The sequence below is a fragment of the Pyxicephalus adspersus genome, chromosome 7 (assembly GCF_032062135.1).
Source record: "Pyxicephalus adspersus chromosome 7, UCB_Pads_2.0, whole genome shotgun sequence".
In the NCBI taxonomy this organism is placed as follows: domain Eukaryota; kingdom Metazoa; phylum Chordata; class Amphibia; order Anura; family Pyxicephalidae; genus Pyxicephalus; species Pyxicephalus adspersus.
The window spans coordinates 48,393,280-48,537,458 of NC_092864.1; the positions used below are offsets into that span (position 1 = coordinate 48,393,280).

The window sequence follows — 144,179 nt, forward strand, 5'->3', positions numbered from 1 at the left end:
ATCTTCATGCATCCTTTTCCCAAGCTGACTACTAATAGGGATCTGTTTTTATTATAAACACCTCACCATTCTTCATGTTGTATTAGAATTGAACAGCCCCAGCAATCTTTTAGGTTACATACACAAGTCAAACTGTTGTGCTTATCTTGGGCAAAAATCTGACCTGTGTGCAGTGCTCCCCTGATATCGTTTATCAATCTACCCAGTCAGATTGATGAAGCATTGTACGTTTCTATAGAGAGCAAGGTGAGGCTCGCTCATGCTCTTCCCACCCCTATGAAGAGTGCTCATTTCTTCATCTATAACTGGAGACAATCATTAAATATGGTTTTCAGCAACAGTGATCTAACATGGGTGCATGGCCTTAGTTTAAACCTAAAATTAAACTGCCAATGCAGGTGATACCAGAAATTTGTTTTTAAGCTCCTTGCAGAGTTCTGAAAGAAAGCAAAGGGGGACAATCACATAAGCAAGCAATCTCTAGGAGCATATTTACATAAAATTGAGGAAATAAAGAAACATCAAATTGGTGATTGCATCCCCCATTAAATAGAAAAGGGCAAAATAAAAAGGTTTCCACTGCTAATTACCCAGCAACACAAATATACAAATAATTTCTACATTATTTCAATGATCTCCACAATTCAAGACCACATGACAGGTTCACTTTAGTCTTTCTTCCTGTATGCCTCTACTTCCTGTATCAGTACAGAAAGGTTACAATAACATTTTTTTCTTTTTAGCCTTGGCATCTAAGTGTAGATATGCTCTATCCATTTTCAGGGACACATTCACACACAATTGTTGGCAGGCTAATCTTGTGATTCCCATGAAAGACTCACTTTTCAGCTACAATGACAGCTGCCCCACACTGGCAGTTACTGTATCATACACATGTCTTAAATTCTGTAATCAGCAGCCAGCAGGTGCTGTATCGCATTCAGCACACCACATCCACTCAATACAGACATCCCCAAACACACAGAGGCTGGTTTTTGTCAAATGTTTTATTGAGTGTAGACATCTGGAGTACTGTAAAACATGCATTATCTGTAGATTGAAAAAAAGAGCCAGCCACATTGTCCTCACTGTCAGATGTGTCAGGCTTGGCATACATGATGGAGATTAATGAAGTATCATGAGACTAGAGCTAGTCCTGAAAAGCATCTATGATTTCAAGTAGGATCTTAATCATTTGGAAAGCACATTTACTGAACTTGTATTTTCACAGTGAGCTGACACGTATCGTTTCAAAACAAACAGCATTTATTTGGTGGGGAGGGAGAGGAGGAAAGATGGATCCTGGTTTAGTATTTAATAACAGAAATATTCCAAGTACAAATAAAAAAAAAAACAAGCGGCCTCTGTTTTGACAATTAAAATTATTTCTTTTTGGATTGTTGAGGTGTATTGAATTTAAAGAAAATAATGTCTCCATCTTCTACTGTGTAATTCCTCCCTTGTTGTCTGTATTTTCCTGCAGCCTGTAAGAGACAAAATATACAGCCGAATATTAATTCCTGATAAATGTGCAGACAATCCATCATATCAACATTGCATCCATCCAACATTACACCTTGGCTTTGACTACTAAAATAATAATGTAACGTTTCATCAGAGATGTTTGCCATATGCTATATATTTTTTTTTTATTGCAATATTTTAAAATTACTTTATCCTTTTATCATTTTCACACCTTTTTTGAATCTCTAATCATTCTCTTTGATGTGGATTTTAAATCGGAGTGGCCTTAGATGACCTCACTGTACCCATAATAATGAAAAGTAAAGGAGTATTAAGCTACCTATACTATTACTGTATTCTCCATGCTCCCGCTAATCGGCCACTAGGATTTCAGACTATTAGAGCAAGATCCTCCTTATATACCAGGAAGTGGAAGCAAGTGGAGTAAGGCTGTATACACACGATCAATAATTGTAAAAAAAAATAAAAAAATTAAAAAAAGGATCCTTCCAATGACAAGAGACTGAATGAGCTCTGTACATACATCGCTGTTCTACTCTATGGACAGGAGAGAACAACGGAGAAGCAACCCGCTGCGCTCTTTCCCCATCACTTCTAATATGTTCTTTCCTCCTTTGTGGATCCCCCAGGACGGATCTATACACAGCGAACGCTGCACACACCAGATTCTTGTACGATATTAGCACTCAGGCGCTGATCAGATTAGAAGCATCTGACGTGTGTAGGTATCCTAAGTCTGTGTGCACAAAAAAGTGAGCCTAGTCATTTGTGTTGTGCGCACAAATTACAGGTTCGCCTTTAATAAAGTCTACAAATTTCTTTGCATGCACTTCTCTCCTTAGACGACTATGAGCTGCTTTGTGCATTGCTTGAAGCTGTCGATGTTGTGACCAAAGATCACTAGTAACAAAGAGAGATCCGGAAGTTTGCAAAGTGCAGACTTTAGAAATAGTTTTAAAGTGATTATAAAGATCTTTTGGTGGCTCACGGAGGCCCACATCTAACTTGTAAGGTGACTTGCATTTTGGGAGTGCATTCAAAAAATATCCTATTTTTTCAGTTTTTTTCAGGATATCTAAATCAACAATATTTTAATCACAACATTTTATTTAAATTCTCTCCATTTAAAAATTGTTCATGCATATATCAATCTCTTTTTTGATTTTTTGAATTTTTTGTCACTTAAGCTTTTATTGTATGTCTTTATATGTTTTTTGTATATGCAATATCAAACATGTAAAATTTTTGTTTTTCAATATATAATAACAAACAACTGCTATTTAAAACATTCAAGAGATTGATATAAATGCATGAATGATTTTTTAATGTAGAAGAATCTATAATCATGTATTGTTTGGTACCATATAATATATTTTGACATTTTTGAGAGGTATATACTAAATCTTTTACTTATACTATCCTTTGGCACCTCTTCAACCAGTCCTGAGACCACAATTCCTGAAATACCTGCATATATTTGGGTCTGGATTCATAGTGTAAATTTTGATGTGGTAGAAGTGACCCAAGACACTCATCACTAAGCGGTAATACAGATGGAGATGAGGGATTCTTCTCAGCCCCTGCATCCCAATTGCCTGTATGCCAGCAAAAAGAATTATGGTTGCCATTATACCCAGAAAACTCTGCTAATGCCATGAAATATCCTCAGTCTGGTCCCTGATATACAGTGAATTCTTATTTGCATGCATTACTCCAGTACAAACATCAACAAACTCTACTGAGGAATTTTAGGGGGAGTTTGCAGAATAAAAGGTATTATTTTTTGTGTAATTGGTATTGTGACATTTCCCACCACACCTCCCAAATAACATAATAATAGGATTATATTGATTGTGCGAGCAATGGATTTATAATTCCAGTGCCCTACCGAGGACAAAAAAAATCCATATTATGATGTAATGGTGAACAACAGTGATCACTAGTAAGCCACATGTCAGATAATAATACTACTAAAAGACAGGAATAAGAATAACCAGCACAGATACACATACATCAATTATGTTAGAGAATATAGAGTGCAGACAGTGTGGTAAGTAGACATGACAGTGGAAATGTATCTGTTGCCCACAGCAATTGAAAGAGACAGCTTCTAGAGGGTATTATAGCATAGACGGTTAATACCAAACCCTCCTCCAAAAAGCTACCTGCCTGGCTTTCATTCATTTTCAGTGTTTTTCACTTTCCAGACACTGACTTGGTTTAAACATGCAGATTACGAGTTGTTACTCAGTTCCTTTTTTTCATTTTTTACCAATTATGACTGTGCTATTTACATGATAACTGGATACATTTTGATGTATGATACGAGCTTTAAAATGTAATCTTTATTACTTTATTATTATTATTTATTTTTTTACAAAGAAATAATCCCCTTAGCAGACACATTCTTTCTATAATTCTTGAAAATCTCTCAATTTATAGAATCACTTTTTCATATAGCCCTAATTTTTCAATATAACATGGGACGTGCATGGTGTGTGGTTTATTTTTATTCCCTTGATATACGATTTAGTTTACAATTAATTAAATGTAATAGTGTTCCTTTAAATGCTCAAGAGACCATTTAATCCATTTCCTTTGCTAACAGAAACAACTGGTAGAAAAATCAATACCCATTTGTGAATCTCTAGTATGTATTAAACAAGACACGTCTAACCGGTTCATTTGCACTTGAAAGCAGCCATCTGTAGAAGGCAGCTTTGCCTAAGCAGATATGATTGCTAATAATGAAATATCCCTGTAGACTACAAAGCCCACACAGCGCTATTCAGTGTATAGTTCACAGCGCTGGCATTAAATTACTTATGCTGTGCTGCTGGTTCCAGGCACAGGAGAATCAAACTTGAAATGATCAACCCTGATAGCGCAGAGCAAACACCCTTCGCTGGAATACTCGCAGGCTAAGCGCCACACAAAGCTACGCTATGGATATGTAGAAAATACACAAGCCACTCCTTTCATCCCAGTGTCAAATCTATTTAAAACACTTTAATTTATTTTCTTTCTCCCCCCAAGTGTTGGGCGATGGTGGCGTGACGGTGATGTTTCTTTACATTAAGTGCCACCTACAAGCAGCACTCCATTACTAATAACTGCTCAGCAACCCGTCAAAGACAAAATAAACTTACATGTGGCCGGATAAAGCTCACATTGCTGGCAGATTATTAGAGAAAACACAGCTTCATTTCACAGAAATTCCTGGGAGGATTTTCAACTGGGAGGCTTGTAGGAGGAGATTCTTCTGGGTAGTAATAGACTTATTAGGAGATTTGTGTGTGTTAAAATAATCTATTACTGAATGTGGTATGAATTGGAATGGGGAATTTAATTCCATCCTTTCCTCTAAACTGTCAAAGCAGCAGTCAGTCTGTGAAGGCTTTCTTTAGAATCCAGTCTTTATTTAGCAAGATATAAAAAAAAAAGAAAAAAGGAGTTGTAACCATCAGCAACCAGTCAGTAATTATTTTTTATTTTTGCAGATTGATCTAAATTTCATTAAATGTCATTTGTTACTGCACTTCACTGACCTCTGCACTGGGTTTTCCATATGACTGTAGGTTTAAAGCTGTAAATGACATCAGAAGGGTGACTTTGTATAAATAAATGTGTATATTTTCTGTAATTCAACATCATGCTGGCCAGGCAGAAGCAGAATTCTTAGGATTTTACAAGACAGGGCTGCCATTCTCGTACAGACCATTCACAGACTGAGTGGTCTGGAAGCTCAGCAGAACAGACTCCTGCCCTCGTACAAACTGGACCTCATCATATCTTACTTTTACTTGTATTGTGTGTGATACAGAATGGGTTCTGTTGTATTAAGACAAAATCATGTTAAACTTTCAATGATTAAAAAGTCTGTTATGATTCGGACATTAACTACACAGATTGTTATAAGGGTTGCTGGAACTGGCTGTAAAACTTGTGAAAGGACACAGTAAACCTTTCATATATTAGACTCTAGATTATTCTATCTCATGGGGAAAAAAGACTAGTGTTTTTGCAGTAAATTGAATTTTTCATTTCCTAATATGAACAAAAATAAATAGGACGAGCAATTTATACTTGTGTCTAAAATAGTACATTAGATAGATTATACTAAACATATACCGAATTTATATTACAGAGATGTGATGTCACGAAGGATGACCGCAGAAGTCCTAGCTGATTTTTGGATTTTTAAAGTTGAAGAACAGCCTCTGCCCTCTAGTGTCCAGAAAGAGGATGCTCATGGTTCAGCAAGACTTCTGTACAGTGCGCAGAGTATTAATACAAATCACATATTACATTATGAACACTAGGGGTAAAGGGTAATGTATTTTCAAGTGTTTACATATTTTATTATCTTTAAAGGCATAGCCTATATAAATAATGAGCACAAATTGTTTTTTTAGGATTGTCCTTCCTAAAACATCCTTGTACTCCTTAGTCAGCATCCTAAAACCATTCCTAAAAGGCCTTTATTGTTTCAGTCATGTTAGCCATGTGATCTCTCCAGTCTGCACAAAATCTTTTTATTTGACTTTTGTGTGCACGTTCTCCCCTCAAACACATTGTTTCGTGTGAAACTAGGACACGCCTAGTGGAAACCAAATTAAACATACCTGGTAAGAGACAGTTCAATTAAATTTTTAGTGAAGCTTTAGTCCTTATATATTAAGGAGATTTCAGTGCTATCTTCAATGCTGGTATGCATATTGGTACTAAAAAGCTTCAAACTAATTTCATATTCTTTAATATGATCCTTAAAATAACTTACAAAATATATTTCCCTTGAACTTCTCTCTACCTTTCTAAAATTAACTAGTGGTTTGAAGGGAAAACCTTCCTAAGAGTTTACAGAGTGTAAGCCCAAGTGATATTATTTAGACAGAAGTTCAGGAGCAGAGTATTTTGTACTGTATGGAGGGAGTCATACCGGAGGGTCTTTGGAGTATGATTGGTGAAATAATTGGCATAATTTACTAAAAGTGAAATGAGGGGAAAAAGCAGAAACTACATATTAAGAAACAGCCAACATATAACCCAGAAGTGTCCAATAAGTAGTATTACCATAGTAGTTTTGCCATTTCCGAGTTGTCCCTGTAACATAGTTTTATTGTCTGTAGATCCTGCTATTTGGTAAAGATACTTACCAAGGCCTACTTTGGGCTCCAAATTAGACCACGTTTATATTGTTCTCTACAAGATCTGGGGCTGAAAACAGACCCCTTGCATGCATGGTACCACCACAATTGTTACAAAGGAGGACTGGAAACACAGTGGGCTGCAGCAAGTAAATCTACATTTCATAAGCTTATGTAGGAGAGCAGTGCATATATCTCATAAAATGGTTCACTCCAAAGTGAGCAGATACAGAACCTAGAACTGAAGTGGAGCTATCTGTCATGAGATTTAAGATATTCGTGGGGAACTAAAGCCCCAAACTTCACTAATAACTGAAACATCTCTCTCACCCCATACAATAGCTTTGATAATTAGTTGGAAACAACCCCAATAGCTAAACTATTTATCACTGAACCATACTGTATCTGCAGGCAAGGAACCAGGCAATACCTAACCCAGATTTATTCATTAAATAGCTACAGGTATCCTAATAAACTGATCCTATATCAATATCCTAACACATGCTGCATACATGGGCTCCACTACTCCACAATGGGTATGGACCTTGCATTATCTCTGAGTTAGTTTGTTTTAAAACATTTTCTTACCCTAATCTCTATAGATCAATTAAACAGTGAGATCTGGTAAATACAATAAATACATTCTCATATGGAAAAAGACTATAGACTTGTGGTATTATTAAAGGGGTATATTAAACCTTGTTGTATTGATATTCCATTTAATTTCGCTATAAGGTATGGTGTAAGCTAAAATTCCATAAAATGATCATCTCCAGCCCTGCAATTCTGTCAGAGGCCTAAAAAAAGTCAGTTCTGGTCTAGCCCACAGAGAGAAATAAGAAGGGGTAAAATTTTAGCCTAGGAAAGGTGACAGCCACATTTCCCAATCTGGAGACTGGGCCTCTCCATGGGGAGGGGGCTGTCCTCTAACACTAAGCAGCAAGGACTCACCTTGACAGCTGTTTCCGAGCCTTCTTCTTTGAAATCGTCAAATTTCATTACCTCCGCCATAATGAATCCCTTCTCAAAATCTGTGTGAATCTTCCCTGCAGCCTGAGGAGCCTTTGTCCCTTTCTGTCAAAAGGAAAAGCAGAGGAAAATGAATTGTTCAGGAAGATGAATTACAGGAGGGGTGGATCTGTCAGCTCATGTGAATTTGGACCTGGCTGGGACTGCTTGAGATCTGTTAGCAGGCCGGCCTCACAGTCAGTTAATACACAGCACCAGGTGGTTAATGAACTCTAATATTGGCAAATAGTAGCGGTGTGTAGGGATATATTTATACATATTTCTGTACTCAATGCCTTTCATACCGAGCTGATTTTTTACAACTCATATATATCTTTTTTTTTTTTTTTTTTAATGGATTTGACCTTTAATTCATCATTGTAAATGATGACATAAATGTTTTGTTAAAAGAAGGAAAAACAAAAAAAAGAAAGAAAGAAATGGAATCATTATATTATCTTCTTTCTTGAATAAAAAAGGAACCATCAAAGTCTTTTATTTCCAAATAATGAAAATATAAAATAATTTATTAATGAAAATAAAAATGAGAATGGTTATTTCACAAAATACACTTTGTGTATGTGGGAATGAATATAAAAATATACTGTTAATTTTTAACATGTTAACTTTAAACAATTCTAGAGATACATTGTTTAGCCTTTTTCATGGTTTAATGAACATGCTCCCCTACTTTAAGGACACAATCGCAGGTTTTTTTTTTTTTTAACAGAATTATAGTTTTAAGTCATGTTACTTATGATCCTAAGATTTAAAAGTCAATTTATGAAAAAACAAAAATAGCATTAGAAGAAATCTCTCTCATTCGGGGACTTTAGTGATGACAGATAGCTGTGACACTATAGACCATGCAGCTCCCCAATTCACCACCCACATAAGAGAAATAACACTGACCTATTGCTGCCTAATAACGCGTATGAAGCTTCTTTTCCTGGCATGGCAAAAGCACAGTTTTTACAATGCAAGATATATTGGACTAATATAGATAGTCACTGATGCTTACCTTGCTAAATATCTGAGCACATTAGGATCAGGCTGGTTGCAATCAGTCTTGTTATAAAAAACCAACCTTCATTTTTTCTTTGCTAAGGCCCTGAATAAAAAAAAGCTTTGCCTTCTTCCACAGATATAGTTTTAATGTGTTATCCAAAGTGTTTAACACCAGGTACAAGGGTACAGCTCTTCAATCACTTTGTTTATATAATTTTTCACATAACAAGAGATTCTTTTATGAATATATTTTATTTACATTTAATGCAGTTGTGTATTATGCATTATAACAGAATATTTTTAAACTAAAATCTTAGACTTGGAAGAAAAATGCCAGAGCCTTTTTTTTTTAATGTAAACCCACCAAATAAAAGAATGACAACAAAACAGTATGTAGGTACATGCTGAAAAGTCACTTTTTAACCAAAAAATGGTTCTGTATCAATAAAACTGAATGTACAGAATGGAAGAAAGTTTATTGCCTTCCTTGGTTAAGGCCTGATATATTTGTTCACCGTTTCCAAGTTAAATGCAGGAAATGTTTTAAAGTCCAATTACTAATTTGTTTATTTATGATACATTTATTGTTTAAACATTCTCATCTCATTTTAGTAAACTGACCTTAGTATCTCTGAAACATTAACTTCCTTTTCTTTACCCTAAATCCTTATTACATGTTACTGTTCAAAATGTCATTCATACAAAACCTGTACTTTAGTACACAGGAGAAATTTTGCAATATATATCCATGTAAAGGGGACAGTGTCACAAGGTTACATTTATATTTTTATAAATATTTCTTATAAATTCGAGATCCCTGCCAGATCCCAAAACCTGCAGATCACACATAACAAATGTCCAGTCATTTATAAATCCTCCTTAATGGAAAGATGTGTTCATAGCACAATCAAACACTTTGAAACATCAAAAAAAATATATCGCACAACCTGTATACAAATTGTATTACGTTGGTTTAATTTTATTTTTAGATTACCTTTTTACATTTTGTGCAGTAATTATATTTAAATTTTTGCTGATTACTTTTTGTTTGGTTCCCAGTATGAAATTACAGTAAAATTATAAAAAAAAGTTGTATGTGTGCAGAAATATTTTTTTCTGCACATTTTTCTTTGTGTTTAAAAGTTAAAATCCTTGTAAATATATATGTATCAATATAAATAATAACTGAACTATCACAACACACTCACAGTGTTTGAAAAATTATATGTGTGTGTGATGTATTTTAAAGCCACCTCTGACTATCACAGAGACTCGGCATAAATTTTCGAGGCACAAACCTACGTGGCAGTGAAAAAAAAAATTAGATTTAAATTTGTGCAGCTTCTCTCTAGAAATTCTGAGTCTTTTGATAGAAATCAAAGGAATGCTGAAGTCTTTGTGTGTTTCTGTAATAATTATATATTTTGTAATACATAATTTGTAGCTACATACGCTTCAATGTATGTGGGAATAATGGGAGCCATCACACACGGGGTATTTTCCATTTAAAAGCAACACCGCTCCACTTTTTTATTGTCCTGTGGCAGCAAATTAGCCAGTCGCCACGGGCGCAATCAGCGCATATCAATGTTTTAAACCCATATCATCGTGGTTTTTTTTTTATTAGTGTCAGGATGGAATGTATAGCATTATCAGAACAAAGTCTACCTCTTAAATTATAAACCACTTAGAGAGATGAATTATTACACACTGGCTTTACGTTTTGGAAGCCAGCTGTGTATCTGCAAGGAGTGTAATGATGTTATATTGCTTTCACAGTTGAAAATATAACCCAGGAGAAGAATTGGGGGCTGATAAAAAAAAATACAAGAAGGGAGGACTTAAACACCCAAAAAACCAAACAAAGTTAGTGAATACAAAATGAAGAGCACCATCAATTTAACTGGAGAGGAACCTCAGTCACACAGATTAACCAAGTACAATGCTTGTGGTTCTTATCTAAGCTTGCAGGAGGGGGAGGGGGCGGGGGGGGGATAACCAGGTTTTACCGAATGAAGAAATATAGACTGTGTAATAGGGAGAATCAGTTGTTACCTGCCTCAATCAATGCTTCTCCACTTTTACCGTTCAGCTGCTCTCAAATAATTAAAGTTATCCTGGACACAGGAGGGTAAAAATGCTTATATAATGACTATCTATCCTCCATCATGACAGACTACCATGTTCTGATATCAATCTAAATTTGCAAGCATGTTTGTTAGGTGGGGGTGCATATAGGAGGGTGCTGATGAATAAAGTCAGAGCCTTACCCTGATAGTCCATGCTCTCACTTCATCGGGGCCTGCAGTGAAGAAGTATTCAAGCTGCAGTCCAGCATATCCGGTTTTAATAATCTTGGACAACGCGCTGCAAAATAAAATAAAATGACTGATCAGTTATCAGCAAGTGAGGGGATGGGCTTGCAACATCATAACTGGGTAACAGGAACTGGAATGCTCACAAGAGGAGCAAGTTAGGTGCCACCTGGCAAAATACTAAGTTAACTTAACCCCTTGCATCCCATAAAGATTCAGATTATCCTAAAATTACCCTTTACAAGTAACTTTCAATGGGAGCAATTCACTTACCTGACAATGGTTGCTAACGGCAACATTTACCACTGGGTGCTATTTTTATGATAAAAAAAATACAGTTTTTTTTTCCAATATGCTCCAGGTTTTACTAACACATGACGAAAGAATTTTTTTGGTTGATTGTAGCACTCTAAGGTAAACCCCCCCCCCCCTTCTTTACCCCCCCTATACTATAATTAAAAACACAGCACTCTGATGACAGATGACAGTTAAAAGCTTAATTTAAAATAAATCTTTTCAACTCTGTCTCATGATAAAGAAAGGAGAAGATTCCCTCTTTATAATGGTAATTACGCTGTCATTTATTATTCTATCAGTGCAAGCAATTAAATTACAGCAAGGAAATAGTTGATAATAAAGTGTGGGGAAAATGAATGCTAATTAACCTTTGTGTCACAGTCTCTTCCAGATACTTCTGCTTCTCCTCATCACTCATGTCTTGCAGCTTCAATTCCAAGGCCCCGCTAAAAGGGATGACCATAGCGCACGGGTCATGCTTGTCCACCCACTCCTTAATTTTTATCAACCTGTAGACAAAAGAGGGCACAACATTATCTTGTAGTGCATGCATGACAGTGCCACATTCATTATTATCAAGTAGCACATCCATATTCATAAGAAGCGCACGACTTTACAATGCCACCTTCTTGTATATTGCTTTCCAAGGTCAAGGCATTAACAGGCCATGATTGCTTCAGGTGTACTCCATTAATATTTCACTCTTATCTGCCTTTACATTTAGACTTTTTTTCCTGTGTAAAGTGCTGTCTGAGGAAATATAATTTAAAAAGAACAGAAAAATTTGTATGACAAAGTTGATACCTCCACCCAAAAGCAAATGATTACATATTGGGTGGAAGTTATCTTGTGAATCAGCAAGCTGTGATGTTACTCATCTTGATGGTATTGAGTTAGCAGTACTGAAAGTCAGGGTCCTAACACCATCTTTTTTTACCACTGCCAATGAACCCCATGCCAGTTCAAGTGTAGACATCTACCATTCAACACAAGGGTAACAAAACAAAACAAACAAAAACAAAACCATATTCCGCACTGTTTTTGAATCTGTTGGAAGATCGCTGAATGCAGATCAGAAATATACAGTCAAAAATACTTGCTATCCCCCTTTCTTAATAAGAAGCATAATGATAATGAAATATATGTCAAAGGGGCACTTTTGAAAGGTTGGAATTTGCCCCTTAGTCCCCTATAAACTAATCCTCATCTGAGTATAACATCACTTTGCTGAATTAGGAAAAGATCGTCATGCCTGGTGGCCCCAATTGTGTAGTTGGGTGGGGGGTTATCACAGCCACATTCTAAAGTGACATCAGAATAATGAACAAATGGCTGTGGGAAGGAAAGCAATGCAGTCTCTAACACTGACAGAGCTCACCTACCAACCACACCAGAGTGAAACTGAATTATTTAGTATAAGATACAAACTGAAAAATTAGGCTTTATAAACATTCTATTTAGTTTTAAACATTTAAAGGAGCAGACTAAACTTTGTGGATTAACTGGCATTTTTTTACAGATCAGTTTTTAAAAAAAAGTAGCCAATTGGATTTTCTATACTACATTATTAGAAAGTTAGTGTGCCATTGACAAAGAAGCTTCAGAACTGGTGAGTGTGCACTCAGAAATAGCACCAAAAATTAGTGGATGTGCTTTACCTCCAAGTAGACCTTCAAAGTTTCCTTTGTTTTTGTATGTTTCAATAGTTGTCACTGAAAGCAATCATTTGTGATCATTTCCAAGGACAACAGAACTAGCAAGTGCTGTTCTATTCTATGGAGAGTGGAGGACAAATAAAAGGTAAACTCTGCTGCATCCTCCTCAATGTTTATGTAATAATTTATCATTCATTTATGTAATATTCTAATTTTAAATCTTAACTTAATCAATAAAAAAACATTTATTCCACTAATACATTTATTGAATAAAAAAAATGTTTTAGATGTTTTATGGAGCCAACTAGACTCAGCTACATTGCACAGTGCTGCCATCCGTTTCAGGCACTGAATGGGGAGGTGCCTAAGAAGGTTTTAGAGGAATGAGAGGCAGGGAAAGCTGAAAAGCAGCAGACCCTAAATGTGGTATTATCTAAGCATAAAGTATATGAGGATTGCTTGAATAACAAATAATAATACCTGAAGTGCGTCTACAAGTAATTCAGCTATATATTTAGTTCTGCTTTAATTCAAAAGTGCACTGAATAATATTACTTAAACTATTATGAAAAAATAGAAAATGCTGACAATGAGTTGTGAGATGTACAATGACTTTTCTTTAAAAATAATGGTATTGTTTAAAGTAATTACCTTGTTTTATACTACATATAGGGACATTTTCCATAAAATAATTCATATATAAAGAGCATGTGTATATTCATACTGTAGATTTACACATATTTTCAAGCTGCAGAAAAACAATGCAAAAATCCTGTAGAATAGACACCACTAAGCATCTCATTCTGTGTGATACAATAACTGATGTTTGATCACAAGCTCAGCTACTAGAGGTTAATGAAATAATATATAACTTGGGCTGAGTAAAAGCTACGATTTCTGCTCAAGAAAACAGAAATTTGCATACATTATCTCAAACAGAATCGTGTTTCATATATATCATTTGTAATGATAATTGCAGAAGAAGGTTTAAACGTACAGTCGCTGTTTACCCACCACTCAATTATGATCATTGGTCAAAAGACAGAACAAGATTTAGACCTAGGAGCAATATACAGGATAGGGGGTGATTGGTGAGTGAAATGTAAAAAGGACTGTTTATTTACAGTACTATTTATAAGTGCCCGTTATATTCACTTCCCACCCGGGTCTGTGTGGAAAATTTTACTGTGAACCAGTACAAAGTTTAAAGAAGAAAATCAGTAACCACTTTTAACATTAGATAACAGGTTCATATCATTGCGAACTGAAGTACCAGCACTGAAAGTAACCAAACTATTTCTGGAAGTTGGGGCCAAATCTCTAATCATGACAGATGGATTTTTCATGGATACGAAGCCGCAGATCAGGACAATACAGACAATGTAGAAGCAGAAATTTCATGGTGCCCGCAACTAAGCTGCACATTAATTTCTTCTTTCATTGCACAGAGATACTTTAAGAGTCCATTCATACCTATTTTAAAAATCAATGAGCTGCACATGGGCATTCGTTGCCAGGGCACCCACATCCCGGCTTCTCCTGTGGTTGCCGGGACTGGATGAACTTCTACGCGTCTGAGTTGGAGTTATGTTATCATAGTCTGACCGATCAAGCCAAATATCGAAAAAGGAAGAAGATGGTAGCGCCCGTGATGGAATAGGGGACAGGCTAAGTATAAACAGGCTTCCACAAATTCCTTGATCCCCCTGGAGCTTTTCCAGGTTGGGTCCTACGTTGTCCTATTTTCTGCCTTTGTCCCATGGCGCCGCCATCTTTTTCCTTCTTCTTCTGGCTTCTACCTACATCACCCAATCTTGCATTGCGCAGATCAGGTGATGTAGCTTGCGTGAGATCTGCATCCCCCACATCCCCAAGTAAAGAAAAAGCTCCTTCTGCGCATGTTTTTACCATACTGACAATTTTTACTGTACATAAAAGGGTTGTCTATTCTTTTATGTAAAATAAAAGTTTTATTGATAGCTCTGCTTTAACTTTAGTCTGACAGCTAAAAACAGATTAAATGCATTCATTCGAATGGTCCCCCCCACTAAAAAAAATGTTTGTTATCAATCCAGACTTACAATACAAAAGCCTCTGTTGTGTAGTGGGCAGAGGAGATAATTCTAACTCTTTTTGCATTGAAAAACCTGAAGGAAGAGGTGGCACTGAAAGCAGCAAAGTCATCATTTAGACTGTGCAGTCTGGCAGGGTAACAAGACCATCTGATCAGAACTGAAAGTCCTTTAGTGGGTACAGCACTATACATGCACTTCAATAGAAAGTGCAGCTGCTAGATTGGAAATAAGGTATAACAGAACTGATCTATTAAACAGAAGGAAAGAAAATGTGTGTATTGCCCACAGAAACTAGACTGCAGCCTTTTTAAACATATCACTATTATTTATAGTAGATTACTATATTTATATAGTTCTACCAGCTCCTGCTCAAGTGTATAAAATATGGCTTTACTGAGATAAAATACAGCAGGATACAAAGCTGGCATTTCACTGAATTGTTGCTAAAAGTCTGTTTTTAATCAAGATCACCCTTCCATAATCTCAATAATCATAGCCTTAAGGGAATCTCCACAACTATACAAAGCGTGGATAGCCTTTTCGTACAGCCCAGACTGTAAATGTGTACAGTGTGAATGATCATGGCCAGTTACATTGCACATATCCAGTAACAATGTAAATCCCAGTCAGCATGCCATATCACCAGTAAATAATCTAAGAATTAATTTATCCTATTAGGTCTTCAATGCAGTATGATTACTTATTTTCAAGTCTGTGGTTTCTTTGCTACATCCCTAAAGTATAAACAGCACCCTATAGTAAAATAAAGGCTTACAGTCCTGAAAATGATGTCCAGCTCTCTTCACTATCCTCCGGCTTCAGTAATTTAAGAGATATCAGATAGGAACATGTATGCAGATCAAGTGTTCCAAACTCACTTGCCAATCCTAGTTTACAAGCATTGCATGGATATTGCTCAGGGTGGGCTTTCAAATGATAACAGGCCTTCACAATTAGCTTCAGCACAGCTGATTATTGTCACCACAAGGGGATATGCGACAACAGGAATAGGGACAGTGTTGTCATGCTACAACAAAATGTACTTAAACAAGGACCCCTTTTGGCAGGAAAGGGTAAGACTTTTTATGACAGCTGAAGATTTGAAAAGATTGGGAACGACTATTGAAATTTCATTCATATGCTAAATATTTAGTGATTAGGTTTACAACCAATTCAGGCTGCAGGAAAACTATTCAATCTTCCCTCATTAGTGAAGAAAGAAGTACACATAGAACAAAAAGCATTACTGTAAAAAGTAGAACTTTACATTTATTTTTCATTCACTACCCAAAAGGTAAGCCTAAATAGCTGCACCGTGGAAATAGCAAAAAGAAGTTTAACTGGAAGCCAAAAAAATTCCCTGGCAGCGTAGAAAATCCATTAAACATTCCATCCAAATTTACATGGCTGAAGAATCCTGGAGGACAATGTATAATTTATGCCGAATCATGCACAAACTAGCCTACCAAAATGACTTTGGATTTTGGCTGGAATCAATAGAACGAATAAAAGCCACAATAACACACTACTTCCATGCAGATGGCATACCTACTAAAAAACTGTAGCTTAGTCTTGTAAGGCAAGAAGGTTACCCATTCCACAACCCTGCTAGTTTGAGGACAGGAGTAATTAGATACTAGTTCAAAATGAAAGATTATAAAACAAGCCTTAAAAAAAATTAAACTGCTGAATTAAAATACTGATAAGAATATCCTTATAAATTCCTGTCACCCTGGTGTATGTCTATCAAGGAAAGAGTTACATTATGCACTGCAGACAGCAAGTGGTACGCTGCCATTTTAGCAGGATGTCTGCCGAGTCCTTGGAGAGATTATTTGCATTCCTTGGGACCTCTATTGTAAAATTCAGATGAATAAAGACTTACAAATCATTTTTTGTGTCGCCACTGTGAGACTGGAAGCCAGTGAATACTCTATTGTACCTTAACTATAATTGGCAAGACAGCCAAAAGCTTGACAGTGGAGAGAAGCGCAAGCTTAATAACAAAGGAGAATATCTTAAAGTGTTGACAGATGATCTTCACAATGCAGAAGCAAACCTGCTACATTCTGGCAGTAAATGAGCACAGAGGTGTAAAGGTTTCTCAAGTGACTGACATCAGACCAGCTATTTCTTCTCAGACGGAAAGCGGGGGCCCGCAAAGCACTGTCTGCTCTGACACTTGTATAACTGGCTCTTCCTATTCTGTGTACAACATGACTAAAGTGGCAAAGACAGAGCAAAAATCAGCTTGGGATAAATTTGTCACAAGTTTAAGCATACACTTTTAAAGAGAAGAATCTTTTCAAGCACTGACGTCCACCGTCCACCTCCAAATTATTTCCTCTTGGTGCAATCCAGTCCATGGTGCCATGTGAAGGATTCTTCTATATTATAGTTTGCCTTGAAGGAAGAGACTCCCATTTTCTTATCTTAAAATTATCTATGTAGATGTCCCAGCTCCACGTTCTAACACTACTTCAACTCCATGATGATGGTAGTTTAACACCTGCCTTAGCCAAAAGAAGAGCAAGAAAATGACCTCTACAACTGAACATTTCATGCAGAGCAGATTGTTTATTGCCTTGCATTTCCTTTCCACTGCTGGTGACTATTTAAAGTATATCGAAAAAATTTTTTTTTAGTTTGGATACAGTAAGGAAAGATGAGAACTACAGTCTCTTTTGGGGAGATTATTTCACTTCTTGTCTGGTAAAATGGTTTTGCCAGGACAGCAAGTGAACAAAACTTTTTTTTTTTTAGTTTTCAGGTTACAGATTTACCCTCACTTCCTATCTGGGTAAATATTGCTGCAGGATGATGGAAAATTCTCCTTACCGGATCATCGGATAGCAATTAAAACCCTGTAGGGATCCAAGACTTTCCCCATTGTATCTTAAAATATAAATCTGGCACTCCCACTATCTGCCTGATTAGAAAATGCAGGTGCTGTGGAGAGGATAACTGTAATATAAAAGAATGCATACATGTAATGATGCACAGTGGAAAGTTAACTGGTAAACAATGTGAAAGTGCAGTATCCTCCAATTACCATCAATACCATCACTGACTACCCTGGGTGCCTGAAATTACAAAATACTAGGGTTGTGACCTGCCTCAAGCACTTTTTCCCCTACCACTAAGATGAGTGGTCGTGGTTCTCAGTGTGACCTTCTAACTGAATGTGAACATGTGATATGAACACCACCAAATAAATTACTATTTTCAACTGTAGGAAGGTATAAATACAACAGATAGTCAACATTACCTACGTAGCATTGCTATCTAATACTAAAGAGGGCATTTTGATTAGATTTCTTTTTCTCAATACTTCTACCATGCACAAATCTCCTATGCACACTCAATTTTGTCTTCACAGGAATGACTGCTTGACTAAAAATTAACAAATGATTATGTTACCTGGACAGTTAGAATGTGAAAAGTGACTAAAGGATTCTCTATTTCTTACTAAGCTTTATATGTTAGAGATCATTAAAAATCTAGGAGAGAGACCCAAGTGGCTAAATATTTTTAGCATCCAATTAATGCTCCATAGACAGTGTTTGAAGACCACTCAAGCTCTTTATTCTTGCAGATGAAAAGATCTGACACTCGGCACACTTAACACGCTGCCTGTTTTCATAAACTTAAATTGTGTTCCTTGTGCACTTCAAGATGAAAAAAGTCTACCTGGGAGTCTAAATGAATTTCTAAGCTAACGGAGACCTCATCACTTATCAGGGTTGTGGTTATTGTCATTACACAACTGTTAATTACACAAATAAAAGTAGAGCTGGCAGAAGACAATCAAAGGGGTTTTCCTTTGCATGAAAAAATGCAAGATGCCTTTGATATGGAGGTGAATGCTGGTTGACACGTACTTGATTTCTTAAGATCAGCCAACTGCAAAGTATAAGTGCACATATTTTGCCACAGGAGCGCCATCTTTACTTTTGCCAAAGTCCTCTTGCTCATTGCCTCTCTACATAACCTTTTATGCCACAATTGTGGGAAGTGCTATTAATTTGTTCAATATAGTGGTAGCATAAACCCCCAATGTTTTGACCTACTTGTTGAATTTATGAAAAACATCACAAAGTTTATGGCTAATATTACTTGTACTGTTCTGTACAGGTGAACCAATTTGTCCCTTCCACTATACTACAGGGGCCCACCAATTCAGTCCCAAACTTCTACTTTAAAGAAAGCTCAAGCTTTAACACACATTGCATACAGCCATATAGGAGGCTTTCATTGGTACCTTTGAAAGGTGGTGGTATGGGTGGAATGCCCGAACTCCCACATTGAAGGGGTCATGGAGTTATTTGCAAAGAAATGTATACTACCAGAGGTGCAATCAGGGGGACAATGGTGTTTGCATTGACATAACAAAGCAGTAATTAAAATAGGATAGAAAGCACAATTCTTGCAGCAATTCTAAACCGAAAAAAAGATGTATCTGTATACATATATGTACATATGTTAGCAAAAGCTGAATACTAAATGATTAGATATACAGCAAGTACTTGCCTTAATAAAAAGTTGGAATATTTTGTAACATTTGATAACTGGGTATAGTTTAAATGAAATTCTTTATTAATCACATTTGACACTGTGTGGTCCTCATCAAAGGTGTGCTCTCCAAAGGCTTTTCTCTGCTGCAACTAACCATGCATTAGATTGTGAGCCCCTTTGAGGGACAGCTAGTGACAAGAGTAAGGACTTTGTGAAGTACTGCGTAATATGTCAGCGCTATATAAATACTATTTAATAAGTAATAATGTTCTGCTCTTAAGTACATGTATTCTCTTCTGTTCTTGGAGACTGCTATCTTTCCCTTGTCTACAAAGAAATGCATAACTATTTTTTACCCAGGCACACAGATCCTTAAAGGATCGTATACTTTTGGTTAAAGTGGAAACTCCTTCAGATGAGAATTAATATCCAATAACACGCCCTCTATGCTACTGCTGATTTCATGGTTATGTGGCATCTCTTGAAACACTTTTTTTGCACCAAAGACTTATTTAATTGGCTAGCAGGCGGACAGCAGTAATGCAAATCCCACACAATGGGAGTTGCATTTTTTTTTAGAACTTGACTTAGCTTTTGCAGGTGCACTGTGGATGGAATATCCTTTCAGACAAGAACATGGATTAAAAAATAAATACACAGCCAGCACAGTGGCTCAGAGGTTAGCACTCTGGCTTTTGCAGCGCTAGGTCCCAGGTTCGAATCTCTGCCAGGGCAACTTCTGCATGGAGTTTGCAGGTTCCGCCCGTGTTAGCGTGGGTTTCCTTCGGGTAATCCAGTTTCCTCCCTCATCCCAAAAATATGCACTTAGTTTAGTTGGCTTCCTCCTAAAATTGACCCTAGACTGTATTAAAGACATATGACTGAAGTAGAGGCATTAGATTGTGAGCCCCTTTGAGGAACAGTTAGTGATATGTCGGCACTATATACTGTGTAATAATAATAATAAATACTGTTATGATACCTAACAAATTATTTGCAATTAAGCATAAACTTTGATGCAAGCTTTAAATAAATTCTAGTTAAATTCGTAACTGATCAACAATCATAAAATTTCTGGTTGTAGGTTATATTTCAGTGGCATATGGTGTTTTTCTCCCTATGAAGAGTAACAAACCCCGATTGCCCGCAGCACACAAAGTACATTTCAGTACTGTACTGTCTAGTATGAGTGGATGATTCATGTGCCCCTAATAAAAAAGATTCAGCAGTTTCCAATTGAGACCTTTATTCCTTCTCTGACTAAATGATGCCTGAAATTTTTATTCTCGTTCTAATGGAATTTCAATGGCCTTCAGTGCAAATCTACTGGAAATTTTTGCATATTAAGTGGAAAAAATTAAATGATGTTAACCACATTTTAATGTGATTAAGGCTGACAGGGTCATTATTTCAGCTAATCATTCAGACTAAAAAGCTCAAAGAAAACTTTGCTGTGCACACAACTGCAATGTTTAAATAAAACCAAGAAAAACAGGCAACAAAAACATACAAAAAAAGAATCAAAAGAAGATTATGAATAATATATATATATATATATATATGTATGTGTGTGTATGTATTCATCTTCATACCACCATTAAGGTTAAGTGTTTTAGAAGAACACACTTATGCAGTATTACAAATATTTAGGTGTTATGAATGCCAACAAAGCTCCATATATATGTATGCATGCAATATTTTTAGAATCACAGCTGTACTTAGTTATCATTAATCTCGTTAGAAAAAAAAAGTGCAAAGCTGGCTCTTATTAATGCCCCAGGGAGTCTTCCACTTAAAATATTCCACTGTACAACCAAAGTTTCTGCATATTTAAAGCAAGCAAAACAAATGCTTAGATTTCAATTTAGATGTTATCAGGAGTTCGTAGAGTACACTGCGAACTGGGAACAATGGGAATGGGATGGGAATCACAGAAGAGGGTACACAAGGAAAATTTATTGTGCAAAGCAAATTTTTCCCAAGGAATAATTCCTAATGGTAAAATGAATGTTAGTAAACTTGTACTGCTGTGTTTTGGAAGGGGCTTAGTAAATTGTGTTTTTGAAAATCAAAAATATTGGACCATTAACTTATTTATATCATCCCAAAAAATTTAGGCTCAGTCACTTCTGCGGGGGTGGGGGGCGAGGTCACTGACCACAATTAAACACTGGCAAGCCACCTACCCTTAAGGTGCGTACACACTTCCAATTTTTATCGTTCCAATCGAACGACGAACGATCGATTGGGCAAAAAATCGTTCGTAAAAAAGTAACCAACGACGCCGACGAACGAGGAAAGTCGCTGGAAACGAACGACCGGACCGGCGGATCGGATTGGACGACGATCGTTGAACATCGTTCGTGTGTACGGTCGTTCGTTGATCGTCCATGTTCAGAGCATGCGTGATGAACGAACGTCCGTTCACTTTCCTGTCGTGCACATAGTTCCTCTATCGCTTAAACGATCGTATCTATTGTGTGTACAATATCTACGAACGATCGTGTCGTTACCTCTATGTGCAGTATCGGTGCTATACGATCGTTCATATATATCGTGCAGGAACGTTCGTCGTTCGTTTTCCGACGATAATAATTGGAAGTGTGTACGTAGCTTTACTCTACTAAAATATATTTTTGTTGTCCTTGTTGAAGAGATTTGCCATTATTTCTAGGGACAAAGACATTCTATGCTCTACTCTAGCCATTTTTTTTACTTTTACTTTTAGAAGGGAGCGAGGGTTGGGACCAACTCTCTCCTTGATGACCATACGAATGATGAGAAGAGACTACATAAAATGGTCATAAGAAGCAACACAAATTATTCCTAATTTTCATCATTTTTTGTTAGATAAATGTCCCCAACAAATTAAAACAAATCACCTTCACATTATCTTATATTACAGACTTCTGTTTAGAAATTAAACTCCCATCTTTAAACCAAGGCAGGCAACATTTATCAGACTGACTCATGAAATGCCTGAAGTCCTGGCAAACCATATTTAATGTCTCTTGTATTTTTAGCTGTAATACAGTGATACAGGTATATAAATAGAATCCTGGTAAAATTAGTACTTTTCTGTAGTAACCTTTTATCTAAACATATTCACAGATCTGTGCATCTTCAAAGATTTCCACAGATGTTACTTTACTCCAAATGATGACCCCATGCCCCGTTATCAGTGACTATCTGCAACTAGATCAAAACCCACCACATTGTTCTGTGTGAATCGACACCATTGGAAAAGGGTCTTAATAATAATCCAGGAAACAATGTATTTCCATACAAAGATTAGTTTGAAATACCAAAGATAGCATGAATGTCTCCAACAAACTGCCATGCCCAAACAGTGTCAATGACTGTGCCTATTCTAAACATGGCTTTCAGAAAATTAGGTTTTACCCAAGACTTTCATGAGGTTCCAAAGGACCTTAAAGAGGACTTTTGGGACTTCATGAGCTCTGATGTTTTTTAGAGCATACCGTGTAGTGACTCTACAAAGTCACTTTAAAATCAAAGACTTCAAAACGGTCCTATATATAAACCATTATAAACAGGTTCAGAAGTCTTTTCAAATTGTGTGTTCTGAACGGGACAGGAGCCTCTTGTCACATAAAACTGCGATGTTACTTTTTGGAGAGTTACAGTTCCCGGTGCTTTATAACAGGTCCATTTTAAAAAATAAAAGGTGTTTCACTACACAAGATTAATGCTAGCAATCAGCATGAAGTCTGTCCCTTTGGGAAAGTTTAACACAATTTTTTCATCATGTAGTGTACTTTCAAAAAGAACTTTAAACAGTTTGGCGTGCTGCCACGTTCTTGATATAAAAAAAAAATGCGTCACAAAAGATCAGACGCAAAAAACAAACGGAAAGAAGTTAAATCAGAAGCAGCTCTATATAAGGTTAATAAAGCGAGCACAAACCCAAATTAATTATGTGAAGTAAGTAAAAAGCAGAGAAGTATCTGTTCTTTGAATTGGTTTACCTTGCAGAACATCCTAATGTATCTTATTGTGATTTTCGAGAAAAATAAAACTTGCCATATGAGATCATGATGTGCTTTGCTGCTGGAAAGTCACTGGCTCAGTAGGAAGCTTTTTATCTTCCCAGCAGTCAGTTCTCTGAGAACATCAGTCGAGCTACTGTAGTTACCTGACGATTACTTGTATTTTCTCACATCTGTGTCCAGCAATCTAAACCATGATGATAAAGGGTCATTAGGTTTTGAGTGAGGAAGGGGATGGGCTAGACAATTTGTTCTGATAAGCTCCTTGTTGCGCACTCCGGTTTACAACATCAAATGCCAGATTCAACACACCTTTGGGATAGTTTTACCCGGGGACAAAGAAATTACATTTCCAGAAGGGCTAGCCAATGTGACGGAAAAGAACGGATGTCCTCTGTGCCCTGGATGTGCCCACTTTACTTTGGACATATTCGTTTCAAACACAAAGAATGTGGCTGTTTTGTTAGGGAGGGGGGAAAAAAAGGAAAATCACCCAAAAATAAACACATTTCCTGTACTATTATCTAGATAACTGCTGTTTGTAGCACAGCAAAGCAATTTCCCTCAGTGGGACTTACAGTTCAATTTACCAGTTGGGCAAATATCGCGTACTCAGTAGTGATCTGCAGAGTTAACCAAAGCATGCTATACTTAGAAAAAGTTGCTTTATTATTGCCCTAGATAAACATTTATAAACTGCATATTTTTATGGGCCAAAGCTAAACTCCGTTGTCACCTGGGTAGAGCAAAACAAAGTAGTTCAATGAGTGTGCGCTTGTAAACCATATAAAAACAGCTCCCACAGCTAACCATGACAAACATTCCTGTATACCTACAAGGTACAACCCTTCAGTCTGGAAGGCTTAACTTTCATTTTAGATTTAAATTTTAGTCCAATTTCTTTTTCACAAAAACACTGAAAAATGTTTTAGCTGAATGTTAACCCATATTGGGGAGATGGCAGGTTAATGGATAGGGTTAGTATGTCTTATTAAGATTGACAGTAGGATTTCCAGCTTTGTCCCATCAACTACATAAATTAACCTTTTCAGCCTCTATTCTCCATAATCCTAATAAAAAGAGATTCTAATGGCAAAACACAAAAACCTGACATGGTCATATTGAGTCGTCAAAGCTGGGAACTTGCAGACAAAACCCTCTGAGTGCTGAGTATTGTCATACAGTTCAACATTTTAGAATCATGGTTACTTGTCACAACTCCTAGTTTTAAAAAATTTACAATAGCTAACAAAAAAAATCCAGTTATTCAGGCTTTAAGACAGACAAGACAGTAGAACAGAAACAATTTGCAATCAACAAATGATGGTGGCCATGCATGGAGTCATGTGGTGTCAGATAGCATCATCTGCAGAAAAAATGAAGGATACAGTACAAATTCAACATTCCTTAGACAAAATAAGCATTTAACCATTTCACTTAGAAATACCCAATAAAGGGCAACTTTTCAATTAGGAAAAAAAAGACTAAAGCAGCAACTTCCGCTTGAAGATTTAATTTGTGCTACTCCCATTCAGGTGATAGCACAAAGTAAGCACAATGAAGCAACTTTTTTTTTTTTTTTCAATCAGCAGTATTTAAGAATAAACATTTTGGACAAAAAAAAAATTAGTTTTTACTCTCTGAACCATGGCAAAGATTATTCTTTCTGGTAAAGATGTGTGGCAGAGATGGGTGAAGCTTAAGAATGGCTAAACAGGACAAATGATCTAGTATGATCTGAGTATACATCAATATTCAGATCACATACGTTTTTAAAGTTCTCCATGTATAAATGAAACATTTTTAGCCATTGAACAGATTCTATTTTTATAGAGGCATTAGGGAATTGGTGGGAAAAAAATAAAGCAACATTGTTTGTAAATGCATTGGGAAGGTATGTTTGGCAAGCATTAGGGAAAAATGGTGCTATAATGTACCAATGCACATTACATCTTTTTCTTTGATTTTGTTTACCACCCGACTATTTCATTTGTGCAAAGGGAGTGGGAAGATTTGTGTGATACCGTTGGAAAGTGAGAAAGGTGGCTGCTACTTTCTGCCCCCTATATGAGAAGATTGAAGGTGGCCTGAATAATTTTCAAATGTTTTACTGTAAAAAAAAAATGTCAGAGTAACAATAAGAAAATTTAAATAAAAAGTACATTCAAGTTATTATTTCATTATTTTTTCATTGTATTTAAAATATGTATGTTTTTTGACAAAAATGGAGGGTAGCCTGTATTGTAAAAACTGGATGTGATAGCAAAAAAACGGGGGGCATTTCTAGTTTTAGCACCCAACAATCTAACAAAAAATGCATTCCCCAGTGTAAACATTGCCTGAGACAAACAGCGCACAGTGGTCCCCCAATGTCGTTCATACCACATGGGAAACACATGAACAATGATCAGGAACAACCGCTATGCAAGTCTGGGGAGGAAAGCAAAGCAGGGTGCCACTCGTTCACCCTCCACCCCTTCCCTATTCCCCTGCTGAGGTGACAAAAACTTATGCAGCCAAATTCTTTCGTGGAATTGGACCTGATGGGTCCCCCACACCCATAGCTACTATCTATTACACTGACCCCCACATGTCAAAAACTCAAGCAATTATCACTACAGCCACGAGCTCGCCGCTCTCCACATCTTATGAATTTCTACGGTTACCTATCTCCCCCCATTTTTTTTTTTTTTTTTTTTTTGTTAAATGCTGTCTTAGATGACAGCTTAATGCGTAGCACACGCAATATTTATTCCTCTTCAGTGTCAGACTGTCTAGCCATCCAAGGGAATACAAAGAATGTCACTTATTAGGATAAAAGCACAAGGGAAGGTAATCAGGGACATATGTAACATCAGCCAATCATGCCCCTATTTTAACATCCTCTTCCATTCATAACAGTTCGACAATTATTCTGATAACTTGCTTTCAGGCTGTTTGTGTTCCCCCCATTATGGTGGTTTGCATTTATTTAAATGATTTCAAATTGGACACTAGCTGTGCTGTGTATGTTTGTCAAAACTTTTTATCTTCTGTCAAAAGAGCAAATTCGGCACATTGGGGCTTTGCACTGCACATTCTGTAGTCAACTCCCCTGTCTTTATTAAAGTGGATGAAAACCCATGGGCTTAATGGTCTCTGAAAAGAAAAGCCAAGTTACAAAGGGGTTAAGAATCACATACTCACTTTTTTAGGGCAATGGTAATTAGATTTTGGGGTATATTACCACGCAACGTTTCCTGATTTTTTTCTTTTTTAGTTCATCTATTAGTAGTAGAGTTTAGGAAATGGGATATAAAAAATTGTCTTGATGGCATAGAATCCCAGGGAGAATACATAAATTTGTATATCCTAGATAATTGCTAGAGATGTGGTAACGATCAGGGACAACTTTTTTTGGTCATGTCTAGATCTGAGGTTGTTTTGGCATTGAGTCAAGTCTTTCTTTTACATCACAATAACTTTCCAATGAAAGTATAAAAATGTTTATTGGTAAGGCATTTTGTAAATGCTGCTAGAACCTGTATTCTTCTTTTGTAGAAAAGTAAATCCTCCATTTATTGGCCTTGGTTTAGAAAGATTAATGATACAATGTATATGGAAGAATGTGCGTCATCAATTTGTGGTACAAAAGAGAGATTTTCCTGTACTTGCACTGGAAACAATATCAAAGGTCTCAAGAATATGGATATTACTTGAACTGTGTGTGTAAATACTGTGTAATAATATTTAACTGGTAAACGGTATTAGGGCTAAAAATGGGTTAATTAGTATTATAAAAGGTGTTTAGTATTTTATTTTTCCTTATTGTCTTGATTTGTTTTGTCTTTAATGTATATTTAGCTTTAAATATATTCATTTACTGATATATGTGTGGCCTTTACATAATGGAATTGTCCATAGTCTTTTTGAAAGTTGTTCATATATCTATATCTAATATACTATTTAATATGTTATATGTTAATGTTAATATGTTATTTCTTTGTTTACTATGCCGACAAGTGCAGTGTGTTCTACATTTTGAGGCATGCCTCTGCAAATAATTGTCACTGTTACTAGTGTGCTTAGGTCTCTTCCAAACTTTCACAAAAATGTCTGGTGTTGTATTGGCCAAATGCATTATAACAACTGCAAATCTAAATTGAAGCAAGCTGCAAGTTTATTTCTCCTTAATGTAAATGCAATTATAGCAACCATCACACAATTTGTACCTCCTGTGGTTTAAATGACCCACATACAACAACAAATATATAGGCCACCATTGCTAATTCTGAATACGGGAGTTGCCTACCTCCATTCATGTTGTGCAGGTATGTAGATTATGCACTCCAACGCCATTGGAGGAAAATAATAAAATTGACTTAACATTTAAAAAATTGCGATCAGGAAGGTCTATTACTGCAGGAGGGGCAGGCTATGTCTCTTCTGCAATAAAAATTTACTTGCCTATCTGATTGCAATTTTTTTTTTTTAAAGTAAACTCAAAGTAAACTCACCGGTCCTTGCTCCTTTGTGGGTGCCGCTATTCTTACAAGGCCCCCTACTGGGTTCTGTACCTTTGACAGTCTTGATTGGGTATGTCAGAATAACATAAATTTCATACATCATTCCTGGCAGCAAGGGGTATGCCAGGATACCTGGGACTGTACAAAGAGTTGTGCAACTTACAGTACATTTCTGAAAAGAGTGGGAACAAGCAGTATGATTTGTTACAAAAGAGACATCGCCGATTCCTTCTGCAGTCAAAAAATCTGCCTGCTCACAGGCAACATAAACATTACAATATGTTAACTCAATATCTAAAATCTCATTTAAGGGTTAATAGTTATTTTTTTAAAAAAAACACCCGCTTTCATTATAATACCTGGTGAACGTCCTTGCTCAATAACATCCTGTTATGTAGTGACAACAATCTATCATTGTCTCTGGATTGTTGTCCTGCGGTGTCACTATGAGGTACTAAATTACCATTTCAATATACATTACAGAGGTTTATTCCGCTGTTGTCATCATTTGAAATCCCAAGAAATGGGGATGCACAGAAAAGTTTTATCGTTCTATTGTCCAGCTCTTATTTTCCAACCGATTATTTGCAACAAAAGTTTTAAGCCATGATGATAAATGATGTATATCTTGTTAAAGTGGAAACTTGTTATCTTGTTAAACTCTAACAAAGTCAATTTTTTTTTTATTGCTATGGACAAGGGCTTGGAAATATATATCAGATTTTCCCCTCTACAATTTTGACAGATGTTAGAGTAAATCAACTCAAAAAGGGGGAACAAAATATTTTAACCCTTCCCTCACTTTATCCTGAACATTAATAGATGATGTGGCACTATAGGTCTCAGCACAGAATATGGTAATACAGCCTGACACCTATAAAGAATATATTCATATATACATACCACATCAGGGGTTAAGTATACAATACAAGGCACAAATAAACTATAAACACACCCTATAAACACTCCATGGGCTGTGCTAATGTTGCAAGTAAAGCAATAAAATATTTATGATAAAACGCTCAAATAATGTGATTTAAAAAAATCTAAAACAGATAACAGATCAATTCCATTTTATGAGCATGTAACAGTGCCACCTAGAGCCAGTACTAAGAACTGCAGAACTCACACAATATGCAACACAGAATACCAAGCAAATATTCCTCTACTCCAAGGCTGAAAAGGCAATTAAATGCAAACTCAACATAATCTTATATGAAATAAAAGTGACTGCAGATATCTATTACAATAGAGTTTGCCTCTTTTTCTACTTGTATAAGAAGTATTTACAGACTTTGTGAATAGTAATAAGGAAAATATTATAAACTATAATCCTTTGCGGAGCAGCTAAAGGAATATGAATTCTGTAACTGTAAATTATATGAAATTCTATAATGGGAAACACAAACAGCAAATAATTCTGCTGAAATTCCCAATATAATTTAGGAATTTAGGCAGAAGAGCATTGCTCAACATTTGCAGATTCATGTCTTTTTTTCTTTTACAGCGTATTGTAATATATTGAGTACAAATGTTTAACAAATATATTTCACTGGTATAATTCCTTCAGAGTGAAAAAAAAAAAAAACAATCACAAAAGATTAAAAAGATAATAGGATGAGCAGGAGCAAGAGTATCAGTGACAGCTGTTGCCATTGCAATCTCTCACCCCAGAGATTAATAGGTTGGTTTAACTCTTATGCATGCTACCAGGCATTCTCTCCAGCCCCTTTTAGCTGGGTGCACCACCCGGCACTTTTCAGTAACCACCCAGCTGCTTGGTGCGTACTGAACAGTTAGGTGATAACACAGGGGCCACCACCTGCCTACAGCTTTTTCCCACCAAGAATAAAAACATTTCTGGGGAGAAACACTGCTACCTATACACAGCAGGGCTGTCGTTTTAAAATCGATAAGCTGCTTATTTTTTTTAATTTTATTTTTTTTACATAGTTGTGTTTAACTAGTAGCCTGAGGGATGCCTATGGCTCTCAGTTGCTACCTTGATAGTAATTAATTTAACAAACTAATTTAACAAATTAAAAACAAAATACATATACATCTGTGGAAAATAATAATGCTTTTCCTTCAACAACTCTATGAGGTTGGGGAAAAGGCAGAATTTGCCATAGCATTGATCTTAACTTGGTGGGAGCTGAAGGGAGAGCAAAGCAAAATTAAAAACAATTTGTGGTTTTTTATCATGTGCAGGTCTTCTGGAACTGGAAGTATATGCAGGTAAAAGGACAATACATTAATTTGAAAATGAGAACAGTATTAATTTATACATAAGACATTTGTTATACTCCAAATGTAAATAAATTGTTTAGGAAGAATGTTAAAACATACATAAATTTTGCAAATCTAAAGGGGATTGTACACCAAAATTTAAGGTACCTAAATAGGCAGCCTCATAGCTATTTTAATTAAAAAAAAAAAAAAAAAAAAAGCTCCCATGGTTAATAAGCACAAGCATACATCATAGGGGAAAAAATGATATATTTCCTCTTTTTTATGAATGAGAAAATATTATCGCTTCTTATTCATATCTTTTTTTTTTTTTTTGTAAAACCAATTTAAATATAGGCCTTTGTAACCTAAATTCAACATGTATTCTGAAATACTATAAGAAAAACTTTGGGAACAGAAAAACGAACCATTGAACCAATCAGAATGCTTGCAAAAGTTGACTGGCTCATGAACACAAAAACTAACAAAATGTATTCTGTTTATGTATGTGAATATAATGAGGATTTTTAGGAGATAAAGATAAAGCATATACACACGTAAAATAACCTAAAAAAAAACTTTGTCAAGTGACCTCCATTATATGTTATACTAAACAGGTCTTAAGAGGTTTTGTTTTGAGGATCCAAAAAGTCGTAAACATCATGACAAAAACTAGAAATATCTCACATATAACATCCCAGTCTATGAAGTCAATGTCACCTTGTGCAGAAGGCAAGAAAAATGTACCTAGTATTTAAACATAAGCCGCCTACTGGGGACTACGGCTTCTATATTAATGGAGGCAGTTAGACTACAAAGACTTTACAGCTGCCTATACACAACTAAAGTACTAATGATACAAGTCATAAATGACCATAAAACATAAAAACAAATACCTTTTGCTAATTACTAAGCTCAGGCACTAGCTAATTACAGCCATTAAATGGTTTAAATTGGGTTGTCTTGCTTCTGAATTTTACATTAAAGTAGATCTGAACTCAAAATTATTGTTTGCTAATTTAAATCCTGAAAATTCACATTTTGTCTTGAATAAACCAGTACATTTCCTGGTAACTGAGGATATCGAAACATCCTATTCCTACACCTGCATAGCAGTATATATATAGTGTAGGATCTAAAACACTGCTGCTTCTGACTGTTAGGATATCTGGAGTGAGATTTGGACAAGTTAGTATTCTGCCCATTACTGTTCTCCTTGCTGAAAGTGCTTACATAAAGAAAAGCCTACCACTACCAAGATGGCTGCTAAAGAGAAAAAAACTGGTTCTTTGTCCTATGCTGGCCTTTTTGGATTTAGCCTCCAGAGTTATTTTGTTTTACATGTGAAATGTTGGCAAATTTTACATTTACAAACACTAAAAAAATGTAATAAGATTTTTTTTCTGCTGAACTATTCAACCCTGATGCATTTGTAATATTGTATGAAACAATGAAAAAATATATTTATATAATATTTTATGTAAAAAAAAAAACTTGGAAAAAAAGAATTACAATTTTAGCACCACTGTTAAGTATAGTTAAGTAACAGGTATATCTGCTGAGTTTAAGATAGGTACTGTTTTCATGCACACCTAATGCAGGTTGGGCTCTTGTGTGTTTGGGGTTATAGCCTATAAAGTCTACAGAAATGCACATACCTGTTTCTGTTTGCAGCAACCACTAACTTTCTGCAATGTAACAACTTTTTTATACTGCAACAAATCTTTAAACAGTTTTTTGTGATAAAAAATAAATTTGTGGCAAAGTGCTTTAGAGATATTTACATTGCATCAGGAATCCATCTCCAATGTTTTACACATTTTCCTTGTATTCTGATTCACAGAGCACATAAAATATCATTAAAAAACAGAAAAATGCAATACAAATAAAATATGAAAGTAAACTGATAAACCAAAAGAAAGAGTCTAAATAAATTTATGATGGCTCTTGATATGAATTTGCACTAGTGCATGTACCTAACATTAGGGCATACCTCTATACCTAATGCTGAATCGATCTAACATCTGAAAATGTCTCCAATTATAGCCTTTCTTTACAGGGCCTGATTTATTAAAGCTCTCCAAGGCTGGAGAGAATACACTTTCATCAGTGAAGATGGATGATCCAGAAAACCTCCACAGGATTTATTCAAAGCAATTTGCCAGCAAATGTTTTGAATCCTGGACCAGATCCATTCCAGGTTTGCTGGATCACCTAGCTTAACTAATGAAAGTGTATTCTCTCCAGCCTAGGAGAGCTTTAATAAATCAGGCCCTTTATCTCCATGTGATATGCTTGTTTCTATTTTATTTTTTGGTAGAAAGAGTGCACTTTGTTCATGAAAAAATAAAATCCTGCTCACCCTTTGGGAATGGGGACAGGAGGTGCTTCAGGAGGGGTCCCTAAAACAGATTCCAGATGCTGATTCCCAGGAGGGTACCAGCATTGAGGGGGGTTTTGTGAAACATATTTGCCCTGTAAAAATAATCAAATCTCACCTAAATCTGTGCTTTCTAAAAAAAAACAAAAAAAAAAAAACAAAAAAAAAACAGCACTGTTTTCATTTTTGAAGAAACAAAAAAATAGCTACTGAATTCTGGCTTGTGAAATTTTACAGTACATTTACAGTACATTTTACACACACACAATCAAAATCAACTAAGCCAACACTAGCTGCTGCAGACAACATAATTTTGGATGTTGCAGTGACATCAGACCTGTAAGACAGATGCAAAGGGACATACAGCTTTAGTCAGGGCATCAGAATGGAAACGGAACCCTCTAATTAAATACCAATTTGACAGTTCCAGGCCTGTACACTTCATTACAAGTAATGATTGACACGTTCTATTGCTCCTGACTTCAGAGAAATAGTCTGTGTGTAAAAAAAAAATTGTGTACTTGTGCTAAGTAAACGATGTACTGAAAAAAAGGAAAGAAAAATTAAAAAGAAGATATACCTGTATAAAAGAAAGACCACTAAACAAATGTGATAATATAGGACCAACCTATGTTCATGTCCCCTGAAAAAAAGAACAACTTTGCCATATATTTTTTTTTATATTTTAAATAAAGTTTTAGCACAGCACACCACATCCAGATATCACACCAACACACTTTAATATAGAAAGGCGAATTGAGGTTGCTTGTAAAGTGTGTAGAAAAAAAAGTTATGTGTGTGTGATATATACTACTATGTTTATAGGACACCACATCTTGTGTTGTGCCGCTTCACCTTCACTTGCTTTGCCATTTACAAAGCAGTGGCTGTAGTGATGCTGCAGCTACCTAAAAAAATAATGCCTGGAGTTAGGCTATGTACACACGTTCATTAGTTGTCATTGAAAAGGATCTTTCACAATCCTTTCCAAAAACAAATAAGTGCACGATGCACAAACAACACTGCATATACAGCACCTTCCTGCTCTATGGAGAGGGAAAAACGGCAGAGTGGCACCCCGCTGTGCTCACTCCCCTTCACTTGCATTACGAGCGTTCGTCATCTGTGGATCTGCCAGGAGGGTCGTTCGGACAATGGACAACGAGCACTGTACACAGGCAAGATTGTCATCTGATATCAGCTCTGAGCAGATTATTGGATGAGAACCATTGCACGTGTGTACGCAGCCTTGGCTATAAACATGTGTCGATGCACCTTGCAGAGCAGATGCTTTATGTGGAAAGGAAACTGTCATTCCTTAGGTGGCACAGGGGCTTTGATTAGTGTAGTGCTGCATGGCAACCTGCAGTATTTTGCAGTATTATCATGACTACAGGAATGTAAAAGTAAAATGCATTATAAGACATGGTGCTGGCACTTTTGTTTGACAACATGATCTATTCCTGAATTCAATTTAAGGTAACTGAAACCAGTCTTTGGCTGCCACTGACTTGAAAACTTTTAGTCAATAAATACAGCACAAAAAAAAAAGTTTGAAGCAATGTCAAAACGTCTGATCTACATTGTTGCTTGGTTCAATGACAGGATCAGTATGATTGCCAGTATGTTTAATACAATGTATGTTCAGACACCATATTTATAACATACAATTCCAGATACAATTTAAATACATTGCTTCTAATAAAGCAGTGACTGAAGTGTTACAGGAATTTAATAAGACAATTTTCAGACCTGCGGATGATAACAGTGGTCTGCTGCAGGTTCAACTGCACTCCCAATTGCTCCCATTCAACTGAACAGAGCAGTTGGGAACTACTTTGTGCATGCGGTTGCAGTGGACTGCAGCTCAACCACAGCTCACTGCGGTTGGTATAAAGCTGAAAGTGTTTCCTGCTGAACCAAGGATCAATCAACTCCTAGAAACATTGAACAGCAGAAAACCTCAACTGCATGACACAGAGTTAGAAAGCAGTTAGCAGTTGAGGTTGAACTGATGCAATACTTTGAATTGGTTTGTTCCAAATTCTCAAATGTCTTTGCTGTTCTACTTAACAAAAAAATGTGGTATTAGTACAACCCTCAATTATTGATCTAATACACTCTATAATATAGTCTGTATGATATATAGATGCATCAAAGATTGTTTTCTTTGAACTTCCCATTCTTCATTGTAAATTACACATTTGCTGTATAGCTTACATATGTAAACATAATTTATGTGTTATGTTTATACTATGGTTACTTAAACTTGTGGAAGACATCTAGATCATTTCATTTTTAAAATATAAGGATCACCATAACAACTGGAACACTAGCATTTTCAGAATTGTAGGTTAGTAATGGCAGTCTACTTTTTGGTATTCTACTTTATTTTTTTAGCGCATATATACACATATATATATTTTTTAAAGTGCAGACAGGTTTAGAGGGAAAACCCCAACTCCTAGATGTATATAATATACAGTCTGTTGTCCTATATATTCAAGATACTCAAAATATATTGCATAGAACAGGGTTGGATAGCCGTGAATAAACTATGGCTGTATATATGACTCATGAAGGCCCTGTCCCATCATGCCCTGCTAAAGGCTCATAAATAGATCTGAAATACTTCCTCAATCATGTTTTACGAGCAGAGATGCGCAGGGGGTGCTCAATGGTTAGCTGGAGGGAAAATAGCAACAGCAGGTGGCCAAAACTGTGCCGAAAATGGTGACGAACATCACTCAAATGCAGAGTCTTTGATCTTCGGGCGACAATTTCACAAACGTCTACCAGAGTTCAAAATTAAATAAGTGCATTTAAAAAGGTAATTCACAATGCTCAAAATGGCACATATATTTTAACAAACACACACACACATAGGAAGACTGGCGTTTTCTTACATGAGTTAATCTACAGTCTCTCTTCAGATGCAAAGAGCTTGGCATTGATTAGGAAGTGTGACCATTATTAGTGGTCTTTAAATGGAAAAAGTCGCCTGGAGACAGGTAATGGAATACTGGCGTCTTCTGAGTAGACTGTCTGCCATGAGGGTCTGGGAATAGCATTTACCGCACCATTAGAACACATATAGCCCCTCCTGTAATCATCCCAACACAGGTGTGACATTCAAATACAAGAACAAAACAGATTTATCTTTCACACACAAATGTATACAATAGGAAGCCCCTTTTCCCCCATTCTACCTGCTTCTAAGCAATTTATAGTTTTAATTTTAAAACAAAACTAGCAACAGCCCCATTGCCCTTCCTCAATTTTCGATCTTTAAACTTCAGGAATATATTGTGGGAAAACATTTCTGCCCATTTGCTTGGAAAACACTGTAAAAGAGTGTCCTGCACTGTCTGAATGACATTATAAATAGAGGTCAGCAACAAGACCTGTGCACTGCTTGGAGACCAGAAGACAGCAGTACACATCTACTAGCTGCACAAGGACCAAGCAGGAACCTCTTTCCACAATTGGTACATTTCCTGTTTTGAGACCTGCAACTGAACCTTGGTGCATGCAAAAACTGTATAAAACTTTCAACAGACAGGTATAATAGTAACTTCCTACGATTCACATTGAACCAAGTAAGATTAAAATTTTACCCCAACTGACATGACTATAGATGTTGATTTACTTACCGAAATCGATCCACCATTATTTTGTGTTAAAAATAAGTGAATATTTTCCCTGCACATCAATGGCCATTAAAACCAAACATTTACCAACATTCAAGATCATTCATCTAAGTTGAACACGCACTTTTAAAAGTGATTCTACTGCTTTGGTAAATCAACTCCATAGTCTGTAGATGCAAGAGGAGAACATCTCAAGGAGGTGTGAGAGATCTCAGCTGAAATCCCCACATCTATTTATCTGTTGCATTCATTACAAACCCAAAAAACCTTGACAATCTATTGACACTAAAGAATGGCAGAAGGAGGTGGACACTAAAAGGACATCACTGTGTAGACCAGAGATGCCCAGTTAAACAGAAAATGTTAGTTGGCTTTTACATATAGTATGTAAGAAATGCCAGCAGCTGTAATTAACTATGCATGTGTCGTGAAATGTTGATATTAAACTTGAACCACCACTCCAAAACTTTCTTTAATAATTGCAAACATTCCAACACTATCTGGGTCTATTTAAGTTGCACAACTTATCGTATAACCTTCTCTAATAATTTATAGGGGAAAGCCATGTGATAATAATTATTGTTTTGGCTTTCTATGTCTGAATGTTTATTTTTTCCCCAGTTTAAAGAACTCTTGCTCTTTGATATTGTATAGAAATGCAATTTTTTCCCGCAACTTGGAATTGAAACCATGTGCAACTAACTAGAGTTAACGAATTACAGTGCGATGGAAATCCTGCGGGTGGATTTGAAGACGAATCAGATATTTGGGTCAGGATTTGCATTGATTTAGGTAACTTTATAGTTTAACCATGAAAAGCTACAAAGAGGATCTGTGCCAAAAATCCATGAGGTGTTCTTTTGAAACCAATAATTCTCAAGGATGTTTTCTCCTCCAGCCACAACAGGAGGGAAAATCAGAAGGTTTATTTATTGATCAGCTTTACAAACATTTCAAAGTTGTTTCTGTCCACACTGAGAGCTCCACAAAGGCCAACTATATCCGCAAGAGATAATTTAGATTTTTTAGGCAATGCTGGAGTATTGTAACACCAGCCAGCTTTTTTGGCTCTTCAATATCCTGATGACAAGATTCTTTACAGTAGTTTATGTTTTTCCCTTCAACGTGGATATATTGAAGAGTCACGCATATACTGTTCTCTCCAAGATTCCACCACCTTTCCACGAATACACTTTACACAGAGATCTTGCCCTAAAAGTCATTTAAATACTGAATTCTTTGTTATTTATGGTGCTAACCTTCTGTTTGTTCTTGTGTTTTAAATAAAAAAAAAAATACATAAAAAAAAAAATACAGAATTCTTAAGCGGCTACCTAAAACCAAAGCCTCTTTTTCTCTTTAGGGAGATTTCCTTTCACTTCCTGCCTTTCTTTTTAATCATTGTGTAGTCCCTGGAACAAGTTGAACTGTGCAGAGAACTGGATAAATTTTATAAAAAAAATCATTAGGCCTCCTGGCCTAACAGCAGAGATATGTTTTTGGCTAGTAAACTGTTTTATCTGCTGCAGCGGATTTGACATTTGTAGCCAAATGGGTGCATAAAAGCTGCCCTCTGCATTGGAAACCTTTGCACCGTTTGTTTTTGTCAGGATACATGTGGGCATGGAGCGTATAAACAATATTAGTACGTTAATAGTTAATTATAGCCTTTTTACATTTTTTTTTTTTTAGATAAAAAGATCATACTGATAATGTGTTTTAGAAGCCTTGTTTCTATGTACAGTTAAAATTTATACAAATGCATGGGGTAATTAGAGTTGTTTCTTACCAATGCAGACTCCAATTTATGGTTAGCAGTGCTGAACAGTGATATGTCATCCTGATCTTTTAAGCTCACTGCACTTTTTTCAAAGCTGGTCTGCCACATAAAAAGCAAAGTAATCTATGCAGTTTTGAGCCATAAAAAATAACCACCAGGCTCTTGGCAGCCATACATCATATGATCATTTACCACGTGTTACAGGTATAGGATCAGCTGATTTTTACTCAACTGCTTGTACTCAAAATATTATTGTGATTTGGTAATGCAACCTACTTTATTGACTTGTGAAGTGGGAACCTTAATGACAGGTCCACTTCAAAAACCTAGTTTCTTTATAGTTTACACTTATGTACATAGGAGAAGCCATATTTGTTCATTACATATACAGGCTCAGATTCCAGAGTGTGCCTAGCTGGTGTTTTTACCTCACTTTAATTATGCAATGTAGGCTCTGTCTGATGTAAATCAGCATCTCTGTACCCTCCAATTGTAGGAAACACCCACAATATCCCCAGTAGCCAGATACTATGTGATCATTTTTATTAAAATGTCAAAAAGAAGCACGAGAAAAGTACGTCTATACTTTAAATAACACAATTTGTTGGTGCAAACATGTGCCCTACAGATTTATTTGCATTTTGACAACAAGCCCACATTTAGATACTCCTTTGAGAGCCCTTTCAAAATACGGGACATTTATAGAGGCTCAAGTTCAGGTAACATAAGGCAGTAAAAGAAGAGAGTGCAGTGGCTTATGACTGCAATCAGCTGTGGTTAATTGAAACAAACTACTTTAAAGCTGATGTCCAGATCACCTTTAAAATCCCAGACTCTTCTGTAGTTTAAATAGAATAAAACACATAATGCTTTTAAAGGGGCAAAAATAATTTCTTTCCCCCATTGCAGGAAAAAGCCCAGTATACGCATGCCTGATCTCCTGGGATACGTGACATGTATGCATCCCAGGAGGCTCTGGTCTCCCAATTAGACTTTGCCAGAGGGGCTTCCCCATTTAAAAAAAAAAAAAAAAACAATAAATAAATGTAAACATATATGAAATTAAAAAAAAAACCTTTCATATATGTAAAATGTATACATGCCCTTATATATAAAGTAAAAATTTTGGTGATAGGTCCACTTTATTATGGAAATATGGACATGATAAAAAAAGGTTTGTCTAAAAAAATAAGTGTAACTAAAAAATATATTTTTCTAATGAGTCGTCCAATGCTGACCATATGTGTAACAGGACAATGATGTTGATAAAAAAAAAAGAATTTTCATAATGAATGTGTGCTAAAGGGCCTTTTTTTAAAACTTGATTTTACAAAAGTGATGAAACGGCAGAGGTGTTGCAGAATCTGGCTGGTTCCATAGCACACATGTTCCATCATTTAATTAGGCACCACCCTTCTGAACTCATCTACACAAAACAAGATAACTTTTCTATTATCTTTAAAGCATACAATACTCCTTTAGTGTCTTTCTGGAGCTATGCAACTTGCTGGAAAATGCACACAGCTACTGTGGTCCACAATAAATGCCAGATCAAGAGGTACCTGGTGAGACCCTATATGTTTATTTAATAGCAGCTCCCTCCCATGTAGGATTTCTTAAAAGCAGCATTTAAGTTTTGAGGTTATGTAGCTTCTCTGAGTGAGTCACAATAAAAAAGTGATAAATGGCAGCATTTAAAACAGCAGTCACTAGGTATTTCCATCACTGTCACCTATTTAATATCCTCAAAGTACATGCCCGAGCACAGCAGTGAAACCTAGTTCTATTAGTTCAATCTGGAGCTGAGAGAGACAGCCTAATAGTCAGGTATATTATGTGTTACCTGGTCGTTTCATGCTTGTGAAACATTGTCTGTGTGATTTTCCTACACAAGTGTCAGACAGAATAATACTGTCCGATAACGACTTACCACTTGTTTTTCTTGCGGATGTAGTCTTTTTCAGAGAGGTTGACTAGATAGATCATTGGCTTGGAGGTCAGGAATAAGTACTTATTTAGCACATCAATCTAGAAAGTAGAAAAAAATGGGGGACAAAAAAGGAAAAAAAAGTTTCAAAAGCTAAAATGTTGGTAAACATTAAAATTTTAAGAACTGTTAAAAACAGTTTGTTAATATATTGTCTTGGACCACAAACTATAGAGCACATACATCTGCTATACATACACATAAAGAGCAAAAACAAACCAAATGTAATAGGAATGTGGTTCCTAGTATATACTATATATTTATCAATTCTTGATGAAGTCAAGGGTTCACCCACCACCCAATTCTTATTGTAGTCCAATCATAGCAGCTAGATCTTTTTCTCTCTAAGCAGAATTGCTGCATGTCTCAAACATTTCATGGAAGACCAGTTTGAGCTACATGATATGGAAATACTACACCCTCCAGTGGATTCTCCATAGAGAGAGCACTGTGGTGGGTTCTCTGGTCGTATATTGCAGTAACCATCTGACTGGACATTGCTCTCTCTGCCAAGAACGGAGAAATAAGCGTTGCATGAAGTTGCTTTTAAATATCTGAGAAATTGTAAAAAACTGAAGATGAAGTTAATGGCCAGGTAAGCCCCCGATAAAAGCAATATCAGATTATATGGTCAAACACAGTGTAAATTCCTAAAATGTATAGTTCAGGGTCAAACTCTGGCCAGGACATTATCCGCATCGAGTTTGTATGCTACCAAGTGTGTGGGTTTCCTATGCATAACCCAGGATCCTTCGAAGCCCCAAAAAATTGCAGGTTAATTGGCTTCCAGCTAAAATTAGCTTTTGACTGGCGTAAAGACTTTAGATTGTGAGGGACATTATCATGAATTTTCCAATGTTTTTGAGTGCTGCGGAAAATGATAGTGTTATATAAATGCATATTAATTAAAACAATTATCTCTACAGAATTTATTGCTGCCTTTGGTGTGCCAAAAAACAGCCATAAGAATAGGGGGGAGGGGTAGCTGGTGATTTTTCTTTTTAATCTCTTAATTTTTATTTAAAAAACATTGAACTAAGGGGCCTCATCCTTGTGTAACCTCCAATCAGTGTTGAACGTACACTGTGACTTTTCAGACAGATCCAGAAAGCAAAGAACGGCAAAGAAAGACTCAGGATCCCTACTGTAAAGTGCATCTTTTATTTTGACATGAATTATTAAGTCCAGGTTTACTACAAGATAAAGGTTATAAATCAATATAAAGTATAGCTAATTTTCACCTTAGAATAAACATTCAGAAAGACAAAATAGTGGAGGAAAAAATTAGACTATAAAATATAAATCCTTTTCTTATTTTTTTTTTTTTTGAAAAATATTTCTTAAAGGACTCGACTAACAAAACGGGACATTCCATCAAACATTACCTCATGGGAATCTTCCAGGTCCATGTGTTTCAATGGCAGTAATTGATTCCCATGAGGGAACGTTTGATGGAATATCAGATTCCAGGTTTTAAAAATACAATCAAAAGTGTATGAATACCTCAACAAACTGAACTATAAAACGCCTTTTGCTATGGTATGTAAATTAAATGGGGGGATGTTCTGTATTCCTAACACTTCCAGGTCTAGGATGACAACGCTTCAACAGATACAGTGTATAGTGTGTGAACACTAACACTGGGACAGACAGAAGGTTGCTGGCCAGATCACCAGGGACAAATTTGGGAAATAATCTGGTGGTGAAGTTTACTTCTTTTAGAGCTAGTGTTAAGGCAATGGCAATTAGAGGAAAAAAAAGTTATATATAAATTAAAGCATTACCTCCTTGTCATTCCAATCATGGTAATAGCGGACATGATTCTTCTCATCTATTACCCAGGTTTTGACTTTGCACATTATGTCCTATGGTAAATTAAAGAGACAAAACGATAAGTTCAACAAATGACAGTAAAAGCACTCATCATGACCATAAACACTTGATTATTTCCCATAAACTCAAATATTGCATGATAGAAAAATGATTAAAAAAAGAAAGCATTTGACAACAACAAAAATAATCTTATTTTAGAAGTCACTGAGTAGGGTCCATTCACACTAGGATGTCTCACACTCACTAAGTCGTGCATGTTGGCATGTGTTTTGTTAGGACAGCTCATTGATCAAGTGTGCTACAGGTGCTACAACTGTTACTCTGTGACAGTTGTAATAGTTTAGTTCAGGGGTGTTCAAACTTTTTGCAAAGAGGGCCAAAACTGTATTCTCTCCAGCCTTGGAGAACTTTAAAAAATCAGGGCCTTGGAATCAGAGTGGGCGTGGTCCGTGCAGGTCCCGCACAGCACATGCCCACTATAATGACATAGGGGATTCCATGTGCAGACATGGGGACTCCCGTCCTGTCGATTATGCCCGCCAAGTAGTGGGCCGACAATCGCAAGGCGGTTGAGCAACTGTAATAAAATATAAAATAGCTTTTTTTGTGCACATGTATTTTATAATGTTGTCAACAGTGCTGTCGGGCCGGAAATTATTGATTTTAAGACAGGGACGCCGAACTGGTTGAAATCTGAACAAGGACCACAATTGGCCCTCGGGCCAGACTTTAGACATGCCTGGTTTAGTTCTACATTATAAATCCTAATCTACAGATTTAGCAACAAGCAATGCCTGTCAAATATTTGTAAAGGATTACTTACTTTTCACAATGTGGTAATAGCTATATATAAAGGACCTTAGACAGTCAATGTAATATGAATGTATTTACATGGCATATCTGCAGAACTGTTTAAAATGAATTTAGGCAAGCGAAATATAGAAGATGGTACAGCTTTCAGGGATTTCAGCCAATTCCAATTCATAGTGAACCATTGCCTTGGAACAAGTAAAGTCCAAAGCCAAGTACTAGGTTTTGTACCTCACAAATTACCTTTTCCTTTGTGATATGTAGTCAACTCTACTAAACCCTAACAGCTGACCTCCAGCCTAATTCTCAGGTGGACTTTGATTTTGGGGGGAATGGGGCAGAAATATTCTGATTTCTACACTTACCCACATCATAAGGATAAAAATGAATGTTCAGACATGCAGTGTTCCAATATAGTAGTTGTGGATTTCAAACAGTAGATTAAGAGCAATCTAGTTGTACCTATACAGCTGAGCACATACTTTGTACCTTTATAGTTCTTGTTCACAGGGCTTGCAGTTTGTAAAAATATGTGTATACTATAAGCTTTTCAGAAAGCAACCCTCAGCTCTATTTAAAAGATGCTAAACACAGATAATATTAGCAGGGCTGGATGTCCCATACTGCCAACAGGCTTCAACAGAATACCCATTTTTAAGTACTGTTGAAGCATATTTAAAGTGACATCCAGCATTATCACAAATCTCTGCCATCAATATCTTCAAAGTGAACCTAGCTTTGCAAATTCTTCAGCTCCAATCAGCTCAACACAGTGATTTTTTTATAAACTTAATCCTAACTGTACAGGTCATGATAAAAATTCTATTAATCCTTGTTGCCTACATAATACAATTTAATATGCCTTTATTTTTTGTTCATTTTAATTTTGGTATGTTTTTATGATGAGCTTTCCAGCCTGATCTTATGCCTGATGGTAACTGGCTGTAGCATGTTGGCAATGTAAGTCCCTTGGTATGAACTTTCTTCTTTTAGAGGCTTTCTTGGTAACTGCTGCTCTCAAATAACAAACCGCAATGGTTGCAGGTTGTATCCAGAAATCTTTTAGATAGAAGGCAGACCTCATATAGGAAGCCCCAGTAAATGCATCAGGGGTTTAATCATGCCAAATGTTGAGCAGTTGAAAAAGTAGCTCATTCACTTTAGCCCAAGAAGACACTATCCTTGAGTAAATGTCCCATAGGACATGGAAAAGGAAGCCAATAGCCCCTCCAGCAGAGCTTGCTGGCAGCAGGATAAATAACATGCAATTTATCTGGAGTATATAGATCAATATTTTAATTTATGTTTTTATGGTACAGAGTGAAATGTGAAATCTTATGGTCAATTCTCCAAATGATCTTCCCCCACTTAAAGCGTACCTAAACTCAGAGTTTATACTTTACATAGGAGGGTAGACAACCCTTTTTTTTAAAGTAAAAAAAAAAAAATGTTAGTGTTTTAAACACTTTTTTTTTTAAGGGGGGGGGGGGGGGGGCAACATCACCCCCTTAATTCTCAATTCCCTAGACGTTCAAGAATGAATTAGAGCGCAGAGCCTACTGGGATACCAAAGTCACGCATCCCGGAGGCCCTTGGCTGCTCAGAAGGGGGGGAAAAATGTGAAAAAATGGATCACCCGATCTCGGGTCTGCGCAGTGCGAGATCGGATGACATAGAAAAAAAGAAAGAAAGAAGAAAGGAGAAAATGTCGGGGCCTGGCCCTCCCTCTGCGCCGGACTGAAGATGACGCAGGACCCGATGGAAGAAACATCCTAACGGATAGACTGATTTTCGGGATTGAAGGTGTGATTTTTGTATTTGTTTTGGGTGAGTTTTGGGTTTACTTCTGCTTTAAGAAGTATCCTCTACCAAAACTTTCAATTTCATAGATCAGAACCAGCTAAGAAGTGTCTTATGCAAATTTCTTCTATAAGGCATACCTACCCAGCAAACCTTTTAGTTTTGGTTCTGGCTAATAGAAATAGCCACTATACAGAGGAACATAAATCCATGAGGTTTGTGTGGTGGTAGAGTAGGTCAAGAAACAAAAAGTATTTAGTTTTAGGATGCCCCGCAAAATATATTTAAATAACTAATAAAACAATTTCATATTTATTCCCTAAAACCCAATTCAAAAAGATGAAAAAAATATATTCATAAAAACCCACTAAAAATTATAAACACACAAATGTTATGTTTCTTCCTAAATTATTATATGCATAAACAAACATTAAAATAACAATAAATACACAAAATGGTGCAGCGTCAATACAGAATGCAGAAATCATCACACAGCTCTGCATGCAATAAACAAACACTTATTAACGCGGCCTGTGAGGAGAATATGAGAACAATGAAAAGAGACCTTGATTCAATAGCCAAAGAAACAGATACAGAGATGATTATTGGCATGGAAAGCTCTGTGAAATGATGTCTGCTGTGCCAAACATCCCCTTTTATAATCTTTTTTTTTTTTTTTTGCCAAAAATCGTTTCCCTGCCCCCTTCTGCCACCCAGCCTGCAAAAAGTGAGCCAAGCCAAAGCCTCCATTACACAATGGCAAGTGGCTTGCTCTGCTGACCCCTAACCAGCTGCATTCAGGCTTGGAACATCTCTCTCGGCAGGAAACCTAAAGGCCTTCTAGTTAGCAGGCTAGTGTGCATTCAGGAGTAGTAACTGCAGGAAAAGCCCGATGCGCTTTGTTTCTGTGGCCTTTATTCACAAAAAGATTAATCGTCTGTGAAATGGAAACTGCAAACAGCAAGTGACACAAAGTGATCCCTTCGAGTCTTCCCTGATCAGTTCTTGCCGTTGTACATCTCAAAGCTGCATGTGGCTGGGTCCTCTGTATAAGCAGATGTTAATCAAGAAGACTGCTCTGACGGGTCAAGCTAGACCCTCGCAAAGATAGCATATTTAATGCGTGAGGTTAGCTTTTGTTAGTAAAAAATCAGGATAGGTTTTTTCCTTATTTTTATAGCAAAACATGAAGGATTCTATTTATGTTTCTTAGTGATTTAAAAATGTTTATAACAAAATAATGTTTATACCATCCAATCAGAAAGACCATTTTTTTTATCCTGTACAGTACAGAATGTTCCTACAAGCAAGTTTTTGGTGGTGAAGAATAGGACCCAGATAGGTTGCTAAAGGAAAAATATTGGAAAGCAAAGCATAGAATTGATTTTAAGAGTATGCATAGTAGATTTTTATGTTATAATAGATTAAAAAAATATAAAAATTTTTTCTTTTCATTAGATAATTTAAAATTTATAACAGGAACATTGCATATTGAGGAATAAAGACAGAAGGAGGCACTCTAGTCTCCTTTTTACAGGTTTTCCTTTACATCATTGCCTGCTTTGCTGCTTAAGCTGAAATTTAGCCACACAAGATAATGAGCCAGAGCATTTCTCACCCGTTATATGTACAAGATCTACATAAATAAGTGTACCAAAACATAACAAAAGAACTATTTTAAGTTGTCATATATAGTCGCACCCTTGCCTAGTTTGACCAAATGTGATGCCCAGGCATGGGGCCAAGGCATTTTGAGTTAATATAATATATTACAAAGAGTGTTTGTAATTGCATGCACAAATGTTTTCTCTGAAAAATCAGTGGGAGGATTTGCTTCTTCTGCTCCATGAGTTAGAAAAATTAGGAAAGGAAGTTGCGTGTGGCTATGAATCGATTTCCACTTATTGAGTTTTTAAGAATAAGTCTCTGGGGGGGGGGACTTCCAATAGCATAGCTAATTTACTACACCCCAGGGACGGGGCTCCCCACAGATTTTAACAAGTAAGGGGGATTGCTAAAACTTTTTAATGAAATCCAACATGTTCTGCCTAAAAGAATAATCACTTTTACTCTCGCCGTTGCAAATTTTCACTCACAAAAAAATGTTTAAAAGTGGCTAATGTAACACCGTTTCCTGCAAGGAGGAGATCAAAGTGCTATATTACAAATGCATTATGATTAAAAAAGCACTGTGCAGCCTTGCTATTAAATGTTCTTTAAACCCTAAAAGGCTTCCCATAGATCTCCCTTGGCACTGCATATACAACCTTTGACAAGTAATGTAGACCATTTTTATTCATTGCCTAAAATTGTAGGCAATTATGTGCGTCATACTGGCCACCTGCAAACTCTGAATGCCTACTCTGGTTGTCAGTTCAAGGAAGGGGAAAAAAACCCTAATGTCGCAGGGGATTAATCTATGAAGAGAGTCCTCCTTAATAGCTTCAGCAGGTGAAATGGCCCAGCTGGTTACTGCGATGAGTGGCCAGAAGCAGCTTATGTACAGACATGCAACAAGACTTCACATAAGTATAAAAAAAAAAAAAAAATAAAAAAAAAAAAAAAAACAATAAGAGTCACATGAACAGACTGAATTTGCTTTGCTTGATCTGTGTTAGCAAACTAGTACTGGAAATGACAATAAAAGGAAAATTTGTGCATGATATGCAGCACATAAATTTGTATAAATATCAGGTTTTCAGGCATGTTGTGGATCAAAAAAATGTAAGAATTTATCTTTATTTATAATACTGATGTTGTCACTAAAAACAACCAAAAGATTTCATTTTAACAGGCTTGAAACAAACCTTGATTTATGCTCTTATGTAAAAGGGTTTTTTTCTTTAAGATGATCAAAACAAATGTTTTGTCTTTTTTATTTTTATTACTCTTTTTATTTCATTTCCTGCACCTTCAGTCTCTACTGCTGGGGAGGTAAAGACTGAAGGGGAAACTTGCAGTCTCCTGGGATATCCTATCCCAGGAGCTTGAAGGCTTCTCCTTCTATGCATGCCCAAAATCGGGCACTGCGTCATCTGGGGCTTTCCTTTAAAAAACAAGTGCTCAATCGATTTGAGAACAGTGGTGTGGGATCAAACAGGGAGCCCAAGAAAGAAGACGAAAGTCAAGACAGCGCAGGATTCTCTGGGTTCAGTGACTACACAGATCGAAGGCCTTCAAAACTAAAATTTTCTTTTTTGTTAAATGGATGTCCCGCTTTAATAAACTTATAAAAGTATAAAGATCAGTAACTTTACAACTACTCATACAAGTATGATCCAGGTAGCCAATCCTAATTACTGAAGCGGAAGGTTTGATTTACACAGTCGAGTAAAGAACCCAAATTGGATAAATGGGTAAGGGGGATTTTTAGAGTAGCAAAAAAACTCAATTATAATATTAAAAGCAAGAAATTTTTTAACCAAGTAGTAATAAAAATGTCCATTTATCATAAACATCTTATATGCATATCCACATTTTAAAAACCTATATTGGGGCCTAAAGAGGCACTAGACACATATAACCTGCTATGTAGGATGCTTGCTAAAGCCATATATTATTCCAAAAGATTTTTACAGTGCTCCAATTTTGGACATAAAACAATCACAGTTCTGTTGTTGACCAGTTTTTATTGGTGGTAAATTAGAAATATAGCAGGCATCTGTAAAACAATATATATGTATATATTCGCAGACAGTTTATATATTCTTTACAGAGTTTACATAGTCTTTAGTTATGTGGTCTGTAATTAGTCAGTTTAGATCATATACAAAACTTTTTTTTTTTAATTTTCAGGGAAAAGAGTTTATGCTCACTGAACCTGAGCCTTTTACTATTTAGGTATAAAGCTTTAGGTTTTCCTTGCATGCTGGTGGGTGAACAGCACAAGGAGAGCAACATGGTAAATTACCAGAATATTGTAAATTCCTATCTCACTCACCAGTTAAAAAAAATTTTTGTTGGTCTGAGAGAGGTGATACTTATAAGCAGATTCGAGGCTGCAGTTACCAGCAAATGTGTCACTATATAATCTCTGTTGTTACAACTTTACCATACTATTAAAAACAAAAATGACTTTAAAAAATGACCTTCATGGAAGAAAACAAAAAACTAGGTGAACCAGTAAAAGATGGGATGAGTAGCATGTGAAGGAATTTTCATTGCTAACGAGAGACTTACTTTGTTTCTTTTCCCCGTTCATTACGAGCACTGTTGGAAGGTGCCTATTATGCATTGATTTACGTGGTTTGTAATAGCTTAAACTGTCAGAATCTAATAAGGGTGTTAGTTTAGAAATGAATTAAAAATTCAATACTTGGTCAGCAAGGGGCACAGATGCCCATTTGAAAAAAATGTCATTGCTCACGGAAAATGCATGAGTATTTGTAATATATAACATCATTTAAATCATAGTCAACAGGTTACTTCAAAACAGTATCAAAAGAAAATATTTGGTAATATTTTTTGGAACTAGGGTGGGTACCTCCTGAGAATTTATGTGGAATATATGCAGTGTCTTAAAACACAGGTCCACCTACTTTACATAAATTTTAAGCATCGGAGTTGAAACCTTTGACAGATATCAGAAACTCATTAAAGTAGAAAATAAAAAATAAAATATCAATCTGTGACAAAAACTTTGTTTTCTTCTGTGCATGGGGGGTGGTCTAGCTTCTAAGTGTCCTCACTAGTTACATGGCAGGCCTTTTTTTTTTTTTTTCTTTTTTACCCATTTTTTCTTTAACTTTATTGTTATCTCTAAACAAAAATGACAAAATATCATAGCTTGTTCAACTTTTATTTATGAAGTTTAAACTGCAGATTGTAGTAAGTCCTATTACAGGAATGTAAAATCAATAGATCTACTGGCAAAAGAAAATACATTTTATTTTTAATGGTGGGGGTGAAAAAATGCTGGTTTTATTAGTACCGTTGCCAATGCCAGTAACGATCAAATGATGGTTAGGTGCATGTAAACCTTAAAATACTTGGGGTTCAGTATAAACCTCAGTGCTGTCCCAGAAATGGCACAAAGGGGCCTCAGGAACATTAAAGTTGTTCTTATATACGTTTTTCCTGGCTTGGTGTGAAATGCTCCCTTCGCCTCTTAAGCCTCACTTCTAAGGCTATGTACACACACGTCAGATGATTCTCGTCCGATAATCGCCTCAAGGCTGCTATCAAGGCTGGACGAGAATCTGGAGTGTGTACAGTGCTCATCGTCCATCCTGGCGAATCCACGGATGACGAGCGAGGATCGATTGTAATGAAAGACAAGGGGAAAGAGCTCAGCAGTATGCTGCTCCATCGTTCTCCCCCTCCTCATAGAGCAGAACAGTGATGTATGTACAGCGCTCGTTCATGCATCTTTAGTCGTTTTAGTCTCGTGTTGTTGGAAAGGATTGTGAAATTATTGCACATGTGTACCCATCCTAAGAATCATAAAGGGTCAGGTTAATAGGCCAATAACAAAACCAAGCATTTGTACCCTTTTGTACAAAGCAATAGATAGCTGAAAATGAGGGTCATAAATGAAAAAAAAGACAATGCAATTAATATTTGCCAACAAAGCGCATTAATGTTATTAGACATCACAGTCTATCCATGGGTGGGATACATATACATTCAGAATACATTTATAGTAATCCTTAAAACAAGCTTTATATGTTACTGGCAATTTTGGAAAATAAAGCCGAAAAGATTGCCTTTAATCCTAAATAGGAACAGAAGGTTACAAAGTAGCCGATTTACCAAATTGTCTTCTGTAAAAAAAAATAAAAACAAACAGAAAATGTTAATAAAAAAAAAAAAAACACACAGGAGAACATTCTGTAAAAGAACTCTTGTGTATATTGCTATAAATATTCACCTAATTGACACCAAATAATCTGAGGCATCAACAGGATAACCTTAAAAAGTGATCTGAACGTTACATTGAGAGCAGAATTGTGGAAGAGCTCTTTCATTAGCTCATCACAGTGACCTGCAGATGGAAGCAGAGAAAGCATCTTCTCTCTAATGACTTTAAGTACGAGTGGCCTTTGACCAGTGATCATGTTAAAACACACAAAGAATAATGAACTTCTTGTGCATTTTAGTTCTTCACAGTTTACAGAATGATTTAAAGAGTGTGAGCTTGTACATGTATATTTACATGTATATATAGTGTAAATATATATATATATAGTATATTTAGTGTGTCTTTTCACACCACTAACTAAAAATACATTGTGCAGTGCTAAGGTTAGCAAAGGTGGAGTTAAATTTAAACATTGGACCCCTAAGAGAAACGGATTGGGTTAATAAAGTTTAATGCAAAAATAGCTGCATGGAATATTAGTCATAAAATAAGTGATTCAATTAGAGCAATGAGATCAGATAACCAGTGTTTACATGCAAAATGTTGCCAGCTTTCACATTATAGTCTTAAGCTACGTACACACGTCAGATTTTTATCGCCCGATAATCGGCATCGGCCAATTATCGGGCGAAAATCTGCCGTGTGTACAGTCGGTGTCGTCCATCGTCCGGACGACCGACCTGCCGGATCCACGGACGATGGACGACAACCGATCGTAATGAAAGTGAAGGGGAGAGCGCGCAGCAGGGTGCCGCTCCGTCGCCCTCCCCTCTCCATAGAGCATGAACGGTTCATGCCGTTCATGCATCGTGCACTCCCTTGTCTTGTCGTTGGAAAGGATCGTGAAAGATCCTTTCCAACGACAAAAATTGGCAGTGTGTACGCAGCTTTAGCATTAAGCAGTATGTAGCTAGATAAGAGAATAGCTTTAGGTGGCCCTGTCACAGTTATACAGGGTGAATGCAGAATGCACGCTTTTTTCCAAGGCCAACACTGGGACTCAGGCTTGGTTTACACAGACATCATTTGATTATTTCAATCATCCTTTTGGTTAAGCAAAAAAAAAGAAAATAAAGAAAATAAAACCAACTTTAAGTAAACACATTTAATAAGCAATTTACATGTTAAGAGATGTTGGCTTTATGTGAACAGCTCAGCTCTTACTGTGTTGATTGTTCTCTGTTTCAGTTCTCATCTTTCTACTGTTACATATATATCGATAATAAAAATAAAATAAAAATTAAGTGATACCAGATCAGCGGACAGTCGCACAAACAAAACTGACCTATGACTCGGGTATACCTCAGGAATAACAAATTGCACTGTTCTGATTGCTATTGGTTCAACTTAGACCACTGCCCTGAATGTCCTACTTAGAAACAGTCAAACTTTTTGATATTGTTTGATAATCAAAAACCGCATAATAATACAATTCTGAGGATAACTGTGTGCGCAATAACATGAATATAAAAGAAATGCATATGTGTCTTTTCAATTTGCAAAAAGATCCCCACATTTTTGGCATCTATGCACTGTAGATCAACAGGCAGCTGGACAGACAGACGTATCAAACAGCTGAAGGGATGCTTGCAAACGATCACTTTAAAGCCATTGTAATTGAACAGAAAAGACGTGTCACAAGTTCCTTAGACACAGCTGTAGAAACTGCAGCTGGTGAAACATTAATATGTAGTACAGCTTCCACATTATTCAGAAATAATGGATTTAAAATGTGTAAAAGTCTAACAAACTTGATGAGACGTATTTAACAAAGCACTGGGGAAACGCACTGCTGTACCTACATAAAACTAAATCTGTTCGCTTGCAACGGGCTATTATATTTGGCACCCTGTAGACAAGTGAACATGCTGAAGTGTGCACACCCTGACAGCAGAATGAGCTTGCATGTCTTTGGGTACAGTGGCTGTACTGTAAAGCCCTAAGATTAATAACTTTTTGGTCTAAAATTAAGGGAGGGATGGGGCAAGGTGTTATTACATACTAATAACATAAAAACTGTGTGATTTATTCATAATGAGCATGTTAACAGAGCATTAATATTTCATTAAGACTGAACTCTAGGCTGGTGAGAAAGTTACTGTTGGGGTGGGTCTATAATATTTTGCACCAAATGCTGGCTCAATTGTAAATTTTTTGCATATATGGTGCAACAGAAAAAAAGTCCAATATGCAGAGTACACACATAGATGTCAACAGTCATCTCCACTGCCCTCACAGGATCTTCTTGGTCAAGAGTTTTGTTTTTTGTTTTTTGTTTTTTTACAATGCAGTGAATGGCTGTCTTCCATTTATAAATTACATTTTACATGTACCTGAACTATGGTGTGTTCTCCTCTGATGCAGAATTGAATACAAAGCTTTATTTATTTATTTTTACTAGTCACATTTTTGGGCTTGATAAGTTCTAGAGAGGATACACTTTCAATCAGTGAAGCTGGGTGATCCAGCAAACCTGGAATGAATTTCTTCAGGTACTTGCTATTTGCTAGTAAATGTTTTCAATCCTAGACAAAATCCTAGACTAAATTCACTGATGAAAGTGCACCCTCCTATCCAGCCTGGGAGAGCTTTAATAAAAGAGGCCCTATAAGTCAATTTTGCCTTCTTGATTTTGTCTGAATCAGTTTTCCAGACTACAAACACAGTTGATCATCAAGTGTAACACCTGCTCCACAATTTCAGTAGCTTCAGGGATGCTCTTGAGATGCATCACCTAATGCCCTATAGGGTGAAGAAACTTCAAGAGAGTATCGGCAAACTAACAGAGCAAGTTTTAAGTAAAAGTTCTGTAGGTTTTAAAATTAGGTGGAAAGGTGCAGAAAACATAGGTTGTTTTTATACTTACATATTCTGGTTTTAACTTTTTGTCTCCTCCTCTCACAGCTACTTTTTCTAGCTTATCTATGGCAGCAATAATCATTTCTTCATCCTTCAAGCGCAGTTCCTCGTGTATGATCTCAATATCACGCACTGGGTTGACACTCCCTTCAACATGGATGATGTCATCGTCATCAAAGGCACCTAAAACAAAAAATTATGAAATGCTTTAAGAAAAACGCACAGAACCTAGAACACTGCATTTTTTCTAAAATACAAAATAATCACAATGCAATACCAAAGACAATGCTGCCACATGAAACAAATTTCTTTAGACTTTTGAATAGAATTCTACTTTTTTTCTTAAAGTAAAGTATGGAAGGGTTTTTAATCCTTATCAAGTTTATTTAACATCTGAAGTACTACACCCATTATAATGGAACTTACACAGAAGTTATTTGGTACTTTTCACTTTCTAAGACACCAGTATCAATGGTATTAGGTACTTTTCACTACTTTTCACTTTCTAAGACACCAGTATCAATGTTCTCCCCAGACCCTTTTAGCCGGGGTGCAGCACTTTTCAGTAACAACCCGGTAATTTTTGGGTGGTTCCTGAAAAGCTGAGTCACAATACAGGGGCCACCACCTGCCTAGAGCTTCTTCCTACTTGGCTTAAAAACATTTCTGGGCAGAATACCAAGTATACATATTTTCAATGCAGAGAAAATAAAGACGATGCCATTGATGATTATATTCTCAAAATACTAAATCCCTGGGCCTGTGTAGACTTTGAAGAAGACCTATCTGTAAAAGATAATGTAAGCTGCCATTGCGGAACTCATTCTAAAGAAAGCCATTTCCTGCATGTAAGGTTGATTTTTTGGTTGAAGACCTAATCCTGGGTCAGTGATTTAGAAGGTAATAAAGGCAGAGGATCAGATCATCAAGCAAGCTGCTTTTTTTTATTCAGGTTATAAACAGCATTTTACATAATTTCCTGTCAAAGGCCTATTATAAATCACCTCCCAGATTAGCACGCTTGTTATGGATGCTCAATTATTGTCTCTTAAATGATCAATGGGGCTAGTGAAAGTTTTGTAATCAAATCAGCAGAATGAGTTCTGCTCTATGGAAAGGGAAGGACACACAAAGAGTGGGGGAGGACAAGTGGAATGTGCCCTACTGTAGGACCTAAAAAGTTCCTGGTAATAATGGCCATTTTTTTAGCAAGCCAACAAAGTAAATTATATTTTGGGACATATATATCAAAATGAGATTTACACAAACGATTACCTTCAGCAATGCAAATCTACTGTCTTTACAGGGATTTAAAAACTGGATCCTTTAAAGGTACAGCCTGGAAATAAGCAAAATGAGAGCTTTTGTCTTTCTAAATAGAAATATACAAAATATTTCACAGGAGGCCTCACATTTGGCTTTAAAACAGTCATACATTTTACCCGGGCTTCTATTGCTGGATAGAACAAATAATGGCACGTAGGCCAGCTGCAGAAAAAGGTGTCAAGCGTCAACGACATGATTTAAGCTCAGAAAAGAAACAAAACATTCGCTGATACCCAGATGTATAGCATCCTGTCATTAAACAGTAAAATGACAAGTACTAAATAAATACAATCCCAAATTACCCACTCTCCCCCACATACCCCCTCCTAGGAACTAAAGTTAGGAGAAATGATATGATCATTTCGGCAGGCCTGAGTTTCCATGGAAAACTGGGATTGGCCTGAAATCATCTGGCAGACCTCTTCCCCAGCTTCATTCTACTTTATCACTATGGTTCTGACCGTGATTAGATAATGAACCACTCAGACACACAATTTACACAGCGGCTAATTTCATCGGCCTGATTTGAGGGTATGGTTTTGAGGGGGCCATCAGAGGAGCTGGGGAAGGTACATTTGTCATCTGTGAGTGACAAGCACTCACAATGTGAACAAAATGGTGCTGGCCCTTGTTAGGAGCACACGCTATTAACACGCATTTAAAGTGCAGCAGAAGCCATAATTTGAAATTGCCAACTGGAAACGTAAGGGTAGAGCAGGCAGATATTACTGAAGTATGTGTGCTGACTTTCACGCTCTTGTCATGACATGATGGGGCAACATGCTAACAAGGCTTTATGCAAATAACAGTGTCAAGGAAAAAAGTAATTATAACAGGGAAATAAGAGACTGCATTACCTCCACAAACACCAAGGTTTACATTGAAATAGGTCTAAAAATTACTGACAATCATCTTTTTGCCACAGAAACATACACATATGCTGGGACTTGAATGGGGAAATGACGTTTGGGCACAACCTAAACGCTCACAAATGTAAGCAATCTAGGGAAAGCCAGAGTATTCTACAAACTCAAAATTAGCTCTGGAGGAAAGAATTGAAAGAAAGGAGAAGACTGGTGTTAGCTGTCAGCTAAAATGGCTTAACAATGGAAGTACAATGCAAGAATACATAACCATGATTATTAGAAGTGTATCAAATCGCAATAAAGAAAGCTTGATCTAAATATTTCCAGCAACCATAAATGATCCACATATGTAAAAGTTGTATCCCATATATTAGCTTGTTCTTTTAGACCTGTTGAACTTTCATGTACTTGATGACCATCTAGACCGGGGGTGTCAAATTCAAATACACAGAGGGCCAAAATTAAAAAGTTAGACAAACTTGAAGTTTATTGAAAAAACGGAAGTTTTTCCTTCTCATTAGATAAAAAACCGAGAGGTCGCTGGTCTATAGACGCGAGTGATGCCGGGTATTGTAGTAGCGGCACTAATTCAATGCAGCGGAGGGCTAGCTGCAATTCATATTATAAATCCTTTGGGGGGGCAAAAAAAATTCCTTAAGGGGCCAGATTTGGTCCTCGGGCCAGTGTGCGACACCCCTGATTTAGGCCAAGGCTTCCAATCAAGTCCTTAATGGATACATAAAAGCCAAATTTTGATATCAGTCATATTCTAGCCCTTCATAAAACATTCTTCACTTCACTTACTGGAACTTACTGGAGTTGCAGATCTAAACACCTACAAGTAAGTAAAAACCTACAAGTACCAAGTCATGAAAAGAACCCTATCTGTATGGAATGGCACCAGACTAGGGCTACATACACACGTCAGATGATTGTCATCCAATAATAACCTCAGGGCTAGTATCAGGCGAGAATCTGGCGTGTGTACAGTGCTCATTTGATGTCATTGATGGATCCACGAATAATTGTAATGGGAGTGAAGTGGAGAGAGCACAGCAGGGTGCCACTCCGTCTTTTTCCCCCCTGCCCTTTCCATAGAGCAGAATGGCAGAATCGTGAAACATCCTTTCAAAGGACAATTATTAAACGTATGTACGAAGCCTAAAACCATAAAGATATCACTATTATCTTAAAAATCCTGCTACCTTTACAACTATCCCAAGACGGAAAATACCTGGTACTGGTGTGACAGTAGTCTATCAGTTGTGTGCACAGAATTATTCAACATGCGTTGGAGTGCACAACATGAATTGTATAAAATCAGCACTTCCATTTCAAATGATGGGTTCAAATAGGACTGTTGGTATGCCTAATGGGGATTGCCTTTGAAATGTCAATGCGGACAAATCTAGCAGGAGGACTCCAGCTGAGGTCTGGATCCAAGGAACTGGAAGGAAAAATAACACCTCCTTGAACAGGAAGATCACACCATAGCAGGTGTGAGGTATGGGGTTTGTGCATGAAAGCAGCTACTTAAAAGACTTTTCCAATCATCCTGCCTGGTGTATAAACATACCTGCTATCTGATGACCCCCAAAGGAGCCAGAGGACTTGCCTCCAATGCAACAGTATTGGAGAATATCAGCGGGCACCTGTGAGCAGTGTATTTCCGGAAGTGGGAGGACACATGAGTAAGGCCAGGGGTCCTGGAGATGTTAAAGAAGAGACAACAGCCACAAATCGCTTTCTTATCCTCTTAAATACATCCTATGGCGCTTAGACCTCTCCCCAATCTCTCTCTTACTTACTCTTTTTCTCTCCAAAGTTTACTTGCCTAGATAATAATATACATTTGGGAAAATTGTATTTTGTTTTTGTACTATTTACGGATGGGAGATGACTAGCACAATGGTATGTAAACCCTAGCAATGCGCCTAACTTTGTTCCTTTTTGTCTGCTAATAGAGCATATAAAGTAGAAGGTTTTCTATCGTTCTAATTAGAGGCAAGCAGTCCAGGGTGACAATAATGCCCCTCCATACATACAAGTCATAAGGGATTGTTTCCACCATAGGACTCAAAAAAAACCCGCCATCAAAACCAAAGACTGCTAAGCTGAAATATTTAATTTTTTCCTAGGTTTCCATACACTTTAAACTTGCAAGGTACCATGCCTAATATTTACAACTTTTGTGTTTATTCCCAGTTTTTAAATGCTTAAAAACCCAATTATTTAAACCAAAAAAAAAAAGCTATCTTGTTACGTCTTGCAGCTTCCTTACTTTACCCAATGTCAAGATCTTATGACTGTATGTTATGTATTCATGTGAACAGAAACACTACACTTACTTGCAGGCTATCATCAACCAATTCATTCTCTTGCTTGAAATCAAGTCATCCAATTACTCCTTGACTAATCAAGGCTGTTTTGGCTTTTGCTTTTTTTCAAAGGTACTCAACAGCATAAACAGTTCACTTACAAGAAATGGAAAAGGGCTAATCAGCGGAATTATTGTTTTGCTGCTGTAATTTGTGGCATTTAAATGTAGGTGCTGATTGGACTGAAAGTTTTATAATATTGCATGAAAAACTAGTTGATATAAATGTGAGACCTCCTTTGTCTGCCACAAGCCAAGACGGCAGCTTAATAAAATATTGGTGCGGACGGCGAGAGAAGCTTCTTATACTGAAATATGTATAAGATAAAAGAAAGTTCCAGCTGTAACTACACAAAGCCTGATTTATTATTAGGGGCAAGTTCAAGAGAAGCTGAAGCCACATCAAGAATCCCATAATTTTTTCAACATCCCCTGCATGTAATTGGAAGGTATATGTGAACATAGGTAGAAGTTATTAAGTACAGGGTAATAAAAAGAACCTTCCACCTATGTTAGCTTGTATCTCCTTTTCAATAGATTTTTTTGAGTTTTTTTAAAAATAAAAAGCATAAGACAAAGTAAAACATGGATAGCAGTTTGCACAATAACAACAAATTATCAACAATACAACTAAAATAAAATATCAAATAAAAAGGAAGGAAAATCTATGGACACATGACAAGGGGGATGGGAAACATAGCTGCACAAATCAATTACCAAAATATTATACACCATAATGGGTATAGGACTTTAGTACAGTATTATCTTAGATGGTCATCAGTGTACAATCAAAGGAGGGTGAAAAATAATCCATGGGGAGCAGACCTGATCAAACTTGTGTCAAACCGCATTGCACAGAAATTTTAGCAATATGGATGGTACAATGAGCATGTATCTTTGTATCTAATGTGAGCTCCAGGGCTGTCAGTCTTATCCTTTTTTCACTATCTGCCTAATTACAAAGAAAAAGTATGCGCCTGGCAATTAGGTAACCTAAAATGTATGTATGTTCCACATCAGGGACAACATTGTGAACAAAGATAAGGTTGATGACACTGGAACCTAAAGCTTTAAATGCAAATTAGCATACCTTTATATAGTAGTATTTGTCCTAAAACTACTCAACCTGCTCCCAAATTTACTCCATTTTAATGATAGCAGCAGTTATAGTGTTTTTTTTTGTTTTGTTGTTTTCTTTTCTTTTTTATGTGCATTCTAAATTCCATTCTGAGGAATTCTCTTCACTTGATGATGTAGAGTCACACACAAAGTTTTTAGGGGGCTCAAGTTAACTGGTGTTCTTTTTAAATGCTGCATTTTCTATTTAAATGCAAATGCGTGTGTTAAAAGGAAAAGGCAGCATTTGAAAACACATACCAGAATTTGGCCTGCTTTGCGTACAGCTGAAACGCACATGCTGTGTCTGAAGAAACAGCGCAACAAAGTCAAGCACAACCTCTAAACTGCCATGTGTGCTGATAAAAATCAGAGCCATTTTGACTTCCAAGTTAATGTCTTGATTTTTGTGTACCAAATACATGTCAAATGTAGAAAACATTCCTATGTAAATCTCATTTTAGGCAGATCTCCTCAGAAGAGATGTCCCACTGAAGAAATCTCCTTAACTGCTGATCAAGTGTCAACTAGAGATTTTACATCATTTCCTAAACACAAAGTCAAATAGAAAATCTGAATCTCACCAATGGGAACAGAAATCAAGAAAAAAAATGGCAGAGATTTCTGCACCTTAGCTATAGAACAACAAATTACCAGGAATATGGTAATTCCGGTAAAACCACCAACCTTTCGGACCACTAAATTCATGATTTTAAATCCCCCAGACCATTAATATGAATTTAAAAAAAAAAAAAAGATAAATACATTTGTAAAATAATGATCCTCCTCCTAATGGTGCCTGAAAAGGACTGTGGAGGCTCTAATTCATTGATCAGCTTACAGTTGAGTGAAGTATTACTATTGTTACTATTATCATTAGTTGCATTATCTTTGGTATTACTAAAGAAATGCTAAACATTTGTTTGCTTTTTCTCACTCAATATGGGTTTATTTCATTCGAATCTAAGACCCAACAAGAAATGATAGTTATCAAAGTCAAACTATTTGATGCCATAAAATATAACAGTTAAAGAAAATACACAGTTAAGGTCATACATTTACGTAAAAAAAATAACATCTGAGAAACAAACAATTAGAATAAAACAAGCAGATGAGAATCGGAATTTGCAGAGTGGGGTGACTGTTGTAATGGTAAAAACAATACTAAAACGTACGGCTCCGCAATGGTTACTTCATACAACTTAACACTACACTGACGTCACGCTGCGCCTCCCTTGATTTTCTGTTTCTAGTACAGTTTGTGAATTGAGTGCAATATAAAGACGAAAATTGTCATTCAGAAGATAAGAATATTAGAATATTATTTTTGTTTTATTAATAAAACCTAAAAATTGCAAATAATGTCCAAATTTCTCTGTGGACCACTAAAATTTTCTCGTGGACTACCAGTGGTCCATGAACCACTGGTTGGCAACCACTATGATAGCCAGCTCCTTTCTGTTATTTCACACTCTAGACACATTGCTTCTCTCTACTGGGGTTAGATATCCTGGTGGAACATTAACACAGTAGAAATATTAGGTTTAAAATGCTTTAAGACCTAGCAAAATAAAGATTGAATACATCCTTTAGTATGTCAAATAATCAAAGTAAGCTGCCATGTCGCAGTACAAACTGGTGTGTGGGTACATGAAGATTTGGTAGCCTGAATGGTTTGTGGCAATGCTTTTGATATGTAAAATACACACACACATCTCAACGGAATTAGGCGATCACTCAATCAAAATGACACCAGTTTAACACCAAGTAAATTCCTTTTCTGGGATATCAACCTGCCCAGTTTGCAGAAGATTGTGAATCAATTTTAGCTGCTTCGGTGGAAATAAAAGCAACTACAGTTGGACAAGAGGGGCAACAGCAGGCCAACCCATAAAGAGGAAATAGTTTTAGCTGGTCCATTTTTCTCTCATTCTTCATCCTTTGTCTTGCATTTTGATATTGCCTCTACCACTACTGGTACTGTACAGTATCATAAGGTGGTACCTGCATCCCACTCAGGTTGCACAGGTAGCACAGATCCTCCAGAATGGTCATTTCTTGCCAGTTTTTTACACAGTGTATATCTATCTTCATATTTTAGGGATGTAAGGGGAAAAAAACACACTTTATTTTATGATATTTTGTGCAGCAATGGTGCACACAGGAGAGAATGTTTTTTATTTGTAAAATAGACCAAAATGACAACATATCACCATGTTTACTGTATTGAATTGTACCCTTGTAATGTATTGCCAAGTTTTTTTTTTAAATTCAGAGCCCTGACCTTGACTATGCCAGCACGTCCATCTTTGAAAGGTGTACCCACATATACTTTTAGCTTTTCAATTTCTGTTTCAGCAAGGTGTGAGCGGGTACAAATTGTGTTCCATAATTCTGTCTGTCCTTTGAATCCTACCAACTTTAAAAAACAAATGCTAAACGTAACGGGATGTTCAGGCAATAAGACACAAAAATTATTATTAAACACAGTATTAAATTTATAGGATTAAGTTCATAGTAATGTCACAAATAAAACTAAGCACTGTTACTTGTTTTTACTGTCGTGTATAGACATTAACTGTAGCCATGATGCCAACACTTATTTTCCCCATTTTCTGTAATCAGTCTGAAACTTTTATATGGCCCAGCAATTTTGTATATCTGTATAGATGTGCACTGAAATCTGTCAAAATCTACATTTTTTTTTCTACATTTTTTGCCTAATGTGTCACTGAGAAACTGCAGTGACACATTAGGCAACACATACTTTGGTAATAAAAGTATTTTAGGCTTTCCATAAACATTTGGATATTGACCACTGTAGGGATTTGGCAACCAGAGCTACAACCTGTAATGACTGAAAGGCAGTGTGAAAAATAAGCCTGTGTCCTCGTTTTGTGTTGTAAAACTCTATTAAAGTTGTGTGACAATGGTTACATGAACAAAAAATTAGTCTACTGATCCACTTATTGCTCATACTTTGGTGATATTGTAGTTCCAGCAACAGTTTGACTCATTTGAAAAGCAAAAACAAGGACAAAGAATTCAAGTAAAATCCATAAATTAGCTTGTTTCTTATGATTTCTGAAGTGGTATGTAGAATTTAAACAAAATAAAATGACCTGTGAAAAGAAAAATATACCAAATATTCTTTTCATAGCAAAAAGAGGGCTATTTTTTACATGCTTGCACCTGCTAGGTCTTTAAAGTTGTCCTATTTGTACCCTGTCACCAAGCAAGGACCCAGACGAGTACACAGCCTCCAGGGCCCGTTCCTGATGTCTTTGTTAGACACCCCAGTCTTTTAAGTTTTGCCGGCTTAGCTGGTTGTAATAATTTGCAGGGCTAATTGTGGAGATTTATTTGCCTTTCTTATGCATAGAACGCGGCTATTAAAGCTGAATGGAGATGGTGTGAAGTATAGGTTAAATTGGGTGAAATTAAAGCAAATTACTCTTGGATGTGGAATTCTGAATATAGAAACCACAAATGATTTGCAATTCTCTCGATGATCAGTGTTATCGAGTGGCAAACAAAGGGGAAAAGTTACATGTTCTGCAATAATCAAATTACTACATTTTTATCTGGCCTTCTACAAACAGTACAAAAATATACAGTGCAGTGAATTGATGTATTAAGGCATTTCCTCAAATATAGATTACATGTATTAAAAAATGTAACATTTTATATCACACTAAAGATCACATTTACACAGCCTAGAAAAAATGAAACAATCACACCAACTGCCTTTTTTCACATAATGGAGCAAGAATCAAAGAGATCACAAGCATACCTGCGTTTCCTAATGAGATGTGCCCCACCCAATGGCTATCCTAAATGACGCGTTAAATAGGTGTAACTTTGTGTAAAGCGTGGTATACTTGTATAGTAGATCTTAGGCCCATTGTGTGAACTGTATTTACCTAAATACGTTTTGCTAATAAGCTCTGCTCTAGATCATTGCTTTCATTTGTATGCTCATTTTTGTAGGTAAACTATATAATTTCCTATACATTTGCAGATATGCAGGTCTTAGAAAACTTGTGTGGACAAAGTTTAACACAAAAAAGTGTATTTACCATTGTACATACACAGCTAAAAACATACAACCTAAATGTAATGGTAGTTTCCACATCAAGCAAGAATACAACCAACCAACTATTTAATGTACAGCGCTGCGTAATATGTTGGCCCTATATAAATTCTGTTTAATAATACCAACAATATTACAAACTCCAAAAAGATATTGTCATTGGTACTAAACCTAACTCTGAAAGACCAAAGCGCATACCCAAATACAAAGATTCCAACCAGGCACAAAGCACTTCTCCAAGCAAATGATGGCATCTTCCACATAAAGCCACACTAGTTTAACCCTAAAGTGGAACTAACCCCAAGTTACTCACCTGTCCCCTTTGCCTAGCAGGACGCAACCTTCTTCTTTTTCCTATAGAAGATCTTTAGCTAGCATGATTGGCTGGGATGACATGCGCAGGTGTTCATTTATTAATTTCTAGCAAGTGCAAGGGAAGACAGGATTGCTGGGTATCCTGGCACAACCACCTCACAAGACAGGCATTGTAAATAGGTACTCTGGGTGTCCAGTCCCGAATAAGTTTTGTGATTTCTCAAATTAGGAGTTTGTGTAAACTGACATTTTTGACCTTGTTTTAAAAAAGTACTGCTTGCACAGTATGTGTTCTGAATCACTACCCTAGTATGAATAATTATTATTGGTATAGCACCATTATCTTCCCTTAATCTGTACATTATGTCTCAATCCTGATTCATTATGTCTCTTATCCTGGATCAATGTCTGATCCAGGATAAGAAAAAGAGGCAAATATGCCAGCACAACATACCTAGGCATACAATGTTGTCATTAGGAACTATTTCCAAGTTTCTGCTTAGACTTGAATGTCTTTCGAAAAATATACTACAAACATTAAAATCTTGATTTCTTGTTCTACTTTATTTGGGGCAAAACACTATAACAGGGAAAAATAATAGAGAAATTAGAAATAAGGTTTAAATAAAAATATTGATAACACATGATACTTCCCCCTATTGAGGTTCATGGAATAAATAGCAATCCTTCCCAAAATGTTTTTCTTTAAAAAGTTGTATTAAAAGAAAATTCTCTTCTCTCGCGCTTTTATTTTACCAGGGCAAGAGAAGAATATATTTCTCAAGCAGCAAAACAAGAATAAAAACAGTCTGTAAAACATTCTTATCCTTTTGTGGATATTAATTTTACCTGCAGATAAACCAGGTTGAAAGAAACCTGGATAAAGAGCTTGGAGAGGATAAAGAAAACACAGCCTCATTGCTCCTATAATGGAAAGGGAAATCTAGGGGGCAGTTGCTTGCATTCCTCACAAACAATTTCTTGTAATTGTGCAATCTCTTCAGAGTCCACTATGAACCAAAGTGCAACAATTTCCTAGTGCTGATTGTCTAGTGCTATCTTACAGACAGTAGACCCCAGCTCAAAAAGAAAAAGGTAAAAGTGTTTTGCGGGAAAATCTAATAGCATAAACGAAATATAAGGCTATATATATCTATATATCTATATATATATCTATATATATATACACACACACATACATACATACATACACACACACACTTCATAATTGCATAAAAGAGGATAAAAAAAGAATAATCATCATAAAAAATTGAAAGTATACCCTCTTTCAATTCTAAGGTTTTACATAACCGGTCATAAAAAAATCAACTGGTCCTTAGCATGGTTTTAAAACTATTTAAATCTACACACATTAATCCTGGGCCAGATCCATTCCAGGTTTGCTGCATCACCAAGCTTCACTGTTGAAAGTGTATCCTCCAGCCTTTGAGAGCTTTAATAAATTAGGCCCATTGCTGTAGAGGAATGTTGGCCCACACTTCTTGACAATATTGCTTCAATTCACCGAAGTTTGCAGGTGTTTGGTTATCCACAGCTTTCGTAAGACCCTACCATACAATTTCAATCAAGTTGAGGTCTAAACTTTGACTGGGTCATTTCAAATTCTTTTCTTTTTCAGCTATTCTGTGACCCAAATTTAAGCCAAAATTTTGCTGTTACAGATGGTCTCACAATTGACTTCAGAATACTTTGGCATACAGAGGAGCTCATGGTTGTCTTGATGACTGTAAATTGCCCAGGTCGTATGGTTGCAAAACCAGCCCAAATCCTCACCCTCTACCACTGGGCTTAACAATTTATAGAAGGTGTTTGCGCTTATACGCTGTGTTTGAAGGAGGAATCCAAATTTCACAACGTGGGTATACCTCTGAAGCAGAATTCCCCTCATTTTGGGGCATTTCCTCCAACTTCTTGTTGAACTCTTCAGACAAGAAATGAAAGAATTCTCACACTGGTACACAGACAAAAAAAAATGGTAGTTTTTAACTTCAGCTTTTCCAAAACTAAAAAGAATGTTCTGACTTTGGGTATACTAAGGCCTTTCTCAACCTTTTGAAATGGGGGAACCCTTGAAATAACTTTCCATTCTTCCTTGCTATAATATTACATCCACATCTCACATTAGTGTGGTTATCAGTAGGAAGAATGCCTTTTACATTACTGGCCAGTGGGAGGAATGTCACCCTTAGGAGATAGCCAAAAGGATCGTTGGTATCAGCTAAACTGACCTGACAGGCAATAACTGCGTATAGCTCAAGGAACTCTTGGCAACCTCTGAAGGAACCCCCAGGGTTGGGAAACACTGTTCCAAGACATAAATATTCTGGAGATACTGTAGAAAGCCTGCTATGTTACCTGTTGCCTAAAGTTGATCACTAATAAATATATTATGCCTACAACTTTACATTTTTTTCATAAGCAAATGAAAGGCTGTTTCACTGCCATTATAGGCATTGTAATGCACCAAAATATCTATTTTAGATCTGCCAGCACACAAAAAAGTACAACTTGAACTCTCATCAGTTCTCTGAACTGATACAAATGTTAGATAAATTGTGCTGAGGAAATACCTGACAAGACAACAAATATGGGAGATTTGCAGCCCCGGAGCCCAGGGTGATCAATCAAGCATGTCCAACTGGTTCCAGCTGACTCTTAAATCTTCATTAAAAAAAAAAAAAACTTTGGGCAACTGATTTCACCATCTCATCTCTCCCTGTCCATTCTAAGAAATCCCAACAAACACCAATCCTTCACTTATATTTAAATGTTGCATGAAATATTTGTCTTGTACAAAACGCTTGCCTGTTTTTTGTGGGGTTTTTTTTTTTTTTTTTTGTAGTGGTAGTACTGATTATATTGCTGAATATATAGAATTTTTTTACTAGTAATGGAGCAGTAGACCAAGCAATCTATGATTGAGAGGAACCATCTTATGCACATTGCTGTTGTCCCACATCATTCAGAACAAGCCTTTTTAGATCGTTAACTACCACAGGAGAGCTGATTACATAGGCACTAGCAATTTCCTAACCAATGACCACCTGAACAATGATGTGTTCAGCATCTCAGACCCCGAAGCCTTTCAAAGGTGAGTCATTTCACAGTTTGGAACTCCATCTCCATAGCAACATCCCTTTGAGGGTTTTAGAATCACCATCTAGTAATTCTATGATCATCAAGCTCAACCATTCCCAATGGTTCTTTTCACAGCAGATGGGAAAGGAAGCCTTGAAATTTTACAGTCTATTTCAAGCAATTCATCTGGCAGCCTATTAGAATTCAAAATATTTCGACCTTCAATCACAAAGCATGTTATCTGAAGCTGTGGCGATCTCAAGTCAAGACAAGCAGACGTTTTAGTCTAATCATCCATGATGAGAAGAGACTGACAAAAACTCTTAATTCAGTCGCCATCAAAATGCTTATTTTAACGGCATGAAAGTCTTTCAACAAGCAATGAAAACACACCATGTTCTGTTTCTTATTGCTTACTTCATCTACAGGAGCAAATCCAAATTCTGCATACTGTCGTCTGGGCTTTGTCTTTCTGCATTTAGGATATTCCAACCCCCTTCTGGGGGAGGGTGGGGACAAGCTGCATATTTACAGTCACATTTCCCGAAACAGTATGCCAAAATAACTATTTGCTACCGATTGGAAAAATTAACCCCTTTAGGTAGCCAGCCTATTACTAAACTACATTAAAGCATAACTTAACTCACAATTTTCACTACATAAACGGGTAGCCTGGGGATCGAGAATGAATGGGAGCGCAAAGCCTCCCGGGAGGCTCTTGGATGCTTCTTCTGCACATGCCCAAGCATCTCAGGCATGCGCAGAAGGAGCCTTTTCGTGAAAAGGGGAAAAAATTGCCGATCTCACGCATGGGCAGTGAGACCCGGAATGTTTTTCCAACCTACACCACCCGATCTCGCACCTGGGTTGGGTAACGTAAGTAGAAGAACCCGTAAGAAGAGGAGAAGATGGCGACGCCAGGAGCACTGACACAAACACGGATGCCGGGACGATGTGGGACCCAATAGAAGAGACCTCCGGACCGATCAACAGCCCTGCAGGGTTAAAGGTAAGTGCATTTTTTTTGTTTTGGGGGACTTTTGAGTTTAGTTCCTATTTAAGATATACACCATCAAAAATTGCAACCAATTCAACGTTGAAAATTAGTATCATGTAACTTGCAAATACTTTTTACTAATGTCCTTTCAGGTGCACATTTGTAATCTTTCCAACTAAATTTTATCTTTACTTGAGAAGAACAGCTGATATTTATATTAGGGGGGGGGCAAACATTTAAATGGTCCTAGGGTTTAAAAAAAAAAAAAAAAACATCTAATGTGATACACATTAAACCCTAATGCAGGTAGATAGCAATTAAAGTTTAGTTAGTTTGCATGCTCAAATCTTAATTTCTAGCCAGTCCTAGGAAAGGTCATGCAATGGATGAGACTATTGCATGGTACAAAACATCCCTGAAAACTTAAGTACACAACCCCACCATCACTTGACTTTTTGTGATGTATTGTATGGAAACAAAGGAATGTGTAACATACTCCCCATACCCAGTAGTCGGTTACTTATAAAATAAACCATTTGTTTATATGGTTTATACATTAGTCAGAAAATAAGATTTATAAAACCTAAAATTCTAAAATAATTTAGGATTTCTGCAAAAAATATGACTAAACTAAGTTTAAAAAAAAAAAAAAAAAAGCGAACTGACGCATAACTGAAAATATAATCATAATGCTTCAATTAACTATCCAAACAAATGTTTCCTTGTGGGAATCTTCCAGGTCCCTGTGTCTCAATGAAAGTAATTGATTCCTCACAGGGAAAAATTGAGAGAATGTCACACTTCCCCATTTTTTTTAAATAGTGCCCCAACATATGCTATATAAAAAAAAAATCAATGCAACAACAACCCGAAAACCAGTTTTATTCCTATGGTGATAAAATCATTAATGATTGCCATGGGAACCTATACACTGCCTGGCAGCATCTAAAGTAACCTCAGAACACAACAAAAATGCTTAAAGTAGGACAAGCCTCCGAGTAGACCGGGCCTAAACAAGGGCAGTGATGAAGACATGCAATGACCACCTCACATTGTGGGCCTGATTTATTAAAGCTCTTCAAGGCTGGAAAGGATACACTTTTATCACTGAAGCTGGGTGTTCCAGCAAACCTGGAAAGGATCTAGTCCAGAAGAAATGGATTGGAAGAAATCCATTCCAGTTTTGCTGGATCACCCTGCATTTAACCTGCATATGTGAAGTCTTTTGTAATGTAAACCTAGCTGAGCATGCGCCATTCAACGTATGATTCTGACATGTCTGGCTTTTGGGAATTTTTAAACTCCCACAAACAGACATTGGAGTTACATCAGTCTGGACTGCCTGCCAAGAAAGAAGGCCGAATATTCGAATGAGGACTGGATAAAGAAGCTGGTGCCCATGAAGGAGCAAACAGAAGTGAATGTACTTAAAATCAATTGCCAACAAAGACATGGTCTGTCCCTTCTGAAATAAAGAATCTGTATTTTTGAACTTCAAATCTACTTTAATATACATTACAGTTTAAACTATCGTAAAGTACACACTGTTTAAAATGATGGTTGAATAGTACATTTATGAAATTTGCGTACAGTTGTACTTTACTTAGCAATACATTTAATAGGGGCTATTCTCTCTTGATAATGTAAACCTCAGACCTTAGTAAAAGCGAATGGCAATGCAATAGTTACAAGGATTTAAAAAAAATTGCCCCTGCCACAGAACACAAAAAAACATACCCCAAACAGGCTAATTCATGAAGACACCAATTATTTTGTTGTATTAAAGGGGGAAAAAAGAAAGACAAATGTACGATCAGCGATATTCTTAACTCATAAGGTTACAGATTACTTCCGCACAATTTAATTCTCTATGGGTCCCAGGCTTTTGTTACTGAAATTATTCTTTTCTTTGTTTCGTTTTTTCACCCTTTTTTTTTTTAATTCTTCGTACAACTGCGGGATTAATCGCTCTATTTTATTTTGTTTGAAAGGCTCAAGTTTGAAATCTATTAAAGCACCAGGCTCCTTTACACTCTGTCGTTAAGACAATCTGCCCTTGTTTTGACCTTGATTACACATTTAAATACTAAATTAATATTTATACAGTTAAATATTACAGTTTAAAAAAATGAATAAAATAAAGTAGTAGGGTATAGATAGAGTGTCCAGCTGTTTCTGTGCATTTGGTCATCGTAAGTAGTGAATCATTTTGGTATGGCATTCTCAATGTTTGTATTTCACATTTTTTGGCACATATGTTTTACTGTATTATTAATAATAAAAAATAAAATCATTTCTTTTTTGGTCTGTATAGACTGCTCCAAAAACTTCCTTTGACTCTTTTCACAACCAATTATTCCTTTGTCACAGACACCGTTTTTTTTTTAAGACATAAAATGTATAGAGAAAGCCTTACAGCCAGACTTACACAGGCAATAATTGGTAAAGCATACCAGCATACTAGCATACTAATAGAAATGGGGTAGAATTGGTAAATTACTCATGCCCTCACAAAAACATATTTAAAGACCTTTAAGGCTGTGCTTTTTGGCCCTTTTAAAAAAGAAAAAAAAAAAAAAAGATTATTATGCCAAAAACTTAAAGATGACTTTCAAGTATGACAAAGACAAGTTAACATTCAGTAAAAAGTGCATTGGTCCACCCTTGTAGCCCACTAACCTAAAAACCCCACATCCAGCTGCCTACTCACCTTTCAATGACAGCCTGGGCCAACATCTTCCTAACCAGTGGTTAGAACCCCAAATATATCCCCCATAGATTAAACAGAGCCATACGCAGAGCGTTTGAGCATAGCATAAAAAAACCTAATAGGGCTCAATAGGCTCTGGTAAATAGGCACTGTTTCTTAACGCTTCCATCACTTCGGTCATATAAACTGCCTATTCTTTTGGATTGTGACTGCCATTAAAATGATTTAAATTTTTGCATTGCATAAATCCTAGCATCTTTTGACTTCCTAAAAATTGCAAATTTAACTGCTGAATTTAGTTTGCTTTTTCTTCCATAATAATACCCATCCTCTACATCCATAATCTTTGCATAGCCGAAATCATTTCTGGTTTACTCTTCTCATACTGCCTGGCAGAAGGGGAATTTCTTTTTACTCCAAAAACATGTTGGCTTTCGATGTCAAATATAAATAGTTTCTTTGTACCGCAAACACAGAGTGGCACTTTTATTATCAAATAATGGTTTCTCACACTACTCCAGGGACCACCCTGGGTGGTGGATGTTCAGTAGTACTACCTACATAACTAAATGGTATCCTGTAACTTGGTGATACTACGTCTATATATTTAACGTTCTTCACCATTCACCAAGATTCAAATTGTAAGGAAAGATGGAATTTGTAAGTCACTATATAAAAAGTAATAATACAACCTCCTCGATCTGCATATTAGGTGGGCATATCCGCAAACGTTACCAGAATGTCAAACCATTAAAGCCTTACACCTATGTACATGTTACAAACACCCTGTGCATTCAATTCCAGAAAAGATAGAGAGAACAACACTGTCTTCATTATTTGTATGCAATGGCCTGGTAAATAAGCTGCAGGTAAAGCACTTACCACTAAATATGTTATGGCATTACATGACATGACTATTAACCAATTGCAGCGATCTCTTCGGTTTCTTGGTTTTGAGCGGCTTGTCAGAAAGAACAATGACGCCCACATCCCTCAAATGCCATTGCCAGCAGGACAGTGATAGGAGGTGTTGTCTGGGAAATGAAATACTTGGGCTTTATATGGGTGTTTAGACAATGTATTTATTATGCTGGTAAATTAAATCTAGAGAAAATAATGTTCTGATTGATTTAGGTGCATAGGTGTTGATTTTCAAGCAATCTGGAAAGCCTGAACTTCTCCAAGTACTGTGAATTAGTAGGTTAGCATAACATGGATTCTTAGTGACAAGCTTTCTTCAATTATTATTCTTATACATTTAAAGTGACCTTGTGTATAGGAGTATACTAGGCATACATTCATTAATTCTTAGTAGTGGACAATGCCCTGAAAATGAATCTATTATTTAGTTAAAATTTGTGAAGTGAACATGTAATGGAAAAAAATGTTCTCCAAACAAGAACATGACTACAAATGGCAGTAAATAATTTATGTGCTCAAAAATTAAGGGAACACCTAAATAACACTAAGTAACCACTGGGATATCAATCTGTCCTGTTAGGAAACATAAGTGTGAATCAATTTCCCCTGTTTTGGTTTAAATAAAACAGGTAGGCAGTAAAGTCCACAGCAAGCCATCCACCCCTCAAAGAGGGAATGGTTTTACCACAGATCAAATTTTTCTCCTTATTTTAGAGAATAGGAGGGCTGTAGAAAAACCCAGCAGAAGGACCAGTACCTGAGACTTTTTGCAACAAGAAGCCAGGTAGAGCACTACCAGAGCCCTACAAGTTAATCTCCAGGTGAGGTGTGTGCATGTCTCTAACCAAACGTGGGCTGAGAGTCTGGCAGTGTCCAGGTCAATTTCCAAAGAACAGTAGAATTGGCAGGTTGATCATTGTCACCCTATTCTCTTCACATATGAGAGCAGGTGACAATGACCAGCCTCATGTGGCTAGAGTGTGTAGGTAGCTCCTGCATGACAAATGCATTGATGCCTTTGACTGGTCCACACATTCTGCAGACCTAAATATAACAATGACCCTCTGTGACAATATGAATTGGTGCATCCAACTTCATTCACCAAGTAACACAGACACGCCAAGGGTTCACTGATGCCCTTATCAAAGCCTAGGAGGAGATCCCCCAGGGCACTATTCTCTATCTCTTTAGAAGTGTTCCCGGACATCGTTTGAAGTGCATTTAGGCAATTTTTTGAGAAGTGTATATATTTCAGGGAAAAGGTTGTTGAGGTTATCATGGATGAAGCTCTTCGGTTTGGTTTAAGCCGGTTTTGATGCTCCAACGGGCCTTCAGTACCTTCTACTTCTCTATTACGGAATCCTGCTAGTCCTACTACGACACCAGTCCCTGATCCCATCTTCACAGGTGCAATATTTCTGGGTGGCTGGTTCCCATAGATTAGGTATTGAAATATGTGAAAATCACATTTGGTGGAGAGCAACCAAGAAGTATGACTCACAGCCTGACACCTAAAACAGACAACTAGCTAGTAGTATTTGATCACTTGTTTTATAATGATGATGCGGTTTCATCACTTAGACAATTGAATTGTTATATTCTAGGCACAACCTGCCCTTTCTCCCCATGTGGCTTCCTCATAGTAAATCACAATACTTGCTAGAGTGTTTAAGGGTTTTGCTGGAATATGCACAAGATATCCTAGCTGAAAGAGGAAAGAAATTAAAACGCCCATCAAATCTTTGCTATGCAACTTTGCAATGAAAGGTCCAGGTGATGGTGATGGCCAGGGAACATGTCAAACTCTCAGCAACAATTCAGCATGAAAGTTTAAAATTCTCCTAAAAAATGTGTTTCTCAAACGTTAACTGTTAATCATCACAGGCTGGTATGCCACATATCCAGAGAGTAAAGCCGCTGTAAAGGATCTTTCACAATCCTTTCCAATGACTATTATTGCACGATGTATGAACCAGTGCTGTACATACAGAGGGGAGGGGGAGAGTGACAGAGCGGCACCCCGCTGCAGGCTCTCTCCCTTCTCTTACATTAGGTTCGTTAGTCGTCCATCATCCATGGATCCGCCAGGACAGTCGTTCGGATGATGGACAACTGGCGGTGTACACACAACAGATTCTTGCCCAATATCAGCCCTGAGCCGATTATCGGGCGAGAACCGATGAACGTGTGTACGTAGCTCAAGTCTTCAGGTGCACAGAGGCTTCTATGATAGCCTGTGAGGGGAAAAATTGGATACTGCCTGGGGATGTGATAAGCAAAGCTGTGGCCATCAGCATATTATGTTTGAGTAAATTTTTAAATAAAAAGGATTATAAACTTTTATTCAGCAATGAAGCCAATTGCAATTTGTTTTACTGTGATCCCCAGCTAAAGTTGCACATTGGCATAATAATGTACCATGCTGGAAACAGAAACAAGCAAAAATCAAACTTGCAAGAAGCCAGTGAACTTAATTTAGGTAATAATAGGGCCCCAAACAGCAAACCTGAAGGAAGTACAAAGAATTCGGATTACCACTGCAGTTGCACAAAACATCATAAGAACGCCTATAGGAGCCTGGTGGCAGATCAAGTAGGCAAAAAAACCAAAAACACACTGTTGTGGGAGGTGGGGCATACCCATAGGCACGCAAGACCCAAAACATTACAGGGTTTTTCTGATAAGATAAAACAATTTAACTGTGAGGCACCTCATGCACCTTATGTGTTATTTCTGGAGATATTTTTCAATTATATAGGTTGACTTTAATTGAGGGCAATTCTCTATACTTCTCTGACAACACAAACAATTCACTGCTGCATGAACCTATAAATGGTTCATGACTCCTTCATACGTGCCTTGTGAAAAGGCTATAATGATTCTCTCTTTCTTGGCACAAGTTAAAGGTTGCTACATGGCGTGTGGGTAAACCCTGAAGAGATCAGTCAATATTAGCAGCCGTTTTTAGAAAACAGCAGTTTACGACTTGAGCATTTTCTGCCTTTTTATACAAAACATACGATAGATCTAAAGAAGAAAAAGGCATGTATGCTTTACCACAACATGTAACCAGAGATGGCAAGTGTTTAATAGATACAACATAGCAGTTAAGCCTGCAAACATTTTCAGTGACTCACTATCAGCTGCACAGCAAATCTTCCAAGAAGATGAAGAAAGAGAAGGGGGGGGGGAAGGGGGGGGGGGGGAAGCCTGTAAATAAAATCTGCAGTAAGCTCCACTGCTGTGTTATTTTACTTGGAAGTCAAATTTATAACTCTTTTCAGCACAAGTAAATTTTGTAGAAGATTAAGAGCGATATGAAACATGTTTTTTATTGCCTTAGCCTGTTTAGATGTTATTGTTCTGAACATTTAATGTGCTTACTAGCATCCATTCCAAAAATGTAAATGATGGAGCCATTCTGAGAACTGGCGTCTCCAATTGCCTAATAGATGCAGTGATAAGACTAGCAGTAGTATAGATATTGACTTAATAATAAAGTCGGCTTTCCCTTCAAAGGCAAAGCAATGTAGGGATTTAGGAGTCTGTCCTTCCAAAGCAGGAGGCAATAAGAACCACTTGAAGAGGTACAAATGTATATAAAAGCTTTAACTATGTTCTAAATGCAGAATTTTTGGATCCATACCCCCAGACCATTGTGCCTTTCTCCTATTACCTCTTAAAATAACAGTTTCAGTTTAATTAGCATGTGCGTTAGGTGTGAAAAGCACATATGTGTAGATATGACATCCTTCACGTTTCTTTTGTGCATCCAAGGCTCTCTAGGAAAGAGCAGCTGGGTTGGTGACCATATTTTACTTTGCTGCAGTCAAGCAGAAAAGCCAGGCCACCTTTCCTTCCCAAGACAGAGCGATCAGCAGAGGCCTATGCCTTTGTTGCTCTGCTTGCTCCTCCTAGCAGCAAGCTCCTTGCCAGCCCATTTATATGCTATGTACTGCTTTGGTTTGTAGTTCTTTCTCCCCCGTTTCATCTTTTGAGTGCTGCTGCTTTAAAGGGGAGAACAAGAAACTAATAGCAAGTCAAACTCATGTACTTACATGGTTTGCATTTAAAATTTATTTTAAAATTTTACTAGGGCATTTCTGCAGGCCATTTAAAGAGAAATTACCCTGAAGCTTTTGCATGATGTCTATGATTCTTCCCACTGAGCATTTCCCGAGTTTCAAGTGTGGTGCTGGGGAGGCAGATTTATATCATAGTCTTTGGAATTGCCCCAAGATTAAATTGTTTTGGAGAACTGTGGTTCATTATGCCACAAACTTTTCTGTAAACTACCCATCGCCAGAACGGGAGATACTCAGTGCAGCATATTTATATGCAGGGTGTTCCTATAACCCGGAGGTAGGAAACTTCTTTCCATCATCTCCTTGGTTGCAAAAAAAATCCATCCTGCATAAGTAGTTGTCCCTGGATTCCCCCACCTTGGGCCTTTTTATAGAAAAAATGTGTATTGAGGTGTGGCTTGATGAAGAAATGTGAGTTAACAGATTCTTTGAGGTATCGAAATCAGCCATACCTTTCAATCTTACAATGTGTATAGCTATGGACTCCTTGGAAATGACTCTCCAATATTCCTTGATCCTGTTTCAATTGATAATACTACCTCTTGATTGTAATGACAATTCACCCTATTGACTTTACCCATGTTTAGATGTTTTTTTTTCTATTTCCTTTATATACTATATCGTAGAATGTAATTTCTTTCCTAAAAGATATAATAAAACCAAAAGTTTACCTAAATCAGATCTCTGGTTTAAATAAAGTTATAACTCCTAGATCATTATATACTGACCCTACTGATTTGGTATTTATTCAATTGCAGACTCTTTTTGAGTCAGGAAATGTGACTAAAATCTGTCTTATTTATTGAAGGCTCGCTGTGATGTCCAGACAAGTGTCTTTTAGGGAGCCCTTATCACAGTCTAGTGCAGTTTCATGTCACTTTATGCACCTCAACATTAACTTCTTTCAAGCCCATCTGACTGAGGAACATTGAAGCAGTCTCATAAATCAGGGAGTTTCATGGAGTTTAAACAACTTTCATTATTTCAAAGATTCTGGGATTTTCATTTTGAACATGCAGCCGCTTTCCACCAAAATCTGACTTAATCTTTTGCTCCTCTAATAGGAGACCTAAATTGCACTTTTAACGATGAAAGGCCATAAATGCTCCAGCCTATCTGCAGCAGGCTGACCACAGATTTTGTTTTTCAGGAATACACATCTGTGGATAATTTAATGTTGAAGCACAACACCATGATTGCCTAATGCAAAGTTAATTAACATTCTTCCAGGATTTTCTTTTCAAATAATCAAGGGGCATATATATGAAAGAGTAAATAGAAATACACAAGGAAATTGCGTATGTGCAGTACTTGAGATTTATACACTATGGATAATCTTAGAAATGTCATCATTAGGGTGTTCAGGGAAATTGTCACCACAGGAAACCTGCTGCATGCGCAAGTTTTGTGTTACAGTCGCTTTGCAGCAGTTTAACTCATGTTAACATACATTTTCTCCCTACAATAGTCAGCAAATAGTGTAAAAAAAACTTACTTACTTTGCAAAGCAAATTAGTAAACAAAGTGGACATTTGTGCTTCTCTATGCAGTGTATGTAGCCAATTTATGACTGGTAGAAAGGACTAGAATGGTGCTGTACAAAGCTTCCTGAAAACAGTAAGCAGTTGCACCGAGATGATTAGCTTTCATTATATGTATATATATATATATTCGAGGTAAAGGGGTTCAGCCAAATGCACACCTTTAGACATTCATATTTTGGATTGAAATCAGAGCAACCAATTTCACTACAGTAGAGGATTCTGTACAACTTTATAAAATATTAAGTCTGGGATTTAGCTTTAACTGCAGGTTGCTTTGTTTAAAAGTTGGTTTAGGTTAAATTCTGTCTAACCTAAGCAAATGCGGACTGAGAAACCAGACAACAAAATTTCCAAATAAAAAAAAAATCATTTTCCCACAAAAAAGTAGAATATTTCGGGGTAAACGATAAAAATATGGTAAACAATTATAAAATTATTATTTCTAATTACATTTATCAATGAAAATCTACTACACCCAGACCTAGAAGGACCATATTTGATTCTGCCATTCAATTCTACAGCTTTATTATAGCTGTATGTGGTCTTAAACCATTTGATACAACTTTTTACATTACAGTAAACTTAACCGGCAACCTAATCAAGATCCGTATGTTCTCATTAAAAAGCTTTCAGCAACAGGTAAAATAATAATGTAGGACCAGCCAATCTCCCTGGATGTCCTCTTTTTCAAGGTTTTCCACTGTTTTGTCAAACAGTAGGTGAGATATTAGCAAAGCTGTAGCACTCATCTAATAACACAAAAACAATTGGTACACTCCTCCCAAGAAAATTACTCGCTTCGGACAGTGGCACATTTTCCAAAGCAAACCATGTAATGAAAAACAGCGAAGTTTTGACTACCAATTAACCTAATTTCACAACACAGGAGAGTAATTGTCTCCGGTAGCAGTAAATGTTGGATGCCAGGTCAAGACAAAGAGGTAAGGAAAAGTTACAACCCGGGATTTAAAGTCAGTTTATATAGACTATACACAACACACTGCGGAGATGGACGCATTGACATGTCAAAGCTTATGGAAATTCACAATTATTACAGAAGGCTGACAATACAGCTAGTTTTTATTTTCTCTCCTTTTTTTTTAATGCGTGTTTTCAAGTACAGAATCCCTATAGAGTTTTGTGAATAATATACTTTACATTTGGCGAATTTAATATGCTAGAGAAGCAGGGTTGCCTACTAAATGTACTTGATAGTATACTTCAGCTTTTAGCTATTGTTACGTTTTAAGAGCCCAACAGTGATAGTTTAAAAGCTTCTTGGGGGACAAACTAAGGCTATATTTGCATAAAAAAGGGCAATTTCATTCCATTAATACTCTCAATAGCTCGAAACGCAGCATTCCAGATCAAAATTAGGCAAAAATATGGATTATGGTAGTAAGTATGTTATCTGAAACATTTACACTGGTGACATAGTAAAAGTTTCTGCAGCTAAGTTTCGCTTTAGACTGTGTGCAAGTTCATTCTACCTTTGAGAGATTTTTTTTCAGGCTGTTTGCAGTTTCGGATACATTTAGAAATCTGAATATGCAAAAGTGATATTTTAGTAGTAGGCAAGGTTAATAAGAGGAGTAACCCCTTTCCTCTAGTGGGACTTTTAACACAATCAGTATCAGTACAATAGTTACAGACCCTTCTACCATTGTTTTAAAAAAATGTTGGGCGTTATCATCTAATTTGGAAAAAAGTTCTACTAAGGTGGAAAAGTTGGGAATTTTACACTGATTTTAATTTTACAATCATGCATCTATCTCACACCTAACAGCATGGCAGCCTGCAGAGTGCTCTTTTCCCACACATACAAAGCCAACTGTCCTAACTGCATATTCTCCCTGGGTTTGTATGGATTTTTTCTTAACATTCGGCTTTCCCCCGCACTCCCAAAAACATGTAAAGTCTGTGCAGGTAATATACTAGGGACCTTGGTGTGCAGTAAAGATTTACCCTATTACTGTCACTGCAATAGTGGGTGTGAAACAGCTGCCATGAGCTTATTTCAGATGTTAGCAGGCTTTTCTTTAGGAGTGATCCGAGCATCTGTACTGTTGATCCAATAAACCTACCTGCAAAATAAGGTAAATGGTGAGTTCAAGGCAACCTCAAATTTTGCTTATGTTTGCTTTAATTTCATTTCCTTCCAGAAAACCTCTGTTTAGACATTGCTCAAGTGACCAATCACTTTTTTTTTCATCCCCACTTGGTACTTCATGATGGTCTCGGCAATGAATCTTCAGAAGACCATAAAATCCCTTCAGCCCTCGCTGCTGACATATTGTTACTCTTGCAAAGTTTATGGACTAACACCTAGATAAAAAAATCAGAAGTCTACATAAACCACTAACGTCTGGTCTACACATCACTGTCTGTTACCTTTGGTATGGGGACACACCACGGTACCCTGGATAGAGTGCTTGCTGTGTGTTTTAATGGTTCTGTAGGTATGTATACATGATAATATTATAAGAATGGATCTTTTTGGAAACATTGTAGAAGTGACTGGATAATTAACTACCATAGTTCCAGAAAGGATCCTGATGGCTAGACACATTATAAACTTTTAGTCTTCCAAGTGCAATGAGCTTGTAATAGCTTAAAAAAATAGCACTGAGTTTGACATCACTAGTGTGTCGCTGAAAGTTCTGACAATAAAGTAACAAAACTGCAATGGAAACAGTTACACAATAGATTGGAATAGTATTTCTGATTTCTGTTAAAATATAATGACAGGTTTAGGAAAGTACACTAGGTCTAGCAAAAGCTCTTAGATGAGATCTCAGTGAGCTAAAAAGTTTTTAAATTTTCCTTAGCTCTTTATGGAAAATAGAGGTCCCAGAAATTTAGGACCCCTCAATGTGATGCTAAAATATTACAATATCAACTCATTTTTAGAAAAGGCAATAAAAAATCCCTTTGTAACCTCACATTTTAAAATTTTACATCAGGTATCTTTCTGACAAATGTTAAACTTGTCTTGTCTGACATTTAGGCCTATGTGGAATGTAATGATGTTAGAGAAGGTAAATATATATCATAGGTTTTTGATTTCCAAAGCTAGAATACAAGTCTTTGTAAGCTTTTTTGCTGGTGGTTTTTATTAGAATGAGGAAGAGTTATATCTATTGTCAATTTCATTGCCATCTGTTGCTCCATGAGTGAGAATCTATCCCTCTATTTGTAAGGACTTTTGCCCTAACCTTTAGGGGTTTTCCTCCTTCCTTTTTATATTCAATACAGTTTGAAGGCACATTTTTACCGCTTGTAAATCGGGCAAACACATTTACACATTGTAAACTTTTCTAGTCTTCCAAACTTGCTTAGGAATAAATTAATCGCTCCAGTTATGTTTGAATTTTTAGTTTCAGTAGATAGGATAATTGAGGCGCAAACAGGAACATGATCATTCCTGAGCATGATTGTCTGTGTTTATTAGATAATGTCTATTTGTCTCTCCAAAGAATATGGTACATTTTCTTTTCTTCTCCTCTCTCCTATTATAATTTCACAAGAAAATTACAGAATAAAAACACTCGTCATTTTTCTTCTCCTTCCCAACCAGCCACCTGTTGCTTCTGATGCAGAAGTACATAAACTGGAACAAAATGCTCATCACTCATCAGCCATCAGGAGCGGCATTAAAATTACTTGTGAGACTTGCTTTGCAAGAAATTCTTTTGTGCCTGTGACATTAGCTTTGTTTTATACAATTAAAGCATTACACGCTAGAATAATCTAAACTGCAGCTCCCGAAAATGTGATGGCTGATTTTTTTCTCTTCTTTCCTTTTTCTAGAGAAAAAATGTGTTTACTGTAAGAGGCCTCTGTTTAACATATACATGTATTATATAGAATGGAATTAAATTGCAGTTATCTGCATGTGTGTGTAAATTCTCCATTCATTTCTTATTTTATAAAGAGTGTATACACTTACATAGTATGCAAGTGCAATATACTAGTTCCTGTATATGGCTTGATCAGCACCCAATGAACTGTCCTTAATCAGCTGACAGCATTGTATTCTGGGCCATAACACCGGTGCTTTGCAAGAGTCTTATTTCTCACAACCCAAAATAACGGATTTCCAGAAAATATCTTGGTTTTTACAGTGAAACTCAAGTTCCAATTAAAAAATTGGCAAACATGGAGAATTTTATTGCAGAAAGCGACAGGCGATGTCCTGTCTGCAATAAAAAATACACATCCTGCCAAATTGCCCCCTTAGCTGTCAAAATGCCGGGCTGGTCATGCACAGGGTAGTTTGGCAGGACAGTCTGGCACATCCAAACGGCTGCCATGACTGAAACAACATGTGGGAGTTACAACATCCCAGCCAGGCAAATCGTGGTGGCTGACCTAAGACAAGGCAGAAGGTGTAGGGATTCAGTTCTTCTTTAAGGTAGCCAGACCTGCCTTTAACCCTAAAGGACAGCTTTCCACTGCCCCGAGCTGTAGTGGAAAAATACCAATAGATCTTCCTATATGAGATGCACCATTAGATACACATACCTAACGTGGCTCATTGCATCCCTGGTTCTGATCCTCAAGAGTGACATGCTACTGGGCGTTATGTCAAATTCACATTCAACTCCAAACTAGACCCAGCTTCTGTTGTGGTCTAGCGGACCTGGTGCTGAAAGCTGCTGAGTTCCATTAAAGAGAGTTCCTGTCCTGTAACTGTACCATAGAAATACCTCAATTACCTCTAATGTTAACATCCAACAACAATGTAAAATATAGAATCTCCCTCTACTTTCAGAAGCAAAAACAAATAAAAACCTGGGAACACTTATTTTGGGTCAGTTACAAGTCTGTAGAACAGAATTTTTTAGGATGCTCCTGTTGTAACAAAGCTGTAGTACAGTAACCAGTGGTTATTATTGACAATCAAAGCCTGTAAGCAGGCAATGGACAGCTAAGACATCTGTGATGAAATTCAGGGTTTTATTAACCTACATCCAATACACAGCAAATTCAATGCAATAGCCCAATTTTGAAGGGGCCACACTAAAAGTTCACCAAGTCTTGGACCAATTTATGAGTATTACGTCAGCAACTCTGTTAAGAGTCTGATTTTATATGATGCCAACAAAAATATGTAAGAATCTCATTAGCAACAATGCTTATATTTACTGAAAAAACCCTAACAAGGTCTTAAAATGTTGTAGAGTGTACATCTAGCATACGTACTGCCTTATCTAGGAGACCCAATGATTGCATAGATAGGAAACAGCCTAAAAATGATCAAGCTGACTCCCTGATCCTATAAAATAGCACTTTTTTCTCTTTTATATTCAGTAACATTTGCTCTGTATCTTGCTATTTTAAAGACTCAATTCCCTAAATATTCTAAAAACTGTATATTTGAAAAAAAAATATTTTATTTTGTCCAGTGCCTATATGTGCATCCCGCACCATTTCCAAGCAATTGACTTTGCACAGTAATAAGCTGTGAAAGTGTAAGAGATGAATAAAAGCTACAAAAAAATTATAGGTTCAAAACACACACGTACACACACACAAACATTCCAGACTACACAATCAAAGAATAATTCATGAAGGTTTTCAATGAGATTCTGACAAATGCATATAAAAAGGAAGAATCCTGTTCCTGGTATAGACAGTGAAATGACCACAGAGACAGAACTGAAATTATCTGCCTGCAAATATGTTTTCCATAAACTGCCCTAAAAGGCAAATGGGCCGAGTTATTTCTATTTGGGATGCAACAGAAGCAATTTACATAGAAAAGAGGAGAAGTTGACAAATCAATTCTGCTCAGACGTCTATAGACTTGCCATTCCCTGGTTCCCATAAAACGTTTTGTACAAAACCTTATAGATGATAGCTGATGTTTTACAGCACCAGTAGAAAATATAAAAGTACACATTAATTTCTAGTGTACAGAGCCATTCTTCAATACAAACTTGGACATTGCCAGTGACCAATAGTTCTCTGGCCCAAATTGTCTAATAAAAAAAAATGCACTGGCCTCCAAAACAAGGCAATACCTTTGCTTGAGCAGTTTAAGATTTCTAAACAATTGACAAAAGGCCATGATGGGCAGTGGGGGAAAAATAAACACTTTGTTTTGTCACCCTACATTGATGAATAGGCCAGCTCACGACAGGCAGTTGGTGAAAACCTGGGAGGTGGGCAGACATACTTATTTTCTGCCAAGATCAAGTTTAATAAATTAGACGGTCATCAACTTAAGGTACAGATTCCAGAATCAAAAACAGTATTTTTCTTTTTATTTAGGATTGTCACCAGCCCAAACTTTTTTGGTTAGAAAACGAAGAGTATTTGGTTTGGTTGTTTTTGCAAACCATCTCTATGGGCAGCAAGATCACGGTGTGCTATTAATATAAACAAATAAAGCTTTACCGAAATACCATAAAACAAAACCCTAACAAAAAAACAAAAAGGTTTAAATACACATAAACCCGCTGAATGCTCATAAAGGAGTTTAAAGAAACTTAGTTTAAAGAAAAGAAGTACCTATAAAGATTTTGTCCTGGATCTCCTGTTCTTCACATGTCCACACACTTGTCTGTTTAATGTGGATACCTACTATTGGCTTTCCATTGGTACATTTTAGAATCTAGGAGAATAGTTTGCCAAAGTAAGGTCAGTGCAAGGGCTGTAGGGAATACATGGTGTGAGCGCATCTGCAGTGTAGGATGAGGGGTCCCACACAACCAAAAACAGCACTGCTAAAGGGAAAGTATATCCTGCTTCATAGGGAATGGGAAAAAAAACTATGCAGGATTAGTGGAAGTTGTATAACTTGCTCAATGATGAGCTTTAACTATATTTCAACCCACCCAAAAACTGTTGCTGCTTACTTACCTCAACTGCATAGTAGAGGACTCCTCCAGTGTTTACAGTCTTTCCTATACAAGGACCTATAAAAGTCAAAGACATGGGCGGGGATGTAGAACCTCTTTCAGGTTTTTACTGCTGTGTCCTAACCATAGGATGGTTAGCTTCTGCTAAACATCTATATATATGAATGATATATGAAGGGCAAGACTTTCCATGGCTTTTAATTTCCTGTAAAAACCCAAACTTGATTCAGGCCTCTGTGGTACATTAACATGCGCTGAATTGCATAGTAACATGCAGCGAGTTAAGGCAAACCATTTAAAATGTAATACACAGAAAACTCCACAAAAAAGGGCCATTGTACAAGTGCAACAACAGTGCATTAACATTTATTTATTAATAATGTAGCCACTGTTATCAATGTGAGTATCTACTGATGTCACTGATATCAATGTGTTTTTTTTTTAAGGCCATGTATAATATGGCAGTGGATTTTCTTTGCATCTACTAATACCAATGCTTGAGGTGTTTACTGAAACCAATAAAAGGGTTTATTTCACTACTACTTTCTCTTTAGTGTCAGATTCATTGAACTACAAAAAATGCAGCAGAACTACAATTTTCAGGTAAATTTTTAATGAGCTGCTTAACTTAAATAAATGCATCTCAATGAGCAAAAACAGACACTGCTATTGTGTGGCCCTCTTGAATTGTGTGTGTGTGTGTGGGGGGGGAGGTCGGGGGAGTTGAGGCTTCACTTTAGAACCGCTATATTTTTTTTTTTTTTAAGTTGATCACAACTGCTTTAGGTGCCTACGTACTATGACACATGTTCCGTATTCCAGGGTAAAATTGTAAACATTAGGTTTGACTCCTGAAGGTATAAGAGATTGGAGTACAGTCTACAAGTTAGCTTTTTTTACTTAGAATTTAAGACCGTTTATAGCTGATGTCAGAGATGTAAAATTGAAAAATGCGAACAAAAACACTGTACACACTTTTTGTGAACTTTCTATAATAAACAATGAAACTTAAATTGCTGAAAAATCCACTAATTAAGTTTTAAGAGAGACTTTGGTAATAAAAGCTGAGAGGGTATGTGGAGGCCAAAGATACAATAAGATTCCAAACACTACAAAGTTGACTTTAAGAGTAAAAGCCATCTGAGGAAAAAAAAGGAATCAAAGCTCAAGGGACACTCTGCTGCACAAACTAGTAGTAAAAAGCAAAGCAATGTCTTCTCAAGGATGCTTTCTAGTCTTTAAACAAAAGCGAGGCAACAAAAGAAATTTTGAGAAAGAGCATCATCCAGACCACCAAAAAAGATCACTCAAAATAATAATGTCAGAAGCCAAGAGGACACAGAAGATCAATACCAGACCATGGCTATATGTAAGGGTAACACTTCAAATAACTAAAACATAGCAGGACTCTTGTATTTCAAGAATCAAAAGCCTATCTAACATAGAATAAAATAAAGCCAACAACCCTGGCTCTTGGAACACTTGAGACCTTGTCTTTGTTAGTAAGGTTTAGACCTTTCACAAACTGGCAACCTCAATACTCAAAACACAATGAGGCCAAGGAACGAGAGCGTTATGACTTATAAAATGTACTTTCAACACAGCCCACTAGGCTGTTTAGATACATATGAAGTGTTATAACAGTATCATACATGTCAGTATTCCTTCACTATGCAACAATAACCACCAAAGATATTTTATAAAATGCATCAAATGAGTTGTGCAATTTATCCCCGTATTCCATCCCCTATTCCATGTCCCTTGTACCACATTGTCACTATGGCTGGAAAGGTTTTTCTCTGACATGCACATGAGTACTTACAAGAATTATCGCTCCCTCGTCTAATCAGTAGTATGTTGATAGATTCCACTGGGGAAAAAACTAAAGTTTTTTTTTATGATCAGCTGTTATTCCCTTTTCTGGGTCTTTTCTAATCATGTCAATGTAAGCTTTTGTCACCTGCCTGACTTAAAAAAACACAACCGCTCACAACCATCACATTAAATTATCATTTTCTGCAGTACATTCAACCCCAAACAATCCAAAGAGCACAAACCAGCATGCCACATTTATTGTCATTAGGGATATCAGAGCTCTTGAATAACATGGAATAGGAACAAGTTGATATTCCGAAAGCTATAGACTCCTCTAGATCAAGTTTGTGCAGCAAGATTACACATAATCTCTGTGGCTTGGATTACACAAAGGTATACAACACACTCACTATGTTGAGCCTTAATGTACGATTGATACGTCTGAGCCACATGGAATCGTTTTAAACCTGGCTTACTATTGCATGTAAAGTGTATTTAAACCTTCTATGCTTTTGCAGCTAAAGATGGTGCCTCTAATTTGATGTACAATTGTAGTGGTGTTTCATGTGATCAACTAGGATGTCAGCCATTTGAGGGCTTAAAGAACCAGCTAGGAATCAACCTACCCTACCTTGCAGGGCAAAATCCACCGCGGATGCAAAATAATATTAATAATAATAATAAAACTCTGCAGAATACAACATTGGCATAATAAAGTAATTATTATTATTTATTAAACTTTTCTAACTCAGACTTTCTTTGGGGAAAAAGTTTAACCAGTGGGTTTAATTATGTTTTAGGTTTTTATGTGGCTGGTAGAAAAATTTCCCTTAATGGCCTAGTGACAACACTGTTGCTGAAAGACCACGACACGGAAATGAAGTTAGAGGAAATCTTTCCATTCAAGCTCTGGAAACTTTTTATTTTAAAAAAAAAGTTTTTTGTTTTTACTTTGTCCTACAATAAATATTGTGTACACCTTATGAAGCCACAAGTATGTTAAATATAAATAAAAGGATTATTACCAATAACAATTATAACCTACAGTAGGATTTTCTTTTATTTTTCCTGCTTCCTGATGATTGATAATGTTCTCATGCACTAACCCGTCCTAAATTACTTGTGACATTTTATTGAATATCATCAAATTTTAGTAATACTTTATAAAATTCTATATACATTTATGTATCTACAATTATATTTCAACAAATAATGTAAATAATGAGAATGATAAAAGAATATTATAAATATAGGACATTACAAACGGTTTCTGAATTAGACTCCCATTAGATTTTGTACACTCATTCATTCTGTGACATGGCTATTTATGTGTTCCTTTTTATTCCCCCAGTCGCTATGTTCTATCAGATGACGAGCTTACTTTCCAATAGTCAGTGTAAGTGATGGTTTAGTAGGTCTCAGCCACTTCATTGTAATTGCTCCTGAGAGGCAGATTAGTCCAGAAAGACTCGGAAGTGCCCATTTGAATGCAGTCTCGCCCACTGACTTCATTGAGATATTCCAGGAGACAAGCAGAATGGCCTTTCAGAGGTTATACCTTTTGACACTAAATCATTTGAAGCTTACTATTCTTTAAAAGGTTAGGCTCTACTGGTATCCTAGTAAAGTCTAACTATCCCTCCAGGAAGAAATTATGTAAATGACAGCCATGGATTAGGCCCTCTGTTGGTAGGTCCAGACAGCTGTATTCCTATTTTTAAGCATTTCGTGATCCTTCATTCCTTGCTTATGGAAACCAGAAGGGTTCTTTCATATATATCTAGAATTCAGCGCTAGGTAGACCTGATCAAAAACATTAAAATAAAGAGATGATGAACTGAGAGAATGCAGTTGAACAAGAAAAATGAAAACTGCATTCTTTTTCATCTGAATCCTTCACATAGCTTGTAGGCATTTAACTAAAAACAAGACAAACGCTTTGCCAGGTTTAGAGAGTAGTGGAATGAAAGAGAAAGTGGAATTACTTTTAAACATCCACAATCACAATATCCCTTCTGCAATAACCCTCCTACCTGTCTGATCGTTTTGGGCACAGATGTGCATGTGCAACTTTAGCTTTGGTTGCCTAGATATCCAGCAATCCTGAAACAGCCTTCTAAAAAGTTCCTTGTTTTTGGCACTGAGATTCAGCACTGACATCTTTAAGCATAGGGTTCTTAGGGCTAATTCAGGTGATTGGGGGGTGTGATTAGCGCCTCCTTGGAGTGATGGGTCATGCTGTGGTTGGGAAACGTAGCAGGAAATGTAGTGTGTTTCACTTGCAGCCGTGCATAAGGAATTAATAGAGACAGACGGTAGTGAGCAGTTCAGTACTACCTGCAGTAAAATGTTCAAATCCTGATTTATTATAAACCAGTACAGGTCTCAACTTCACCACCAACTTGTGACTGGCCAGGGAATGGAGAATCAGCAGACAAAGGAAGATGATCTCAGCTCTCATTTAGCCAGCTCTTCCCCATCAGTATGCTCCTGGCACAACTGGTTAGCTTTTCCCTAGCTTTTCCCTATGCCAGTTCTGTTGTACAGGGACTGTAAGAGGCTGATATCAAATCAAATTCAGGAACTTACACTGCTGGCATTAGAAACATGCAATTAAGGAAGCATTAAAATAGAGAGATTCATTCACTTGTGTCTTTTATATGTTTTTATATTGTAGGTGAACTTTTAAAGATGACAGCTATTTAAATATATACAATTTGGCCATAAGTAAACCCAAAACTTTTCACAGCTGCAACCAAAGACTACAGCTACGTAAACATCTCAGCTGATTCTAGGTCAATAATTGCCTCAGGGCTGATATCAGACGAGAATCTGGCGTGTGTACAGAGCTCGTCCAACGTTGTTCATGGATTCGTCCTGGCAGAATCCATGAAAGACGAACAACCGTCAGTGTTCTCCCCAGCCCATTTTAGCAGGGTGCACCACCCGGCACTTTTCAGCAATCACCTGGCTGTTTTTGGGTGGTTACTGAAGAGTTGGGTCACAATTCATGGGCTTCCACCCGCCTACAATTTCTTCCCACCCGGCTTTAATAAAAAACTCTAGGTTAAGCACTGACCGTAATAAAAGAAAAGGGGAGAGAGTGCAGCGGGGTGCCGCTCTGTCGTTCTCCCCCTCTCTATAGAGCAGAACGGAGTTGTATGTACAGAGCTCGTTCAGTCTTTTGTTGTTGGAAAGGATTGTGAAATATCCTTTCTAAAGACAATTCCTGAACGTGTGTACAAAGCCTAAGTGTTAAACAGGTAGAAAGAGCAGAAAAAATGTCTAGTATTTAAGGCAATAAAAACCTCTAGTGCCAGCTAATAAGAGATTTTCCCAGTAATAAAGAATCTGAAAACAATCAGCTGTTCCCCAAAAAAGAAAAAAATATTGGCAAGCTGATCAAATTGGAAGTAATAAAAGGGATTGTTATAATTACAAGAAAACTGTAACCATCCCGAGCCCCTAAAGAAGCTATGACTTTCTATTTGTGACGTATGTACTCAAACTTTACAGTAAAAATAGAAGTGCTAAATGGTAAGAGTCTGGCTGGTAAATCATTTAGTGAAATTACATGTACATTTGGAATCAACAATTTAAACATATATGACAAAGATCAGCTGATGACAGCCCTCTGCTCCACACATAAATAAAGTGCTAATCATGCTCTAAGTACTAAGTCGTTGAAGCAATCAAGCCAAACTACTGAACTGTAAACTCCTACAGTGATTAGCAGCAACATCCACATTGGTGAATGGGAGCCGAGAGAATTAATGCTGGTCTATATGTGTAAGGCTAAAAGGATGATAACATTATATACATGTGACTGACTATAGCAGGAGGGTGACCAACAAGTCATATGGCTGATACCCAGATCCAACTATCGGTACAGGGAGGAGAGGAATTTCTCTAGAAGTAAAAAGGTCCATAGAAAGATTCTTTTTTAGTTGGATCAGCCACTCTCTTGATGACAGCATAGCATGGCAGCATGAGGCTGCTATAGACATTAGAGCTAGGTTAGACATGCTGGTACAATCCAACCACTCTCAGGACAACAGATTCCAAGCGTTGAGTGGCCAAATCCACTAAAACCTTTTTAAGGTTATTGGTAGACACCAGTAGGCTGGATCATAGACTTTCAAAGACAATAACTACTTAGACCAGTTCCCCCTGATGTTGCTAGAGGTTCCTTAAGCAATGAGCAGTTTGTGTCTTTTAGGTCAGTTCAAGGGACACAAACAATCTTTTTGGCTATCTGTGAGGGTGACATTCTTCACACTGGCCACCAAGGTTAAGATACTGTGACCTGTGGTTAAATTATAGCAGAGGTTCCCTGAAGACCTGGAAGTTATCTCAAAGGTTCCCCAATTTTAAAAAGATCAAGAAATTACCTGAATTAGTCATTAAACCCCTGCAAAAAGTCACCATACACCTTCATCCATATTTAACATTTTTTCACAGCGACCAAACCCTCTTTTCAACAGTGACAGTCACTACTATGTACCTTGAGACTACCACCTATATCTAACCAGAAAGATCTGTACTGGGAAGAGAGTATTGAAGGAATTTTTCTAATAGTGCTTTGTAGGTGGGAGCCTATTTTTTTCAGTGGAAACATTTCCTTGCTGGAGGCCCCTTATACACGGCTTGAGGACAACTTATGACAGGCTAATAGACATTAGCGTGAAGTTGGGCAAACTGGTACAACCCAACAATTCAAGACAACCAAAATCGAAATGGTCCTATCAAATGCACTAAGCTTAGCTAAATAGTAGACACTAGTGGGCTGGATCACCGACGTTCAAAGACAATAACTTACTCTCTTTCACTGCAACAGTTCCCCTCCTTAACAGTGGCAGTCGCCCCTATTTACCTTGAGGAAGCAAAGATGAAATGCATATATAACATTCAAACTTCTCAGCATGCCTTTTGGTTGCATCTTCCCTGGGTGATTTTTCAGGTATACTTGATACATCCCCTTAAATGTATCTAGACATGGTAATGAGGGCTGGAGCAAACTCTTTCCACCATTTACAGCATCAAATACTAAAAACAGATTATTTGTATTCACTGCCTTTACAAGTGCTGTAATAGGCAATGCATCATCCTGACAAACAAGATCTGCTTTCCATACTTTGCCATGAAAAAAACATAAAAAACCAACTCAAATAGCTTAGCAGCATGCAATTCTTAATATAAAGGCTCTGATAAAGTAAGACACTATATTATAGTAAAGGAAGCAGCACTGCATGCCAGCTCCTAGGGAGAAAATAGGATATAAAGAGAGCAACAATCATTTCATAACTGCCACTACTGTAAATCTCTTTCTCCCAAACTAAATAAAGATAGCATTGAAATCACTAAAAGAGAGCAAACACAGAGTAAGCCTGCTTACTGAAGTCTGTAACATCACAACAAAGCCGGCTTTTTAAGCAGATTGAAGTAGATTTCAGATGCCATTTACTTGTTTTTCCTCTATAAATGCTCTGAGGACTGAAAATTCCGCTATATCGCTGGATAGGATATTTGCTTTCTGAAAATTTATTTGGCCATGATAAAACAACACGGAGAACATTTTCCTACATATTTATGCATTCACATCTGGCAATACGTTTACATGGGTGCAGGGGATGCAGAATTCCTCTCACTAAAAGCCAGGCACTCTTATTTAGTTAAAACTTTCCATTTAGAACTCGGAAGATAAATTGTGGGATGAAAGTGAGTTTCACTTTCAAGGGCCACAGGACCACTCGCAGCAATTCAGGCATTCAGTTGCAGCATGCTAACATATGCGTTATAGTGTGTGCAGCGTTAGGGCCGTCTATTGTAACTATAAATCAGTTTAAATGGGCAAACAATACACCAAAAATTCAACAAGTACCATCTTTTCCCCAACACAAAGCACAGAAAAGCTTTACCTTGCATTGGCATGCCAATAGAAAAAAAAGTGCTGCAATTCCTTTTATGTAACCAAATAACCTTCAAGCAGCCTGTCAACACTTGTCTCAAATATCTGGGCAAAAAGTTCCAGCAACTCTGCAAGAAGACTGGCATTTACTTGAATGAATTAAAAATGTGAATTTGCCAATACATATGCTACCACATTTTTGCTATACACCACACAGTGCATAGGTCCCATTTAGGTGCCCAATGTGCCAGCCTATGAGCCCCGCACATGTTTTGTTGTCTGAATATCTGCATTAGAAGCCAGCCAGGCACTTTCTGTATGTACAGTGATGGCAGTGCTGATCTGGAACATGCGAAGAGGAGTAGGGTGTTGCTGTTCCTTTACTGTTCAATGAGCAGACAGTGGGTAGGGAGGTGAAACTATTTTAAGGTTTGTTTCTAATACAGTAGGCCATGGCTGTGCTGTCTGGTAGTTGTATAAATTACACAAATGCCTTAATGGGAATAAAACTCCTTCAGCAGATACGATAGTTTACATATATGTTTTGTAAATTACCTTTATGAATTAACAACATTTAGAAAGCCAAGCTTTCTCAAGCACCCTGTGGTTTGGAACCCTACATAGTTAGGTATCTTTTGTATTACCTTTTTTTTTGTTATTTTGAAACATTCTCTTTTCCAAAGAAATGAAAATACTCATTACTGAAAATGAATTTATTATTAAAAACAAGAAAGAAACCTGAACCACTAAACTACAGTAATTATTGTAATTTAAGGCTACGCATTTTTCAGCTTCCCAATGGGGCCTGGAGTTCAGCTTTAACCGGTGAACAAAAAGTAGGAATCACCGATAGGTACCAAACCAAAAGTAAATGAAAATACTAAAGGTGCAATATTATTACTCCTCTCAAAAGACGCACAGTAGTGTAGACGCAGCATGGAGTTTATAGGATTATAGAAAGGGAGGTCTGTCCCGTCTCCTGTCAGCAAGCTGCAGAGTAACATGGCCCCATGACAGCTAAAATCAGACTGTCTATGTATATATAGTAGCTGATTGTCAAGCACCTTGTGCTCTCTAGAAATGACACATTTACGCATGTCTTAATGCATTTTGCATAATCTGATCTTCGAAAGGTGAACATTAAGTGGCGCTGCTCTCAGAACCATGTCACGACGGCCAATCCATCCAGCTAATAATAGTGCATATCATGTAACCTGCACAACTATCCACAAGAAAAAAGCAGCTGAAAGAAGGCATACTAACTATAGTCAAGGCTTGCAGTAAATGCTTGCGGGAAACAATATTATAAAGCTGCTGTTTACCAGGTAGATTGTTTCACCAAATAAAAACAGAAGAAATAAAAATTTTTGCAATTATTCCAATACTGAAGACCAATAAAGAGAGTGGATTAGATTAATTTTTGACATGAAACTTCTTTTATATCATTCAGGGATATTTACAATGTATCAGTCTAGTAACTTGAAAACATGCATTGAAGAAGACATATTAACTCAAGTCATTTAAATAGTGAAAGATTTTAGTTTTCAATAACATAGCAATTACAATGGGGATTTTGCAGCACCTCTTGTCCAGAACAACTTCATCCACTGCAACAGTAAATCCTGTTAATTGATTCCACCCTCTTCAATGTAAATCAATAATCAGAAAAACTGGGAGGGTATATTAATGATAGAAGGATAGTCTGCTAGGGCAAACGTGCTCTGCTTCTCCTAATCAGAAATCACATATTAAAAATGTAAAGATTTATTACTAATATGCTTTTTCACACTAAAAAAATGTTTTTCAACTAGGCTTTCTCCTAAGGTTGTTAGGGGTTCCTTGAACAACGAGCAATTTGTGCCTCTCAGGTCATCAGTGATGTTGTTTGGGTATCCGTAGGGGGGCCATTGTTCCCAATGGTCAGTAACATAAGAGGTATTCTTCCCACTTACCACAATGATAATGTACTGTGGATATAGTAATTATATTATAGTAGGGGTTCGCTGAAGTCTTAAGTACTTAAAGGGTTGCACCAAGTAAAAAGGTCAAAAAGGTATTAACCCCCCCCCCCCCCTAGCGGTAATCCCGAGTGTGACTCTGGGTGGATTTTACATGCAAAAAGCGGTAATTCCAAGTCACTTTCGGGGTTACTTTACAAGCCCACCCTTACCTTTGCCCCCGAGTAATCTGCTTTTAAATACTACCCAGGTCCCTGCCACGTCACTGCTCGCATCAGCAGTGAGATGCAAAGCACAATGCAGACCTTCTGCATTGTGCTTCACATTGCATTGTGCTTTGCATCTCCCTGGAGATGTAGAGCAGCAGCATCATCTGTGTGAGGCGGGCGGGACATTCCCACTGGCATCACCCGGGAGGATGTGACATCTTCCGGGTGACGCGAGTGGTGATGTATTGGGGGTGTGTCTGGGAGGGAAATTTAAAAGCAGTGTACAATGTAATCTGCTGTTAAATGTTTTTTACAGTTAAAAAAACACCACACAACATGAAATAAAAATAAAAGTACATTTTTAATTTTATATTTTATTTTAAGATTACATTGTTGTCTATTTCATTATTTTTTTAAATTATTATTTATAATTATGTATTAAATAATTTATGATTCTAATATAATAAATAAATATAATTATCATACCCGGGAGTTAATCCTAAGAATTACCCTCAATAAAAAACAAAAATTTCTATGCAAAGAAATTAGGATCACTTTTTGCATCAACAAACTGACAGAATTAGAATGCTAAGGGGGTTAAAGTGTTCTAATATTAATCCTAACTTCTTTACATCAACAAGAAGAGCTTTTAAAAGATATTTTGCAGCAGATTCAGTTATAATTATATACTCTCAGTGAAAACTTGGCGCTTTATTTTCTCTCCAAGTCCAGAATTTGCCCCATGTCCTTCCAGCATCAAACCTAGCCAGTCATTTACCTGTCAAATGCCAGAGCTTTTATTGTCCATTAAGGCTCAGAAAAGGGAATGCCAAGCAAGGAATTTACTACTAGTGGGGTAAAAGGCATTGTCTTGCCTGGCTGAAAAGGCATAAACAGCTCAGCGTTGTTTTCTGGGAATCCTGGCACATGCCAACTTCCCTACGGTTACCAGGACTGAATGAGGTGCACAGATGTTACATTATCCTGGCCCAGCCAATCAAGATGGCTTAAGATCAGAAAAAAGGAAGCCAAGAAGGAAGATGGCACCGCCTGTGACGGAATGGGGACAGGCGAGTATAAATAGAGTTTAGTTCTGCTTTAATGGTGAAATTCTCAAATATTCAACCAGCCGCTAAAACTACTGCAAAATTTACGGGCTAGCCTCCAATAACGCTGAAGATTTATATTCTAGCAGTAGTTTTTAGTGACAGCAATGGCACAACCAGCTAACTACTGCAAACAAATTATTAGGGTGGGGGAATCTGAATCACTTACCACACCCTTATGCACTGACCATACAACAATTATTAACAGAAATTACAAGCAATGAAAAAAATGCTTTGTAAAAACTCTGAGTGACTACAAACAATACAGTGTATATATAATATTGATAGGGATTTTTAAAAGTGGCGCCTGACTACATCAAACACTAACGTCTACTGACATGCTTTTCATTTCCCTACCCGTGCGCCAGCAAAGAGTAGGAAAACCCAAATATGTCAGCTTCACCAAGGTGCCTTGGGTAATAACTGGGTGTGAACCAGGTATGTATGTATGTATGTATATATATATATATATATATATATATATACACACACACACACACATACATATTTATTAACAGTTCCCCATGTATGCATTTTTTTTTTAATGCAGCGTTTGTATATCGAGGCGCAGGTGTCTAACAAGGTGACTGGATGCAAGGATCACATGACTAAAGACATGTTTCAGTTGTCTTTAATAAACCAAACATTACTATTACTAAGCCTTTACTATTAGGAAACTAATAATAATATTCTTTTCAAATCAAATTTACATTGACTTTCTGCTAAATACTGCGATTACTTACTTATAAACACATCCATAAACAAATATTATGGAAAAGAAGAATATTACTTGTATTGGTAATCTGCTTCTTAGAGTAGTAACAGTTTTTCTATATCAAATGTGGTCACAAACTTATATAAAGAAAACCTATTCCTAGATTTCAATGCCCCCATTGCAATCTAGGCAGCCTTTAGCTTATTGTTGCCTGGGAAGAATCATTGTAATATTTGTTCTCCTGTCACTGGAAACAATACGAATGATCTTTGCAGCAACACAGATCATAAAAAGTTTTCCTTTCATCCATCTTCCTCATTTTCAAGCTAATTAAAAAAAAAAAAAAAAAAAAAGCTTTCCTTATAACACGAGAGGATGTAGTTTACAACAAGAATCACATATGACATACAAATCTCTATCTGCAAATCATGTTTGGAGAACAGAACACATGCACTCTTTTTAACATTTGCTTACATTTATATGTCTGTAATGAGATGACACTTACGTGTTAGATGAAAGATCCCGTCACAGGCACTGATGTGGGACAAAAACGCATTCCCCAAGCCTTGCCCGGCACTGGCCCCTTTGACAAGGCCAGCTATATCCACCACATTGAGAAATGCTGGAACTTTGCTTTAGAATAAACAAACAAAAGTGTTATAGGAAAATATCATATTTGTTTTAATTTTTTTAAGTTGAAAACACCCTAGATTTTGACCCCCACATGTGTGACTAAACCCTGCAAAAATACAATACATATCATTCCCTAAACATTCCCTGGTGAAGAAACTTCCAGGTACATGTGTTGTCAATGGAAGTAACTGACGACAATGTTTAATAAATATATTTGAGGAATGTCAGATTCACTGCTTTATAAATGTTTAACAAGGACAACCTAAGTGCTTTGGGCTATAAAACTCACTAGTCCTGGCAAAGTGTTAGAGGGGATTCCCACAGTAACAAGTTACTTTTAAATTTTATGCCTGCTCTCGCAGACCAACAGTTGGCGACCGCTGCTCTAGGAGACCTATTGACTGCAACTCTGAAGTAGAAAAGTCAAAAACATCAATAAAAAGCTAAATTACGGGGCAAATTCACATTTTCATAAGAAACACTGCATGATTATAATTGTTTTTTTCCAATCATGAGCATTTAGTCCTAAATCTTTAAACCATAAATATCTTTAGAAAATGGGGGAAATCCATACCTTGCTGGCTTGTGTTGTTGACACAGGAAGTCAAATCTGTCATCTGGGATGGGCACCCGGCTCTCATTTGGATTAATGGTGCAAAAAGGAAAGTTCTCAGCAGCAGCTTGGCTTTTAGTCAACACATTAAAGAAAGTTGATTTCCTGTTAAAATGAATGAGGATTTCAGTTTATGAGCTTGAAGGGACAACTTTTTCAGCACAAGTTTATAATAAAGCCAATTACCATCAAACAGCCATTACCACTCAATTTCCTTCATCCCCTAGAAAAATACCAAAAGTAAAAGTATTTCTTAGTTACATTACAGCACTCCCAATAACCATAAAAAATACCTTATTAAAAGTGCTCGCTAAATTTTCTGTATCACCGAGCTTTCAAACATAACTAGACTGCTTTACTAATGAGAAACTGGACACTAAAAGCTGGACACTAAAAGCAATGCCATAATAAAGTTTTTTTTGTTTTTTATATGAAAAGGCAATTTTTTTTCTTTTTAGGGTACAACTTAGGCACAATTACCATTATGTAAATCTTTTAAAATAAAATCATAGTAAATTTTTTGACTTCTGGTCCACTTTAAGGAGGAACTAAAGCCAAAATCCCCCAAAACACAAAAAATACACTTACCTTCAATCCCGCAGGGCAGTCCGATCCCTCCCGAAGTCTTTTTCATCGGGTCCCGCGTCGGGTCGGGCCGGCCCTCCGGGCGCCGCTGTTTTCGCCTCTACAAACTGAATTTTTTCTTTACATTAAAGGGTTGTCTACCCTTTTATGTAAAGTGAAAATTGTGAGTTTAGGTACGCTTTAACTTTTCCTTTCCTGCAGTAATGTACACCTTAGATGCCTTTATGAATATCTATAATGATGGTCTCAAGCTTTCTTGTAGCTGGATTCCATTAAGGTAATGAGATACCATCGTTTGGGCTTGTAATGACCATGACAATTTGTTGGATCTGAAAATAAAAAAGCTCTGTAATAAAATGATATACACATATGATGAAAGGTGATGATGAGGTAGGAGATGCAGTTGTTCATAAAGTCCAGATCAGTCCTCAAATTTTCCAGATCTGAACATGTGCTTACAAACTAAACTCTCTTAGTGATCATTAATAATCCAACAAATCCAGTGTAGGGGATGAAGATTAAAAGCACAAAACATAGGAGCAACAAAAATGCTTAATATTGGTTGCAGAGGCTTACACATTCATGCTGCTGTCTGGTCTCGCATATTAGGATAAGAATGGTATAAAGAGAGACAAGCTCTGCTTTGCATTTAATCTTTACCGTTTTGTTAATTATTGAATTACTGAAAACTTTTTAAAAAACAATAAAAACACACACACAGTTACTAGGTCTGGTTAAATTGCAGCATGTGCACATACAGTTTGCCTCTGCTTGCTGGATTAGCATCATTATATCTGCTACTGAAACCCACCCTCTGTGGGCTAATGTTTAGACGAAAGGTGTATAAAGACACTAAAGAATAAGCATTTTGATTTGGAAATAAAGAAAATTTCCTTTTAGTTTTTGAGGCTTGTGAATGGCATAGCATAACTACAAGACATGAGCTTTCAGATATACTTTAAGGTCCAACTGGTATGCCAGCCACAGAGCAAATGGGCTGTAGGAACAAGCGCAGATGGATTTTTTTTTTTTAAATAAACCCAAGTATGTGCCTCTGTTCATTGAAGGCAAGTTACTGTGGGTAACATTATCTACAAGAAAAGAAAGACAATGTCATGCAAAATAATCAACATTGTACTTGGCTGGATGCCCAGAACTATGCCAATGCTGCAATTACTGCAGCTGCAAAAAGTTAAATATTTTAAGTGAGGGACAATTATAGAGGATGGCATGGGCTATACATAAAGGTGTAAGCAAACTAAAAACCTCATCAAGCTCTAAAATAACCATAAATAAAATCATACTGAGACTAAGGGGTAAGGATCAAACATTGTGCTTGATTTACTAAAAGGAAAAGAAACGGTTCACTAAGCAAGGTGAATAGGTTAAACGGTGTTTATTATGATTTTCTTTGCATATGATTCAGAATTTTAAATAAACTGATTTTATTTACTAAGATAAATAAACTTTTATTGCTAAGTAAACATTCTATTCTTTTTGCAAATCTCATACTGCAGAAACCATGTGAGATTACATCCTATACAAGTGAACTATAGATGCTCAATTATAAACACCACACGATAATGTGACCATACAGCTTTAACCCCCCCGGCATTCTAAATCTGTCAGTTTTTTTTTTACGCAAAAAGCGTTACATTGTTTTGCATGGAAATGTATTTTACATTGTAGGCCTTTAATTCTTAGGCATAACTCACTGAAATATTCCAATATGTAATACATTTAATAATAAACTTTAAACAAAAAAAAAGTGTTAAAACAAGGGTGCATAAAATACTTAAAACTGTAAGATTTCTTTGTATTGGATTCAATACAGCTATTTTGTATTGAATCCAATACAAAATTATTTAAGTTTCCCGCAGTGCCTCCCGCCCGCATGCAGATACCGCAGAAACACCGGGGATCATCACTGCACTCGCCAGCTGAAGATCAGAAGAGGACGCCCCCTGAGGATGAGATTTGTTGGGTAGGACGCTAGGGGACGCGATGAGGCAAGGTAAGTGTGTTTTTTAGATTGTTTTTAGCTACCCTTAGTGTGCCTCGGGGTTACGGCTTTTTTTTCTTTTGCATGTCCCCCCCCCCCCTACTCCGAGTCACATTTGGGAATACCGCCAGGGGGGTTAAAGAGTACAAAGAGAATCATAAGATTATAGGGGGATCCTAAATAAGCAAACAAGCACAGGCCCCACAGGGGTCAGGAATCCCATACACACACCTGTTCCAGGTTACCAATAAAAACTTCCATGTAACACACCTGTGCTACAATCCTACAACCTAGGCACAATGACATGTTGTGGTGTTAACACCAACTAAAAGTAGTGAAGAAAAGACAAGAATGACAGGAGAAAGAAAAGCACCTTAAAAGCCAGCATTAACAGCTCCAAAATTTTTTTATGGACAGATCCCAAAAAAATAAACCAATCATCAGTGAAAATACAGCATCCTCTGAAAATGTTAAATGCCTGGCTGTTACACCATCCAGTAATTTCTGACTACCCAACCTTGAACCACTACGCTATGCAGATCTACATAGTCTAAGAAAGGACAGAATTCCTTCAATGTAAAAATTCCTGAGGTCATACCAAAAAATACTGAATATCAAAAAGACAAGCAACTATCAAGAGAGGTCAGCATTATTATCGTCAATGTGTCTTTCATTAAAGGTTCACTTTAGGTTTCTTTGTAACAGAAACTACACTAAAAAAAGGTTTTAGGGATTTCACACAATAAGTAGCCTATAAGCCCTAATCAGTAACACTTCTCCTTTATGTGGCTGTGCCTTGCAACACTAATAATAACACCTTCATTGACAAGCTCTGACATTAGGATCAGTGCACACAGCTGTTAACATTAACCACTGCAATCATGCTGGGGAACACAGACAGATTATGAAGCGGACTGCAGAAAGCTGAAGGTGCCTAAATTCCAGGACCACTGTGAGTACAATTCCACACACACCTATCTTCCGATCCACATACCGCAGCACTACCATTCCTCTTATTTACTGATCAGTGCACTAATGGTAAATAGAGACATAAGATGATGGTCACATGATCAAGGTGTGACTAAAATATAATTTAACATTATTTGTCAATCTGGGATCTCTGGCAACATCTGACGTGCATTAAATACTTCCAGCTAATTTCAGTTTCCTAAAGTTAGGGTGACCGCCGAAGGTGCCTCTTAACTGCATGAAATGCATGTTTTACAGCTTAGAACTTTCAATCATCCTAAAATGCTAAATGTGGTGCCCAATATCAAATTCTAACCTTCTACTGTCTGACCTGCAGCCCCTTTGTGTTTGTGCAAACCTCAGTCACTGATTATTAAATGGACTGGAATAACCCTGATCTTTAACCGTAACATGTCCCTGGTTCTGTTGGATTTGTCCAACTATCATACAAATGTCACACTCCAAAAGTCTTTTGTAACATTACATATACTGATTTTTAGAAGTGGTCCCTCGGTAATGTCAAGAGCCAAAAATCTTGTATGCATTGTTTACCACTACAGCTGAAACCTTTCAATCTTATTAAAAGAAATACTGCTCAAATGATCAACTGAGACTGCAATTTACTCACCCTACATTAGGTAATCCAACTATACCAATCTTCAGAGAGGTCCCGAATCGTCCAATTATAGGATGCTGTTTTGGTCCATCATCTGCTTTCTTAGGAGGCATCTAAAACGTAAGCCAAAAAAAACTCATTATGCCTCAAGACAGTAAACTGATATTAATGCATGGGATTAATAATTATACCTTTTTTGGAGCCATGGCTACATCACATTACAGCCTTATCAAAAAAGACACCAATGAGTCCACTCCACCACACTTAATTCACAGTTAAATGAACCTCATTTCTACTACTGGTTTCTTCAAACCAATCTGCAAACTGAAAGGACAGACACCCTACAGGCTAAGAATACCGGAGGAACGCAGCCCTACAGCAAATATGCTGAGGAGTCACTTTCTAAATGTGACACCTGATGCCATCAATATGGCCAACTGACAGCTTCGTGTGTGAGAGGCTGCCAAGGCTGAATCCGCAGCAGTGTTCTCCTGTGCTGCACCGTGTTATGAATGAAAAGCAAACAATCATACACTCAAAGTGATTTTTGAAATAGCATGTTTTATTTGTGTTTCACAAATGTTTGGTTTATTTTTTTTTTTTTTTGCAGAATTGCATTACATTTCCTTGCAGCTGATTCTTCAGTTTTATCCCACGAGTTTACTTGCAGTGGCAGGCATTCGTAGTTTACAATCAAAGCCAAACAAGGATTGGATATAACGATGGAGCCAGAACAAGACATAAGCCAGAACCCTAAAACACCTCTGCTATGTGACGCCTAATGTTTAGTAAAGGTTCAGCGTGCTGAGGATATCACCTTCATCAGGATTTATAGGTTAGTCTGTAAAGAAGAAGCCCCCATGGGATCCCAAATTAATAGCTTTTGATGTATAATCTGTACTGGAAGAATCGATGAGTGGGGGATGACTGGTACGAGTAACACAAAAACGTTCTGTAACACTTCTAGGAGCTACAGTTCCAATAACTGCAGGAAAGCCACAGGCTGCCATTAAAATCAGACAATGCGTGTTATATTTTGTTTGTACAGATTTACCTGGACTTTCTGGCAGAACCTAAATTCAAAATGGGATCTGGGTCCACACACTGCAATCTCCTATAGATTTACCAACAACCATCCAATTAGGTGGTTCTTTACATTACACTGTTGTTGATAAAACCTAAAGAGATAGTACAACCAGACTGCAAAATGTGAAGCCAGCTAAAATATATCATGCAATCAGACCGTAGTGTGAGGTCAGCTTTACAGGGGACTCATAACCTAAACTCAGAAAACAAAAAAAAAATCACTAATGACAAAAGAAACATTGATTGGCTCAAGGTGGCCTTTTAAGCTCTACACCAACCAGAACATGTGCTATGTAGCGTAGAGCCTGGCTATGTATACAGAGGTGGCACACACCCAGCCAGCTGCTGGAGACAATATGGCTGCTGTGCATGCATGGGAGCTAAATCACTAGTGGTCATCCAATGGCTGAGGAAAATTGTTATATTCTCAAAACTCCACCGTGAAGTCGGCAGCATAGATGGCGGGATTCTCCAATGTGTTGATGACAGGTCCTGGAGTTGTCATTGCTGCAGGGTGACAGCACAAGCTAAGTATGTGCCATAACTGGCAAGGATGCTGTGCTCAACACTAGTGTTGGTGTTCGAATTCGGGTTGTCCTTATATTTTACCCGAATATGGCTGTTCGAATTCGGATAGACCCGACCTGAAAAACACGGGATTCGACGGCACAAATTTGTGTGTAAAAAGTAATAGTAAAAGGTATTTATTGAATGTGTGTGATTTGTGTAACTAACTTATTTTTTTACAGGTTATCCCACAATGACAGGATGTCCTTTCAGTGTGGGATCCCCCGGCCCTAGAGGTTAAATGGGAACAAGTTTCCCCATTTATCACTTCTAGTGTTCTGTGATGGGCTGAGGAAAGGTAAACCCTGATGACAGCTCAAGCGTCATCAGGATTTTCCTTTCCCCTTCCAATCACAGAGCACTAGAGGTGAATGATTGGGGAAACTTGTCCCCATTAAACCTCTAGTGCCCGGGATCTTTCAATGAGTGCGGCTGCAGCCAGCATTCATTGTGTACAGTGTGCGATCCGCGGCACTAGAGGTTAATTTACCTCTCTCCATTCAAGCCTCTAAGTCTCCCCATTCAAAACCTCTAGTGCTCTCCGATTGGCTGAGGAAAGATTTCCTCAGCCAATCAGGAAGCACTATCCATATTTCTGGATAGTTTCTCCATCCAGGAACACAGGACTCTATCCAAGAACACATACAACTAGTAAGGGGTTGCAAGGGCAATCAGGGGAGCAGAGCTGTCATAACCCGAATTCTCCCACTATTGACTGTAATGCTGTTTGAGGTTCGTATGGATCTGTGGAGGGGTAGGGTGGGTCACTTTAGGTCAGCAAAAAATGGAAAACATGAGATACCAGCACTGTGATAGTAACATTATCTTTATAAGTGTAACAAAAAGTTCAGTTTTTAAAGCAGACCTTAACTAGAATATTTACCTTACATAAAAGGGTGGACAACCCTTTTATGTAAGGAAAAAATTACCTTCTTTTTATTTGCATCTCAGGAGGCTTCTGGTTGCTTCTTCTGCCAATGACTGATCTCAGGCATGCACTGAAAAATCTTCTTTCTTCAGTAGGAAAAAAGAAACCAAGCAGGGCACTCTTTTATCCCCCCCACCTCATGTCACCCCTTCTTGTGTCTACGCAGTGTGAGATCGTGTGACGTAGGCAGAAGAAGGGCAAAGAAGATTGGGGTACCCGGCGCTTCCTCTTCACCGGCATGAAAGAGGATTCCAGGACGACACAGGACCCAACTCAGGAAACCTCCAGAAGGATGGACTGATCCTTGCATGTGTCAGGATGATGTATGGTTATGTGACAGGTGAACTGCCCTGGGTTTAGTTCCACTTTAACTCTTCAACTACAGAAATGAAGACGCTCATGTGTTGCTAGGGGCAACCAAAAATTGTCTTCTTAGTAACAAGGTTTACACTGTGTGTGCCATGTGAAAGAGAATAAACAATCTTCTGCACACTGAATATCTTCCCCTGACCCTTCATTAAAGCATACCTAAACTCAGAATATTAAGAATTCTGTTTTTTTTTTTTTTTCAACGCCCTTTTTAAAAAAAAATCTGAGAATGAATGGAAGTGCAAAGCCTCCCAGTATACCTACGTCATACATCCCGGGAGGCTCTTGGTTGCTCCTTCTGCGCATGCCCGAGCATCTCATAGATGTGCAGAAGGAGCCTTTTTGTGGGGAAAAAGAATTTGCCGATCTCATGCATGCGCAGTGAGATCCGCAATTTTTTTTTATCCTATGTTACCCAATCTTGCGACTGGGTCGGGTGTTGTAAGAAGAAGAACCCAGAAAAAAAAGACACCCCCGCATGAATCAGACTGGCCTGCACTATTGAAGGGAAGTGTATTTTTTTGGCAGTTTTTAGCTTAGTTCCTCTTTATTGATAAGTTGTCTCATACTGCACATCACTACTACAAGAGAAGCTTGGCTGGGCCTATTACTGGCTGACATTGTGGAGGTTAGTAAGACCCCCACCCGACCTACAACATTGGAGCTGCCATTCCTTTCTGAATAGGATGCCCAAGGGATTCACAATTGCTGCTGACTGACTACACCAACATCTGACACAGCAATAAGGAATGGCCACCATTCAATGAATGAGTCACAGTCATCGCTAAGGCTCTTCCCAGCACTCCTGACACGTGGTCACAGCTCCCGGTGCTGCTTCTAGTCACGGGTTAAACCCGGCGCCTCACCTCCGCTCCGAGTCACGTGTCACTCCCGGGAATGCTGAGCAACGGCACGGGGCTTCCAGGGTCTCCCAGGCACGTTCTAGAGCCGGCGTCCCAGAGACGGAAGGGGCGGGGCCACAGGAGCGACGCGCACAGCGTGCGTCCATCCCATTGGCTGGCAGCGTAAGTTGAGAGGTCAGTGCGACAGATGACTGCAGAGGCAGAGCATGCTGCTTCCTGTGCTCCGCCCGGGTTGCCATGTGTCGTCAGGGCAGAACTGACAGCTGTGCGGCCTCGGGTTACTCACACCTATGTACCACACTATGTAGAGAGTACAATGTACAAATTTATATACATCTATCACCTGTTATACTGTGTTAGGGCTTCAATACACAATAAATCAGACTTTCTCAACTTGTTTAATATAGATCGGGTGTCAAACCTAAATACACCATGGGCCAAAACTTGAAACTGAAAAAGCACCGCTACTACTATAATTCACTGCGTCTATAAAACAGTCCAATGCGGGGCCACGCATAGGCAGAGGGGCGGCTGATCAATAGATGTGAGTGATGCCTCTACTTCAATTACCGGCATTATTTGCAGCTATATTACAGTCCAATGCCGGGCCATGCATAGGCAGAGAGGCCGCAGGTCTATAGATGCAAATGATGCCAGGAATTGTAGCAGCGGTATCCTAATGCAGCAGCGGGCCAGCTGCAATTCATATTTAGGATTCCTTTGGGGCCAAAAAAAAAGCACATAGGGGGCCAGAGTTTGAAACCCCTGATATAGAGGAACCCTTCGAAATAAATTTCAGGTCTTAGGGAAGCCTTTCTATGATTACTATATCCACAGTTTACAGTACATTAGTGGTCAGTGGGAAGAATGCCTCTTACATTGCTAGCCATTGGGAAGAATGTTACCATTATACAAAGCCAAAAAGACCATTGGTGTTAATAAAACTGACCTGAGAGGCACAAACTGATCTTTATTCAAGGAGCCCCTAGCAACCTCTAAATGAATCCTAAGGTTCCATGGAATCCTGGTTGAGAAATACTGCAATAGATTGTTTTTTAGATGTTTTTGTAAATTTAGAAGGTAATATTAATGATTACCCTATTGATATGGTTATCTGCCTCCTGGATTCGCCTGGGGCAAGGGGAACATGTGCCACTAACCACATACCAGTGCTTGATGCCTAAATGGCTGGAGTGATGTCTGATGAATGAGGATGTTCAAATTGCTGAGCTAATCTGAGATCTGACATCAGGGAGAATTATTTAAAACACTTTTACTGGATTTTTTTGCAGTTTGAGAGATTTTCCTTCAGTTCCCCTCTTAAAGGTATAACAGGAAAATAGAGGAAATCTCTCCAAACTGGAGTAAATGCCATTTTTGTTGTTACCAGCACAAGTGTTCCCTATGGGGCGATTTCCTTTCCAACCCCATTCCTTTCCAATGTGCCCACGTTGTCAGTCCTTGTGAGCAATAGAGAGCCTATAACTCAGATACAATTAACAAATAAGCATTGTTTTCATCAATCCTTTTCTTTATAGTCCTTGTTGAATATTCAAACCCAAAATTGTAGTTCTGGTTGTGCAGTTAGCCCTCATATCCTGACCTGCCATTTTCTTTCTGGTCTCTTCTGGCATCTGTGACAACATGTGTAGCCCAATCTAGCTCTACATGTAATTAGGTATTGGGTCATTTGCTTTAATTAAAGGATTACTAGTGACATGGTTCCCAACCTCACACATTCGCAGAATGAGATCTGGAGCTGTTATCCCATCATGTAGTGAATCCTACAGTCTCCAGGGGTATGTGATATGTGATGCCACATTGGGAAAGAAGGGGCAGGACCTGGTATAAAAGAGGACTTAAAAAGTATGTAAAAGAATATGAAGAAACAACAGAAGAGATTTATTTGCTAATATATCCCCAGCCTTGGAGAAACCAAGGTGCTCTGGGAGCTGATTGACGAGACATGTAGGCACCTCATTGTAGCTGTGCTTATTCTTGTGCCGCTTTCACTGACTAAACTGCAGTCAAACCACCAGCAGATACAGTGAGAATTCAAGAGGAACTAAACCTGAAAAGCAAAAAATTGTGAGCAAGTGGACTCTATATCACAGAAGGTAAATCAGGTATATGATCAATATCACAGGGATATTAATTATTTATATATGCACCCAATATATGGGCAGCTTAACTAAGTTTCCAAAGTTATATGATAGTTCTCATTTTACTTGTAAAGGTATTGTACTCCTGCTATGTAACCTTTTTTTTTTTCATATATATGCTTTATTTGTTTTTTTCTGAGTGTTACTTGTATTTTTTTTGTTTTTGTTTTTTTTAAAGACAATACTATAAATAGCTTTATTTCATTTGTAAAAAGTTTTAAGTGTTCTACCAGTAGCATGTTAAAGCGTACCTAAACTCAGAATTTTTACTTTATGTAAAAGGGTAGACAACCTACATCACCTCTCCCGGGAGGCTCTTGGGTGCTCCTGCTGCACATGCCCAAGCATCTCAGGCATGCACAGAAAGAGCTCTTTTATTAAAAGGGAAAGAAACTGCCGATATCACGGTTTCCCTTATCAGAATGTATTCATCCCCCTAAACACAATGCTAACTTTGCCAGATGCCTGGTAACATTAGCCAGGAGGCTGAAGGAGTTCCAGGAGGCTGAATGTCTTGTACATACATGAATTGAGAAAGAGTGCTTAATATCATTCTTTATAGAAAAAAGTGAACAATTACTAATCGGTCTAAGCATGTACAGGCAATAACAAAGTCTTTCCTGAGTTTCTGAGTTAAGTCCTGCAGAGTCTGATGGTTCTATCTAAACCTGTGCCTAAAGCATAACTGTAATCATAGCAGATCATGTGACTTCTACGGGGCCATTCATGTATGTACGATAAGACCATTCATGTATGTCTAGTTGTATTGCTAGTTGTATTGCCTTTGCTATAAAAGTAATTTATACATTATATAGGACCCTATCACACTTAGGTACCGCTTAGCATATTTGGGGGTAATAGTATACTAAGAGAAAGGATTTTTTTGAACAAGAGAGTTCCAAAGCAAGACTTTCGAGGGCTATACTTTTTTAGTTATATAACAAACATTTACCTAAAAATAGCACACAATTTTTAATAAAAACAATAAAACTTTGTTTTTCACAGTTTCATAAAGAGGAATGCAGTATTATTCATATAGTCACATTTTACCCAAAAACATATCCATCAAGGCTTTGGTTTTATAGAAGAGGGGGAATCTGCTTCATTCAACGTGTTTCGCAGCTCTGGGGTTGCTTCCTCAGGAATGAGAACAATTGGAACGATTGAACAAATTAGGAATCTCTGTGCCAGGGTCCTTTAGATAGGGTACTTAATACTTAATAGTATACTTTGACTTACAAATATGTAAATATGTGACCCATGTCTAGGGATTATGCACACCTTAGCATTTTCCAAACTATAAACTGTCTACCTATTTACAAAAAGCACTAGATTCTATGACCAAGGCACAACATTGACAGAATTTTCTTATTAATGGTCATTTCAGACTTGCAGTAAATCAGGGTGCTGATTTAACTATATGGGAGTGGTTGGGTACCACTTTGTGCATAAGATTGCATGTGGTTTTTGCATGATTCTTTTAAGCAACATTTGGTCGTTATTAATATATTAGTATATTTAAAGCACCAACATATTATGCAGCACTGTATAGTAAATAGGGGTTGCAAATGACAGAAAACATACAAACAATGATGCAGGAGGAGGAGAGGAGCCTGCCCCAAAGTGTTTACAATCTAAGAGACGGGGATTGCTTTTTTCCCCCCATTGACCTGTTGTGTGGTTTGACAATCCTGGGTGCATAGCAGCAGTTTACTATGTGCCTGGGAGCTGCTAAATGTGCAGCTTCCCGCAACAAATCTGAATGGAACGTAAGTCTGTTTCAACATGCAATCAAATAGAAGTATGAACAGAAATATTATATTATGTTGCTGAAACAATATGTTTATTATTATAATATAAGTGCTCCTATATGTCAGAAAGTTTATCACTGAGCTATGGATTCTAGTAGTTGGGTACAGATTATATAGGGTGCATAGCCCATTGCATGACTTTATTCTGTCCCTTTGCCCATCCCTTCTCAGCTCTCCCTTTTTGAAACCTGATGCATTATTGCATTCCTGAAAAGCCAGTATATATTTATATAGAAAAAACAGAGAATAAAAAATGCAATGTTGGGTTTAGCCAATCATTTTTTTTAATAATTCTGGCTCCACATAACTTTGGGGCGTAGCAAGGACATGTTATGTATATACATATTTAGTGTTAAAAGGTGTCCCATGTTTATTTGTATGCTGTATGTTTGTATCTTCTGTTATGTATGTATAATTACGGTTTGTCTCAATAGAAACATGAAAACAAATTTATAAAATAAAAAGTGCCCCTCCTCCTTATTATAGAATGTTTGACATTATGCTATTGTGTTAGCTAACATTATGAAAGAAGTTTACTTATTAATAAAAAATGATTTAGTGTAACTTTTAGACAAAGATTCACTTACTAAGTTAGTTTTAAAATGAATAAAGTGAAGTCCTTTTCTTCAATCTTCAATCCCAAATCATCCAATTATATGCAAACAATGATTTACACTACACACGAATGGGTATTCATGGCAAACCTAAGCTTTACCGCATTCACCAAAATTTAGGAACTTGTTTGTTAAGTGAAGATTCTTTGCTCCTTTGAAACAGATTTACATCTTTGATTATAAAGCACACAGTACCACTTTTTGTTAGTGTAAAATTAAATTATATTTATGGACAAATGTTTTAGTATCTTCCCTGTAACACATTTCAGATGACAATATGAGACACCTCATCTTTTCCCCATCTTGATTGCTGTATTTTTTGGTTCTCATTTTCTGTCTTGACAAATACAAAACTCAGTGCAGCCAGAATTATCACATTTTAAGAGTCCAGACTCAGCCTCCCTTCTCCTTCAGCTCCTTTGTTGGCTTCCCATTAAATTCAGAGCAACCTACATAATTCACCTCCCCTTATTTGGCGTCTTACATCTGTGTCCCTCATTATGTTGCAGTCTTTACTCTGTGCTTCCCAAGACTTTTCTCCATCTCGTTTTCTGTGTCCTGCTGAACCTTTGGAACTTTTATTTCCTCCTAATCCAGCAAGCTTCCTCTTTGACTCCGTCCAAGTCACATTTACAGATGAGCTGACGCTTTGATCTAAATATTACTTGAGGAACTACATTAGGTGGCTTCAAATTTTCATTTTTTTTAGTAAGTTAGTAAATGAGGTGTCATCAAAAAAGTCTTCCCCCCTCCATTTACCTTCTTTCACATTTTCACTTACATAAAACAATGTAATAAACATTTCAATATATCCAATTACAATGTTTCTATGGGGTTTTATTTTTACAGTAGCATTTTTTTATGTTTCTTTTCAGATTTTCAGATTATAACCGTTGTGTTACTCCGGAGCATACACCTTATACTTTCAAATACCAGAGGACTTTCCCGCATTATAAAGTGAGCCTAAATTATAATAAAGCCAACTGAACATATTTAGGCTAATAGCAAGTTAATATTCACTCCTCAAGAGATATTTTACTTAACCTACTAAATGTTGTAAAATACTGTTTGTAAATAATAACCAATTATGAGCAAGGAATTATGAATAAACATGATTTTTACTTGCATACGAGTGGATGGCGGAAGTCAGTTAAAGCGAACCTATCACCACGCTGTGGCAGTAAAGGCTAAAAGGGAAGCCTGCAGCCTCCTGGGATAGATAGGTATTTCAGCTGTGCTGAAGGAGCTTTCTTCTACTGTAAAAAAAAAAAAAAAAGTACTTATCCCACGCATTTGAAGAATTTTTTTTACATTTTCTGAGGCTCCACTTGATGTAAGATCGGGTCATGTAGGAAGAAAAGGAAGAAGATGGCAGTGGTCGCCTTTCAGTCTGTGATGGAGTGAAGAAGGAAGACAGGGCAGCGCAGGACCAACTGGACTAGGATTGCACAGGTATCGGCAGCTTTCCAATTATTAAGATGTTATTTTTATTTTTTTTATTTTCATTTCCACTTTAAGCTTACCTAATTTACTAAACTAAGTGAGATGTCCCTTGCAAGGTGATATTGTACAGAGAACAGCCTAAACTGCTTTACTAAATCAAGCCCAATGGCCAGCTAAGATTTTTTGGAGGTGAAGCAGGGGAAGGGTAGAACCCCTAACAGATTTTATATTTCTGTTTGTGCTTCTAAGAAAGATTTTCCCTCAATTACTGTCATGTAAGACCAATCTCAGCTGAATGAGCAGTAAGGGGGAATTTCCTAATATATTTAACGGAAGAATTCTTTCCCACGCTATCCAAAACTTGATATATAGCGCTCCCTAGAACAGGGCTGTCCAATCTGGTCCTTGAGGGCCACAAACAGGTCAAGATTTTATATAAAAAGAACAAGTAATACCAACACATTACTACTTTTACTATTATCTGGTAGGAAAATAGTTTGGATCCTGACCTAGAGAACCACAGTTGGACAGCCCTGGCCTAGAGAAGGCTATACATTAGTGACCTTTTCTATTAAGAAAAAAGCCCTTTGCCCCCTATGTAACCGGGGTCACGACTGACAATACATGGCTTAGGCACTCTATATTAGTAGCATTGAATGGGGAGCTTTTCCACACTACTTTATAGGAATACCAGAGTGTTTTCCATTCATGTGTTTATATACTCCCATCCTGTCCCACTCCTCATGCTGTCTGATTAAGCCCTGAAAACATAGGTGGTGTATCTCTGGAGGGGGCAAGTGATTGGACCCAAAAGTTGCACCCTCAACTGGAGAGAGGTACGGAATAATAAGGTAGTAAAGATATGTAAAAAGTCATGAAGCATTTCAAATGTACAACAATATGAGATTCATAATTAGTTTTGTAATAAAAAGAATTACACTGGTTTCCTATGTGTTTCTGAATAGCACAAAGTTATAATGGACGTTTAGGAGATTTATTAAACATTCTGAAATACAGTTCATTAAGCTGGAATTACACAGCTCACATTTTTACAATTTTACAGATTTCTTATTCACCATTATAAAATCCACATTTTAACCTTTTTTTCTCCTCTAGTCATGTAGCTGTCCATCTAGCTGCATTGCTTTCAATACTTATCCATATTTCAATATTCATCTGAGCAGCTTCCTCAATTCTGTGTCTCAGAAACATAACTCCATCTTTTATCTAATCACCATGGAATGTGTCAAGGTATTTCTTTAACATTTGTCTTGACACTTGGTAATCCCACTGTTACCTTCAAGCTTTCTGAAAAGCTTTGTTAAAGAAGAACTAAACATAAAAAAAGAAAATTGCAAGCAGGCAGTTTCTTTATTGTAGAAGGTACAGGAGATGTCCTTTTTACAATAAAATGAACTTACCTGTCTTTTCCCAGTTTTTAAGTATACTCACCTCTCCTCTTTTCATCCTGGGTGCCAGCATCTTCACCTGGTCATCTAATGGGTTCTGGATCTTGGGTCATCTTGATTTGCTGGCATCTTGATGGCACAGCTAGAATGACTGACATAGCTCCTGCAGAGGAATTCATTCATTCATTCCCTGCAGCCGGGGCTGCCTGGAAAAAAAAAATGTGTCCCCTGTCCCATCTACAATAAACAACCTTCTTGCTTGCAGTTTTTTTTATTTTTAAAGGATATTCCCCATTAGGATATTGCTATACCTGAATTCTAGTAATATAGGTGGGGTGTGCCCTTCTCTGACATGGTGATCTCTGTTTTCACCATGCAAATATGAAGAAAAAATATTCAAAACCAGAGAACTTACTTAGAGCTCCATCTTCTGGCTGCAAGTGGCAAATATGAACAGTTCACATGCAATTTATTGTTTATCTGATTGAAGGGAAATATATATTATTTCAAATGTGTATAGATTGGGTCTCAGTACTTAAAAGCTCAATCTGTTAACTCCATTGATTAGTGGCTGTTCCATTGACCCTACATGGGAGGACTTATTTCTTCAGGGATGGTCCTAAAACAGTCTAGGTACCGTTGCAATAGAAGCGGAAAGCCAGCTTAATTTACCTTTAACTGACTTTAAACAATCCTTCTGTACTAGTTGCAACAAGATTTTTTATGTGCTTTTGGGTAGAAGGTAGGACTGTGGTCTCTCAGATCATAACTATACTAATGGTTCACTGGGCAAATCTGCATGGAGCTAAATCTCTAGAGAATTTATTTTTCAATGTGAGGTAGTATTTTTTTCTAGCCAAAGTGTCAATCAAACTGGATGGTTTCACATTAAAATATGCAAATTGAATTATAACGTTTTTAAAAAATAAAATAAGCTGAGGTGATGCTTTAAATAACCCCATTCAGCTTGTATTTTGATGTTCATGGCATGACTGTCCTCCCCCTTGTAGTGGTGCTGAGTGTCACGCCATTGATGGAATCCCTGTTTTGTCTTTGCCTTTCACAGTGATTTCCCATCATTATGGACCTCTTGAATCCCTTGAATAAAAATGCAGTCCTTTCTGACAGTCTCTTTCTTTGCTTTCCTTTCTGTGTGATTTTCCGTCATTATGGTTCTTGAATTTCTTGAATAATGATATATGCTATGAACAAATAGATGGAGGAGTAATGGTTTCATCAGTGTTTTCTGAGATTTGTACCCTGGTTTCAGCAGCGTGCACAGGAGCAAAGAGCTGTTTGTAGAGCAATATTTTAGATTCCACTGCCTATCCTGTTCATACATTTGTAATTCACTTTCGCCTTGCTACATGCGCTCACTTTCCAAGCCTGTCTTTTAAATACAAAGCTGATTGCATATCGCTGGGAAACTTGTGTCTTAGATTCGTTAGCCATGACCTTCTATAGATGTTTCTTGAGGAAGTTTTTCTAGAATTGATGAGGAGCTGTTGCCTCTGATATGCCATTCTGTACCGACAGTGCCAACTTAAACTTAATGATGTTGTTCAGGAAACAACATATGTCTTAGTTATTATCACTTCGTTATGCTAACACATGCTACTTTACCGGAATAACATTTTACAGTAAACAATTATTATTAGTTATTTTGTTACCTGCTTTGTACATATTAATGTTTCCCACAGGCAATACCATGGCAACACCATCCGATGACATCAGATTGCTAAAATTCCCTGTGTCTCGTGGAGTATGCAGATACTGACTTCTAGAAAAGTCAGGAATGAAGAACATCCCCAACCACATTACTCCATGCAATGTGGCATTCTATAATTTATTGAGATGTTCCATGCACTGCATTTTGGGACACCCTTGGAGTCTTTCTCATTGATGACATTTCTTAAAGAACAAATTCACATACTGCAGATGCTCATGAAATTTTCAGACTCTTGGAGTGTAGGAAACTAGAACAGTATCAACTAGAACCTCCCAGTTTCTATTTTTGTGAAATCAAACCTCCCATTAAAATACAAAGTTTGCCCCACATTTGCTGATTGATCTGTTTGTTTGATTATTTGTTTGACGGCTATGACCCTTTGTTTTCATATGTTGTTCTAAAGATATTTCTCACTTTTTGTTGTGATGGCCACGTTACAGCACTGAGATCCCTATCCCCCCCCCCCTAAAACTCCCCCTTACTTCCCTTATACCAACGGTCGCCAACCTTTTTGGTCCTGCGGACCACTAAAATTATCGGCTCCTGACCGTGCATGCGCAGGGAGCCGATTGTCAATTCCCCCATAGTGACGTCATAATGCCATAACTCGGCCTACTCTGCCATCGCAGATCTAAGCCTGCGATGGGAGACTGGGCAGGTTGTGTCGTGAAACACAGCCCGCACACTCCCCTGAGCCAGAGATTTACACGGGAGACATAGTCCGCAGCTCTGACCGGTGCGTCCCCCCGGCGGAGTCCTTCTCCTGACCCCACTCGGGGGTGCACCAGCCAGAGCCGTGGACCACCAAAATTTTCTCGCGGGCCACTGTTTGGCGACCGCTGCCTTATACAATAACTTCCCCCTTTTTACTTACTGTTAAAAAATTCGAGTTGGGTTATAATGGACAAGCTGTTTCAGTGTGTATTCCAAATTATGATGTTTTATATTGTTTTGTTGGTGGATTTCCGCCATTTATATGTTGGATTTTTATGCACCTGTTTCATGTATGAATCTTTTCTACTGTTTGTAAATTGTATTGTCTGTGACTCTTCTCAATAAATTTTAAATGCAAAAAAAAAAATTGAAAGTTTGCTTACACTGAGCAGGCCCCATCCCCCTTGCCAAATCACCTGCTATATTAGTTTAAATAAAAACATACCTGTAAGAAGTAAGTTAGGATTACACTTACCTTACACCTGTGTTCTGCACTGCTGGTGGTGATGTTACCATTCTTCAAAGTTGAGACCTGTGGAACACAAAGCAGGTGATATTTTATGATACTCCAGTCCATAGCAAGAGCCTAAAACATTTTGGGAGCCCTCTGTTCGATTGGAAGGGTGATAATGTCATCCTCATTTAGGCATCACGGGTGGAGGACAGTAGAAGGTGAGTTTATTCCAAACTCTATCCTTTACATATATGTTTTTCACATACAGTAGATGATTTGGGGAGGCGATCTGGCCAACTTAAGTGGAGCTTCCACCATAGCAATTAGAAGAAGAGGCATGCATGCTGGAAGCCTTTTATGCACTCTAGATTTTCATCTCTGAGATCTAAAATTGTCTCAAATACAAAAGGAATGTTTCAGTCTATGTCACATTCACTGCTTAGTAAAAAAAAAAAAAAAATACCCCATAGTGTGCCAAATGTTTGTGTATTGTTCTTTAATACAAGGGAAAATGTTTGCCAATATATAAATAAAAACAATACTAAACAAATTTTGGATATATATTGCCACTAAACTAACAGTTTACATTATTAAGTATATTTAATCTTCCCAGCAGCTCTACTCATTTAGTATCACCAAACTTCATGATTTTCCTTTGAGCTTTGAGTTTTACATTTTAAAATCACATTAAACGTTCTATCACTTGTAATAAAGGATTAAAATAGTAATCTATTAGAAAGTTTAGACCAAAACCCTTCAATAAGTCTTTGGTGTTTTCAGCCTCTAATTAAAGCCACATATTTCATTATATAAAACACCTACTATGATTACCTTGCTGTATAAGTCATATTGAATGTTTGCATATTAAATCAGAGGTCAAAGGCGATTTCCCTCAATGTTATATTAAAGACAGACTTTTTGGGAAAGTTTAAGCCCTTTATGGCTCCTATGTTGATAAATATTTACCCAAGTGATACTGTGGCTGGTTTTATTTAGTAAGTTGAATATTTTCCCTGTAATATTATTTATATGATAAACACCACAGCCTGCAAAGAACTATAGATAATACGAGCCATATGTCAGGGAAAAGGGAGGTTTTTTGTTGTGAGCTCCATGGCAAAATCTATGTTCAAAGGTCAGAAAAGGAAATGTTATGTGAAATGCAAAAAATAAATGAAGTGTTGGTTTTTTAGGTTGTATTGTTTGAGTAATAAACAAAATAATCACAGATGTATCCATACTTTACCCATCAATGTATTTTTTTAATGCAATTTTCACAGCTCTCTATACCTGAAGATTACTGGGCTCACATTCTTTTATGCATAAAAGCAGGAGTAATGCATTGGAACTGATTTACTAAAAAAAGAAGACGCTTTTCACTTTGAAAAGTATATTTGCACTATGCAGAATGAATGTTAGTTAACAAGACTAACTTATTTTTAATATAAATACCCAACCACATGCAATTCCTAGTGTATGATTAGATGATTCATTGGAACACAACCTTACTTTACCAACAAGTGACTGATAATTGCATAGCTTTGAATTTTTTCTGTCTTTTACTACTTTTTAACTGTACATTGCTGCACATACCTGTCTGTGGTTATGGTAAATATCAGGGAGCACTCCTTATGACTGCTGGTTAATAGAGCCAACCATCTCCAGCTGTCATAATAAGCACTCCCCAAATTTTACCATAACAACAGGCAGAGTTGTGTAAAACAGCAGTGCCTTCCATTGTGTACATTTAATAAAATAGAAAAAAGTAGAACAAGAAACACTAGTCACTTAGTTATTCAAGTTATTGATACAGAGTGATCCATGGTTGTAATCTATATCAGGGCAAAAGTGATCAATTACCTGGTAATGCACAAATCAACCAGTGTATGGACAGCTTAGTAAATGAAAATAATCATAATACAGTTCTGGTTGTATCTGAATAAGTCACATGTTGTTTGCAAATTACACTTACCTTTGTGTTCACAGTCCTTTAATTCAGTCCTTTCCAAATGTCCCATCAGTCATCATGACCCCAAGGTGTGTATAAGATTGATGTCTATAATGCAAACTCAAACACCCCAGAAAAGTGAATGTAAGATGCATTTGTAGAAATCACCTTGGACTTAGGAGACTTAAAGAATCAGATTGAAGAATGAGAAACATAGAGATAAACAAATTTTACATTCTGCATTCCCTCCACTACCATATCCCCAGCTTTATTAAATATGCAATGGTCCTTTAAAAAAATATTGCTATAACAAAAGTGGTCATTATTACCTCTAGAAGTTCTCGATCTGAAGAGCAAGAAGACAAAATCAACTTTCTTCTTATAAATACCTTTTTAATAGCTATTATACCAGATGTTCAGGGGTGCCAGGCATTATAATCATAAATAATTTGCCAGAATCTAAGGCAGTGAAAAGTTGAACAACACTGCACAATAGGACATATAACTTCCAACTCTTAGCTGAATGACGGAGCAGTACAAGAAATTTGCATCAATCAAGACCAGAGGATACTGGGAAGATTTATCTTTAAAGTGCTTAAATAGCTCCTGGCTTATAACCGGTTCCTTGTTATCCTTGTGATTGCATTCCGTAAGCTCTCTGTAATTTTAATTTTCTTTCATAAGTTTTTACCTGTGATCATCGGTGAGCGGAGATACAGAGCACTCATTTAAGCTACCAAAAGAGGCATATCATTAAGTAGCTGAAATTATTCTATTGTGCATTTGAAATGTTCCCCGTCTGCATCCGCATTTCATGTTTATTGGTTTCTCATAGTAGGTAAGGTGGATAGTTTTATATTGTTATAAGCATTTCATGAGTTGACTTAATACAAATACATGTATAATCTATTCATGGTGACATTGTTAGTATATAGCCTTGTTAAATTGGGTAATTTAATAGAGAAAGTGACATTTTACTCTTCTCCTATGCTCATAACAAATGTTATACAATGAATGACAAAATGTATTATGAAAATATTAAAATACATATTGCCTGTCTTGTACCCTAATTGTTCAATTGACTTGGAACCTACATGTGGCAGTTATAGAAACAACTTTCAATCTGCATCAGTGGGCCAGATTTACTAAAGCTCTCCAAGGCTGGAGAAGATACACTTTCATCATTGCTTTTTTAAGCATTTTAAATATTTGCGAGCATTTTTTTCTAGTGTTTGCAAAAAAATGGAAAAACAACCTTACTGATCTTCTAGACTTTTGAAGCCGCTTGCCTGCACAGTTCTTGAAAACCCCTAGAATTTGCTATCTGTTGCCACTCCCAGGGGCTCAAACTCTGGGATAAGAGAAAAGGATCTTGGAGCACATTCACACCAGCTTGTCAAGATGGTCAGACAGGAGCAGTGAGTCTCACAATTAAAGTCAGGATCTAAGCTGTAGGCAGCAGCACTGGCCAGCTCTATGTCATCTGGAGTAAATACCTGTGAAACTATGCAACCCCTTGCTACCTGTGGGAACCATGTCCTCTCCTGGGTTAACATCTGATCAATTGAAATTTAAGCTGAAGTAAGCAGTTTTGTTTTTATTTAATCTGCTGAAATTAAGCTGTTTGATTTCACTGAGAACAAATAAATGAACTACATCCTGTAGTTATACAGTATCCTGCACAGTTGCTCATCCCCCTAACCTTGCAAAATCCTTACTTTGTTCAGATTTATCATAACAAGGCAAAACTTTTTGGTTTTGTTTTAGATTTGGATTTAGTTGGTGAGGGGAGACTTACTCTTTTAATTGTCCTGATTAGGGATGAGAGAACACCTGGAAGTTCGGGTTCGCCAGGTTCAGCCGAACTTCGGCTCAAAGTTCGGGTTCGGGTACCCAAAATCGTAAAGTTCGGGTTCGCTCAACACTAATATTAATGGTTAGTGGGTAGGAATGAGGGAACACCTGGAAGTTCGGGTTCTATGGGTTCGGCGGAAGTTCGGCTCAAAGTTCAGGTTTGGGTTCAGGTACCCAAAATCTTAAAGTTCGGTACGGACCCCAACTTTACAGTTCGGGTTCGCTCAACACTAGTCCTGATCATCAGTGCCACCAAGAATATAAATGAGGGCAAATCTAAACTTTGGAGCTGCTTTAGAAAATAAACAGATGAGAAACCTACCAATGGGGACATTTGTTCCCATGATAACTGTCTAAGAGGGGATTTCCCTTACATTGTAAAGATATCCTCTCCCTGTTAAGTCTAAAGCCCTGAGCAGATATCCAGTAATTCAGACCAGTAACCCAACTCCACAAAATGATCTTCAGTGATTGTTTCCAGCAGCAGAAAGACAGGCAGTGCTGTTCTATTCTATGGAATAGGAAGGACAAACAGTAGGTGCCCCACTTCATCCTCTCTAACAGAATGCAGAAGGGGTTGTAAGCTGATGGTTGTGTACAGATTTGACATGACAGATAACACAACAACTCTGCAGATGTAAATATATAACCTGAGATGACCACAAATATTCTTTTCAGATGATGAAGATCCACCATCTGTACACATCTTGAAAGTCCCCTTGGAGGCAGCTAGGTATTCTGTGTCTAAAAGCTTCTCACTCACATTTGACATATATATATACAAATATTTATTTGCATGGCTGTGAAAGTTGATGGTGGTAAATGGGATTTTTTTTTCCGGTAAAAGTGAAAAGGCCTTTTAGTAAAAGCACACTTTCACCAAATCCATTAGTCAGTGGTCAACCTACTTTGCATGGTACATCTTAGCTTATAGGTATCTGCATCTACGGTGAAATGACTGGCTGGTGGTGTTTGCCCCTAGGCCAAAAAATCCCAGTCTCCTATAGGTTACACAGGACTTCCTTCCTTGAGATAAAAAATAGTGGTCAAGCAATGTAGGTAGAATAGTGTGTAATACTGGGCGTAGAGGAGGCAAACAGTTTGCTTTGCCCCAAATGTCAAAAAGGATAAAAACAATTTGTTAACTTTCTGTTCTATTACCCGCTAGGTAATGAGGCTTCCCAGTGGGGACATTGGGCCTGATTTATGAAAGCTCTTCAAGGCTGGAGAGGATACACTTTTATCAGTGATCCTGGATGATCCAGCAAACCTGAAAATGATCTGGTCCAGGATTGAAAACATTTTCTAGCAAATTACTTTTAAGAAATCCTTTCAGGTTTGTTGGATCACCCAGCTTCACTGATGAAAGTGTATCCTCTCCAGCCTTGGAGAGCTTTAATAAATCAGGCTCATAGACATAAACATCTAACTGAAAGAGTTTTGCATATTTATTTAAAAAGATACACATAAAAACTCTTCAATATGCCAGTTTTCTAGTTGGCTCCAAATATTTTATAACTGATATCCTGTCCTCCCACATCTCTGAACCATTATGCTTCCTGGCCAGCACTTATGTGAGCCCAGCACCTGGCCAGATGTGGACTACAAAACAATAAACCCACCTAAGAAGACTGTTCTCTGTTTTCCTTTAGTCTTAAAAGGCTCTGGAAAGTTGAGCTTGGATCCTATAAGTTTTTCCTTTAGAAGCAAAGTCAGGGGAATTAGCTGTGAGTAAATTGCAGCCTTCTCTGTAATTATCCACATACTGAACTATTTACAGTTGACTTGAGTTACCTTAAGTGTGGATCAGAATGGATGGCGGTATTGATTAAACGCAGCATCTATTTACCTTCACAATAAAGTGTTGTGATTAGTAAAATTTACTTGAAAAGGGGGAGCAAGGGCCAAAATTATGTGTGCCAGTTAATGTGCCTGGTAGTACAGCAGTATAGAAAAACAAGACCTGTTTATACCATGAAAAGTCTTGTGAGACTCTTCAGTACTGGTAATGTCACATACCTTCATATTGTCATTGTTTCCTCTTAATACAAGAAGCACTATAAAAAAAATAGATGTTGTACTTGCATGTATTTCAGTATTTACAATTCTCTATTTATGTATAGAGCTCCAAATTGCCCAAATTAGGCTCCTATAAATAATTTCTAGAGGCACTATTGGAAATCTTTGCTCTAAAGACCAAATATTCCAGCTTGTTGGAAAAAGTTTGAAAGTAAAATCTTTTATATACTTTCTGCCTAACTGAGCCATTGAAACCATTCTTTCTCTGTGAAAGGTAAACAGCTGAAACAGAATTTCACTTGAAAACTAAAACCAAGCCGCAAACAAATACAGGAATCAGCAGGCCATTTGTAAAATGACATCATAAACCCTAAATGATTGTCACAGTTGATATAAATGTTTCTAATACCTAGAAATGCCGAGTGCCCACAACAGCTTGAATTACAACAACTGATGATTACTTTAGCTCATAATGAAAGTTGAACCCATGGTAGATGTTGTCTGTCTTTCATTCTTTACCAAGGTAATGAAAACTAATTGAAGCTAAATCATAGTTCTGAGACCGGCTTCATCTTTTTCTGACGCATTCGTTAACCAAGGGATTCTGGGTAAACAATTAGGATTCAGAACCAGCATTGTTACCTTGTGCTGATGGTAAATTGTCTGTTGTGACTTTATAATTGCTGCCTATTAGTCTACAAGGGTTCAAAGTAAGAGTAAAGGAATGCGAGTGAGACATTTGGAGGGATCTGTCATATCACTAATATATGTTAGGCTATCTGGCATTGTATGTAAAAATATAGTTTATTCTATTCCTGCCCTTGGAACTATTTTTGGACACTGTGATACACATTATCTCTAGGCGTTTTAATCACACATCAATAAAATTTTTATTGTAGTATAATTAAAAGCCTGATGCCAAATTCAGAGGGTATATGGCATCGTGTACCTGTTTTCCCTTGGAAAAGGATTAACCTCCTGGGCGTTAACCCCGTGACAAAATAACTGTATTGAATGCAATACAATGGATTTATATGTGTAAAAGCAGTACATTGTATTTCATGAACATTTATTTTACAGTATAATATATTTATTTTTAATTCATTTAATTTTAGCCATGATTTTCAAACTTTAGTATACTCATACTATTATAATATACTGTAAAATAAATTTTCGTGAAAAACAATGTACCGCTTTTAGACATAAAAAAACAGACAGAAATGAACCACCCAAGAGGGCCTGGGTAAAGCTGGTAGTAATGTGTTGCTGCAGAATTGCAGCTCTTTATTTGGGATCCAAACCCAGAGTGTCCTGGAAGGATTGGGTGGGCCAGGCACTCCTCTCTTTTTCCAGGCCAAAAATTTGGTGATGACTCCGAAGCACCCGGCCATTAATAATAAAAGGACCATGTCTTTGAGACTGGGGGAGTTGCAGCCTGGGGCCAGGTGACTAAGGAGAAAAGGTTGTGTAGCCTGTGTGCTGGAAAAAACTCAGGAGATCTCCCAAAGCTGAGGTCTGTTGGAGCCACAGGGACATCCAGAAGAATAAAATTGTGTTTTTATTTCATGCTGTGATGACACTGATCCCCTGCGAAGGTAAACCCTGGAGATTATGTTGTATTGAAGTCGTTTTTTCAAAAAAAAGTGGTAAGAGTGCCTGAAATTGGAAATACCGCTCTGCAGTGAGTTTTGATGCTAATCTCTCACAATATAGAGAGTAGTTGTTTTACCTTCCAAAAAATTAGCATTTCTCTCAATCCACCTGAGTTGTACACAGCTCTGTAAATTAGCACAGCTCAATCTGGCATACAAGAAGACCTATTTTTTTGATGCTGCATTTAAGTAATACTTACTAGTCTTGTCCCTTCCCCAGACTGTGATTGGAAAGTGATCACTTTCTCCTCCTATTAGCATTCTCTTTTCTTTTACACAAATATTGCAACACAATTCTCGTGCTGATTTCAAGAAGAAAACGTTAAAATTAGATATTTGTTTTGCTTGCATCCAAAGTTTATTTAATAATATCATTAGTATTGAAAACTTCATTATTTTGTGTATTTTATATCTTCATAGAGTTCAGCTTTATTCATACTAGAACCCTCTGTGCTTAGTATTTTTTCCTTTTCTTTTTGGTTTCCTATTTTTTCTTTTAGTTGAGTGTTGAAAGGTAGAATGGAGATAATTATGGATCTGGTCCAGGATTGAAAACATTTGCTAACAAATAGCAAATGACTCTAAAGAAATCCATTCCAGGTTTGCTGGGTCACCCAGCTTCACTGATGAAAGTGTATCCTTTAATAAATCAGGCCCAATGTGAGCAGCACAGGATGATTTGTACAAAATGTGCAGATTGCACAACAAATGGAAGTCTTCTGACAATAGGAGTCTCATACAGATCAGGTGACAAGCCAGTGCATTGCTTTGCCTTTACAAAGATATAGGTATGCTATACTAGATATAAATATTATCTCCAATTTAAGTATAACTAAATATAAAAAGTAAAAAATTGTGAGCAGCAGGTACTTTATTGAAGAGATGACATGCTATGTCTCGTTATATTTTTTTTGCAATGAAGCAGACATACCTGCCTGTTCACAATCTTCTTTATAATGTACATGCACAGCAATGTGTATAAGCTTGCTGCCGGTAATGAATGAACTCTCATGTGCCTGCATGGGCATTATATTTTTCCGGTTGCCCAATCAACATAGCTGAAGTTCCTACACCCAGCAGAAGAGTGGGTGAAGCTGTCAGCATCGCAATAGAAAGAGGACAGGTGAGTTAAGTTAAATCTATGTGAATAGGCAGGTAAGTTTATTTTTGTTGCAGAAGGGACATCACACATCAATAAAGAACCTGCCTGCTCCCAATTTCTATTTTCAGGTTTAGTTCTGCTTTAAATCAGGTGTGGTTTACTATAAATATACGTTATTAATAAACGTTTTACTTTTACTGCAATTATCACTGTGGTTGATTTACTAAATCATGTGCATGGGAAAATCTATATAGTCTAATGCACGTGATTGGGTTGCTAAAGTGAGCACAACTTCATCAGAATAATAACTAATGCAAGACATTTTTAATGTTTTGTGCTTTCATGCAACTTCACAAAAAATCACAAAATTCAACTATTTATTTATTTAATAAAAATTTAGTACAAAGGAAATAAATAGGATAGAACTGCTGTCCTCTATCCCTAAAAACTGAACTCCAAGTAAGTAGCTAAATACACATTGAAATGAATATAAAGGAGCTGTTCTATCTGCAAAGAATTTGTATTTTTTGCTCATCTAGTTTTGAAATTTACACTGCTCTACCACACAGCATAGGTCGGTGGATGTCCTTTCACCACTCCAAGCCTACTGACTGGACAGTGAAAGAGCGGTAGCTGACTGCAGGTCATCTTTCAGAGCATTCCTCTTAATAGCATGTTCCTTTCCAGCACATTTGCAGAAGCACACCAGGTTGGCTCCCCTTTCTGTTTTTCCATCTCCCAGTCTAAGTTCTCCTGTATTGACATGACTGGAAAAAATCCTCCCTTCTAAGCCCTGTACATATATTTGATTTCCGTCACTGGAAACAATGTTTTATGATTGTTTAAAGTGACAAGTGAACGAATAAGCTTTGTACACACAGCAGGAGGAAGATGACTGAGTAGAACCCTGTGGTGCTCTCCTACATAAGAAAGTACAGTGGGCATCCCTGCTCAATCGTTGATCCGCCAGCACAGATTGATGAGCTGTATTGATTGCTGTACACGTTAGATTTTTGCCCAATATGTTTATGACAATTTGTCTTGGGCTACAATTATCTAATGTGTGTGAGTGGCTTTATACTGTGTAAACACGTCAAATTAATCTCAACTAAGACAAATGGTCGTGCTTATCTCAGGCTAAAATCTGGCATATGCAGAGTGGTTCCCCAATGTCGTTCACATTACCCCCTTGGCAGATTAATAAACAACCAATTGATATTGACCACTATGCATGTCAATGGAAGGGCACAGCGGGGTGCCACTGGCTCATCCCCCACTCTCCCCTCTCCATAGAACAGAATAGGCACTGTGTGTACATCTGTCATTGGAAACATTTACATAAAATGATTTCCAGTGACAGAAATTGGATGTGTGTACATACCCTCAGATAGACAGGAAAGATGTCCCCATTGGATGATATTCTGGTGACCACAATGCAGAAACAATTAATCGTAAATATCATACCAAAATATTGAAATGACAACATAGGAGCAAACACAAACTAGTCTTTATCAATAAACTGATCTCTGACAGCCATGGCTTCTACAGGTGAATATTTGCATTCCAGTTTTTGTCTTTTTGTTCCATCACTACCCTTTCCCTAATCCCGGATATAAAATTATACATTTGTATTCTCATCTGCATGTCGCATTAAGCATGTAGCAATAAAATAAAGGCTGTAGCACTGCAATTAACCAGTGCTCAAGAACATGCAAAAAAAAAAGGCTCAAACATAAATATTGTCAGCATGCCAGTTATATGAAATTGCACGCACGTTTAACCATTTTACAAAGAGACAATTTCCTTCACACAGTTCAGTTACTGCACAATGCAGACACCAGGAATCGGAGCATGCTTGTACTAATAACTACCCCAAGTATCAAGAATGAACACCAACATTTGATTGATGAAAGGTATACCCCAATCACCCCTGCAATTTTAATGTATGCCTGGACAAAAAAATTAAAAATCTGTGCAATAGTTCACTTGTCTGAACATTTCCCTATGTTCTGTCTCTGGAAACAGCTGCAAGAAAAGTTCTGCTTCAACTGCATTGGAAAGCAATATTATCAGCCTGGCTTCAAATTTCCCTTGCAAGGCTACAGAACGTCACCCCTTATGTAATGCAGATGAGAGAGGGGATTCTGTAATCCAGAAGGGTAAACGTGGCAGAGCTGACAACACTGGGATTTTCTTGCAACTGAGACAATGGGCCTGATTTATTAAACTTCTCCAAGGCTGGAGAAGATACACTTTTATTAGTGAACCTGGGTGATCCAGAAAACCCAGAATGGACTTCTTAAAAGTAAATTGCTATTTGTTAGCAAATGTTTTCAATCCTGGCACAGCTCCAGGTTTGCTGGATCATGCTGGTTGAAAGTGTATCCTCTCCAGCCTTGGAGAGCTTTAAGAAATCAGGCCCAATATGTAGTCAGCACAATGGGCCTGATTTAATAAAGTTCTCCGAGGCTGGAGAGGAAACACTCTCATCGGTGAAGCTGGGTGATCCAGCAAACCTAGAATGGATTTCTTAAAAGTAATTTGTTAGCAAATGTTATCAATCCTGGACCAGATCATTTTCAGGTTTGATGGATCATCCTGGGCAATCCAGCAAGCCTGGAATGGATTTATTAAAAGTCATTTGTTTGCAGTCCTGGACCAAATACATTCCAGGTTTGCTGGATCACCTAGCTTCACTGACGAAAGTGTATTCTCTCCAGTTGTGGAGAGCTTTAATAAATCAGGCCCAATAAGTTATGAGCTTGTGTATTCCTAGCAGATCAGCAAGTATGTAAGATGTATTTTTATGTTATATTATTAACATTATTATTAGTAGTAGTAATAATATTAAACATGATGTTTATAGCACCAACATATTATGCAGCGCTGTACATTAAATTGAGGAGTTGCATCTGACAAGGGGAGAATACAGCTAGATAACAACATACTCTGCTATTCCTGAAAGGTAAAGAGATGTAGAAGAAGTGTATAAATAGGCGAAATACAAAAATGATATCTATGATGCAGTCTGTTGGTAGCCTTATCATTTTTTTAAATTTCCTATTATAACATTTACTGTAGCTGTATTGTGTTACCTGGTAATCCTGCAGCAGATCTGATATTATTCCAAGCTGTTAAGTAAAAATGGCGTTCCTAGGCCTTGGACAACCATATTACACTTACAGGGGGGGTCCTACAAACGTCAGCTTTAATTTAAATGGCTGATGTGTTTTTTCATAAGAAAATGTAGTTGCTGAAACAACTCAAAAAGTGTTAGCTGGAGTTACACATTCATTTGCCTTTTACATAAAGTCCATTTGTTACACTGGATTTCCAAGTAGTGTTATCAGCTCAGCGTGAGTTCTCTTTTGAGTTCTATAGATCCCATCTAGATTACCCAGTCCCACAGGATGACAACTCTGCTGTTAGAATTCACTGCAGAAAAATAGTGTTGTCACTTTGTTAAAAAAGTAAAAAACTTACAGATGGTACAGATAGATGTTAAAGAAATTTTTGTTTTTCGAGGTAACATTGTTTTAATACACCAGATTATATTTGTCATTCAATATTCCGCTCATAGTTACATTTTAAGATTTTTAAAAAGTCAGTTTGTCAGAAAAGGAATCCCTACAAGCTTGGATATTTTGCAAGAATATAAAGCTACAATGCCTGCATTCTTTTCTGTAATTCCTTTTTGCTGCACACATGGTAATAGTGATGCCGAAGCGTCAGTCACCCTGCTCTGATTTCCCCCATAGCCATGAGCCTCCAGCCTGGCACTATACAAAACCATCAACCATGCCCAGGCGATGTAGAAACACAGCGAATACTTTCACGAAACCGACACGTCTGGCAACAAGACCGCAGAGTCTGTTCCACAATATGTTCAAAACCCTGGTCTCCACATTGTACACGTGCCAATAAAATTCAGCCCACAATACAACATATACATAAGAAAGGGGGTTCAGAGCAGCCAGGCCTGACAAGCCAGCCTCCCCATCTGCAGCTTACTTTTAAAACTGTATGACGACATAAATCTGCAGCTCTTATTTCACATAGTAATGGCTCGCCTCTTCAGTATTACAATACATGTCACTGAGGATTTTCTTACCCACTGCCATATAAATCACCTCTATTGTTTAAGGTACATTGATCAATCTAATGACTTGTAATAGGCTCATAATTGCTGCTAAGGACTTGCTGCAAGCTTGCAATTGAATGTGAAATGCTTTATGATCAGAAGCAATTTAACTTAATCTTGAGATCCAGTGATCATCTGACAGATAAACACACATTCAATTCTTTTCCTGGATTTACTTGTAGAAGAGTCATATAACAGATTTGATCATTAACACAATGATCATACAAGAGCTTCTCTTCTATAACTAATAGCTTGAGAGTAAATATAATTGCAATCACTAAAATCTCACATAAGATTTACCATGTTATTGTAATTCCCAAAAGCTGTTTCAAGTCTTTTAAAATGTGTAGCCTGGTAATCCTGCTATAAAAGTTCTTGTCCAGGCTTTTTTCTTTTTATAGAATTACAACTTACAATTGTCCCCCAATTATACTCCTGTATTGTCATGGTGGGGTCTATTTAAAAAGCAGCAGTATTAAAAATAAATAAATAAACCATGTTATGCTTTAAAAATATGCAATGTGATTGCCAAAGCTGGCAGAGCTAAATAATAAAAAATGGGGGGCAAATAAAAGCTAGAATGTGAGCCTGGTCACATGACTGCCTTTTCTAGTCACCGAGTTCTCCCTGCTGAGTTAATTGGAGAGAATTCTATAGGATATCACAGGCTCCATAACACTGTTTGCATTTTTATGAATGGACTGCAATTTTATATTTTTTTAATTTTTTTTTAACAAACTAGCAGCTATATTTATAACAAAATAAAAAAAAGAAAGATTTCCAAGTCTAATCATCTCATAGTTAGATTTCAAAATCTTTGAAAAGTGCAAGACATGCAAAATCATTAAAAAAGTAAACATATAAAGTTCCAAACTACAAAAACACAGGTCCCTGTTAAATATATATAAACTTTTTTATTTATATATTTTTTTATTTGTATTATGCAATTATGAAAAAAAGTGTATGGATCTTGTCCAAAAACTGTACAGAATTGTTACATTGAACCCAGACTGTGCATAAAGGTATTACCCCAATCATGAAGTTCTATATTATCCAAGTTCTAAATAAATGGAAATCCCTTGGGTAGTTCTTTATATATTGTTATATGTCCTTAGGCTTTGTGTATGACTCCATACATTTCCCAAAAACTGTGCACCATAGTGGACATTATATGCAGAAGTGGATGAATGCATGTATATAAATGATTATTTATTCTAGCGGATATTTCCTTCAAAGTTCCAGCAGAGTCAATTTTTGAGCATTGTTAACCTGTGCCTGTGAATAATTCAAAAAATGTATTTACACTAAAAAATAGAGTCACTGTAAATTGACATTTAGAGCACAGGTATAGATTAATGAAATCTAAATATATCTCAGCCATTTAATAACTAGACCTACACTAAATTTATACAGGAGACCACAGTGCTCAGTGTACAGACCATTTATAAAATGCACGCTGTGGTGTGTAAGGTCATTTAGAGTGCTCTCTGCATAATGCTATTATGGAAGGAACTGTCACATGACTTCAATGGACAATGTCACCACGCTCTCCTGCTCATGGCACTTGTTTTTCCCCATCCATTAATATGAGTAGAACTTAAATTGCTTTGAGATAATTGTTACTTTAATACTGGGGGATTGATTGTCCCATACTCCATGGCTAAAATCTGCCAATGACATTCTACTTTCCTATGACTTTATTGGCCATTAAGGCAGTCTGATTTGATAATGGCAGGACTAAATCATATATATAGTAAAGTATATATATATATATATATATATATATATTTATATATATATTTATATTTAAATATATATATATAAAAAAACGCCGTTTCCCAGGCAATGCCCCAATGGCCACATTCAATTGACTTGCCATTGTCAATGTATTAAAATGACATCTAGTTTTACATATGCTGCACAAATGGCACAGATCAGAAAAAAATGATACAAGGTTATTACTAGTTTTATTTTCCTGCATTAGAACACTGCTTTCTTTCGAGTGGCTGGCTAGCCACATGCTGCTTCCATCTATGTATGCTAATACTGTGACAACTTCTTAGTGCTCAGTGCCAAACTAAATATTTCTACAATATATACTTACACTTTGTAACACAAAATTGAGCAGCTGATGTCTAATTTTTACCTGGCGCTGTAAAGCTGTTTATTATTAATAACTAAAGGATTTAGTTTTTCATCTATTAAACCTCTCTCTCCTAGTATGATTCACTAGCTGAGAAAGTCTGATAACTCCCAGATTGAATATTTTAATATAGTGTATTCATACTGAATTTTTACAGATCTCTATGATATGATGTATAAATATATTGAGATAAGACATATATAGCTTGCTCAATTTATCTCATAAATCAATATGCATCCCAGTGTCAGTGCAATAATTACTAATACACCCTGTCCATATATACTAGATACAAAGTACTTCTTCTAAATTCAGTGCAAAAAAGGATTTTTTTGGAACCAGTCTGTGAAAGTTTTTGTAAATGTATTAACTCTGTCAAGATTGTTGTAAAAAAACCTTTTCAAATAATTGCAGTCATTAAATTCATCAATTGCAGGAGGTGCATTATATACCTTTTCAGTGACAGTGTATGCAAGCATGAGATTACACCAAGGGAAACTGAAATTCATATATACTGTAACTACTGGAGATACAGCATCAGGACAATGTGTATAAGTGCGTGATCCAATGTCTGTTATATACTATGTCTAGTCTGTAGAAGGAGACTTCTATCATCTCTCTAACTATGTAATGTGTGCTTGAAAAAAATGAATACACAATGTAACTCCTAGAGCACATTAGGTGCAAGATGTACATTTTATTTGCTGTTCATTTATCCCATATTGTATCTAAGAGAATTTATATATCTAGTTGTAAATCATCTATTAGTCTGCTTCTAGCATGAATATCTATCTTTCGAGATATCTCAATATATTTGGTGAATACCTATAATGATCATACTCCTATTGTGTGCTGCCCCCCCCCCCCCCACCTCTTAGATTGTAAGCTCTTCTGAGCAGAGTCTTGTCCTCTTCTTGTGTCACTGTCTGTCTGCTGTCTGTCATTTGCACCCCTATTTAATGTACAGCACTGCATAATATGTTGGCGCTATTTATATACTGCTTAAAAATTTTAAAAAAAGTATCTAACCATCTCCACGTTTATCTATCAAGCTTTATATATCTATATATAGGTTTATCTATATATTTATTGTAAATCATCTATCAGTTTGGTTGCATGTATAAATATCTATCTTTTCATATCTGTTTATCTATCTAATCCATCTATCTGTGTTTTTATATCTGTATATTTCTCTATCTGTCTGATTTTATCTGTCTATCCATCTCCATTTTCAGTGAGTATTTATAGTATTTATAGTATCTAAGTAAATTCTTGTAACACATGTAATACAATTTTATTAGTCAATCCATAACATGCAAATAATATTATTAAAGTGTAGGTTAAGCCAGAACCAACCATAGGAGGAATTATACCTCTAATAATCAGTATGAAAAAATCTGAGCGGACATCAAGTATATTTCTCCTTTTACCCCCATCTCTCTCTTTCCCTCTCCTTTACTTCTCTTTCTCTCGCTCTATGCAATATACATCCAGAACACATTCCACCTTGTGACCCCTTTCCCAGTTAGTTCAGGATTGTGATGTGAGGTTGGAGTCCATGCAGAGTGTGGTGCACACATCCCATGATCACAACCCATGCACACACCCCATGCAGTCACCCCATACAATCACCCCATGTACTCATCCAATGCAATCACCCCATGCATGCATCCCATGTACTCACCCCATACAATCACCCCATGTACTGATCCAATGCATGCACCCTATGTACTCATCCCATGCACACATCCTATGTACTCACCCTATGCTATCACCCCATGTACTCATCCCATGCAATCATCCCATGCACACATCCCATGCAATCATCCCATGCACACACCCCATGCACACACCCCATGCACACACCCCATGCCCCTATCCCATGCATCCATTCCACTCGCTGCACCCGGCAGAAACTTGTAGTCATTTACTAAACACTGACATTCAAACTCCCTCCAAACACTGATTGAAGCACAGGGGCTGGCTTCCCTCCTCTAAGGTGTTATTTTATCAGCATCAGTTGATTTGATAATAACTAGTCGATTATATAAAATGTAAATGAAAGTATAATTATAACATATACTGGTGGGAGATGCCCTGCTGCTGGCAAATGGCAGGATGCTATTATTTTTCAGAGATGTGCCTGAGGGTTGGAGATTTGCCTTCTCTGTGTTGTCTGTAGCTGAAGATATTTTACTTATCTGCACATTGGACCTGTTTATTGATTAAACACATCAGACGCCTAATAATACTCAACACACCCTGCGATACAGACAGAGCCGAATCGTCCCATCCACAGCCATAGAAAGCTATGGGGAGCAATTACCGCACTGCTATGGCATCGAGTCAAAGGGACACATAGCAAATAATTACAATTATAAATATAGTAAATAAAATAAGTATATAATATTATTACTATATATATATATTATTCTCAAATATTTGTATTGAATGTATGTTTTGTTATGAATGTGTGTATGTATATATATATATATATTGTAAAGAGATTGTAAATCTACACACATTTTACATTATATGTATATATATAATCATACAGATTTACACACACAGATATGGACACAAAGATAGTATACAAACACACACATACACCACAATTATGATATAAATTATAAATAAAATAAATTTATACTATCACACATACCCATATTATAAAAACACACCTTAAGTATGTGTGATCAATGTATTATATATATATGCAGAGGGAGAGAAATTGATTGATTAAAACTTTGTATCTGTATACCATATATTTACACATATATTACCACATATAGTATACACACACCATATACACAGTATATATATATTAGATACATAATAAGGTAATTTTATATATATAATGTATTATTGTTGTGAATACAGCTCTTACTGTGTGTGTGGCTATGATATGTGGAAATGAATCCAGATTGCTGTATTACATTGCACACATATGATGACACACATGACACATGCTATGCCACCATCACATACATGTAGATTTGCCATGTGTGTGTCCCCCAATCAGACTTCTTTTCGGACTGATGGAGGGACTAATACAAACACAAAGCAGAAACAAGTGTATAATATATAACAGTGTATAATAGGGATTTGGGATTTCCAAGTGATCGGCCAGTTTCCTCCCCTCGGTGCACAATTTGTTTATGCAGAAGGGACGTTTAATAGCGCTAATTGCATTGCAGTTAAATTGCCCTGATTGCAGAAAAGGAGGCAATTTGCGTCCTCCCCGTCTGGGCTCGCAAGAAATTGTTCCATATTCACCTCTTTCCAGAGAAGTGGAGGTTTAAGGCACAGAAGTCTGTACAAATTACCCCTCCGCCTGACTGCTAGCATTCAGCCATCATAATAGAAGTATTATTTGGCCGTTTTGAATAATGTAAAACGCTAGCAGCAAACCATTCTGCGCTAAATTGCATTTAACTTTTACAAAAAAAATGATGATTGTCTATCAAAAGGCCTTTTGTCAATGGATATTGTTATTAAATGCCAGTGTTTTAAGTGGCATCTCATCTGTGTCCTGCGTTAGATTTACCTTTGTTTTAGGCAATCAGCATCGGTGGAAATAATCGGTAGAGATTGGTCTGGATTCAGCACCACAGTACACACGGGCATTTAAAGGGCAGGGTGCGTTCGTCCAGGACCTGGAAGCGTTTTCCATCAGGAAAAGTGTGTATAAAGAAAATGATCATTATTAATTTGTGGATGGATCGTTCTGTACAGCTGCAGCTGAAATGTAATGCCAGACATAAAACGATTCCAGTTCAGATAATCGGGCATTGAACTGCCCCATGGGATGTGTAGGAACGCCTCGATGACACCTCTATTAGCACATGGCATTAATATGGAGAGCTTCACCTGTTGTAGCCCCGGCAGATCACTCACCTCTGGTGGGTTTGTCAGGATTGAAGTGTGGCTCCTCCAAATGATCACAAGAGTTAGATGATAAATTCTGCATCTCCTTCATCTCCACTCAACCAAGCATCAAAAGGCAGTAGCGCTCCGCATGGCTACACGCGGATCTTCCGCACCCACAGCGCCCAATACACCGGCCGACAGCAACGACACGATCAGGAGTGACAACCTGGCCATCGCCTACAAATCAATGCAAGCTGAGCTTAGAATTAAAAATACATTTCCATAAATCCCCATAGTACATGAAAAGTTAAAACATGGTAAATCTATAACATAATAATAATGTATAATAAAAAGACATTTTCAATACAATATGGGAAATATATGCTATGGGGAAATTATTTCAACGAATATAAAAAATAAAACATTTGGGGGTTGATCGACCTGGGGGTGTCATTGATGACTGCAATGTGTCAGGAGATCCCATCAGAATGTCACATTCCTTGTTTTAGAAATAGAACCCATCAAGGTATATAAAAAACGAGAATATTGCAACAAAATAATGATAATAATTACAAAAGTATAATAATAAAAATAGTAAGAGCAAGAAGAATGATAATACAGTAAAAAGATAAAATACTAAATGGATTTCATTAAGAAAAATTGAAATTGTCCAATTGGATTTCTTTTCATTTTTAGGCTTTAGAATCTGTTGGCATTTAGACATCCAAAAAAATTGTTGGAATTTGTGAGTTATTAGATTTATGCACAGCAATTTTTTTTTTTTTTGGAAGGGATTTATTAACCCCCTGTAGGACAGAAAGCAATGAAATCTGACTAGCTCCCTCCCGACAGGAAAAGGTTAATCCATTTTTTTTTCCCCCCAAGGCAATGGAGCTTCCAATTCCTCCCCTCCTTTGAACAGCCAGGATTGTAAGAGCGCTGATTTCTTGCACCAAGTCGCTTCTCATTGGCTGCGACGCAGCTCCCCAGTCGGCGTTCGGAGCCTCCTGATTGGCCGAGAAGGGCAGCCAGCGGTACTTCAAAGCAGGCGCTGCCAGCGCAAAGCCTGAGTCTAGTCCGCCGCAGACAGTAGGAGGATCCGCACTCACAGCAACTTGGGCTAAGGAGCAGAAGGCACAGGGCTGCCAGCCACTGACCCCGGCACTCACTCCGCAGCACGACGGGCTATGGCTACGTCTATCCTTGGGGTAAGTCTGCATGATTTTTCAACTCTTCCTAAAACTTGCAGCTCTGATAAAAAAAAGTTAGCAATAAAATTATTGAAACTTTTTTTTTGCTTCTGTAAATAAAATAAAAAAACAAAAATAATATCAGATCATGAATTATATTGTTCGTGTAGGTGAATGATACGCTCACCTTGATGCTGCATTTATTCCCCTCCCAGAGCAGGGAAAGTTTATTGCATTTATTTGATTTCGTTACCAACAATGCAGCCTGAACGATATCATTTCTCCTAATCCCCCAACCATTACCACATCAATACAAGCAGCCGCCACTTATGGATTATTTTACTCTGCGGTTGTCTTGTGCTTCTCAAAAGCCCTGGCACAAGATCCTGCAATAAAACCAGCTCCCAATCCTTCCATTTCTGAAATGTCTGTTCTACAATATTTAATATCTCAGCTCACTCATATCACTATCTACAACTAACCATGTGCAAGAAATAATCTGAATTGTTACATTTATTATTTCAGATTAACTTCAATATTAATTTCTCTGTTGTTTTGCTATAAAAAACATTTTCATGGTGATGTAGATCTTTGATGTGTTCCAATTCCACAAATAAATCGATTTATCAATAAATAAATCACATTTTTTTATCAATTTATTCATCACCTAAAAGTAAAAATTATAGTTTGTGTTTAATATAACTGAAGCAAAATGACGCAAATGGCAATTATAGCAAATTTACCCAATAGATCATTCGAAATTTTGGAAAATTAGTAGAAAAGATGCGTCAGTTTGTTAGTAATTCATAATGTGATATGGGGTATGGTGGTGGAATGTTGGTGATTTTGGGATCAAAGACAAAATTAACAAATAAAATGGGGTGATAAAAAAGAACATAAAAATGTTTTGCATTTCTTGGTGGCATGGTTTGGATTAAAGGAAGGGGTTTGTGGTGGTGGAAGGGTTAAGTTGTTTGGGCATTGCTCTCACCCAGGTCTCTGGAATACATGCCCACTCCTGTGTCTATGGCACTGGCTCGATGTGCACCTGGGGTAATTAGGAGGCGATGGCACCTGGTGTGGAGCAGTTGGCAGGGGCACGCTGGAAGGGAAGTGGTGATGAGGCCAGGGATGGTGCCAGGTTGGATGTGTTATAATGATGTACTTGTTTGTGTCCCCTCTTAGGAAGAGCCAAGATTTGGGACCACTCCTCTGGCCATGCTTGCTGCCACCTGTAACAAGATTGGGAACACCAGCCCCCTGAGCAGCCTCCCGGAGTCCAGCGCCTTTGCTAAAGGAGGCTTCCACCCATGGAAAAGATCCTCATCCAGCTGCAGCCTGGGCTCCAGTCTTGGGGGATTCACAGTCGCCACCAGCAGGGCCTCCAGCGCCCTAACGGGAAATGCCACCGCCAATAGCGCCTTCTGCCTGGCATCCACCTCCCCCACCTCCTCGGCCTTTAGCAGTGACTATAGCGGTCTCTTCTCCAATGCCTCTGGGGTGTCCCCGCAGGAAGCAGCCGGCCAATCCGCCTTCATCTCCAAGGTGCACGGGGCCGCGGATGGACTGTACCCCCGCGTGGGCATGGCTCACCCATACGAGTCTTGGTACAAGTCAGGCTTTCATTCCGAAGTGGCCAATGGGGCCTCTGCTTGGTGGGATGTGCATGCTGCCAGCCCCAGCACCTGGCTAGAGGTGCAGAACCCCCCGGCCGCTGCAGCTGCCCTGCAAGGGGCTCTTCATTCCGGGGGCCCCCATGGCCAGCTGAGTGGGTACAGCCCGGACTTCAGCTCACTCACACACTCAGCTTTCAGCTCCACTGGCCTGGGCTCCAGTGCCGCCTCCCATCTGCTCTCCACCGGGCAGCACCTACTCTCCCAAGAGGGCTTCAAGCCCGTACTACCCTCTTACCCGGACTCTGGCACCTCTATGCTCTCCGGGGCTACCGGGGCAGGGAGCGGGGCCACAGGACGCTCCGCGCGCAGGTATTCCGGCAGAGCCACGTGCGACTGTCCAAACTGCCAAGAAGCGGAGCGGTTGGGTCCCGCGGGGGCGAGTCTTAGAAGGAAAGGTCTTCACAGCTGCCATATCCCCGGCTGTGGCAAAGTGTACGGCAAAACGTCGCATCTGAAGGCTCACCTGCGCTGGCACACAGGGGAAAGACCATTTGTCTGCAACTGGCTCTTCTGCGGCAAAAGATTCACCCGCTCCGATGAACTCCAGCGACACCTCCGTACCCATACGGGCGAAAAGCGCTTCGCCTGCCCAGTGTGCAACAAGCGCTTCATGCGCAGCGACCATCTCAGCAAACACATCAAGACGCACAATGGGGGAGGAGGCGGCGGGGGCAAGAAGGGCAGTGACAGCGATACAGATGCCAGCAACCTGGAGACCCCGAGATCAGAATCCCCAGAACTCATCCTGGAGGGGGTCAGGCCAGGGAAAGACTCAGGCAATGATTCTTAGGGGGTGCAGGCTCGGCCATCCCAGGCAGCCACCTCTGGGGCGCAGAGGGACTTTTGGACTTGGGCGCAGTGCAGGTGATGCCACCTCTGGGGGGGCAGAGAGACTCTGGGTAGCACTGTGAGAGTGCAATAAATCCATGCTGAATTGCACTGGACTAGCTTGTGCTGGCAAAGGCAGATCATTCTTCTGCAAACTTTTAGAGACAACAGCAATAGCATCAGTGGAGGAAAGTCACTGACTCAAATCTACATTTATTTTTTCTGTCCTGCTTTTCACAATCTTACAGACAACACGGACCGATCATTATCCCCCACTGGATTATGACGTTCACACTACTTTGAGATCTATTCCAATTCCTCTTTTTCCTTATTTAGAACAAAAAAAAAAAATACAGACATAAAGGTGAGAAGTACAAATATAGGAATTCTCTGGACAGTCTCTGTATTTCCATACTCTGTATAAATAAGTTCCCCAGAGTTTGTGTTCATTTTTCATTGCCCATGTAACTGTCATTCTCGAAATAGTTTCTATTTGGTGGATTCCTGAAATTCAGGAGTTATTTCTTTCTCCTTTTTTTTTAATTATTTTAATTTCCGATGCACTTTGTGAAAGTCAATATATATATGTAAAAGAATATTTAATATGTTGATTTAAACATTTGACACAGACACGTAAATTAAATTCAAGGTAAAAAAAAAAGATCAAATAAATGCTTTTATCTGTACTATATATAAAAAATAACCTTGATCATATTTTGATTTTCCTATTATTAAAGAAGTCTGATCAACATGTTTTTTACTCTCTTTTTTTTTTGAATTTTGCATTGAGGAGAAATTGGTGAGTTACAAAAATGGACATCAATCTATAGTCTTTATGGTCTGTACATTCTGCATGTCCTAAAGAATATAGATGTCTGTATTTTCATAGTCGGCTGATAAATGTGGGACTGAAAACTCTGAAATCTTGAAATGATTGAATGTTATAGAGATAGAGAAAGGTTATTTAATGAAATACACACTTCAATATGGAATGCTAAAAGGGTTAGCATGCATAAATACTGTTAGAAATGTAATTTATATATTTATATATATATATACACATATATATAAATATATATATATACATATATATACAGAGAGAAAGAGAGATAGGTAAATGGAAAATAGAAATGATGTTCGTTTTATATAAAGATATTTAGGCACATTTCTCTCTGAAATATAGAGGACAATTATATGCACATCTCTGTCTCCATATATTATGTATCTACATCCTTCTAATATATATATTTCTCTATATATATACATCACATAATTTTATATTTATATGAATAACACAATAATAATAATAGTAAGATATATATATATATATATATATTTGCATATAACTTTTTTCCAGTATTATTTTTTCTATTTCCCGAAATCAATTATCTTGGGCAGAGGGAGAAATCTGTCTTTTTGCAGCCAGTCCCCAAGGACTAAATCACTACAATAAATACTCCACAGCCTACATTTCATGCCCAAATGAGAATCGTGTTCAATGTTATTAATTTTGACTCTGAACACACAGCAAGCCTCCCGTGTCTTGTACACCCTCATTAGGGATTCATGTCTTATCAAATATCTAATTAATCTGCTAGACATCATTTGTTCTGGCCAACTTTATCTGCGCTGGTCCAGGGGGAAAAGTGAGAATATTCTGCGGGACAAAAAGCTCCCTTGAAGATCGCCTTTAATTGTCTAAATTAACTGCGCGGAATTTGCATGTCAAACGCTGAGGGCCAAGCACACATGAAACCCAAAACCGATTTAAACGCTTCCAAAAAAAAAAAAAATACAGCACTTGATTTGATAACTGCTCTGTTTAATGTTTAGGAAAGGCAACTGCTCCCCCCTTCTTCTTCCTTTTCAAAGACAGTTGATATATGCAAATAGAGGTCTGCCAATGCTTATGGGTCCATGCGGTGAAATGGTCCTTGCTAGTTATTTGAATATCTCCGGCTCTGCTATTGAAAAGGTTCAAGGATACTGTGTTGCTTTTCTTTTGTGATTACCCATTGCAGCGTCTTAGGCTGGAAGAAGGAGGAAAGACAGAGAGGGAGAGAAGGCAGAGAAGAAAAAAAAAGTCAGGAATAATTAAAGCCTGGGATCAGGCCTGGGAACACACTTGCAAGAGGAATCTCATTTAGACAGCTTCTTTCAAAATAAGGCACAGTTAAATTGACCAGAAGGCAATTATTGAAATGAAAATTATTTTAACTGCTCTTTGTCTTGCTTCCAGCGACAAGAGGCAGAATGGTGAATCAAAGTCATTTGGGGATTAGGGGGAAAAAAGAGATACACTGAATGCTAAGACAGGGACATTGGCAATCATTACTTTTTATTCCAACTTAATTTTAGGGCTACTCTGTACAAATATATATATATATATATATATATATGTGTGTGTGTGTGTGTGTGTGTGTGTATCTATATATCTATTTAAGATATATATGTAAAGAAGTGATTAGGAATGTTGTGCAAGTTAATTTCATATAATTATACAGCTGTATGCTGTGAGATAGACACTGACTATAGATATACATACGTATATACATTATATATATATATATATATATGAGACAAAAATATTGATTTGTATAAATATATGTGTATATATACGCATGTTAATCCATCTATACACAGTGCCTATCTATATATCCATATCTTTATATACACATTTACACACAGACATAAGTACATATATATATATATATATATATATATATATATATTTAATTGAATACCTAAAATATGTTTGTATATATATATATATATACAGCTGTATGCTGTGAGATAGACACTGACTATAGATATACATACGTATATACATTATATATATATATATATATATATATATATATATATATGACAAAAATATTGATTTGTATAAATATATGTGTATATATACGCATGTTAATCCATCTATACACAGTGCCTATCTATATAGCCATATCTTTATATACACATTTACACACAGACATAAGTACATATATATATATATATATATATATTTAATTGAATACCTAAAATATGTTTGTATATATATATATATATTTATACATTATACAAAGCATATGGATATGTAAAAGGATTTGATGCACGGGGTGTAAAATATGGTATAGAGGTATATACTATTACTATACTACAATTATTACTTGCAAATTGTTTAAATATGTATATATATATACATAGAGAAAGCGGGAGTGCTATATCTACGAGTCAATTTATATATACATTATCCATATATATATTAGGTGTTTAATTTAGTATATATTTATAATATAATGACTAGGATAGGAATGCTGTGCATCTTACAAGTAATCTTCACCTGAAATCCCATGTATTTATTGCTGTTATTATTCAATGTGTTATTTATATTTCTACTACATTAGTTTATTAGCAAATCCCGATTCTATAAGTGCAGTGGTTTATTGCAGTGTTTATATTGATATATGGAGAAAGAGAAAAATGAATGTAAATGAAGAGAACATGAGTGAGCGGAAACTTTTGGAGACATTCTAGCTACACATAGGATGCTCACATTGCTGCGGTCCCAGCATCAGGCGGTAAGTCGGGAATGTCCTGATTGTCATGCTGGGGTGCAGATTTGGTTCCATGAAATTCTGAGGAAATGAGTCAGGTCCGGCTGTGTGACAGGCCTACAGGGCTCAGTGTTCAGATCACTGATCAAGGAGCAGGGGGGCATTACTATTGCCCTTTCAAGTCAAACACATGTCCATCACTGCAGCCTCCCCAGAAATGAGGAAGGGTCTGGGCGTGTCAGGCAATCAATGGTTTCAGTAACTTACCCTAATAGACAATACCTGTTAGTGATGGGCAATTCCCACCCCAAAAAATAATACATATACATAATAATATATATAATCTCTTTCTTTCTGTACACTGTGTGCTAGGACGATCATGCTTAATTCCCTTGCTTGAAATAAGCAGTTAAATCAAAGCTCCTTTATGATGATTAAATAAAAGAACCTGATGCCATAAATCCTTGATCCCAAGGTTTTGCTCCAGCGATTCACAAGTTGACATGCAGAACACTTCCAGCAAGTATTTGCATTGCATTATCCTCTGTTATTATTAGTGTACATATTGGTTAGACAATGGCACATTTCCTGATATCGCACGTGTCCCCATGGGAATGACATAATTCGCTGAATGTCACTTTATGCCTTTTCTGTGACACGAAGAAATAAAGACAGAGAAAAGTCTATTGCTATTGACTCAACAAGACAAAACATTGCAGCTCCTATCCCTGGCTTCTGCGACTCTTTTACACCACCTATCGGACAGTTTGAGAATTGCATTCCTAAAATGCCATCGCCTATGCACTGGGACTTCAAGCAACTGAGACTCCCTAAAGGTACCAAACTTTTTTTTATATATATATATCAATTAAAGGAATTTTTATAAAATGAGCAGGAGAAAAAATAATCCTACGGTAATGATTATCTATTTTTTGCATGTTTGATTCTCATTGATTCAGTGATTTTTGTAGACCAATATTTATTTTTTAAATCCTACTGTGCTTATGATTTCCAAATTTCCAGTCTTTAAATTCATTGGTTGCTGTGCTATTAAACGAAAAATTTAGCACCCTGGGCAGCTCCTAATATCAGTGGTTGATAAACTTAATGTAAATGTACTAAAACTAAATGTATTTAAATCTCCCCCGGCATCAAAAAAATGAAACCTATCGAAGTACTTATCTCTTTATGCCATTATCAGATCATTCTTTTTTTCTAATTATTACTAAATCCATTGTACAATACAAGCACAGATTTGCGGCCGACAATACCCGATTGATATTGATGTGTGTGATTTCTCATGCGACATTTACCATTCTGTGTATTTGGTGCTTTGCTGATAATTGTAGAATGAATCAAGTAATACAAAGTGATAGCATGGTACAGATCTGTACAAAACAAACTGGAATAGAAAACCAAGGAATTATTGTGCAAAACATGAAAAACCAGAATAAAGGTCTTGCTTTAAACCTGAATTACTTTAAATGGCAATTATTCCAAATATTCTTTTTTTTTTTTTACCTGGAGGTTCAGCTTGCTAAGCAGAGCTGGTAATTGCTGCTTGGATAGCAAGGCTGAAAGTCCTTGTCCATTTTTTTTTGCTAGGAAGAAGCTGACTAGAAAATGTGAAATTGCCTTTCTGCCTAAAGCTGCCTTACCTGAATGTCATAATTACAGTAATTATGCACATTCAAATTATATGCTAATTAAATTAGAATCAAATCGCTCTAAATCGGAACCAAATGAGGTAGTAGTGAGGAATTAATCAATGACAACATAAATAAAGACTTTAATAGATATTTATTTCTAGCGATCTCAAGGCGAATTTTAAAGGTATTTTTATTTGGAGGTACCCATTCATTTCATATAAACAAATATTAAATGATCATAGCTTTCCTGGTAATCTGCACTCATCAAGTCAATATAACAACTTCCATTTGGATGAATGCAGAAGGAAAATTGTAACTTTGACATTTGTACAGGAAGGCAGCTTGTAATAAGTAGGGAGATTTCAGGGGATTTATTAAAGTTTGCTCAATGTTTTAAAATGGAATTGTGAAGGGATTGTACAAGTGTACAATGATAGATTCTGAAAAGCCCAAATATCAGCTGAAGATCATCATGCATTTATAAAATGATGTTAAGGTGAATTAAAAGCAAATAAGACTCTAAATTATAAAACATAACTGCTATGTAAAAATGAAGAGAGAACAGTGGAGTTGTTGCTGGTAGTAACCATTAAGAGTCCATCATCTGAAAACTAAAAGTTATTTACAAAGTGCAACAAATTCAATTTTAATAGTATTAATCCACAATTAAATTTGCCTGTAGATTAGTTGCCATGAGAATCAGCCTTATTTTCTGCATTCTCTGATCAAGGTACTTTTCACTTTTTAACAGGTGACAACTGAACACATTTCAGTACATACACCAATCTGTATGGGGGATGATATCTGACCATGCAGTACATTATTTAGTTTGAAGACCCATGCTTGATCACTATTGATCTCTGCTTTAATTGGAGAGATTGGCATTACTATTTGGAGGGTTCACAACTACTGGCTAATGCATGTTTTCTGGATCAAATGATAATATTTGTGTATGCCCCACTATAGACTGGAATAGTCATTTCTGCTGTAGATATTTTGAGGATGATTTACTAAAGGAGTTGGGAATCTTCACTCAATAAACTGAATGATTTCACTGCATTTATCCAATCATGTGAAAAGCAAATTCATGTTTATTTATTTAATCTGCTCATGAATGTGTATTTAAGGTTAATAAAGTTGGTAACTTGGTCAATTCAGACTAGTGGTAAAAACTGGAGTGTTAACCATTACTAGGTACCTATTGGTAGCTGCCAGGTGTCTGTGAGCGGTAAGTCCTAGGATTTTGCAGGCATTTGCAAACACTTGTGTATCCAGTTACAAAGTGTTTTTTTTTTCTTACTTACATTCTTATTCTTCCACAAAAATTTTGAACAGAAATCACATTTTATTACTATTCCAAGCATTTGCAAGTGTTTTTATTTAAATTTCTAACATTGTGGAGGACTGGAAGTTGGAAAGTTGGAAGATTCAGTCTTCCTGAATGTCTGAAGCTACTTCTCCTGCCACCCTTAGTGGCTGAAAAAAATACTACTGCTGGCAACTGCCTGAAAAAGGTGGAAAAAAAAACCTAAACCATTTGTTCAGATTTTAACCCTTTTTGTCCCCTTTTTGGGAGTTAAATTGTGTGATACCACTTGAAAAAATACTAACTTGAACTTAACCCTGGTAAGTGAGCCTCTTTAGGTCTGAGTTAGTTTTGCTGCATTTACTATGTATCGGGAGGTGTCCAGAACAAGCAGCCCCCACTATATGCATGTTCTCCATCCCTTCAATCTGTTCCTTTGACAAGTGGATTGCATCAGGTGC

At 37.2% G+C, this 144,179-nt stretch overlaps 2 protein-coding genes and 1 long non-coding RNA gene across 6 annotated transcripts; 2 read left to right on the forward strand and 1 right to left on the reverse strand.

The window, feature by feature from the left end:
• Positions 1-992: 992 nt before the first annotated feature.
• OLA1 (Obg like ATPase 1) lies at positions 993-104,622 on the reverse strand. Of its 3 annotated transcripts, none has more exons than XM_072418358.1 (11): positions 104,469-104,622; positions 100,665-100,765; positions 96,442-96,585; positions 95,740-95,867; positions 53,216-53,391; positions 41,831-41,911; positions 39,990-40,087; positions 11,629-11,769; positions 10,919-11,015; positions 7,584-7,706; positions 993-1,484 (listed from the first exon to the last, which is right to left on the reverse strand). In XM_072418358.1, exons 2-11 carry the CDS (start codon positions 100,763-100,765, stop codon positions 1,383-1,385), a joined length of 1,191 nt encoding a protein of 396 aa, XP_072274459.1. In that variant the 5' UTR covers positions 104,469-104,622; the 3' UTR covers positions 993-1,382. The 3 variants fall into 3 exon arrangements, with proteins under 3 accessions (XP_072274459.1, XP_072274458.1, XP_072274456.1); XM_072418357.1 differs by lacking the exon at positions 104,469-104,622 and adding an exon at positions 100,844-100,976 and having other exon boundaries at positions 100,665-100,753; XM_072418355.1 differs by lacking the exon at positions 104,469-104,622 and adding an exon at positions 100,844-100,922.
• Positions 99,924-103,620, forward strand: LOC140335606 (uncharacterized). Of its 2 annotated transcripts, none has more exons than XR_011921735.1 (3): positions 99,924-100,019; positions 101,263-101,487; positions 103,400-103,620. It is a non-coding gene; the product is annotated as an uncharacterized lncRNA (long non-coding RNA). The 2 variants fall into 2 exon arrangements; XR_011921734.1 differs by lacking the exon at positions 99,924-100,019 and adding an exon at positions 100,675-100,772.
• A 29,996-nt stretch (positions 104,623-134,618) lies between the features above and the next one.
• On the forward strand, positions 134,619-137,964 carry SP9 (Sp9 transcription factor). The gene is made up of 2 exons (XM_072416812.1): positions 134,619-134,735; positions 135,903-137,964. Exons 1-2 carry the CDS (start codon positions 134,715-134,717, stop codon positions 137,181-137,183), a joined length of 1,302 nt encoding a protein of 433 aa, XP_072272913.1. The 5' UTR covers positions 134,619-134,714; the 3' UTR covers positions 137,184-137,964.
• The last annotated feature ends 6,215 nt before the right edge of the window (positions 137,965-144,179 follow it).

Coding starts and splice junctions, on each gene's coding strand:
- SP9 (XM_072416812.1), top strand. CDS start 134,715: ATGGCTACGTCTATCCTTGGG. Junction 134,736..135,902: donor TGGCTACGTCTATCCTTGGG/GTAAGTCTGCAT, acceptor GTCCCCTCTTAG/GAAGAGCCAAGATTTGGGAC.
- OLA1 (XM_072418355.1), bottom strand. Junction 53,392..95,739: donor CGGGATCTTTCATCTAACAC/GTAAGTGTCATC, acceptor TTTTTGTTTTAG/GTGCCTTTGATGACGATGAC. Junction 40,088..41,830: donor ATGATTGGAATGACAAGGAG/GTAATGCTTTAA, acceptor TCTACTTTCTAG/ATTGATGTGCTAAATAAGTA.